The sequence below is a fragment of the Arachis hypogaea genome, chromosome 9 (genome assembly GCF_003086295.3).
Source record: "Arachis hypogaea cultivar Tifrunner chromosome 9, arahy.Tifrunner.gnm2.J5K5, whole genome shotgun sequence".
NCBI classification, from domain to species: domain Eukaryota; kingdom Viridiplantae; phylum Streptophyta; class Magnoliopsida; order Fabales; family Fabaceae; genus Arachis; species Arachis hypogaea.
In genome coordinates, this window is record NC_092044.1 from 5,695,643 (window position 1) to 5,817,538 (window position 121,896).

At 31.7% G+C, this 121,896-nt stretch overlaps 12 protein-coding genes and 3 long non-coding RNA genes across 20 annotated transcripts; 7 read left to right on the forward strand and 8 right to left on the reverse strand.

Annotated features, from left to right (window-relative positions):
• Positions 1-9,583: 9,583 nt before the first annotated feature.
• Positions 9,584-10,724, reverse strand: LOC112708773 (ABC transporter C family member 8-like). Its single transcript, XM_025760707.1, has 4 exons — positions 10,538-10,724; positions 10,363-10,494; positions 10,023-10,237; positions 9,584-9,901 (listed from the first exon to the last, which is right to left on the reverse strand). The coding sequence occupies exons 1-4, from the start codon at positions 10,722-10,724 to the stop codon at positions 9,584-9,586; spliced, it is 852 nt and encodes a 283-aa protein (XP_025616492.1).
• A 25,430-nt stretch (positions 10,725-36,154) lies between these two features.
• Positions 36,155-42,613, forward strand: LOC112710105 (beta-galactosidase 1). The gene is made up of 19 exons (XM_025762203.3): positions 36,155-36,652; positions 36,831-36,926; positions 37,056-37,168; positions 37,321-37,387; positions 37,525-37,617; positions 37,735-37,878; positions 38,366-38,454; positions 38,624-38,729; positions 38,812-38,899; positions 39,047-39,165; positions 39,279-39,443; positions 39,650-39,828; positions 39,933-40,042; positions 40,336-40,445; positions 40,556-40,666; positions 40,753-40,863; positions 41,031-41,236; positions 41,338-41,674; positions 42,014-42,613. The coding sequence occupies exons 1-19, from the start codon at positions 36,470-36,472 to the stop codon at positions 42,122-42,124; spliced, it is 2,538 nt and encodes an 845-aa protein (XP_025617988.1). The 5' UTR covers positions 36,155-36,469; the 3' UTR covers positions 42,125-42,613.
• Positions 42,614-43,111: 498 nt separating this feature from the next.
• Positions 43,112-45,984, reverse strand: LOC112710106 (large ribosomal subunit protein uL18). Its single transcript, XM_025762204.2, has 9 exons — positions 45,533-45,984; positions 45,043-45,112; positions 44,837-44,928; positions 44,520-44,646; positions 44,316-44,395; positions 44,093-44,209; positions 43,874-44,008; positions 43,595-43,764; positions 43,112-43,471 (listed from the first exon to the last, which is right to left on the reverse strand). The coding sequence occupies exons 1-9, from the start codon at positions 45,533-45,535 to the stop codon at positions 43,357-43,359; spliced, it is 909 nt and encodes a 302-aa protein (XP_025617989.1). The 5' UTR covers positions 45,536-45,984; the 3' UTR covers positions 43,112-43,356.
• A 1,389-nt stretch (positions 45,985-47,373) lies between these two features.
• On the reverse strand, positions 47,374-51,635 carry LOC112710107 (transmembrane 9 superfamily member 7). The gene is made up of 7 exons (XM_025762205.3): positions 51,117-51,635; positions 50,082-50,246; positions 49,877-49,986; positions 49,657-49,765; positions 49,441-49,553; positions 48,849-48,999; positions 47,374-48,756 (listed from the first exon to the last, which is right to left on the reverse strand). Exons 1-7 carry the CDS (start codon positions 51,228-51,230, stop codon positions 47,599-47,601), a joined length of 1,920 nt encoding a protein of 639 aa, XP_025617990.3. The 5' UTR covers positions 51,231-51,635; the 3' UTR covers positions 47,374-47,598.
• A 14,416-nt stretch (positions 51,636-66,051) lies between these two features.
• LOC140175029 (secreted RxLR effector protein 161-like) lies at positions 66,052-66,375 on the reverse strand. The gene has a single exon (XM_072201924.1). The coding sequence runs from the start codon at positions 66,373-66,375 to the stop codon at positions 66,052-66,054; it is 324 nt and encodes a 107-aa protein (XP_072058025.1).
• A 4,766-nt stretch (positions 66,376-71,141) lies between these two features.
• On the reverse strand, positions 71,142-71,941 carry LOC140175261 (uncharacterized). The gene is made up of 2 exons (XR_011865287.1): positions 71,789-71,941; positions 71,142-71,638 (listed from the first exon to the last, which is right to left on the reverse strand). It is a non-coding gene; the product is annotated as an uncharacterized lncRNA (long non-coding RNA).
• Positions 71,942-71,952: 11 nt separating this feature from the next.
• On the reverse strand, positions 71,953-82,556 carry LOC140175263 (uncharacterized). 2 transcript variants are annotated; one of them, XR_011865289.1, is made up of 4 exons: positions 82,425-82,556; positions 78,377-78,594; positions 78,020-78,294; positions 71,953-72,656 (listed from the first exon to the last, which is right to left on the reverse strand). It is a non-coding gene; the product is annotated as an uncharacterized lncRNA (long non-coding RNA). The 2 variants fall into 2 exon arrangements; XR_011865288.1 differs by lacking the exons at positions 71,953-72,656; positions 82,425-82,556 and adding an exon at positions 78,664-78,845 and having other exon boundaries at positions 76,292-78,294.
• On the forward strand, positions 73,420-77,349 carry LOC112710108 (G-type lectin S-receptor-like serine/threonine-protein kinase At4g27290). Of its 2 annotated transcripts, none has more exons than XM_072202343.1 (7): positions 73,420-75,024; positions 75,536-75,640; positions 75,745-75,890; positions 75,965-76,175; positions 76,293-76,530; positions 76,607-76,757; positions 76,833-77,349. In XM_072202343.1, the coding sequence occupies exons 1-7, from the start codon at positions 73,731-73,733 to the stop codon at positions 76,857-76,859; spliced, it is 2,172 nt and encodes a 723-aa protein (XP_072058444.1). In that variant the 5' UTR covers positions 73,420-73,730; the 3' UTR covers positions 76,860-77,349. The 2 variants fall into 2 exon arrangements, with proteins under 2 accessions (XP_072058444.1, XP_072058443.1); XM_072202342.1 differs by having other exon boundaries at positions 76,840-77,349.
• On the forward strand, positions 79,116-82,548 carry LOC140175262 (G-type lectin S-receptor-like serine/threonine-protein kinase At4g27290). The gene is made up of 7 exons (XM_072202344.1): positions 79,116-80,484; positions 80,766-80,870; positions 80,968-81,113; positions 81,200-81,410; positions 81,537-81,774; positions 81,851-82,001; positions 82,084-82,548. Exons 1-7 carry the CDS (start codon positions 79,203-79,205, stop codon positions 82,390-82,392), a joined length of 2,442 nt encoding a protein of 813 aa, XP_072058445.1. The 5' UTR covers positions 79,116-79,202; the 3' UTR covers positions 82,393-82,548.
• Positions 82,557-84,900: 2,344 nt separating the features above from the next.
• LOC112708776 (G-type lectin S-receptor-like serine/threonine-protein kinase At4g27290) lies at positions 84,901-85,843 on the forward strand. Its single transcript, XM_072201925.1, has 2 exons — positions 84,901-85,626; positions 85,703-85,843. The coding sequence occupies exons 1-2, from the start codon at positions 84,901-84,903 to the stop codon at positions 85,841-85,843; spliced, it is 867 nt and encodes a 288-aa protein (XP_072058026.1).
• On the forward strand, positions 85,531-88,329 carry LOC114924039 (G-type lectin S-receptor-like serine/threonine-protein kinase At4g27290). Its single transcript, XM_072202345.1, has 6 exons — positions 85,531-86,167; positions 86,652-86,797; positions 86,884-87,094; positions 87,221-87,458; positions 87,535-87,682; positions 87,766-88,329. Exons 1-6 carry the CDS (start codon positions 85,879-85,881, stop codon positions 88,072-88,074), a joined length of 1,341 nt encoding a protein of 446 aa, XP_072058446.1. The 5' UTR covers positions 85,531-85,878; the 3' UTR covers positions 88,075-88,329.
• Positions 88,330-94,116: 5,787 nt separating this feature from the next.
• On the reverse strand, positions 94,117-96,912 carry LOC112710112 (succinate dehydrogenase subunit 6, mitochondrial). 4 transcript variants are annotated; one of them, XM_025762211.3, is made up of 4 exons: positions 96,774-96,912; positions 96,115-96,298; positions 94,807-94,909; positions 94,117-94,448 (listed from the first exon to the last, which is right to left on the reverse strand). In XM_025762211.3, the coding sequence occupies exons 2-4, from the start codon at positions 96,271-96,273 to the stop codon at positions 94,303-94,305; spliced, it is 408 nt and encodes a 135-aa protein (XP_025617996.1). In that variant the 5' UTR covers positions 96,274-96,298; positions 96,774-96,912; the 3' UTR covers positions 94,117-94,302. The 4 variants fall into 4 exon arrangements, with proteins under 4 accessions (XP_025617996.1, XP_025617994.1, XP_025617997.1 ...); XM_025762209.3 differs by having other exon boundaries at positions 96,681-96,811; XM_025762212.3 differs by having other exon boundaries at positions 96,481-96,805.
• Positions 96,913-104,762: 7,850 nt separating this feature from the next.
• Positions 104,763-110,780, forward strand: LOC140175030 (uncharacterized). Its single transcript, XM_072201926.1, has 9 exons — positions 104,763-104,999; positions 105,281-105,682; positions 105,787-106,000; positions 108,254-109,086; positions 109,191-109,271; positions 109,416-109,536; positions 109,646-109,740; positions 109,835-109,972; positions 110,511-110,780. Exons 1-9 carry the CDS (start codon positions 104,763-104,765, stop codon positions 110,778-110,780), a joined length of 2,391 nt encoding a protein of 796 aa, XP_072058027.1.
• A 5,837-nt stretch (positions 110,781-116,617) lies between these two features.
• Positions 116,618-120,509, forward strand: LOC112710113 (uncharacterized). The gene is made up of 4 exons (XR_011865290.1): positions 116,618-117,007; positions 119,012-119,297; positions 119,375-119,455; positions 119,778-120,509. It is a non-coding gene; the product is annotated as an uncharacterized lncRNA (long non-coding RNA).
• LOC112710114 (glutamine synthetase leaf isozyme, chloroplastic-like) lies at positions 118,094-118,997 on the reverse strand. Its single transcript, XM_072202346.1, has 5 exons — positions 118,756-118,997; positions 118,521-118,649; positions 118,360-118,434; positions 118,208-118,261; positions 118,094-118,129 (listed from the first exon to the last, which is right to left on the reverse strand). The coding sequence occupies exons 1-5, from the start codon at positions 118,867-118,869 to the stop codon at positions 118,121-118,123; spliced, it is 381 nt and encodes a 126-aa protein (XP_072058447.1). The 5' UTR covers positions 118,870-118,997; the 3' UTR covers positions 118,094-118,120.
• Positions 120,510-121,896: the final 1,387 nt, after the last annotated feature.

Sequence of the window (121,896 nt, forward strand, 5' to 3'; positions counted from 1 at the left end):
AATTGTTAGAGTTTAAGCTTGTTAAGATCAAATTTCAAACTCAAAAAGCTTCAAATTCTAGAGTTTTAACTTGCTTATTGAAGTTAACCATAAAATAAAAAATGTTTAATAAATTTTGTAGATTTCATAAAATTTGTATATAGTTCATGTAATTGATCATATTTATTCAAATTTTGATACAAAAATAACTCAAGAAGAATAATTTTGATCCCACAATTAATTTGTTTATATTAAATGTTAAGGTAGTGACGAAAAAAATAATCTTTGTGGACAATTTTGTAGACTTGAAGTTTGTAATACATTTATTAAAATATAATTAAGTTTTAGGACTTATAAATTTAACAACTTCCGTTAATACATTTTTAGCTAAACTCTTAAAATATCTTTAAGCCAAAAGAAAAATAAATTCTACAGAAATTGAAAATTAAAAAAAAATCATGCTTTAAGACAATGGCCAAAATTTTGTTTAACGAAAAAAGGAATTACATAATTCTACTTAAAACAATTATCTTGTCATAGTTTGAAATGTGACAATTAAATCAGCAAAATCACCTTGCTTCTTAATCTATAAAACATGTGATGCTAGATACACTTCTGAGAGTACACCACCAGCAGTCATTATTCCCAAAGCAATGACTCCATGCAACACATACTCCGTTCCCTATAAAAAACACATGAACCTGAAAATTCACAAATACATGGTGGCATTTTTTGCGGCAAGTTTGTTCAGCATAAACACAACATAAATAGAAGAGGAATTTATCTTAATATAAGAGAAAACTTCATGAGAAAAAAAAATAACAACCTGTGAAATAAGCATTTTGTTTTCTCTATTTTCAGCCTAAAAATCCAAGTAGTTTCGTGAAGTTCTATAACATAGGCCTAAGAATTGTCTAAACCAATTGTAACTGCAGCTTCAAAAAAATATGACAGAGAGTGAAGCTTAGAAATGATTCTACAATAGAACAAAAAGCCCTAACTAAAGCAAGGTACTTTACTAAGAAATAAACTTCAACCTATAAATAAACCATAGTATCACACTCAACTACATTTGCAGTACTCATACTGTACCAATAACACTCCATCTATTCATAAAAACAATCATGAAAAAGAAAAATAAACTCAAGAGAACAAAAAGATGAGTTAAATTATATTTATAGGTCTATGATTATTAATTTGGCATAGATTGAAATAGACCGACCAACCAACCATAAAGTGATGACATATTGTCTCCATGAGGAATTATATTAGAAGACTAATTTTGATTTTACTAACAAAGGACAAAAGAAATCAAAGTACCAATAAACACACTCACAAAAAATTAATGTAATCTATACTATATGCATTTAGATTTGGAATTCAATCTTGAATCGAGGCAATGCATAAAGCACAAATTAAGAAGGGGAGAGATTATTTTATTTAAGAAAAAAGTGAAAAATAACATCTTGCCAAAACATATATAGCATAGAAAGAACTAAACATAACACATTACCAAACAAATTTTAGGAAGAAAATCTTATAATTAAATTATGCACACTATGGACTAAGTTTCCACATAGTGGTGGCTGCCTATAGAAGCATCGAAGCTGCAAAAAAGGAAATGAAAGAACTTAATTATTTTTTTTTCACTCAGTCCAGTAAAAACATCACTGATGAAGACAGATTTTCATCCCATTTTGCATATACACAAACATGATAACACTGAAACACTAAATCACATCAATTATGATCACACAACAAAAAATTAAAACTAAAAGAAGAAAGAAATTTTAAGCAAATAATAATTTAAAACCAACAGAAAACCATATGCTTTATGCAGAAAGTACATAATAAATACTGACCATCTTCCTCTACTCAATGAGCAACACATAATACAACAAAAAAAAACATTAAAAAAAAAGAGAACTAAGATGGATTGTTAAATGACCCATTGGCATCATCATCCAATTCGAAATGAATAGCATATCAATAAACATAGTAAAGCCAAAAAAGTATCCAATTAAAACAAAAAAAAGCACTGATATGCTAACCAAGAAAATACTTCATAATTCACAGATTCATGTTTTAAAATGTTTAAAAAATTATCTCTCCCTCTTACCTGCTAATTCTTGAAGGCACATTCATTTGTAACAAATGACCAGATAAACAAATAACTTTTACAAAAAGTTCAAATAAAAATTTTGGAAATTAATTAAAATAGTAAAATTCATCCCTCTACATAAAATGTACTGTAACCAAATTTATGACTTTGTCGTAGATGAAATCTCACTTTAAATTAAATCCCCACAGATAACCCAAATCAAACATGGCATGAATCTGCAAAATAAGAACATATGAGACCGATTCATTGACAAAAAGAACAGAAGATATATTCCAGAGCAAAAATGTTAAATTGATGATGCAAAAGTTTCTTCTATACTGAAGGAAATTCTTAGCTTATGTAGTAGTACTATACCAACTCCGCCTATGTTACACTTGCGGTACATAGCCGGTCCCAAGCCCGGATAAAGGAGGAGGGTTGTATTAGGTCTTCGGCAACCAACATAAAATTATAGCCGAACCCCATGACATGAATCAAAGACATTATTACGCTAAAGCTAGGTCGTTGCCCGGAAGCAACGCGCCGTATGGCTCGAGTACGGTGTCAAAGCAAGAGCCACTGCATCGGTGTCCGGATGTAGTGTTAAATGAGCAAGGATTTCCGCATTTTCATGAATGGACGAGGGTAAATAAGCTAGTTCACAAAGTAAAAGGTAAAGGTCAAAGCGACAGAAGGTTGAGATTTGGGACATGGAACATAGGCACTCTAACAGGAAAGTCCATGGAGGTAGTGGATATCATGACAAGGAGGAAGATTAACATTATGTGCCTACAAGAAACGAAATGGGTTGGTGCAAAGGCTAGGGAGTTGGATACTTCTGGTTTCAAACTTTGGTATACAGGAAAGGTGAAGAATAGGAATGGGGTTGGAATAATTGTGGATAAGCAGTGGAAGAAGGACGTAGTGGATGTCAAGAGGGTGGGAGATTGGATCATCTCTATCAAACTTGTGGTGGAGGGAGGTGCTTTCCATATGATTAGTGCCTATGCACCGCAAGTGGGTTCGGACGAACAACACAAGATAAGGTTTTGGGAGGATCTAGAGAGTTTGGTTCAAGGCATACCTTTGGGAGATAAGATCTTCTTAGGAGGAGATTTAAATGGCCATGTTGGGAGAGAAGTGACTGGATATGGGAGTATTCACGGAGGCCATGGTTTCGGGGTGATCAATGCCGAGGGTAAAACTATTTTGGACTTTTCCTCAACCTTTGATCTTCTCATCGCAAATACATGTTTTAAAAAGAGAGACGAACATCTTATAACCTATAAGAGTGGCATGACAAGCTCTCAAATCGACTTCTTCTTGCTGAGGAGAGTCGACCGGAAATTTTGCATTAACTGTAAAATTATCCCGGGAGAGAGTTTGACAACACAACATAAGGTGCTCGTCATGAATTTTTGCGTTGAGCAAAAGTTGAGGAAAAGGCATCATACGAAGAACCCAAGGACGAGGTGGTGGCGGATGAAAGGTGAGGAACAAAGAAGCTTCCTAAGACGGGTAGGAGAAGAGGCAAAGTGGGATGGGAATGGAAGCGCGAAAAAGATGTGGAGGGAGATGGCAGAAGTTATTAGAAGAACAGCAAAAGAAAGTTTTGGTGAATCTAAAGGAATAGGACCAAGAGACAAGGACTCCTGGTGGTGGAATGCGAGTAGACAAGAAAAGATAAAGATAAAAAGGGAATGCTTTAAAGAGTGGTCTTTATGCCGCAATGCAGATAACTGGAAAAAATATAAGGCGGCTAAGAAAGAGACAAAAGTGGCTGTAAGTGAAGCAAAAACAAGAGCATATGAGGGTCTCTACCAGTCTTTGGGCACGAAAGAAGGAGAAAAAGGTATATATAGAATCGCAAAGAGCCGGAAAAGAAGAACGAGAGATTTGGATCAGGTTAAGTGCATAAAGGATAAGGATGGAGAGGTGTTGGCTCAAGAGGAGAAGATTAATGAAAGGTGGAAGAGCTACTTCTACGAGTTATTTAATGAGGGACAGAAGACTCTTCCCAGCCTTGGTCGATTATGTACAAGGGAAGAAGATCAAAACTTTGACTACTATCGAAGGATTCGAGACTTCGAGGTAAAAGAGGCTCTAAAGCAGATGAAAAATGGCAGGGCAGTAGGACCTGATAATATCCCGATTGAGGTTTGGAAGGGTCTTGGAGAAAAAGGCATCAACTGGTTAACCAAGCTTTTTAATGAGATTTTAAGGTCAAAGAATATGCCTGATGAGTGGAGAAAGAGTACCTTGGTGTATCTACAAGAATAAGGGGGATATACAAAGTTGCGGAAACTATAGAGGGATTAAGCTTATGAGTCATACTATGAAGTTATGGAAAAGGGTGATAGAACAGAGGTTGAGAAAAGAGACACAAGTAACAGAGAACCAATTTGGATTTATGCCAGGAAGATCTACCACTGAAGCGATATACCTATTAAAAAGGATGATGGATAGGTATCGTAGTAATAAAAGGGATCTACATATGGTGTTTATTGGAAAAAGCGTATGATAGGGTACTAAGGGAGGTCTTATGAAAGGTTTTAGAAAAGAGGAGAGTAAGGATCGCATATATTCGGGCAATTAAAGACATGTATGATGGGGCCACAACTAGTGTGAAGACTCAAGGGGGTGTGACGGAGGAATTTTCTATTGGTATAGGATTACACCAGGGATCATTCTTAAGTCCATACATTTTCACATTAGTCTTGGAAGTACTCACAGAGCACATCCAAGAGCCTGTGCCATGGTGCATGCTGTTTGCCGATGATATCGTCCTTATGGGAGAGTCAAGGGAAGACCTAAATAAGAAGTTGGAGTTATGGAAAGAAGCTTTAGAAGTGTATGGTCTGCGCATAAGCCGTAGCAAGACGGAATATATGGAATGTAAGTTCAGTCTGAGAAGGGAAAACCCCAATATAGAGGTGAAGATTGGAGAAAACATCCTAAAAAAAGTTAAAAATTTTAAGTATCTTGGATGTATCATATAGGATAATGGAGAGATTGAACAGGATGTAAATCATAGGATCCAAGCAGGTTGGTCAAAATGGCGGAGTGCATCTGGTTTTATATGCGACAAAAAAGTGCCTTTAAAACTTAAAGGTAAATTCTATCGCACCGCCATAAGACCGGCTATGATGTATGGTACGGAGTGTTGGGCGGCTAAAGGGGAGCACGAACATAAGCTGAGTGTGGCAGAGATGAAGATGTTGAGATGGATGAGTGGTCATACGCGATTGGATAAAATAAGGAATGAAGATATAAGGGAGAGAGTTGGAGTAGCACCCATTGTGGAAAAGATGGTTGAATCGCGTCTCAGGTGGTTTGGACATGTGAGAAGAAGACCGATAGAACATCCAGTCAGGAGGGTGGATGAGATGGAAGATGGACAAAGGGCGAAAGGCAGAGGAAGACCTAAGAAGACCATCCATGAGGTGGTCAAACGAGATCTACATGTAAACGGTCTCTCTGTAGACATGATACATGACAGAGCACAATGACGTCGTTTGATTCATGTAGTCGACCCCACTTAGTGGGACAAGGCTTTGTTGTTGTTGTTGTTGTATGTAGTAGTACTATACCGTGTGAAGTTTAGAACCTACTTCAATGAGGCTACTTTTGCTCCCTAAAAGCTGAATAAGCTTCTCAAGAACACTAAATGCTAGTGACACGGCATTTGCATCATGGAATCTGCAAGAGAGAAGAAATTTGGGATATAAACATCTCTGTCAATATCACATACCAAACATATAAACCAAAATAAGTATAGATCAAATAACGTAATGACCAGAGACCAAAATGCAAATATAAAATAGTACGCTTTAAATAAATTTAGTTGGCAGAAATAGTGTATTTTGCCAGAAATAATTTAGGATTATACAATGCAGACTTGAACAAACTAAAATTTATCCATATACCATTATCATTTGATCAGATGACAGATCAGAGATTCTCAATGTTGATAGTACTATTATTGATTCTCAAGAATAAGATCTTTAAAAGATGGATCTCAAAACACGTTTTTGGATGAATAATTAAGAAAATGTATGAGCTCTAGAAGTGAATATTATGATATATGCTTTTGGTCACCATATTTGTTATCACTGTTATAAAACAGAAATTGCACGAAAGAAAAATACCTTAAGTTCATACTTGCACTTATGTCTCATGATTTTTAATGGCAGGGGAAGAGCAGAAAGAAAAAATAGCAAAATAGCAATTTAAAAAATAAATTTATCAAAATAAATCTCATGGCAGAGGCAGAATAGATAAGGGGGGCAAAGATAGACCAGGTCAAGGGCACGGTGGCTATGGTCCTTTTCGACGGTGACGACGGTGAAGCGGCGGTGTATGGTAGCTGAAGGGCTCCTCTTCTCCCACGTTTTCTGCTTCGGGTCTTCCTCTCTACTTTTCTTCTTCCAATTTTTTCTCTCCCCTCTTTGCAATGACTTTCTTCTCCGATGGTGGATTTAGCAGCAGCGGTGGCCTCCAGTATACTACTGCTCCAGTATGCAAGATTGGGAAAAACTGATAACAACAAAATAATTTTAGGCTAGAAGTAAATAGTTGGACAGAATCTAAATTGGTAGCATTAGTAGCTGTGTTTTGCCTTTGAAACTTAAGTTGTGCTACTCAAAAATGGTAACTTACATTATAGATTACAGCCCACATCCAAAATCTTTAACTCGCCATACCTACACACCAGAAACATAAAAAGATTAGTGGAAAACGTTGAGCAGAGAAACTTCAAGTCATTTGCGGGTGGAGTGAGCCGCTGCACGACTTGGCCTTACCTGAGCAAAGCTGTCCGATTCAGAACAGTGGGGGTTGGGTTGTCCCTGCAACATACTTTGTGCGCATCGCCGTCGCGCTTCGCATCACCATCTCTGGCGCCGATTCCTAACCATCGATCAATCATGTGTATGAGATTGAATTGAGAGAGAAACAAATTGAGGAAAGAAAGAGAGGGAGAGAAAGAGAGAGAATTGATAAATTCAAAATTTTATTTGAAGAAGAGTAAAAGTTTAAAACGCATTCGAAAATTTTTTCGGGAAAATTCCCACTAATGAGTTTTGCTTAGTATTTGAAATCAAAGCATTTGGCTGATCAACGAAAGGCAATCCGTGTGATGTGTTAACAGCCAATCAAATGCTACCAATATCTCCTATTACGAGGAGGAAAAAAACAAAACTATCTAGGACAGCTGTCATTCTCTCAGCCATCATTTAACAGTGCTAAATAGTGTGTGAATTCAGTGTGTGGCTAGTTAACCATTATATATTAATAGATATTACCTATTAATATTCAATAGACAATATAGTTGAATTTTAGTAAATAAAATATAATAAATATGAATATTATAGTGATAATTAATATTAAATTTTTAATAAAAAATTAAAGATATTAATAGTAAATTTTATATTATTCATTAACATTATGTACTCTTTATGTACTCCTACTATCATTAATTATTATTAATATTAAACTAACCAAAAATAATCTAAGTAACGAATACTTTAAAAATTTTGATTGCTTTTAATTTAAATAATTTTATGAACTAAATTTTATTTTTTATCTTTTAGAAGCTTTTTATTTCTTATTAATACATGATCAATATAAATTTTATTACTAATATCTTTGATTTTTTAAGTGATATTTATTTTTAAGGTCTTGTGTTTTTTTTAAGAACTAGAAAATCTTGCGTATGAATAATATTTTTCTTTCGGAATTTATGTTATCTTTACTTTCAGTTGGTTTAATTAATGGTTGTTATTGGTCTTGTCCCCGTACTTAAGCATATGCGTAAGTTATTTACTTCCTTAGCTGTTTGAGTGGCTTCCTCATATTTGCTTATTACACTGGTGAGAACGTACTCTTCAACTTTGATGGTTCTGCACCACTCCAGGGTTTATATCATTGTTATCTTGTCTATATGGCTCACCTCTTTTTGGTGCTGCCACTCATGTTTTTCTCGTTACGTTTCTAATATTGAGGAGCTCATTTTCTATTGTATTCTTCTGGAGATGATATGAAGTATTTGAATGGCAACACTTCTTATTGCACTTCATTTTATTGTGTTACTTCTAATACAATTTTCTCGTGTCATGAGTTTATTGCGAGCCACAGTGAGAGTCTTGCTCGAAGGCTCCGTATTAAATTTCTAAAAAAAATAAAATATTAGTAGTAAAATTTATATTATTCATTAATATGATGTATTTTTTATGTACTCCTATTATAATTAATTATTATTAATATTAAATTAATAAAAAATAATTTATGTAACGAATAATTTAAAAATTTTGATTTTTTTAATTTAAATAATTTTATCAACCAAATTTTATTCTTTATTTTTAAAAACTTTTTATTTCTTATTGATATATGATTAATATGAATTTTACTAGCTACTGTTAATACTTTTTATTTTTTATTTTTGTCCTAAATTTTATGCTTTTGGCATGCATTCTTTTTAATATTTAAAATACAGATTCAACAATTAAAATTATAATTTAAACAAAATTTTAAATTATAAAAAAAAGAAACAAATTTAAAAAATTTAAAATTTTTTCATTCTAAATCTTAAATTACAATAAACATATACATAAATTTAATGTTATATACATTTTCTTTGCAATATTTAAAATAATCAAATAAAAAGTTTCAAAAATTAGTTATTTAGAATTCACTCATTTATATTTAGTTTTTATTTATAATGAAAAAAACTAAATAGATGTGAATATTTTAGTAAGTAGTACGGTAGTAATTTTTAACTATTGCAGATCCAGCCTTATTATAGCAGTGATACTAGTAGTATTGTATGTAGTCATCCTTTTATGGATTATGTCTGTGAAGTCCAAATTTACCTGGAGATAACTGACCTGGTGAGTCCAAGAGACTTGGTAGCTTGTCTACTTTTAAGTTGATACTTCTCCGAAACTTATATAAATATTAAATTTTTTATCAAAATATTTATTATTAATGGATAATTTAAATATATATAGAATATAATTAAGAATAAATACAGTACTTTTTGAGTACTCTCGTATATATTTGTTCATTAGAATAGTAAATTATGCCTTTTTAAGATAGAAAATATTTAATATAATTTCATTTTTTTGAGTACTCTCGTATATATTTGTTCATTAGAATAGTAAATTATGCCTTTTTAAGATAGAAAATATTTAATATAATTTCATATCAAATGATGTATATATCTATGTGTTCATGATTTCATGACCAATAAAAAAACAGGTTAAAAATAATTTATTTTTTACATTTACTTAATGAAAAGTAATGTTCCTAAAATCCAAAATTTTGGAAGGTAAATTACAATTTTATTTCCTAAACTTTTGTAATGTGCAATTTGATTCCTTGAAGCAATCAAATTGTAATTTTTCTTTGCCTCATGTTTTATTAAAATAATTAGCCCTTAATAGAAGGGTAGTTTTGAAAGAAATTTTAGAGAAAATGTTTTTCTAATTTTTGGAACTTTTGGAGTTAGTTGTTCACCTTCCATATTTCATCATCTAAGTAAAGGCCTAAAGGGTCGAAGTTTGTTGTAATGCTACCCTTGAAAAGAGTTGCTTCTTGAGGGATAATACTAAGCTTCGTTCTCAAATCCTTCAACCCCAATGAGCATATGTCAATCTCATCAATAATAATGTTACCTCTTGAAGGCTCAACCAATCGAAACAGAGCACTTATAAGTGTTGTTTTTCCACTTCCTGTTCTTCCTACAACTCCCACTCTACTCCCTTCTTTGAATGTGCAAGTGATTCCTTTCAGGACTATTGGTGCATTCGGACGATATCTAATCTGAAATCAATGTCGAAAAACAAGCTATTAGCATTGAATTTTTTATAGTACCAGTGTAAATGAATTAGTGAATAAGTACATTCGATAAACATATGAATATGTTTTGGATTAGTTTTTTTACCTCTAAGGATTGAAGATCAATTCTACCCTTCCATGGCCATGAAGTTGGAGGCTTGTTATCCTCCACAATAGCAGGAGGCTCAGCTGGTATGTGAACGAATTGTTTGATTCTTTCAATAGAGATAACATAGTTTGATAAGTTGCAAAACCATCTTGTCCAAAATATTTGTGCTTGTGTCAATGTGAATGCATAAGAAAGTGAAAGTCCCACAAGCCCTGCACGTACCATCCAACATTATCAATCCAGCATTAGCTTGTTAGTTACTCTCTTTGATCAACGAAAACTATTGAAATGATAAACCATGATAACTGTTTTATTTATTATGTAATATTAGTATTACCTGGGGACACATAATCCATAGGAACTGGAATAAGTAACAAGGCTGCAGTGAAGACTGTCAAGTTTTGAAGTGTTTCAATCCTTAGAGTCAACCATTCCATGGTCACATTAGAATGAAAGAAGAGTGATGCATCTGTGTCCACAAGTTTTAGGTAGTTCTTGACAAATCTACCCACCAGGTAGAACAAAGAGAGCCTCAGGGATCATCCTAACTGGTTCCGACATGATCCTCAATGTTGCAAGAACTGTGAAAATTGTCCCTGCATCCAATGGAGCACTATGGAACAGAACACATCCTAGGAAAACAACAGCAGAAACAATTGTAGGAGCCATCCAATAAAGAATTGACCCATAACCCTTCATGATCTGTGTCTTAGACAACCATATAAATTCTTTTGCGCGAAGCGACCCAACCAAACTCTTGAATTTTTCAGTTAAGATTACAAAGTGAGAAAGTTTTTTTTGAAAATATAAAAATTTAAATTTTTAATATATTTATTTTATATTTATTAAATAAAAAAATTTAAAATTTTTCATTAATAGTAAACTTATTATATATTTTAAGATAAATTTGGATCTTCTAAATTTTAAATTTGTATTTTAGAGGATAAAGTGTGATTTTCATGCACAAGGCGGGATTCGAACCCCCAACACTTGCTTAAGCGAACTAATGAGCTAATTATTAGACCAACCCAACTTGGTTATTTATGATGTTCTTAAATTCTTTTTTTAGGACGTTGTTGGTCTAAATTGATAGATGTGTTTTCAATTACAAAAATGAACAAATCATTGGGCTTAGCCCAATTAATATATTCTCTTCTCTCTTTTTGGGACATGATATACTCTCTTCTTAAACATATGCTACTAAAATAGGTTGCGTTAAGCCCAAAGTAAAAGATATAGAACCCGTTCGTTTGACCTTTTTGGTTCCTGCTGTTTTTGGCGATGTTTCTCCATTGCAGGTTTTGTACTACTTCTGTCAGTTGGACTAGAGTTCTGTTTATTAGATTTGGATAATAAAGGATAACTTGGGAATTGACAAGGTGATAAAAAAAAATCAAGGTGATTTTTAATACTCTTTTTTTTTAGTTCAATAATTTTGGGACTTCAATTAAGCCAAGTCAATTTAGTTAATTTATCTATAGATAATCATATTTCTAACACCCCTTGTATAAGAGTTTCTTTTGAATTTGTATATATTTTATATTTTTTATTTGTCTTAATAAAATTACATGTACTAAAAGTTTAAATTGATAAGTAAAAATAATACCAGTAATTCAATAATAATAAAAAATATATGAAACATAATATCAACATGGGGTTAATTTGAATGACAATTAATCGTTTTTTTTAATCAAGTGACTTAAGTTTAGCTCTTAGAAAATGAAAAAAAAAAAAGAAAGAAAAATCTCGTTAGAAAACCTAAAACAGTAAAACTCTTCATGAGTTTAGGTGCACTCTTAATTTGTTTTTATTTTATTTTTTTTGACGGTGTAAGCAGCTTGCATTATGATGATAGAAGGATTACACTCAATAATGAGCCAGTTTTCTATCCTTGTTGGACATTATTTTAACCAACAAAAATGATAACCTGGTAAAACATTATTATAAATATTGATATATATGTATTTTCAATTTGAATCAGTCTCAATTGATCCCTTGTTACTTCTCCTACGATAAGTATTAGTTCGAGATAGGAATGACAGGATGTGGTGGAATAGTATCTCTCTCCAAGAAAGCATGTTTTTTTTACCGCCGCATATCCGTTTCCCCCCTTTTCTTGCTAGGATTGGAAATACTGTATTTTACATATCCATACGATTGAGTCCTTAGATTTCTGAAATAGTGTAAAGTGCTTCGAATCATTGCTATTTGACTCAGACCTATTCTAAAAAAGTCGAGGCATTTCGAATTTTTTGTTGACAATTGCATTCTTAATTTTGATAACTTGGTAAAACAAGATTTTTCTTTATGCATGTACAAAAATGATAAGCCAATAAGGCAGCTAAACAATCATTAGGAACTTAGGATTGTTTCTGTTTTCAAATTGACCCCTCTCATCCACAAGGCCTAGCAAGCAAAAATTGACAAAGTGCAATGGATAAGTATGAAGTTATTGCATGTTATATTGTTATCTTATTTAAGAACATTAAAGTCACATGCAATCTATCGTCAACAAACAAAAGAAAAAAAAAAGATGTCACTTAGGATCTGTGTTTATTTATAAGTATAAAATACAAGATATTGAAATAAAAATATAAAGACAAAAAATTATATTTACAGATAAAATATAGACAAAAATATTATGTTTAGAGATATTAAATTAGTATATTTTGTGTATATCTTAACATGAAAGATACAGAAACAATAATAAAAAAATACAAATTATTTTTTATTATTTTTGTTAATTTTTTAAAATTATATTTTTCACTATTATATTTTTCTTTTCAACTTTTTTGAATAAAAAAAATGAAAATAAATTGTACATTTATAATTTATTCTAATTTATCACCAAATAAAATATAAAAATACTAATTTTTGTATTTCTATCTTTTATATCTTATTTTTAATGTCTTATTTTGCCCTGTTTTTAGAACTAAACAACGGTAGGAATTTCAATTAATTTCTCTTTTGTATGTTTTCCATCTTTAATTGTAATTGAGACAATGTTGCTTCTACATATATACTAAATCGAGTGTTTTAGTGCCCTCAAACACAATAAACTACCTTTTCTCTAAATTTTATGCGTAATGTATTTGAATTCTGAAATTCTATCCACAAAAGGTATTTTTGAATTGAATGTGTGATAGACTATTGGATTCAATCAACATCATGATGGATAAGGCAATCGGATAATGACTCATAAAGAGAGGCCCTAAATTCCATCGTAACCTAAAGTTGTAAAATACATAAATTGCTCTGTTTGGATTTCTTATGGATGGACGGTTTGTTAACCATCCAAAACATTATGGATATGTTAAAATATAATATAATGCATCCATGCCATACTCCTTTCATAAAATTTGAGGAAATAAAATATAATATAACAATAACATGACATTCCCATGACATGTGTATATTTATGATTTGTCTTTGTCTTTATACTACTTGCATTGTAAGACAATCCCTCTTACACTGGAAATAAAAGTGTGTTACATATATGTCAGATTTTGTGTCACGCATTATGTACTAAGAATCTATCTTTCCCATTCCTTTTATGGTGCTATCCAATATCTATGTCTAAAAAGTAAACACTTGCTTAATTTGTTATGCCTTAATTTAAAAGAGATATATTATTGAGTTTAATTTTGATATTATTAGGATCAATTAGGATCAATTAGTATTATTTAGCATATCTGAATATTTATTATAAGATATTACGTCTTTATTATTTTGATTCTTTTAGGACCTATAAATATCATTCTATATTGTATCATTCTAGACAACTTAAATAGATAACTTGAATAGACAATTTGAATACACTCAATAATATACAAATCATTTCTCCAGTTTAATCTCTTGTTTCTAACAGATACAAAACAGTATAAAATATTTTATACAATTGTCCATATATCCAGATTTTTAGGTAATCATTTATGCAGTCAATATAAAAGATAATTAATTTTGATACAAAACAATATAAAATATTTTATACAATTATTCATATATTCAGATTTTTAGATAATTATTTATGTAGTCAATATAAAAATAATTATTTTTGCTGACATGACAATATGAAATCAAATATACATATAAAATTATTTTACACTGATAGTGTATTAAAATTATATTCGTTGTTTTGTTGATTGTTGTTATTTTGTTTCTTGTTATACTTATTCTTCTTTCTCATGTTTGTGATCTCTGTAAGGTTGTTTTTTTATTTGAAAAAAAAATATGATGATCAGCATTTGGGTCACATTCATGCATGCAATCTTCATGTCAATAATGTAACCTTGTAACCAAGGATATAGACATATAGTCATATAGAGAAGTAAGAATAAGGTGGAATGATTTGGTGTAGATAAACTCAATGGCCTATTATGCATTATTAGCTACTCCCATAAATGCTATCTCCTTATTATGAGTCAGAAATCTTATCAAAATGGTGGCGCATTATTTGACTAATGATGTTCTTCTTAAATTTGACAAATTTTAGCAACAACATTTAATTTTGGATTTGTAACTAGTTTGGAGTTTATTTGTTCATTCAAGGTTCGAAAGATTTGTGGTCCTTTCAAACTTTTAGTCCACTTGTGTATGAACTCATCAAAACTATTACCCATCTCCATATAAAAATGGTATATTAAAAAAAGAGAAATTTGACCAATTGTGAAAAATTCTTTGATAAATAATTTGTAAGTATTTCCATAAGTGGTTGCTGAATCTAAAAATGTGTTTTAATTTTGATAGACTGAAAATTTTTGAATTTACATAAATTTTTCTATACCAAAAAAAAAAAGAAAAGAGTTTTGACAAATTCATTTTAACCCTAAATACTAGACATAACTCTCTATCCAATAACATAGACAAAAAAAAAAAAAGAAACACTAACATTATTGAAGTTGTGATTAGTGATTACTTAACCATATATAAGATAGCTCCTAATTATATAGGATAAAAGCAAGGGTGTTGTCTAGTGTATAAAAGTGATGGGTGTAGGGACTTTCTCAAATATAGATAAGATTGATCTAAAATCTACATGGATCCTCATCCTCTAATCTATTACCCCTTTGGTGGGGTTCTTTGCTTAAATCAACTATTAACTAAGTTAAAGCAATTTATGCACTTTGTGCAAAGAGAATTGAAATCATCAAAAACTATGTTTAGTGCCATTTGGAATTGGAATTGTGGTCCAACAAGAACTGAACTAACATGTTGGGGCCAACCCTCTCTTTGCCACCATAAGAAGCATAAAATTTGTTGTGGTGAAGAGGAAATTAAATTTCATTAATCTAAACTCTAGGTAACCCATAATATATTAATGTCTTTTATGTTCGGTTAGTATGGTTAATTGAACACATGATCCTTATTGGCATTGTCTTATGACACTAATGTGAAGTGACATTTAACAAAATATGAACATTGTTTAGACTTTAGAACATGCAATTGGTCCCATCTCAACTTCCAAATAACAAAGTATGACAAGAATCATAGGATATTGATACAGGTTTCATTGAGTTATCTTTAAGCAAGTAATTTTGTAATGGGGGTTTCTAAACTTAGAGGGAAATTAAAGCTTATATGGAGGCATAGGTTGTTGAACAAAAAGTGCAAGTGCCATGCCAACTAGGTCTAAACTCTAGAATTGAGTGAATTTGAGTTCGATTTGTTAATAGTTCGATAAGTTGAACTCGTGAATTAGTGAGTCGAGTTTGAACTTAAAATTGAGCTCATAAATTAAATGAGTTGACACTCATTAGCTCGTGAATTGATTCGATTATATATATAATGTTAAAAATATTGATTAAATGCATATAAAATATGTGTATTAATAATTATATATATATATATAATATTATATAATTTTATATATATTATTGTTCTTAATTATTTAAAATTTTATAGTTATTTTTTATATATATAAATAAAAAAATTATAATTGATAGATAGACAATATATAAAATTATTTTTTAATATTTTTAATATCAATAAATTTAGACAATATATAAAATTATTTTTTAATATTTTTAATATATATAAATTATAATTTATTGATATAGAATTATAGATTATATTTCTATTATTTGAGCTAGTTCGTGAGTTCAAGTCAGCTCGTCAGCTTTTATTAAGCATATCTTGAACTTCTAAAATAGACTTAATTGTAAATGAATTGAGCCGTGAGTTAAACTTAATTTTCGTAAGTCAAGCATGATTTTAGTCTAATTAAACTCAGTTCAACTCACTTCCAGCACTACTCTAAACCACTCAAACTTTAATTTTTGTTAGATCTCGAACAAGCATAAAACCAAAAGAGGGCATGTGGATTTTAGCAAGTATACATGAGATGTTTCCTAACTACCCAAAAAGAAAAAAAGATATTAGGGAAAAACAAGTATCAATAATGTATGAACTAATAAGAATTATGAAGAGCCGATACTACAGTTTATACTTAATAAGCAACCACTCATCCTTTTGGTTCATAAATGAAAAATGAGTTAGGTATAATACAATTAATATGACATTAGACTAGTAATAAGTATAATGTTACAACTAAGATATGTTAAAGGTCACATTAACATGAGAATTGATCTTACATAAAAACAGAGGAATAACTTACAAATTTTGACAAGTCTCACCATTTAGCACCAATTGTATATTTCTTTTTTTTGTTTTTATGGCAGAAATTTCCGTGAGATTATTTACTTCCTAGAATGAGCCTTCTAATTCATTATGAGATCCATCTCAATAAAATAACTGTACTTTTTTTCTTTAGAAATGATAAATGAGTTAGGTATGATACAATTAATGACATCAAATGAAAAATGAGTTATTAAATTGTCAGAATTTAGTTATTAAATGATAAATGTATATTGACTTTTTAAACAAATTAGTCAACACTACTCTGTATTTCATTTTATTTTATAATTTTTGTGAAAATAATTTTAAATTAAATTTTTGACTGTGCATCATTGCTCTAAGGAAAACACTATTTATAAGAGAAGTAAGTTTAATTATACTTAAAGGAAATTAATAATATTTTAAAAAATAGAGAAAGTTAGAAAACTACAAAGAATTATTCTAATGACGATAATTATATATTATCAAATTCTTACATAAAGGTATGTTTAGTTGTTGAAGTTAAAAATGATTAGAATTGTTGATGAAAATTCTATTTATAGTTTTACAAACACATAAAATTCATCCATAAAAATTTGTTTCATCCATAATATGGACTTTGGTGAACTTTTAAGAACATATTTTTTTTAGTTATATTTTTAAAAAAAAATTTAAAAATATAAAAATAATTTTGTGTTTAAATATCTCGTATAAAAATATCTTTTTATTTATTAATTATGTTTGTATATAATAATATAAAAGTGTTCTTTTATATATTTATTATGTAAAAAATAATTTTTTAAAAAAATTATAGGTTGTAACTTCTCAAAAAATTATATTTTTTAATATTTTTATTTTTACTAAAAAATTGTCAAATACGTTAAAAAACTAAAAAAAATCTTTTTTTATAAAAAAAATATTTTTTTATCAACTTAATGGCATTTAAATAAGCACAATATTATACAAGAGAAAAACTCAAAATAGTCCTTGACAATTACTTCAAAAGACAACGAGGTTTTTGATAAAAAAAATACCAACTCGGCCTCTGAGATTTATTTTTATGGAACTGATTAGCTTCTGTGCCAAAAAAAATTATTGTTGTTTTTTTTGCACAGTGTCAGTCCTAAAAAAAATTAGGAGTCAAGTTTGATTTTTTTTTTTCTTAAAAACTTCATTGTCCTTTCGAAATAATTGTCAGAGATCAGATAGATATTTCCTCTATATACAACGGTAGGATATGATCAATTTTAATAACCACAATTTCATTAATGATGAATATGAAGTTGAAATTCATTCTTGATGACAATGACTTCTACTTCTAAGGTGTTTTTGTCCATCTGCTTGAGAGAAAGAAGGAACAAGTGGGTGATTGGTGAGACATCACATAATAAGATAAAGACCCTTAATGTTCATTATAACTAACTAAAATTTATTATTCTTGTGATCTTTTTTTATGACCACATTTCAATAAATATATGATTATTGAATAATGAATACTCATATGTTCCTTTATCTCGTATTATTATTTTTTCCCCAAGTGACGGTGCAATTATATAAATAAGTACAATAAGACTTCTAATCTTCTATTCTTTATTCAAAAGAAACGTTCAATTTTGCCTCCATAACAATCTTAACAGACAATTATTGCATGATATATACAATCATCTATGCATCCAAACTTGAAATTATTTTGGAACTAATAACAAAAGTTATTATCAAAAGTTCCTTTATCCTATCTTTTGATGATTTTCTTAATAGAATTAGTAGAAAAATTGAAAAGGAAGAATCTATTAATAAGCAGATTTTTAACTGTTACGTGGTATATAAAAACATTTTGTGATCATAAAAAAAATTTTACTCTTAAGAGATTTTTCGGCCAAAAAAAATTTAATCAGTCACTGTTGATATTCTATCTAGACAACCAAAGTTTTATTTTAAATTATATATATTATAAAGGAATAGAATAAAATAAATTATAAGTTTGATTTTCCCATTTCATTCACCACAAATTTGGGAAAAGAAATGAATTTTCCAAAGGAAGAGAAGGAGAATAAATTTCTTGATTTACTTTTATTTCTTAATAAGATTTATTTTAAATTTTACTTTTTTTCTTTTTTTTTTATCAGTCATATAGTAGTAATAAGCGCCAAGACAAAACAAAACGGGAAAAAAAAAATGAAAGTGGGTAAGGGGGTCTGCTTTTATTTGAATTATTTGAAACTAATGAATGATGTCTACTTCAAAGCACCACCATATGTTATAATCTTTTCTTAAACAAAGTGCATGCATTCACATATTTTGAAGATGAGTAAAGTTAGAAACCAAAAATATATCAGCCAAAATTTAGCCAAATATCTTTAGATGAATTCAAAATTTTTACGAGTTAATATATATGGATGTTTCTTCTACTAAGTATTAGAATGTTTCTTTTTCATATTAAATGGATGTTCTTTTATATATTTTTTGAATTTGTGATTGTTAGAAGTGGATAGATTAATGTGAGAAAAAAGAAGAAGGTTTTTATAGATTTTAATTAGGTTTACTTAATTAATTTAAAATTTTTTAAATTTTAAATTTAAAAAATTTAAAATTAATTAATTATTAATATAAAGTAATATAATTTTATTTAACTTTTTGCTGATAAGCTTTTAGTTCCTTATACTTTTTCTTTAAAGATTATTATTATAGTGGAAGGGAAACGCACTATACACACTTTATTTTTAAATAAAAGGAAATCCTTGTTGACCCCTTTAAACTATATTTTAATTTGCGTTAAATTATGTGAATTACTATCATCATATTAGGTACTTATCATATGAGACCATAAGCCTTTAATTTGATGCTTCTGTATAATATAATAATGGATAATGCTAGGGAGACAAAAAAATAGCTAAAATTTATCTTATTTTAATATTTATTAATTGTCGCAATAATTAATAAATACTAAATAAAATAAATTATGATTATTTTTGGCTGATTTTCTTTGGTTACCAAATATTTCCGTATAATAATAACATGCCAAAACATCATGTTTATTGACTACATCTAATTGCCGTGTAGAACTTGATCTTACCATTAATATTAGAACAATACTTAATAACTTAGCTCCAAGGTAGTGTCTATTTTTGTTTTTAAAATTAGTTTGATGACTTTATTAGTCTATAACCAAACTTTCGTATAGATAGTTAAATGTCACCTTACTATTATAATGCCTATTTGATATATATCTATTGACACTTCTAAATTGTAATCAATGTGGTTTTAAAATGATAATAACTAAATTGACTCATTAGACACATTTCAAGAACTAAAATAATAAAATAGACATTACCTTTAATTAATTTTGTAACAAATATCAATGATTAACACTTGGGTCATTTTGATTTAAATAATAAGCCCTTCTAAGTCACACAACCACACTTCACACATTAATGATAATCTCCTGTCTTCAACTAAAATAAAAAAATTATTGCGTTAATAAAAACAAATCCTGAGACAGTACTATTTAGTTGCAAAGATATGAACAGTAAAATATGTATACGTTAGTATATGTTTATTATTTATTTATTGAGATATAATATTTTTATGAATATGTTTGTATATAATTATACCCAAAATATATATTTAGTATTTTTTTTAAATGTTAAAATTAAACATAAAAATATAATTAATTAAACACAATTTTTTACATATTTATCTATTATTAATTTAAAAAAAAAATAATTTTATCTCTAACCCTAATCCCTTTTTCTCCTTCTCTTTCTCTTATGCTCGTCCTCTTTCTTTCACTCTTCTCCGTCTTCTTTCTGCCACTAACCTTTTCCTCAAACAATGCTCTTTCTATCGTCGCCATTACGTCTCCTCCTCTTTCGTCCAGAAGCCTTGTTGTCGCGTCTCCTCCTTTGTCCAGATTCATTGGTGCTGTCATGTCTTCTCTTTCTTCGTCCAGAGCTATGTCAACTTCTTCTCTTCCTCTTTTATGTTCGCCTCTCCCCCTTTTTCGTGGTGCCCACATCAGCCTCTCCCTCTTTCTATTTAAGTATACTATTGTCGCGTCTCTCTCTAAATTGTTTTGGTTCTACCTCAATTCTAGCTCCTCCTTCATCTCTGTCATCTTTTGTCTCAGCCACTTTTCTCTTCCGTTGTCTTCTTCTTCACCTTTCACATATCTGCTCTTTTGTCGCCTTTTCATTTTTTTTTCGTTTTTCTTCTTTTTTTCTTTTTTTTTTGAAAAATAAATGTTCTTGTTGATTCTTGTAAAATTCATGCTGACTGATTTGTAGTAAATTGAGTATGATGATGAATCTGTGGTGGTGGAGATTGTGAATGGTGGTAATAGTAATGATGAATGATTTTTTTGTTTTAAAAGAAAATTTATTATAAAGATAATATGGAATTTTTTCTAATTTTATTGTGTTTTGTTCAATATTTTACTAAACACAATACATATACATTTGTGTTTATATCTTTAATGTCTATATCTCAGTGTCGCTGTCTCAAGATATACATAAACTAAACGTTGCCTGAAGAATCACAAGTATTTATGATTAACTACGATTTTGAATCGTGGCTAATTTTTATTTTAAAATTGAGTAATTAGATTAGCTAAAACAGTCATGCTACACATTCATGTAATTTTGTATTTAAGTCTTTCCAAGTTAGCCCAACATAAAAAAATCCAATATCATTAAATGAAATGTGAAATACACGCGTCCAACACACACGAAACCGTTTTTGCCCAACGCTTCTTCTTCTTCTTCTCACACTCGTTTATGCACGGAGCGTCTTCTTCTTCGCGTTCCTCCTCCTTCTCCTTCTCTTTATCGTCATTCTTTTGTTGTTGTTGTTGCTGTATTTTTTTGTCTTTTCCTCTTTCTCTCCCTGGTGAAGAAGCAGCAAAAGGTGAGAAGAGAGAGTTTTGAATTGTGCAGAACAAAAATGAACTGAATATGTTATTATGGTGAAACAATTGTATAGTACTAAATGAATGGAACATTATCCATTATATAAATTCAAATTCGAACATCTTTCTGCATAATGAACCGAACACATACTCATGGTGAAATAATTATATAGTACTGAATGAACAAAACATAATCCATTATATAAATTTAAATTCAAACAGCTTTCTGCATAATGAACCGAACATGTCACTATGGTGAAACAATTGTCTAGTACTGAATGAACGAAACATAATTCATTATATAAAATCAAATTCAAACAGCTTTCTGCATAATGAACCGAACACGTACTCATGGTGAAACAATTGTACAATACTGAGTGAACTAAACATAATCCATTATATAAAATCAAATTCCAACAGCTTTCTACATAATGAACCGAACGCTTACTCATGGTGAAACAATTGTATAGTATTGAGTGAACGAAACATAATCCATTATATAAAATCAAATTCAAACAGCTCTGCCTACAATTTACAGATTATCAATTCAATTCAGTACACCTCCGTCCATTCAATTCAAATTCAATTCAATTCAATTCAATTTAAATTAGCAATTGCATTCCATTCGATTCGATTCAAAATTGAATAATCTAAACTTCGCCAGTTTGATTCATTCCAGAAGAATAATTAAAATCGTTCTCATTCAACTAATTTGAAGTTGAGTCATTCATTGTTACGATTCAGAAGTGCAGATCGAAGAAGAAAATGAAGAAGAATAGGAAGAAGATAAATGTAACGTAACCAGATCGAAAGAAGAAAACGAGAAGATGAACGCGACTAGAGGAGAACGACGAAGGCAATGCAGATCAATAAGGAAGAATGCGAGCAAAGAAGAAGAAGAAGAAGAAGAAGAAGAAGAAGAAGAAGAAGAAGAAGAAGAAGAAGAAGAAGAAGAAGAAGAAGAACGCGAGCAGAGAAAAAGGTTTACAATTGAGCAAAGCTTTAGGTTGTAGCACGTTATATGTAGCGTGTGTATGACAAACAAGTGAAGGAAAGAAGAGAGTGCGTCTAACCAATATTTTTTGAATAACTTAAATGTATTTTTTACATAAATGTAAAGCATTATTGTAACCAAAATTGTGGCCAACTTAAGATCTCTACAATTGCTAAAATTATTGCTAAAACCTTAAATACTGTTAGAAATCACAGAGAAATAATTAAATGATGAAAACTACTTCATAGATAGATAACAACCTAATCTACACCCACAAGTTGACTCATTACATCAGATTGATTTGATTAATATATAACTAATTCATGATATATATATATACAATCCAAACTTTCACTAACTTATACCAAATTTGATTCCCATTACGTATCAAAAAGGCAATAATTGAGGTGATGATGGATAAGAATTGCTATATATTTGATCCTCTTCAATTGTCCTAGCTAGGCAGTCATTTGTTTTTAAATGAACACAAATTTTAGTGACCACTCTTTGTTGGATAAAATATTATTCTCTACCAAATGTAATGACCACTGATGGTGACTCAGGATCTTCAAGTACTAAAAGCTATATTAAGATCAGATTTACATTATCTCTCAATATAACACTTTTTTGAGATATCTAATTTGTACAATATCCATTTAATTAATGATGGAAAAGAACTTGTATTACATCTAAAGGTATTGAAAATTTGAAATGCATCATCGTTTAAGTAGTAGACTAGTAGTAGTAGGTCATAGTGTGCTACACTTTTATATTTTTCGATCAAAAAAATACATATATACCCAAAATTAGGTCGGCTTAAACTCAAGTAGGACAAATAATTACCAATAAAAAAATATTACATCCTTCAAATTCAACAATGTTCAGTATGAACAAGTTTTGTTTAGTTGATACCTCTAAATACAAAAAAATATTATATCATCAGCATTTATTATTTTTAATTATCAGTTATTTATTAATATTTAAAAATATAAAATAAAATATATTATTAAATTATTAAATTAAAAAATTAAATTTATAATTAAATAATAATAAATTCTAATAGTTTCTGAAATTTCTATTAAAAGAAGCATTTTCTTATAAGTGATGAGTAGACGTATAATAATTTTTTTTTTTTAAAAAGGAAGCATTGATTGGCTAATTTTTTTATATAGAAAAAATATTGGTATTTTTGTTAGAAATGAAATTATTTAGTATAATTATAGATGGGTAAATTTTAAAAGTGAAAAGTCAATATATAAAAAACGTGTTGAACACGTGACAATATTCTAATCAACATGTAAAAAATGTGTTGAAATACATAAAAAAATATGTTAATATTTTCACAATATTATAATACATTTCAAAAATTAATATTAAAACAAAACACTATCACCATTTTCATATTAAAAATAATTTCCGGCATTGGTTCATACTCCTAGTTTATAACAAAATTAAAAGCTTCACCAATTGCACCAATTGAACTGTTATTATGTGATGTAACTCAAAATTATTAAAGACTGTTACAATGGATGGTGTCTATCTATCTACGGTGGCACATGGCCTACCTAATAGTGCTGACGTGTCAATCTCATCTTGGTGTGTTCCTTTGCTGACGTGTCGTCAACCCTCTTCTTTGATTTTCATCTGATAAGTACAGTTTAGTACTTTCATTCTCATTTTTTTTTCTATATGTGAAGCCACATTTATCATTTATGGGCCATATAAACATGATAAATATTATATGGTTGGGAAGAAGAAAACTTCTTTGCTTGCTTTGAAGGCTAAGGCAATAATATGTCTAAGAAACTATTAGGTTGTCGTTTCTTCTATTTGAAAATAAATTAATAAATTTGTTTGTCTATCCACATCAATATATCTAATTATTAAATGTGATGAAAAATTTCACAAGTTTTATTTATTAAAAACAAACATATTCACCAAATATCTAATTATTCATAATAAAATCACTTATTAGCTTGACTACATGTTTATTACTTCTAAATCCAATTATAATTTAAAGGTCATAAGAGTTAGAAAACAACACAAAACAGAAATATTAAATTTTATAATTATATAGTATTAATATTAAATTTTTATCGACCTAATATTGTCCTAATTAATTTAACACCTCCATTCTTAAATCTACCAATATGAAAAAGAAAGAAAAAAAACTTCTAATGACATATTAATTAAAAATAAAAATATTATTTATATACTAAAATTAATTATTATATATTTATATATAAATTTATGTATTATTTAACTTATTTTTAATATATATTTTATATTTAAATAGAGTTAATAGTCAAAATCATCCCTAAAAGATATTTCGATTTCCATTTTGGTTCTTGAAAGATAAAATTAATTGAAATCGTCCCCAAAAGATACACGACTTGGTCACGTTAGTCCTTCTGTCAGTTGGATGATGACGTGTCATGTTAAGTGCCACGTGTCACAAGATGATTTGTTGACGTGTCAGATCAGTGACACGTTGACATGTAAAAAAGTTATTTATAATCAAAATAGTCTTTGAAAGTTCAAACGTAAGTCATTTTCATCCCTAAAATTTTAAAAATTAATCAAATTAATCCTTATATAATTTTTTTTATTTTTCTTGATAATATTAAATTTGAAATATTTTTTGATACTACTAATTTTAATAAAAATGTAATTGACAAACAAAAAATTAGTAATTGTATCTTTTCTTACAAATTTTTTCAATAAAATTATCTCTCTCCTTTAATTCTTCTCAAAATCTCTCTTATTCTTTTCTATTCTAAAACCTTTTTCTTACATTATTACATTTTGCTGGAATATATATATACTCAAAATTGAAATGTATGTATTTGTTAACATAAACAAAGTTATATGCTCAAAATCAAAATTTATGTATTAAAAAAAAATTATATAATCTATCTTGAACATATGAAACACACAAAAATTTATTATGATCTTTGCATGTAGTACGCTTAATAAGCAATTCGTTTAGCATAGATAATAATAATAATAATAATAATAATTAAGCAACAAATTTTTAATATTTTGTAAAGTTTGAAATTGAAGTAAAATTTGTGGATCTTCTTGAATTTTGACTTTTAATATCACTATCATTACATTCTATATGTAAGTAATACCGTAATGGAAAAAAAAGATGTAGTAGAAAAAAAATAGTTATATAACTTTGTTTAGGTTAACATACATAAATTTTTATTTTGAGCATATAAATTTTTTTAGGTTAACAAATACATACATTCTAATTTTGAGTATATATATATATATATATTTCAACAAAATGTGATAATGTAAGAAAAAGATTTTAGAATAGAAAAGAATAAGAGAGATTTTGAGAAGAATTAAAAGAGAGAGATAATTTTATTGAAAAATTTTTAAGAGAAAAAGATACAATTACTAATTTTTTGTTTGTCAATTACATTTCTATTAAAATTAGTAGTATCAAAAAATATTTCAAATTTAATATTATTAAAAAAAATAAAAAAATTATATAAGGACTAATTTTTAAAATTTTAGGGATGAAAATGATTTATGTTTGAACTTTCAAGGACTATTTTTATTATAAATAACTTTTTTACATGTCAAGTGACACGTGGCATTGATCTAACACGTCAACCAATCATTTTGTGACACGTGACATTAACCCACCACGTCATCATGTGCCATGTGGCACTTAACGTGACACACAATCATCCAATTGACGGAAGGACTAATGTGACCAAGTCGTGTATCTTTCGGAGACGATTTCGATTAATTTTATCTTTCAAGGACCAAAATAGAAATCAATGTATCTTTCGGAGACAATTTTGACTATTAACTCTATTTTAATATATATTTTATATTAATAACAGATCTTAATAGTTGATTTTAATATAAATATAATATAAATAAATGAACAAAAAAAAGAGGTGGGATATATACCGAAAGAAAGAAGGGTGATATACTAAGAGAGTAGTGCAGGTAAAGGCTAATAATATATAGGGTCCGGTAAGTGATTCCATTGCCTCTCTTTACTTATTCTTCTTCTTTTTGTATTTTGATTCTTCACATCCTTTTCCTTTCTTTATCAAGAAGCACAAGAAATTTCTTGACTTCATACTTTTCCAATATAATAGTAAATTCATACTCTCTCGTCTCTCTTCATATTATTAAATAATATCATTATTTTTAGCATCCTACAAATTACCAAACAGATTAATTTCATACTCGTCTTTTTTCATTTTAATGATCAATTATAAAGTAAAAATTTGTATGAACTATAACATGAAAAACGAATAGAAGATACTACCAAAAAAAATTAGTGTATTTGAGAGGTTGTCTTCTATATTTAGAGATATATGTATTTTTTATTGTTAAGAAATAATATTATTATAATTTTATTGTGACAGAGAAAAATTGTACTTTTTAAAAAAATTATTTTATATAAATTTTTAATTTTTAATTTTTATATTTTACTGTATCATTTGCCTGATACTTAACAATTAATACAAAAAAATTAAAAAAAATTACAAAAGTAGATGTAATCCCTATATAGAGAATAACCTGCTACTTCCCTTAACCGCTCCATTAATATTTTGTTTGAACATGAGATCTATCTGCTACGACTTTTCAAATTTATAATAGTCATCCTAATTCTATTGATTCATTTTATTTACATTTAATTTATTGTTGGATCCTTATTCTTTGGTGCTTTCCCTCTGTCCATACTCCATATAATACTTTTCAATTTCACAAGCTCATCATCATCAGTTTTCAAACTAACTTTTAAACAATTATTATTGTTGTAATATTATCTATTATACCATATATTAGTTTATACATTCATTATTTTCCAAATTCAACCATCCAAAATATAAAATTTAAACACACCTTATTATTACGAACATCCCATGTAACCAATTCCATGTTTTTGTAGGAACTATAGCTAACCAAATTAATTAGATTGTCATCAATTCAATCATGTTCAACGTGTGCACCATGTGCTGTCAAATAATAATTAGGTTACCGACCATGGACATGGTATATATATGGTAATTTAATTATTTAAATTTTAGTTTTTCTAATTAATTAATTAATTAATTAATTATTAATCTTAATTAGAATGAAGTAAGGTTTTGTGGTGGAGTATATAAGATGTCATTATAATTGGGTTGAATTATAAATGAGCTGGCTTGTATTATGGTAAACATAAATGCTATTGCTGGTGATAAAATGTGGGACCAAATTTTAGGGGGTCCACTTTTGGTTAGAAGCTATCTGGTTCACAGCTAATCACAAACTTAACTTGCAGATATATAGAACATAGAAGGGTATGGTATGAATGGGTTGATTTTGATTTGGATTCAGTTAACTATTTTTTTTCATAAGTTAAAATTATACATTCAATTCAGTTGTGTTAGGTTGTATCTGGTTGAATTATTATTTAAAAGCTAATAATATATAGAGTTTGATTTTAATATAATTAATAATGATATCATAAATAGATTAATTTCTTAAATAATGAATATCAACAAATAATATGAAAAATTATTTTTTAAAAAGATAAAAACAATATAGCTTCATCATATTTTCTAGTTTTTCTACGGCATATTTTTTTGGTATTATTATTAGAACAAGAATAAGAATCTATTGGAAAGTTTTAAAAGTTATTTTTTTTTAATTTTTGACTTATAAAAAAATATTATTAATGTCTGGTATAATTTTCAAAATTAAATTGTAATTTTTAAGAAGTTATTTAAGTACTTATAGAAAAGTTAAAAAAAATTATTCTAATAAAAAATTTTTTATCATATTTTTTTTTAAAATAAAAAATTTAAAACTAAAAAATCAAATACAAAATAACTTATTTATAAGTTACTTTTAAGTTTTAATATAAAAATTTATTATTTAAACTATTTTTTAAAAAAAACTTAATTAATCTGTTTACGTAATTTGGTCTAAATAAATTTATTTAGGTAATTGGATGAGATTTTTGAAAGATCAAATTGAAAAACTATCAATCCAAAATTGAACGTATAATAATAATTAATTGGGTTAAATTTTGACTTAAAATGAATAATTAATTAAATTTATTTGGTGGGATTTATTTCCTTGAGTTCTTTTAGTTAGTTTCTTATTATCCATTAATTAGTGGGTAGTAACTAGCTAGTAAGGCTTCTCACCAAAGAAAAGCTTATTTTTCCTTTGAAATAGATTGAGAGTATATAATAGTAAAAGTAATTAAGATATTGAAGAAGTGAAAGCTTGAAAAAAGAGGTTCAAGTGCACCAACTGAGAAGAATATTAAAGATGATCATCATTAGTGGAGGACAGAGCATCTATCTAATCTCTAATCAAATAAAAACTTTCTCTCATCAACTTGCTTTGACTTTTGATCCATTTGCATGGTCCCATGTGAGACACTATTGGTTCATTTCATATTGTATACATACAAAGTCTTCTTTTTCATCATATAATAAACAAATTTAAGGCAAAAATAATAATTGATATGGAGAACATGGAGTAGTTTTCCTTTCATCAGGTACGTATCATGTAAATTCTGATGTACTTGCATTGCTACTTGCATATTTAAATTAAGGGAGGAGCAAAGATAATTAATACTAAAAATTTAGATTACTTTAATAATTTATCTAAAAAGATCAGAGGTCGATATAATATATATAAAAAAATATTTATTAGAGTAATAAATCCTAGTATAATATATAAAAGATTAATTAATTTACTAATAATATATAATATTTTATACGGTTGTCCAATCACAATTATTTTTTTAAATAATTATTGACCGTCAATATAAAATACAATTATTTTTTATAATATAATATTATATAATTAGATGTACGTAGAACAACTGTTTTAATTGAAGAATTGCAACCTTTTTAAGGGAAAATATATGCATTAAATAATCAATCAGTGAATTTTTTTTAAATAGGATTTGCATTATTAAACACCCCTCTCTCCAAAAAGAAAAAAAAGAAAAAAAGAAAAAAATGTTAATTAAGTACCATTGAATCAATTATATTCTAAATAATTAAGAATTGGTCTGCTCCTATAAATTAAACTTAACTCCCCAGTCCCCCTACACCTAATTATGAAAGGCATTAGTACAGTCATGAAATTAAAGTTTAGAATAATGGAATTAAAAACACTCGTGAAAGGGATAAATGATGTTTGTTACATATAGTAGACCAAACTGTACTAACTAATATTTTAGGCAATTTATTATGAATTGAATTTTCCCTGTGAATGTGATTTGACCTTTTGTGTGGAATTGCCCTTCTTCCGAGGGTTTTATTTGTTTATATGTATTGTTTTAATTTGCACAAGAAAAGGACCAAATTCACCCGTGACAATTCCCTACTTTGAATCACAAAGATTGCATCATTTTCAATTGATTATGGACTTGAAAATGATCATTGCTCTTAAGCTATTGCTTCATTTTCAAGTCGGAAATTCCATATGATCATGACGTGAATTCCCCTTATCTCAAAATTTTAAGTTTACAACATTATTTATTAATTCTAATAAACTTAAAACGACCAAAAGAGTCCAAATCTACATTCAATTTTAGCATTTTAACCTTTAAACAACATAAACTAGCCATAGAAACAAGCTGCATTTCCAAATCGGTTCAAATTGCTCGTAAAAATAGATGAGTCTCGTAGATATATAAAATCATAACTCGTTTAAAAGCAGATTAATTTGGTTCAATTTGTATAACTCGTAAGTTAAATGGATTCAAATTGAGTATGCACAAATTGGTTCATCTAACTCTCTTTCTCTTCTCCTCTTTTTTTTTTTTGGACATAAAAAATCTCTTTCTTGTTAAATAATTTTTTAGATTTTGGTTAATTTTTTTATGAAAATATATAAATATATGATAAGTTTTTTATTCGTATAGATACCAGTAAAAAAAATTGCTAAAATTATATAGTGTTTTAAAAAAATAATAAAAACGAATCAAACGAATCAAACGAATCAATCCATTTAACACATTAACTCGGACTTGAATGAGTTGTAATTTTGTTAATTCATTTAAAATACGGGTCGATTCGTTTAATTTCTTTTAGGAAAAATTTAGGGGTCAACAATTTTTGTGTTTTGTGGTCAGTATTTAACCATAAAAAGAAAAGTGAGTGATCTCCCATCATTTGATGTAATCTCACACCATTAAAAACATTATTGATGGCCAATTAATAATTACAAAACACAAAAATTGCTAGTCCCTAACACTCATCTTTCTTTTATACTTGTCGCTCGTGATGAGCAAATTTGAACTCATTACCCAGCTTGTTTGATCACTCTAAGTCTCTAACTAAAAGAAATATGAATTAATTACAATCTCAGCCTTAAAATTAATACTAAGAAATTAAAGAAATCTTAAACAACACACACAGTCTCTTCTTGCTTGAAACTTATGCATCACATGTTCCCATAACCGTTAACTTTAAACTTATAGCATACAATTGTCTCATACAAATATTCTACATTTTGTATTATGTATATATAAAACGTGCTTTATAAATTACTCAAACTTCCTCACAATTCACCAAACTTATTTTAGCTTTTTCATGTATGTATGGGAGACACACATACACTAATTCTTTGGTTTCACAAACAAAAATCAACATATTTATAAATCTTCACTTCCATTAACTAGTGAAACACATACTTTGCAATTTAAATTTTTAGTCCATTATTGTCCAACTTTAGCTTTCACCTAAAATGTATGGTAGTCCAATCAAATTTGTATATATATAGAAAAATTTTCAACTATTTCGGTACACTAGTATTTCAGTGATTTTTAACCGTTGATCTTAATTATAAAAGTATATATAATATATATAATTAAGATCAACGATTAAAATTTACTGAAACAATATACTTTAAAACTTTCCTATAATATATTCTTTTTTTACCTAGAGGAAGATAGATATAATCCTTCGCTTCTAAATTAGTGTCACTTTATAGAAAAATTTAGGTTTAGCCGGCACTACTAAAGAAATAAAAAATATTATAAAATAAAATTCATAAATAAAATGGGTTGTTTACATCTTAAAAAAAAAACAATACTAAAATTAAAAAGGGCAATTTAATATTAAAAAAAAACAAAGGCATACAATATAATATACCTATAATATACAATTGAGTTTCTCCTTCTTCTTTTTTTTACTATATGTCGTCCCGAATTAGAGAGCACAAATTCACACTTTCTAGCATACCAACTTTTAACTAAGTTTTGGAATCAAATGAAGTATGCATATGACACATAGCAATACATATACCACAAGTAACAATTTCTACTCCATTATTGAAGAAACACGTTCATACGACACACTTAAATTATTTTCATCATCTATTTTAAGCTTGCAAGATATATATTAATTAATATTACCCTATATCTTGATTTTATATGTTACCATTATAAGCTCTTCCAACTAGCTAGCAAAGCTTACATTTGTTTGGTACATTTAAAGGCTAATTCAATTCCTTGAAAGATATGTATCCCTAAATATCATCAGATTAATGAATTGTTTTCATACGTGCTTTAATTTAATTACTCACCATTTTTCCATAATGTATATATATGATGCTAATTCTATTCTGGTAATAATCTTGTATAATATTTTTTTTTCGTTTAAAATATTTGATTGCTTTTTTTTTTAATTAGCTTTCGTGTATAATATTAAAATTAATTTTCAGCAAGTCGCATGATTATTTATTTACTTTTATTGGGGGTGATAAAAAAGTTCTGGGCAGCACATAATTCAATTCGGATGTTATGTTTCACATTGTTGTTGTTCTGCCTCGGAAGTTTCCCACGCAATTTAAATATGCAAAGAATCAAAGTGTTTTTTATTATTATTATTTTGGGTTTAATGAAAGTTGTTTTGAGCGAATCTTATCCATATTTTATTGCAAAATTTTTTATTTTAATCTTAATTTTTTTAATATCATGCAACCTTGAATATACATAAACGTATGTAAATTATATTGCGTTTATTTATACAGACAAGATATTGAGATAGAGACACATAATAACATAAATAAAAATATTATTGAATTAGTATATTTTATATTTATCTTGATAGAAAACGTACAGAAATACTAATAAGAGATACAATTTATTTTTTATTTTTTTATTATTTTTGTTAATTTTTTATAATTATATTTTTCATCTTAAAATTTTTAAATAAAAAAATGATAATAAATTAAATTTTCATAATTTATTCTAATTTATTACAAAATAAAATATAAGTACACAAAAATTTATATCTCTATCTTTTATGTCTTATCATCTCAATGTATTATTTTATCTTGTTCTTCAAACGCAGCCTAAACTTACGCCAGATTGCAATTTTGCATCTAGGCCAATTAGACTAATTAATTAATTACCTCTTACGAATTGTGGTGAAATTCAATGTGATGAACTATTTACAAAACAATAAACATTGATTTTTATTGTTTTAGAATTTAAATAATTATTGTAGAAATTAAATTTACCTTCCTAAATTGCAAATTTTTTATTTTTAATATTGGAGTGGTAGTGGTGTTTTTTTAAAATGTGGATTGTTAGGGTGTTATACTTAAATGTGGGATCGTTTAATTAGAGAAGCAGAAATCGGACCGTCCGATTTATTAGAGGTGCAGAAATCGGACCGTCCGATTTGTGGTAAAAAAAAAAAAATTTAAGGTACAGAAATCGGACCCTCCAATTTCTGTACTTCTACGGTTTTGAAAAACACCAAAAATTATAATGTTAAGGTATATCACCACTTCTACTTCCATAACAAAAAAAAAAATTAGCCCCTAAATTGCTTTTAGTATATAGAAAAATGATAATGTTTTACACGTGATTTTTTTTCGCATTATCAAAATTGAAGCCACAATATCTATTTTCTTTTAATTCATACTCTTTATCATACATTTACTTTAAGATAAAATAATTTTTTTTACGTGTTGCGAACCTCTAATGCTACCATAATTGTTATATATTCATACAAACCATTTCCCTTTAGAAAAATAAAAATAAAAAGAAAAACACCCAAAACAAACACTACTCAATTGATGGAAGGTGAGGAGTCACAGATCAAGACTTGATTTCTAAATCTGAACACAATATCAGAATATACATATAATCAAGACGTGAAGAACCTTCCACAATATAAAGATTTATATTTTTGATACTCTAGAATATATAGTAGTCCAGTTGTTGGGAAAACATGGAAAATGAAAGGGAGTTGAAGTTGCCAGGTTGGTGAATTGCAATGATGCATAGTTTGATGGGTGATTGAGTGAGTTAGTGATGAGTGAGTGGAACAAGTGCATGCAAATAAATTATTATTTTTTAATTATTCTAAATTTCTAATAATGAGATTTATTTTCATTGCTTTGTATGTGGGCTTACTTAGGAAGTTGTAACTAACAGAAATGCAACAATAAGAGATAGATGATGATAATGTTTATATTTTCATTCATAAATCATAAAGCAGATTATATATTCGTTTGTTGTTCCTTTTTTCTCTCTTTTCCCTTTCTCCTCCCGGCAAGTAAACCATCAAAATCCTCTTTTTGATTTCTGAAAGTGAAAGGTTCCTTTCCCAATTCTTGTTCTTCTTTCTTATATAAGCTAGCTGTGGTAGAATAATAATAAATGAAAAATTTATTGAATTAAAGTTAGAAATTAATTTTGATACTACAGTATAAAAACATTTTACACGTATATTCAATCTCGTAATACTACATTAATAAAAATAACTACTTTTTTACATTAATCGCATGAATGATTTTATGGTCATTTAAGAGAACAATTGTGATTACACAACTGTGTAAAACATTTTACACTACTCTTAAAATTATTATATATATATTTTTTATTTTGCATATTAAGTTTATATATAGGATTTTTTAATATTAGATGGGAGATAAAGTTTATAAATTTTATAAAAACTTTACACTCTATTCAGGGGCGAAAGATGCATGTATGAGATAAATTAGTGCATATGAAACAAAAGTGCATACAAATAGCATTACTCAAATTAAATTGATATTTGAAGTTTTTTATTTTAGGGAACAACAATACAAATTAAATATGTAAGAGATAGTATATTAATTAATTCATTTCAACTCTTTCTCATTAAAAGTGTTCTCATTTCTATTTTAAGAATTATGGCACTATTGAATCCATAGCCTAATAATTAAATTAATTTTCACATCATAGTTTTTTTTTCCCTTCAATAGATAAGGTACTTTTATACATCGTGAAAGAAATTTTTGGACTTTATTTTTCAATGCTTTAGTTTCTTTCATTTTTGGGGATTTTGTCACAAATTTTAGCCACTTTTGGTTGTTTATTCAAGTGGAAATGAAATCTGCAGTTTGTAGTGACATTATAATAAAATCTAAGACCTATATATGGATTATGGAGAATATTGGGCAGAGAATATTTCTGTCCTTTTGTCTTAAAATATCATAAATGAAATGATTCTGGAGCTGCGGTTATCAAAACATTTAATACAATTCTTAAAAAATAAAAGATGATAATTTTTTTATTAAAAAATAATAATTATATAATTTAGTCTCTGAATAATTTTCTTAGATATTTTCCTAAGTACTTAATGATGAAATAAAAACTTGATATAATCAATATATTAAAGTCTTCAAGAATGAATTAATTATTCCTCTATCTATTAATTAGGAATTAGAAGGATGTTCAGAGAGTAAATAATTCCTCAAATTCTTTTAAGTTCTTATAGTTTTAAATGCACAAGAATTTTTCTTAAAGAAAATATGGCACAAGAAATTTAAAAAACTTACTTCAAATTCATTTTTTATAAAAAAATTTAATTCCTTAATAAGTTCATAATTAGAAAATTTTTAAATTATCAACTCAATTTATATTTTTCAAATGAAAGTATACTTGTATTATTTTTTTATTTTATACATCTCAAGTATACACTTTTTGTTTTATAATATTAAAAAATAATTTCATTTTATTTTTTTTCTCTCTCATATTTTTAACACTAAAAAATTAAAACAATTGTTAAAAAAACAATAATACAATTGTATGAAAACAATAGATATAAAAAATAAAAAAATAACATTTTTTCGTTCATTTTGTGGGGGTGGGTAGGTACAATAGAAAACTCATATCATGTAAATTCAAAAAAAAAAAAAAACCACTCAAACAGGAAAAACGCGCTTTGTTTGTGAAAAAGGGTCCAAACGCCGAAGCCCCCCGAGCCACGAACTTCTGTATTTGAGGTTTCAAATTAAAAAAAAATCTACAATACCAAATTATAAATAAATATTCAATATAAAAAAACGAAATTTTGAAAAAAAAACAATTATTTAATAACAAAAGAAGAATTAATGTCTCTTTTAAGGAGATCAATGTAAAATTATAAATAGAATAAATAAATAAATATATTTTTATAAAATAAAATGTGTTTAAAATAAAATAAAATAAAAATTAAGATGTAATTAACATTAATATTTGAGTTATTTATTGATAATTAATAATTTTTAACTATTAAGGACAAGGTTGTGGGTCCCACCTTTTCTGAAATAGCATCCAGTTCTGAGTGTTTATAAAAGCAACTGCAAAGCACCCTTCATTTTCTGCAACCCCAACATCACCATCTCTTACAACAACTAATTTACTAATTCTGTTTTTGTTTCTCCCTCCCAAATAAAAAGAAAAGTCTTTCTCACTTTCTCAGTAATTCAACTCTCCCTTTATTCTTTTTCTTCTCTTCATTGGTCATTGATTCTGCCGAAAAGAAACAAAGTCAGTAAAAGGAAGAGAATAATAGTTCACACTTCACAGTTCAAACAAAACAAAACAGAAATATCTCACTTGCATAAGCATTTCTCTCTATGCATCAAAGCATAGAATAAGGTGAGAAAAGAAGAGATTGGAGTATGATGGGGATGAAGAAGCTCAAACAAGTGTGGAATGTGGCATTAATTTTGGTGGTGTTGGCATGTTCATTGGTTGGTGAAGGTGAAGCTTCAGTGTCCTATGACCATAAAGCTATCACCATCAATGGACAAAGAAGGATACTTCTCTCTGGCTCCATTCATTACCCAAGAAGCACTCCTGAGGTACTAATACTATCAAAATGTGCTTTTATGGGGTCTTTGTTTTTTTCAAATGGGTACCTTAAAGTTTCTTCCTTTTTCAATAAGGATTTTTGCAATCCTAAGTATTTATTTTTATTACTATTTCCAATGCTAAATTTTTCTTTTTTTATTTTATTTTATTTTAATTGTTTTTTGGCAGATGTGGCCAGATCTTATACAGAAGGCCAAGGAAGGAGGTTTGGATGTTATTCAAACTTATGTGTTCTGGAATGGACATGAGCCTTCACCTGGCAAAGTAATGAACAATGCATGCTGTTTTTGCTTCTGGTGTTTGAAGAAAATGCTTCTTTTTATTTTATTTTAGTTTGTTATTTGTGAGTTAGTTGTGAGAACTAATGAACCTTTTGTTTGTTGATGAGTGTAGTATTATTTTGAGGGGAATTATGATTTGGTGAAGTTCATAAGGCTGGTTCAGCAAGCAGGCCTTTATGTTCACCTCAGAATTGGTCCTTATGTCTGTGCTGAGTGGAATTTCGGGTAATCAATCAAATGATTCAATTTTTCTCTTTACAAATTAACCAAAAAAAGAAACAATAATAAAACTTTGTTTATATGGGAACTTTGAAATTGGGACATCTTAAATAGCTTCAACTTCAACTTTAACTTAATGGTTTTTCTACTTTTTTCAGCGGTTTCCCTGTTTGGCTTAAGTACATACCAGGCATTAGCTTCAGAACAGACAATGGGCCATTTAAGGTGAGAGAAATAGTCCTTTTTGACCAAAAGTCAATGTAAAAGTCTAATATTTTTCCCTATCTTTGATGTTAATTTTCTTATTATTTATTATATTTAGTAACTTCTTTTCTTCTTTTTTCCATGTTAATGTATTGAAGTATCAAATGCAAAGATTTACCACTAAGATTGTGGATATGATGAAAGCAGAAAGGTTATTTGAGTCTCAGGGTGGTCCAATAATTTTATCACAGGTAAGATTAAAATACCTAACTACCCTTCCTCTTAGTTCAATATCTAACCTCATGCTTTTTTAACATATAAATTTACTGAGAGTATTACCCTTTTCAAACTATTGATTTTGTTAACAGATTGAAAATGAATATGGACCTATGGAGTATGAACTTGGTGCTCAAGGTAAAGCATACACTGATTGGGCAGCACATATGGCTTTAGGACTTAGAACTGGTGTTCCATGGGTCATGTGCAAGCAAGATGATGCTCCTGACCCAGTTGTAAGTACCATCTAATCTAACAAAATTCTTGTTACTTTCTATAAACATGTTCATATTCTTATTCTCCTTGTCCTTGGTGGGGGATACTGAACAGTATCCTTAGGTACATGTATAAAGGAGGGCAAATATGTCCATTTGTTTTTAATAGTAAATTTCAAGATAGCACAAATTTGTCATTTTCAAATTTTGGTCAGACACAAGACTAGAGTTTGTGAATTATGAGAATGAATTATGCTTCATTCTTGCATGGCTGTGATTTACCTTTTATGTCATTTCAATATTATTCTTATTATAATGTTGAGGTGTCATTAGACTTTAGTGAAATTAGAATGATTACCTGTGGTGAAATAATTCAAAACATGACATTCCATTATTGAGAGAAATCATTTTAATATTCTTGGCATGCAGTCAAGAAATATTTGTATTTTCAAGTAAATCAAATTTTTTGCTGATAATATATTAATATTTGTGTTGACTTTTATTGCAGATTAACACTTGCAATGGCTTCTATTGTGATTACTTCTCTCCAAATAAGGCTTACAAACCAAAGATGTGGACAGAAGCTTGGACTGGATGGTATGATAAATTTTTACTTCCCTTGACCTTCATTTCAAAATAAATTCATATTAAAAAATTTATTACTATGTTGTCCAAATTGAATGTTATTTTGAATTGGTGCATTGTTACATAAAAGCTAGAGGTATCTTTCTGACCATACCTTTGATTTCTCTGTTTAAACTTGCAGGTATACTGAGTTTGGAGGTCCAGTTCCTCACAGACCTGCTGAGGATTTGGCATTTTCTGTTGCAAGGTTCATACAGAAAGGAGGATCATTTGTCAATTATTACATGGTAGTTTCAGTATCTGTTAGATTTCAATCTCTGGTTTTCACTGTTTTATTCAACTAAGTCCCTTGTGTTCTGTCCATTCCAGTATCATGGAGGTACAAATTTCGGTCGAACTGCTGGTGGTCCCTTCATTGCTACAAGCTATGATTATGATGCGCCTCTCGATGAATACGGTATGCGCCTCTCATACTTACTGATATTTTCATATTGTTATGCATTTTCTTGAATCATATAGAATAAAGTTCAAGTCCTTGATAGCAGATTAGAACATTTCTTGCATGATCTTACATTCTTCATTTATTTCTTTCTGCTCTATGCAGGATTGCCTCGGCACCCGAAATGGGGTCATCTGAGAGATTTACACAGGGCAATTAAACTCTCTGAACCTGCTTTAGTGTCTGCAGATCCTGTTGTACAAAGGCTTGGAAACTATGAAGAGGTATAAGTCACTTAAAACTATAAAATATGCTTAGTTATGTGAGAATAAACCAGCCATGTCTAGAATGATTCGAAATCAAACTGAATTTCTAACTTTTGTTCACCACACTACAGGCTCATGTCTTCAAATCAAAGTCTGGAGCATGTTCTGCTTTTCTTGCAAACTATAATCCACGATCCTATGCAACGGTGTCATTTGGAAATTTGCATTACAACTTGCCTCCTTGGTCTATAAGCATTCTTCCTGATTGCAAGCACACTGTTTATAACACTGCAAGGGTGAGGGGAAGAAAAATAGAGTGAATTTATAATGACTATTCTTATATGCAGTTATAATTACCAACAAGATTTACTTGTTCATTTTCATGGAAGTAGACACACAAAACGAAAGGAATAACACCTTATTGTTGTCTTATTTAAATTTTCTTGTTCTTGCTAAAGTTACAAGAATAGAAGACTAAAGTTTTTAATAATCTCCTGGTCAGGTTGGTGCGCAAAGCGCGCAAATGAAGATGACTCGAGTTCCTATTCATGGAGGACTCTCTTGGAAAGCATTTAATGATGAGACGACCTCTACCGATGATAGTTCCTTCACAGTGACTGGTCTATTGGAGCAGTTAAATGTAACAAGGGACTTATCTGACTACTTGTGGTACTCTACAGAGTGAGTGACATAAAACACTATAGTCTCATATAATTGTTGGTTACAACATCACTGGAAATTTTGTCACTGTTCTATGTCTAATTACTTGCTATTTTTCTTGTCAGTGTTGTGATAAACTCCAACGAATGGTTTTTAAGGAATGGAAAGGATCCTGTTCTTACAGCAATGTCTGCTGGACATGCTATGCATGTTTTTGTCAATGGTCAGCTATCAGGTTAGCAGCATTACTAAAATTTGATTCATCAATATGTAATTTCAAAGTACCAAGAACAATTGCATTGATTCAGGGGTTTTAATAAAATTTGACTATAATAGTTGCATTTTTTCTTGGTAAGATACTAAGATCCAAGAGGAAGCCATTTGTCAAACACAATGGATATAGTTTTCTTTCTTGAATTTTCTTTCCCAAACATTGCATTGCAAGCATCACATTTTACATTTGAAGCTAATGATTGTTTGGATAATAGCTTGAGCTTCATCATTTTTACTTTGATATGCTTTGATCAGGAACTGCATATGGAAGCTTAGAATTCCCCAAACTAACATTTAGCCAGGGTGTGAAGCTCAGAGCCGGTGTTAACAAAATCTCCATTCTTAGTGTTGCAGTTGGTCTCCCGGTATATTCTCCCTCTATATCTATCGCTGTCCATGCGCACGTGCGTGACACGTCTAAATCAGTGTGTTATGACTTATGACTTAAGACTGAAAATACATTACATATGTGCAGAATGTTGGTCCACATTTTGAAAGATGGAATGCTGGTGTTCTTGGTCCAATTACATTAAGTGGTCTCAATGAAGGGAAAAGGGACTTAACATGGCAGAAGTGGTCTTACAAGGTTATCCTTCAAACACTTACTAAGGCTTATCTTTTTCTTATTGCTTAGTTTAGCTTGGTACTCATTTGAGTTCATGTTCCATTCAGGTTGGTCTTAAAGGTGAAGCATTGAGTCTTCATTCACTTACTGGAAGTTCCTCAGTTGAGTGGATGCAGGGTTTCTTCGTGTCGCGAAGGCAGCCCTTGACTTGGTACAAAGTGAGTTTCACAAAGTTACATGAACTTATCATTTTATTCTCAACTGCTATTCTTGCAAATAAAACCAATAATAAGTATAAGATTTTTCATTTTGTTGTGGTAAGGAGACCTTTTTGGCTTTCACTAGTTGAAACAATGGACATAAACTAACATCATTTTTGCATTAGACCACTTTTGATGCTCCGGCAGGGAGCGCGCCGTTGGCTTTAGACATGGCAAGCATGGGCAAAGGACAAATCTGGATAAACGGACAGAGTCTTGGCCGGTACTGGCCTGCTTACAAAGCATCCGGTTCGTGTGGATCCTGTGAGTATGCTGGTACTTATAATGAGAAGAAATGTTTAAGTAACTGCGGCCAGCCTTCTCAAAGATGGTGAGAATTGAGAGATATCTCTAAATTGCTCTGGAGTTTTGTTTTGTTAATGCACTTTAGAAAATTTTCAAGAACCTTACTTAAATTTGATAATATTTCAGGTATCATGTTCCTCATTCTTGGCTGAAACCAGCTGGGAATTTATTGGTTGTGTTTGAGGAAATGGGTGGAGACCCCAATGGGATATTTTTGGTTAGAAGGGATATAGATAGTGTGTGTGCTGATATTTATGAGTGGCAGCCAAATCTTGTAAGTTATCAGATGGAATCTTCTGGAAAAGTTAGCAAACCTGTGAGGCCAAAAGCACATTTGTCCTGTGGTCCTGGACAGAAGATCTCATCCATCAAATTCGCTAGCTTCGGCACTCCGGTTGGCTCGTGTGGAAACTACCGTGAAGGAAGCTGCCATGCGCATAAGTCCTATGATGCCTTCCAAAAGGTATCATTTCTTGCTACAAATTTGAGAAGAGCAATGCTAAGGAACCAATTTTTTCGGCCAACATCAATCAATTTTTTTAAAATTATTCTGTTTATCTTAAATTCTAGACTTTAAATTGTAAATTCTTAATCCTAACTTATAAATCTAAACCATAAAATTGGCTAATGTTGGCTAATTAAAAGTTGATTCCTTATATTTTCTCAACTGGGAATTAAGAAAACTTTTCTTCAATTTAGTTTTAAAGCCTGAAGTGCAATTATGCATGTCAAATGATCCATTTATGGTAACTTTTACTCAGCTTATTTAATTTACCATTAGTCAACAACTTTATTATTGCAGAGTTGTATTGGCCAAAATTCATGTGCAGTAACAGTGGCACCTGAACTTTTTGGAGGAGATCCATGCCCAAATGTCATGAAGAAACTTTCAGTAGAAGCCATTTGCACCTAATCAATTTCCAACCTCAGAAAACAAATGTAGAATAAAATGGTGGTTCAAGATTGGATTTTTTATCAGCTATATTCAATTCAAGATTTTAGGTGTGCACTAATACAACACCACAAGCATTGATTTTTGGCTTTTTATTACCAAAGGTGAAGTTGCAAAAACACAACACACCATGTGGTTGATAAAAAAGCCTAATAGGGATTGAAAAAATTGTGGAATGTGTACATATATATTGGTGTGTATTCAGATTTGTTACAGAGAAGTGAAGAGTTTGATTGGATAATGCACATTGAGACGGCATAGATTTGAGTCCATGTGCAAGTTCAAGTTGTTTGTATTCTGTGGAAGTCACTTGCTTCCATAGTAATATAATTTTCCATATGAAGCTGCATTGAGAGAGAAATTTAATCTAGATTTTAGTTATTTTCTTCCCTTTAAGTGTAAGATACTTTGCCAACATGATAAGATGAAATTATGTTATGTCTTATTCCATTTTATGTTCACCTTTTTTATTCTTACACCTCTTATTCTTCTCAGTTTATGAATGATACTACCTCTTAATTCTTAAATTAGACTACTAATTGGCTATATTGTTGTTTCCTTTTATTTGGCGAGAGTTATGTCATTTTTATAATGCCTAGCCTACAATTGAAATTAGTAGTTTAAGTTGGTCGTGTTTCATTTATTTTTTTATTGTTCAGGATAAAATATATTTTTTATTCATAAAATATCTAAAAATAAACTTATTCAATACATTTATTAGTGAACCACTTAACTAATGACTACAGTATTACCAGATGGGGGAATATTACTGGAAAAAGAAATCTTGTTAACATTCTTTTTTATGACCGAATTATTTTTTTTTCTTCTGAAAACGTTAACTTTTTAGAAATTGAAGCTTCAATGTTTATTCATTTTCATCAAATCCCAAAAATTTTCAAGAAATCCATGTTACCCGATCCAGGCACAACCACAACTTAGAAATTAGACTTTCGGAAAATAAAATAAAGGATCGTATTATGGTAAAGAACTTATGACTTGTATGAACCAAAACAAGGTAAATCACAATAATGCAGGCTAACACGAAATTGACCAAAAGACTCAACCCAACATGTATCCAAAATTTGTGACCTAAGAGATAAAAAATGCAAGAACATAAATCTTCAAGAAAACGATTCACTAAATGCAAGTTACACATTCTAAATAAGTTGCACCGCTACATCCACAGTAAATCTTCACTCGTCATCATCGTCATCCTCATCTTCGCCACCAGCTGCAGAGTTGAGGGCCTGCAAGCGTGCAATCAACTTAGCCTTCCTCTCCTCATATGTAAGCTTCTTCAAGTTGTACCTGCAGAAATGATGGCAATATATAATTAGTGCTAAAACAAAGTAACCAGAACCACATGTTTCAAAGTCAACAAATGGTGAGATTTTTTAATCCCCATAAATCTAGGCAATTTTTATTTTTTACCTTTTGTGTTCCTTTGGTGGCTGCTTCTCTGACTTCTTGATGGTGGGATCTGCACGAATGGCCGCATGAACCTTTTTATACAATGGCTCAATTCCATCGGCACTGAGTCCACGCTTGATATATTCACTGAAATGTGATTGGTATTTCTCTGGTTCATCTTCCTCCAAAGTCTATGAGATTAAATAAATTGAATGGTCAGACAAATTACTGAAATCTCTTATGTTGATTAATAATTCATAAAAATTTACAACTAAAAGCCAGTAAGATATTCACCCATACCTTCATATAGGCAGCAACATGTCCACCAAAGATATATTTGCGGTGAACCTCAGGATCAAGCTCCTTCTTCTCCTTATCAAAACCAGCAAACCTTTTCTCACTGTGAGGGATATCCAAACCCCCATCCAAGGCTCCCTGAAAACCATCACAATTATTTTACTCCAACATACTAAAAAGAAAAGGAAACATAGACGATCAATGCAACATAAGAATTAGTACCTTAAGGGCACCAAACACACGGTTTCCAGTTGTGGTCCTAATAAGACCAACATCGAGGAGAGCACGGAATGGCCTCCTTGTGTCAGCAGGTTCAACAGAAAAATCCTCACCACTTGCCTGATATGTAACCATATTTTTCAGTCAAACTACAAAGCCATTCAGGTGTCGCACACATTTTTATGAGTAAGATAGCAAGCAAGCACAAGCACTTCAATTTTCATACCTCTACATTCCCTTGATACTCCTCATCCATCTCAAGCATTTTAAGGACTCGGCGGGCAAGAAGAAGTCCAGTGCAATAAGCTGGTAACATTTTAATATGTTCAACCACAGGTGAAAAACACTTGGCATAGTTACAGATACAACAGCAAAAGAAAGGTGACACGGACAGAGGGAAGGAGAGAAAGGATTTCCACAGATGAAGTACCTGCAGCATAGTTAGTAAGACCGACTTCAAGGCCATAGCGAGGCAGCTCATGGGAATAAGCTGCAGCAAGAACAATATCACCGGCAATGCTAGCAGATGTTATTTGTGCAACGATATCCTTGTTTGTCTAGTAATGATGCTAAGGATAATACTCATGAACTCAAGGTAGCATTGACTAACAATCACTTGAGCATAATCAATTTTAACAAAAAAAGCATAGCATCAAACAAAAATTCCTGTAAACATTTCTATAAAATAATTTCAATTAACTACAAGCTACTGAAAAAATGTTAACCTACAAAACTAAAGTAGGATACAAATCGCACAACAAAACGGTATTTAGGTGTGTTGTACTTGTTCTTATCTTGGTTAATCAACCGAATCCTGGCCCGGTAGTCAGTCTTTCCCTCTGCAAAATTTTTATGAAATAAAGTCATCAATGTTTCTAAATTTTTTTAAAACAAAGCACATTAGAGATAAGAAACACAGTGTAAACTGTTTGATAACAATGACAATACACTACCTCTTCTTCTCTTGAACTTCACTTGATACCTTTTGAAGTAGGCCTTACCTTTCTGAGCCTTAACATAAACCTAATTTTCAGGAATTACAGAGATGAAAAAAATGGTTAAATATGCTGTTTCAAAAGCATAAGAATATCTACATACTAGAGTTTAATTACGACCAATTAAATATAAGCCACCACACACACACACAAAAGAGCACAAGAACCGGAATATCAAACACCGAAGATCTAAGAATCTCCCCAAAAAATTGAAACTTTGTTTTCCTTTTACCAAAGTTACCAGAAAGCTCACTCTAACAGACTCAGATACAAACAAAGGGGGAAAAATAGCTTCTTCTCTTTCAAATTGTTACTGAATGACAATGTGTTCTTGGAAAAGAAAATAAAAATGAAGAAAACATAAGAATTAAATAAATGGTGATATGAATATGGGGAATTGATTAAGAAACGGAGAGGGAGAAGAGAAAATGAGAGAAAGAGGGGTCACCATTGGTGAAGCTGGATCTGCTGCACGATGATGATGATGGTGGTGGCAACTGCTGATGCTCGAAACGAGAGAGTGAGGGTTTTACGTTTTAGGCTTTTATTAGGAGCCTCTAACGCAGTAAAGCACTACTGCTACTACCAGTCATAATTGGGCTTGGGCGTAGTCTTGGGCTTGGACCTAACCCGAAAAGATATTGGGCTCTTGAACCCATTATCTTTGACGACCAAAAATATATGTATACAAGTACATTATCAGAATAAAATAAACCAAGGAGGTGTCTGGTGGGCGGACAGGCGGTGGCAGCTTGGACTTTGGTTGAGTGACAATATATGATGTCTCTTCATATGTTGTGTTCGTGGTTCTAAAAACAAAAATGTTTGCTGTGTTCGGATTGATTATAATGTCTAGAATTGGAGATTCTTCAATCTGTCTGACATAAAAAAAAAAAAAAAGAGGTGTGCCACAGAAAGAATTTTAAGAGTATTTCAAAATTTTTAACTTAAATTGTTTTGTTTAACAAAAAGAATTTTATAAATTCTAAGTATTTTTAAGGAGATTTTTTTCTTTAAATTAGAAGTGAGACTTGAAGTCACCACTTTTAAGTCACTATAGAGAGACTATATCATTTGAGTTATAGTTTGTTAACTTAAAGAAAATTTTGTTTAATTTAAAATAAAGAATTAAGAATACTCTCATGAGAGAAGGAACTATCAAAATTCTCATTCCTTACAACGCAATTGATAAAGAAAGAATTCGGAATCAAACTTGTCATATATATAAATGGATAAAATATTATTTTAATTCCTAATATTTAAAATAAGTCCTAATTTTGTCCATAATCTCTAAAATATCTTATTTTTTTTCCTAAATTTTATTTCATCTTATTTTAGTCTTGGTCAAAATTAAATATTTTTCTTCCAAAAATATCTTTCTTTTTCTATTATTATCTTCTTATTTTTCTTTCAATTTCACTTTCAAATTACTATTGTTATCGTTATCTAAAAAAAGATAATAATAGAAGAATAGGAATATTTAAAAATATAATTTTGACCAAAGGAATAAAATAGGACAAAATAAGACGTTTTGAACAAAAATAAAAATTTTAAATATTAAAGACAAAATTATGACTTATTAAAAAATAACCACCCACCCACAGCCAATAAGTTAACCTAGATGCATCAACTTTCTCCGGTAACTTGAGTATGGTAACAACCTTCGACAGGGGCGGAGGCTAGTGTTGAGAAAGGGGGCAATGTCCTCCCAAATTAAAAATTTTAATGTATAAAAATTATTAATTTTTATATTAGCCCTCTTAATTTTAATTTTTTTTAGATTTATATTTTTATATTGGCTCCCTCCTAACAATTGCTCTAGCTCTGCCTGTCTTGGATGAGAATATACCCAATTTCTGCTGAACAGTGTACACTCAGCGCCAATCGGGGAGACATGATAAAACTATGCGAAATTACAATGACAATAACCTGCAACCTACTACAGACACCCTTTTAAACTAACTTGGTTGAGAACCACTACCACCTCTCTACCAAGTACCAACCATATAAATAATTAAAAAAGTTGGATGACTATCTATCAATTTTGCGGTACAGTGACTGAGTGACGTTTGATCTAACTCCCCAAGTTCTTTTGGTTTTTTGTGTTTTTTGTTTTTTTTTAATGGTTTACTCAAGTGTTGTTCATTGATTCTGTATATATGTGACTTTATCAACAAACATGCATAGGTGTCGTTCACCTTGCCAAATTAGCTGTGACAAGAAATGCCATTCATTCCCTGACAACTAACTGCTGATCGAAAATCATATAACTATGTTATGACATGGACATGTAGAAATATGCATACATCTCTCATGGATTAAGCAACTACAGTAATATATGGAAACGGGTTTAACAAATTAACAGTCCAACTGCTACACTAAACAATAAACAAAAAAAGGGGTTTTCAGGGGAGGGGGAAAAGAACTTCCCTGCTGTATTTGCTTCAAAGTCCTACAGCCTCTCAGGTTCGGTGCTCAACCTTGAATCATCCACACTATACGATGCTTGTAATTTTAGTCAATCTTCACAGAAGAGTAGATCTTGCGGACGAACCAGAAGCAAGCATAGAAGCCGATAGTTCCGGTCAACACAAAGAAAGCGTATGAAACGATAATCATGTATCCAAAGTAAAGGATGCCTGAGACCAGTTTAGTAATATCCAATTTGGTGAAGAAATAGAAAATTGAGTAGAGGAAAAGGTACAAAGCTGAGGACCCAGCCGTGAGGTAAGATCTCCACCACCAATTGTAGTCTTCGCTGCAAAGTTGGAAGTAGCAAAGCACAATCGTAATCTCTGCACAGGTGATTAATAGGATAACAAACACTATGAACAGGAATCCAAAGATGTAGTAGAACTGGTTCAGCCATATTGATGTCAAGATAAAGAAGAGCTCAATGAACACAGCACCAAATGGCAGAATGCCTCCAATAAGAATAGAGAAGACGGGCTTCATATACCATGCCTGCTCAGGTACCTGCCTGGGAATTTTATTAGTCTTCACAGGGTCTTCAATTACTGGCTTTTTGAAACCCAAGTAACTACCCACAAAGACCAAGGGTACTGATATACCAAACCACAGGCAAACCAAAGCAAACATGGTTCCAAAAGGGACTGCTCCAGAAGACTGCTCTCCCCAAATCAAGGCATTTAGCACAAAGAAGACACCAAACAGAATGCCTGGAAACATAAATGCTGTTTTCAAGGTATTCTTTTTCCACTCTGTGCCCTTGAACATCTTGTACAAACGTGCCGAGGAGTAACCAGCAAATAAACCCATAAAAACCCACAATAGAACCATTGCAGTCATGAGACCTCCACGGTTCGATGGTGACAAGAAACCTAGCAAAGCAAATATCATTGTCACAAGTGACATTCCAAATAGCTGAACACCAGTACCGACATAAACACAAAGCAAATTTGAATTGACAGGTGGCCTGAAAACATCTCCATGGACAAGTTTCCACCCTGTTTCTTCCTGGGCCTCATCTTGGGTTTCTAGCTGATTATAATTGGCAATATCTCTGTAAAGAGTTCTCATCATGATCATAGCCACCATTCCAGAAAGGAAAAGGACAATCATCAGAGAGTTAATGATGGAGAACCAGTGGATCTGATCATCATTCATTAGAAGATATGTGTCCCACCGTGATGCCCATTTGATCTCACTTTCCTGAAAAGATTGCCATCAAACTTAACTTCTTGCATTTGATAACAGATGAGATGAAAGTTGATGAGAGTAACTGCAGTTTTAATTGGCAATACCTTAAAGGTAACATCATATGTGAATACAACATCCTTGTTTGTGTCAACTTCCTGTGGGACAGTACTACCTTGCATCAAATTCTTGGTGTCTTTATTGCATGTTGTCACCTGTGGGTTCTTGTCATTCCACTCCTTGAATTCATGGTTAATACTGTTTCATAAGTCATAGAATTTGCAATGAGAAAAATATTACACATGAAAGATTCCTTTGAAATCTAACAAGAAAGCAATAGAACACACAAGCTCTATATTCTAGAGATATAAATTCGAACACACATTTAATCGAATAAATGTACTAGGTAATAGGTATTGTATGACAGTACCCATGAAAGAGACAGGAGTATCCCCTTTTCAGTCACCTTTGAAGTTTGACCAAATATTGTCTATCTTCAAACAAAATCAACATGATAAACTTGCAGAAATCTATTAACAAATCATCCAACTAATTTGTTTCTTAATTCCTTTCCAACAGCATCCTATTCCTAATATAAACTATAAAACCAACAAAGTTGGTGATATGTTATGCCATGATAAGAATGCAACAACAATAACCAGAGAAAGATATTTGTGGTAGTTGAGAAATGAAAAAGACCTGTTTGGTGTGACCTCAAATCCAACAATACGAGCAGAATCCGTTTCAGAATCCTTGTGATACATGACTCTAAAACTCAAGTGGTTATTGATGAAATATTTCTCCTCCTTGCTCTGTAGGCATATGTAAGGTTAACATAACAAAAATGGTAATTTAAGTTCTATTAAAAAAATCAAACTTCTAAATTCTATAACAGAACTTCTTGCTAAGTTATACCCCTTGATAGTTTCCTTTGAACCCAACACGAAAACCATGTTCATATGTTGTTGACTGACTTCCATCCCTCCTTTGTCTGAGAACAGCAACTGGAAGGTTATCCAGAATCCTGTATGTCCAATTAAACACATCAAAGGTCAAGAAGAAACCTATAGCAAGAATGGCACCAGCCAATAAATCCAAAATACTAATTAAATCACTAAATATACTAATTAATTACATGTTTACTCGGTATTCATCATCAATTTTTTCTTTAAAATTCTTAGCAGCATCGGCATCCAAAGTTACACGACACACAACAGTACAAGACTGTTCCTTCCTCATATGAAACTGGAAAGAAAATAAAATTAAAGGATTAGTCACTAAATTTCACAGCTATATTGTCCAAGCAAAGCATTGAATGAGGGATGAGGCAGAATGCCCACCGTATATACTGAATTCTCAATGCGATCGCCACGAAGGACCTCACCCAAATTCTCTGCACTGTTCACAACCTCCTTAGGTTTGCAATACTTCAAGTAGTAGTAATCATATGGAAGTTGAGTCTTTGTGGATGATAATTTGTTCACTTTTACATAGAGGGGATCGCCCTAGTCCAACAGAAGAAAAACGATAAATCTAAATGATACTTCACATTGCACACAGCCACACAAATAAAACACAAAAGCAGTAAACAAAAAAAATTAAAATAAAACGCTTTCAATGTCCAACCAAATCACCCAAATCAACAAGTTCCCAAGTCACACACAGACCAACAATTCAATGATCAATCTCAATTTTCCTTCTGCTTTGACATAAGAACTTGAAGGTTACAATTTCAGCCCATAGTGGCAATTGGCAAAGCCACATTACAAGAAGCGAACGATCTCTTACACACTACACAGCTACTACACCGATCAATAATCAATCAAGATTTCATCATCCATCACATATAAGTTGCAATCCCCAACTACAATTGGGGTTTCGATCACGGCATCGTGACAGCAATAGTGGCTGAATCAGCTAAAAAATTTCCACGAATTACAGGAATTCCATATTGCAAAAACAGCTTAAATTCATGGAGCCAAGCCTCAAAAAAGCAAAAGGAAGTGCTCAATTAGCTGAAAGTAAAGATCTACTCTAAGTTCGACGTTCGGAATTGGCAACATCAAATCGTCTACCAGAAAATAAAAGTGCACACTCCAAATTTAAACCAAATCAGAACAGCAAAAGCCATCCACCAAAAAAAAAAAATACATGAGGGAGCTTCACTTCGAATCGAGAAACACGTAACAAACCACAGAGAATCCAACAAAAATAGCAGCGAGGAAATATACAGATCAGAGTTAAAACCCTAGATCCGAGCAGATTCATCCGAGATAGCGTTGATCGAGAAGTTAATGAAGCACGTAGCTCAGATATTCGAATAAGGGAATGGAGAGAGCGAATCTCAGAAAGAGATAGAGAAATGGAAGACGTACGGTTTGGAAATCTCGCGGGGCGACGCCGGGAAGGTAGAAAGAGTGAACGGAGGAGAAGGTGAGGAGGAGGAAGACGGAAGCGACGAAGACGGTGGCGGAGGAGACGCCCATCATCTTCTTCTCCTTCTTTCTGTGTTCCCTTGTTTGCTTGGGTCTCGTGTGTGGTGTCTCACAAGTAGAGTGTGTCTGTGGGTGAGAGAGAGAGAGAGAGAAGAGAGAGTGAAAGAAATTGCAGATGCGAAAGATATAAAAGAAAACTAGAAAAGGAAAGGCAAAGAAGCAAGTGCAAGTGGATTGAGGTGCTGCTACACTGCTACTTCTTACCGCTATTTACCACTTTGCACTTCACACACTACAACAGTACAACACACTGTAAATATGTAATTAAGGAGACTGTTAAAATAAAGTCACAGTTTAATTAGTATTAATTATTAGATTGCTTTCAATATTTGGAAGTAACTAGACTGACGTTTTTGTTTATTTTTCTATTTCAACAATTAGTTATTGCCATTTCTGTTCAAAAGTGCATGTTATTCTGATATCACAGAATTAATACTTCTACACTAGAAAATTAAGAAAATTTATATAATGACTTTGTACACTTCTCTTAACTCATATTCTAAAACATTATTAAAAGAATTTAATTTTGATACATTGTTAGTGTAAAATAATTTTATACATACATTTAATTACAAGATGTCACATCAATAAAATTAATTATCTTTCACATTGATTACTTAAATAGTCATCTAAAAGAACATATGTAATTATACGACAGTATAAAACGTTTTAGAAAAAATTTAGGGCCAGCATTTTTATTAAAATTTGGCTAACACTTAACCATCAAAAGAAAAGTGAATAATCTCACACCATTAGATATAATTTTACACCGTTAAAAAAACTGATAATAACTAATTGATAACTACAAATTACAAAAATCTGTTAGTTCCTAATATTCTTCAAACAATTTATATTCACATTACATCAAAATTAAACTCTTATTAAAAAGACAAAAATCTTATGAACAAACTAGGAAATATACTGATCTGTTTATTTTATCCATTAGAATAAAAATTATCATATTATTCATAAGAATTAATATATTTTCTATACAAGATTAATATATCTTTTTTAATAAATATAATCCAATCTTTTAAAAAATAATACACTCGTTTTGCTCTCTTATTTTTAAAAGAGTTAAGTACGATTTTGGTCCCTAACATAGAGGCTAAAAATTTATTTCATCTCCAGCTTTTTTTTGCTACAAAATAGTTCGAAGGTTTAACTAAATTTTAAAATTGTTCTTTTTACCAAATTTTTTATTTTCATTATCAAATTATTCCTGACTAAAAAAATATAAAATAAAATAAAAAGAAAACGGGAAAAGGGGGAAGGGAAGGTCACGCTTTGGGGGGGCGTTGTTTCCAGGAAAGGAGAAAGGAGGAAGGGAAGGTAGTGAATCTCCACATCGTCGCCGCTGTTTTCTCGCCGCTGCTCCTTTTTTCCTCAGCACACACTCACACTAACGGCAAGAGAGGAGAGAGCAGAGAGAGAGAGAGACAAAGAGAAGAAAGGAACGGAGCCGTTTTCGTTGCCACACTCTTGCCTTCGTCGCGATTCGCAGCGCCGCCGACCACCACAGAGCCCTCCTTGTCGCGATTTGCAACCCGCCACCACCGCATCACCATTCTCGTCGCAATTCGCGACGTCGCCACCACTGCTGCAGCCCTTTTCACGTGATCCGCCACCACCACCGCAGCTCTCCTCTCCTCGCGATTTGCAGTTAACCGCCGCAGCCCCTCCTTCCCCACCACCGCCTCGAAGTCCCTACAGTGCTGTTTCAATTTTTTATTCTTTTTTCTTTAATTTTTTAGATTTAAAGGAAGGTGTTTTACTTCTGTTTATTCCATTGTTGTTGTTGTTATTGATGATTCTGGTTGCTTCTGTTTATTCTTTTTATTATATTGTTGTTGTTGATACTTCTAGTTGCTTCTGTTTATGCATGCTTCTGTTTTTGCTTCTGCTTCTGATTCTGCTTTTGTTGTTGCTCTGATTCCATTATTCATTGTTATTATTGTTGTTGTTTGATTGTTGTTATTCTGCTTCTGCTTTCTATTTCTGTCTGCTTCTATTTCTGCGTTTGCTTGTGTCTATACGCTTCTACTTCTGGTTATTTTGGGGAAGAAGAGGGAATAAGTGTTTTCGTCCGAAGGACGATCTTAAAATTAAGTTAAATCTTTGGAATTATTTATAGCGAAAAAAAGGTCAAAAACGAAATAAATTTTCAACCTCTATGTTAGAGACCAAAATCGCACTTAACCCTTTTTAAAACATACATTTCTTTCCTCGTTTTTTTTTAAGAATGAAATACAAATCTTTTTGGAGATAATATATTATAATAATATCTTCTTTCAATTTCTTCTAATAAATTTTTCTAAAAACAATTTATGAAGTTAGCGTTTATTAGGAGAAAGTAAAATATGTTTGTGATAGTTATGGAATAAATTATTTAAATAAACTAATTGAGTATAAAAATTATTAGATTATCTTAAATGCGAAAGGAAAACATTTTTGTCTTCTTAATTTTTATTTAAATCGTTATTCTTCTATTGATTTTAAATAAAAAATGTAAAACTCTGAGGATCACAATAATTTATCAACATTGCTTTCGTTACCTTCTGCAATACTTTAATAAAAATAGAAGTATCACTTTAATCATTAAAAATATTGAAGCATAAATAACATGATAATTTAACTGTCAATGATTATTCGAGATCTCAGTCGCCAAATTTGTATGGGGTTAGTTGTATGGTCTTATCTCTCAATATTTTTTCTTTTGTCAAAAAATTATTTAAATTCATCTGCTGTATTTATTGTCAAATTTTTTGTACTTGCCATGATACTTTACGTGATCTGATTCTAACACTTTATACTTAATCCATAATAGATATTATAGTTCTTCACAAAAGAACCACCTCTTCCTTATTTTAAAATTGTTGTCTAACTTCAAATTCATTTGATACAGGAACCCAAGAAGCCAAAATGATTCAGATTGTCCAGTCTTATAGTCCAAATCTAAAAATTCATGCTAAGTCATAGCATCAAGATTGAGGGTTGACAAGTGAGGAGGAAATTGTTATGTGGCTGAACCAATTGTAGAAGGCTCAACATCGTCGTTGATGATTTTCAGTGGCTAAGAGAAGGGGGGTTAAATCTTAGCCCTTTTTGCTTAGTTGTACTTGCTGGTATTTGAGGAGACTTTTTTATTTTTGTCTCGTCCTTAACCACGAGACTTTTATTTTTGTCTCGTCACTTGTCACGAGATATTTTTTGTTTTAGCTCCTGTACAGTAGAAATAGAAATGGAGTAGAAGAGAGAGAAAATTACACCCAGATATATCCTGGTTCAGCTGCTAAGTACAGTGCAGCCTACATCCAGTCTCCATCACAACAATGATAGAATTTCACTATAATCTTCCTGATTACAAACTGTAAAGTGCTAACCCAACTTATAAGGGAATTCCCACAGAATCATGAAACACAACATAGACGTACAAAGGAACTCTAAGGACATCTATGACTTTTTCTTTTAATTTTGCACTCTCTGCCTTTTTCCGCTCTATGGCTTTTTCATACAAACCTCATTGTTTGCCTTTTTCCATGAGACTCAAGACATGACAAAATTAAATAGAAAAATACAAAATAGAATACATTGAAGGAGAAGAAAATCTGTAAGCTTAGGTAGCTCTGAGAATTCTGTGCCTTGCACTCTCAATGCTTACTTCTAACTCCTTGAATCAAATCGTGGCTGTTCTCCCTTTTTATAGAAGAGAGAAGCCTCCACAGTTGAACCAAAAACCAAACTTAACTTTTTCTTCTTCAAAACAGAACAGGTTCGGCCAGAGAGAGAGAAGAGATAACTCATGCAAAACCCAACATGCAAATACCTCTGGTCCTTCCTTGGTCATCACTCTTCATCAATCCGAGTGCTCCATCCTTGACTTGCTCTCCAAGATGGATTTCTGGCCCTTGATGCTTCATGATGATAATGTCTTCATCTGCTCCAATCTCTGTCTCTTCTATCACTTTGCCACTCTAGCTACTTCCTGTGGTGGTTGAGCAGAATCAGAGACAAGCCATCCCTCCAAGAATCTCCTCCATATTGGCCGAATCTCCTTCTACCATTTTTTGTATGAAGAAGCCAATATCTCATCACCATATCTTACCATTCATGGTCGAAGATCTTAGCCACTACATTTTTTATGTTTTCTTGTCATCATCATGATGGTCTTGATGTATGTAGCTCTTTCTTCCTTTTGGTAGCTTAACTTAGCTTTCATAGTTTCCGAGGTATTGACCGAAAAAAAGAGAGAGATGAGAGAATAGAATATGTAGAAAGAGAAGCAATCAAGTGTTTTTGAACCATTAAACTATAATGAATTAATTTACTCCTCTTTTGTTGCTATTGGTAGCGTGCAGCACTATGGCAATCAATCAACTCAATTGCAAATTTCTCTCTCATATTTCTCATGCAATAAATGGTAATTGAATAAATTTTGGAATCCATCACATGGTAATAAGCTTAGATCCGTTGGAAGCAATTTTTGCTTTCTTCATCACATGATTTCGGATCAAGCATGAGTGATTACTCATCAAAATAAATTTGGGCTTTCTATTAACAACATTCAAACTGGCCCAATTGATAAAATATTTCAGCCATCATTCATATGACAAATAATAACATTTGCTTTCCTGATGAGTTATTTTTGGATCATGTATAGAGGCAAATAGCAAAGCATGTTTAACTTGGGCTTTAACAATAATGGATCAATTTGGCCCAAGTAACATAACAATCAATTCAGCCATATAATATAGAGACATTCAACAAGGCTGAATGTGTATCTTGTTTTGGGCCTGCAACAATTTTATTTTTCGGCCCAATATTAATCCTGCATCACAAAATTATTAATTAACACATGTTACATGAAAATCATAATTAATAATTTTGTAATCAATAATTTCAATAATGTTTGTTCATCATAAAAATAAATCTGAGTTTTCTAAACTTATCAGTCATTGTCCTCGCCAAGAGCTTCCTCTCTTGCATCTGCCTCACTGGCATCTATGGGTCCCGAACAATTCCAATAGGTGATGATATTGTAAGAGCAAGCTCACCAAACATGTGATTATCTCCCATGTTGCACGCATATTCTATTTCACGATTTAAATTTATGGCAAAAAGTAGAAGATGCCGCTAAAGTGGCAACGGCTAAATCGATAGGAGTAGAACTAGACGCTCCGATTATGCCCACAAAACGAGAATTCGGAACCAATCATCTAGAACTTCCAACCACATCTTCAATTTTTGCATACAATTCTGTAATACAAATCTCCAAAAAAAATTTATGACAATAAAATATTATTTGTAAGTCACCGTCGTTTTATAATTCAAATAAATTGAATATTACAAATCCTTGACCAACTGCAATTGAAATCCTATATAACAACTCATTCACTCTCCTTTTTCTAATTTACCCTTTTTTGTAAAATATTATTCTATAATTCTAAAATGTTGTGGATAGTCTTATAAATATTACAGATGACTTTTTCTTACCGATAAAAGTAACATCCTCTCTAGTCATTTTAATCTCTCTCTTACACTGTATAAATATTAAAAAACTATCATCACTATCACCTATTTCTTAACTCTACAACACTTTCATCTTATCTCGAGCTATTTATACTTTCGAATAGTTTCTCTGTGCAACCATAAATTATTGGCTTTTTTATTATTTTAACTATATATAACATAAATTGTCGGTGTTTAATGTGTTTTGTTCTAGTTATACGTAAATTATGGAAATTCACTTGGATTTGGTCTATAACTTCATAAATCATAAGAATATCTCATATTTTATACTTTTTGCTTTAAAACCCAACTTTAGTCCATGATTTATGATCATCAGGACGATTTCTGACTCCAAAATACATAACTATAAATAGTTGTAATTTTCAATATTTTACTTTTTTTTTATTTAAAACCAATAAAAAGACAACAATTTATATAAAAATTGAGAAAATAAAAATATTATCCTTTTTTATTTAAAATAATCTGAAAGTTTTTACACTTAGTTGATTTATTTAAGTAATTCAACCTAAATTACTTATCTAACTACTAATAATAAATTGTTAAGATAAACAAAAGTAAAAGAAATATTTTGATCTAATAAAAAAAGATTTAATTACTCTGTTAGTCCTTATAGTTTTATCAAATTTTTAATTAGGTCTCTATACTTTTTTTTCTTTTAATGGGATCTCTAAACTATTTTTAATTTTATAATTACGTCATTTTCATGTTAAAAATGTTAAAATTAATATAATATTTTTACCAAAATACATACGATTAAAGATTTAATTAAATTTTTAATTATAAATATTTTCAATTTGTAAAAAAATATTCAGTTAATTCTAATATTTTTTATATTAGAAAGGACTTAATTACAAAATTAAAACAGTGAAGGAATCCAATTAAAAATTAAAAAAAATATATAAAAATCTAATTAAAAATTTGATGAAATTATAGGGATGAATAGAATAATTAAACCTAAAAAATACGGGGGGAATGTAGCTACTTGCGAATGTTCGCCGAAATATATAGAAAGCTAGTATTCATTAGATATACATAGGGAAATGCTAACCTTTAACCTTAAGCATTTCCTACAAGATGTTAATATTCACTTCAGGTTAAACAACTTTCACTTTTTACTCAATGGATGAAGAGTAGCATCTCTCGTGTGTGCGTGTAATCAAATGACTAAAATGAATACTAATCTTGTTATTTAGAGTTTCAATCTATACACATAACTTTTTCTATGCTAAGACATTAGTTTGATTGAGTGAAACTAAAGATAACTGATACTTGATTAATTTAGTAAATGTAAAACAAATACGGGGAAAGATTTCACCCATTGGTAAAACGAGATCATACAATCATTGAGAAAAGCTATTGTAATTGTTTGATTATTTATGTAGAAAAGATTTTTCGGTATTATTGATTTGAAAGGCCCAATTTAAGTGCAACAAAATACCGTCATAAAAAGACCGAGGGAGTAACTAATTTGGTTAGTGGAGTGATTAGTTCATTTGTACATTTAAACAAGTGTTATAAATTTTTTGAATTTTGCTTTGTGCATGCAATAATTTATTGGGCAGCGACAAACTCTTAAGTATAGCTCAGATTCACAACGAATTAGTCATTAGACACGGTTTCCGCTGAGAGTGAGAGCCAATTCCTAATTCGTAGCATGTGCACGGTAGTTGTGAAGGGTCACTGGCACACTCTCTTGAAGTCGAAGAATGGCACTTTTTTTTTTTTGAAGTAAAGAGCTCAATACAATAAGGTGGAGCATATAAAATAATAAAGAACAACCCGACAACTCTAGTCATGACAACCCCTGGTTATCTTCGGCATTGCCATCAACAACTATAGAATTCACTACCACTCCATTCATCGGAGAGCATGAAGGATCTACTAATAATATCCACCACACGTGAGCTTTGATTCCTAAAGATTCTATCATTCCGTTCTAGCCAAACCGTCCAGATAATAGCAAAGAAGCCAATCACCCATCTCCTCCTCTCACCTCTTCTTGCTGTAGCATTCGTCCAGCTTTCAAAGTGTTGTTTGAGTGTACCAGGCATGGTCCATTTCCTCCCAAGAGCGAATAGCCAAGCACACCATACCTGCCAGAAAATCTCACAACCAGCAAATAAATGAAAAGCAGACTTCACAGACTTACCACATAAGACACATGTACGATCATTTGGGTTAATTACATCTAGTCTACACAGTCTGTCCTTAGTATTCACCCTCCCCACCAACACAAACCAAGAGAATAACTCGATCCTTGGTGTAATGAAACCCTTCCAAATTGCACTTGTGAAGCTATAGCTTGTTATTTCTTCTGGGAGAACCGCTTCCTGCAACACCTGCACAAATGAGTTAGTCGAATAAATACCAGATCTATCAAATTTCCAGACCACTCTGTTCTCCCTGGCTCCCTCTCAGATGTTAGCTGAACAGACTGTAAAATTTGATGGAGTTGGTTTACTAGTGCCAACTCCTACTGAAAAAGCTCTCTCCTCCATTGAAAATTTCATATCTACTCTAGCCCATCCCAAAATCCGCAATCCCCAATAACAGAACCTTTGAGGTTTGAGACTGAGAAAAGCCTTGGAAACAACTCTTTAAGAATACCGTGAGGTAACAAGATATTCTCCAAGAACCGTACTGTTCTGCCATTCCCTACATCCATATACAAACCCATGATCATTTTTTTTCACTCACATGTGGCTCACTGATTTGTAACTAGCAAATATCCTTCAAAGGACCCCCTTGTAGGTACAGGTTGACCACACAGCATCTCATTCAGATTCAAGTTATTACAGGAGCAGACGACTTTCTTCCACAGGGGACAATCCTCTTTCGAGAACCTCCACCACCACTTAAAGAGCAAAGCTGTATTCCGAATTACTGCGTCTCCAATTCCCAGACCACCTGCCTTTTTTGGAGCCATTACCACTTTCCATTTTACTAGTGGTATCCCATTTCTCCCATTCTCTTTACTCCACAAGAAGCGCCTTTGGAGTGAGATCAACTTTTTCACTACTGCCTTCGGCATCTTGTATAGGCTAAGATAGTAGATAGGCAAGCTATTCAGAACAGACTTAATAAGGACCAGCTTACCCGCTTTGTTTAGGGTCTTTGCTTTCCACAGACTTAACTTGTCTTCCACCTTATCAATCATTGGTTTTCAAGTCTTCACAAGCCTCGGGTTTGCTCCGAGAGAAATGCCAGGATATCGGACTGGTAGAGACTCCTCCTTGCATCCCAGCAATTGACACATCTTACGCGCCCAATGCCGATCACTGTTAACCGGAATGAAGCTAGACTTCTCAAAATTGATACTCAACCCCGACATCAGTTCAAAGCAATGTAACAATCGCTTGTAGTTCCTGATAGTCTCTTCCTCAGTAGGACAGAAGAGAATGGTATCATCTGCAAATCGTAAGTGCGACAGCTCAATGTTATCCCTTCCAACGAAAAGTGGATAGATGCGGCCATTCCTCACTACCTTCCTGATCATCCTATGTAGCACATCAACAACTAGCACAAACAGAAACAGAGATAAAGGGTCTCCTTGTCGTAGTCCCCTTTCCATCTTGAAAGGCTTAGTGGGGGACCCATTTATCAGAATCGACATAGATGTAGAGTAGACACACTCCTTAAAATGTTAAAATGACATTTTTTTTATTTGTAAAATATACATTTTTTTAATCACTTATAAAAAATTTTCTCTTTAATCTATTTTAAATTTTTTATATTAACTAATATTAACTTTATCCATTTTTAAAAAAATAAATTATTTTTTACAAAAATATCCTTTAACAAAATTTTATTTTTTTGTCATTAAATTGTGTTTACCAATATATCCTTTAATAAATTATTTTTTATTGATTAAATGATATTTTTACCAAAATATTTTCTAAAAGAATTTGATAATTAAATTATTTTTTTCTAAGATATCCTTCAATAATTTTTTAATTATTAAATTATAATTTTATCGAAATTTTTGTTAATAATTATTTTTATATTTTACTATTAAATTTTTTATATCAATATATATTATTTTAACATTAGATAAAAAAATCTTATCACAGTTAATATGTATAACAATTAATATATATTGATATCGAAAAATAATTTTACCAAAATTTTTTTATTTAATATTAAAATAATATATATTGATATAAAAAAAATAATAGTAAAATATAACTATAATTGTCAACGAAAATTTTGGTAAAATTATAATTTAATAATTAAAAAATTATTGAAAATATCTTAAAAATAATTTATTAAAGAGTATTTTAGTAAGTAAATTTAATAAAAAAATAAAATTTTTCGCTAATAAATATTTTTTATTTTTTTAAAATAGATAAAGTTAATATTAGTTTAAAAAAATCAATTAAAAAAAGATTTTTTTAAAATTATAAAAAAATAAAATATATATTTTATAAATAAAGAAAAAAAAGTATCCTTTTAACATATTAAGTAAAATTTTCTCTTTTGAATATCCAATTATCCCAAGTCATTTAACTAAGTGGGTTATATGAAATGGTGGAAGGTGGGCCAAGGAGGGATAGGAAAGAATGTAATTGAAGATGATTGATTTCAATAATTCAATTAATCTCAATTCATTTAACTCACTCGACAATAGTGAAAGTTTCTTTGGAAACATTCCAAATCATTATACCCTCAAATAATAGTTGTTTGAATTAAATCGGGGATGGAACTAGTTAAATTACTAAATTGTTGGGTCACTAATTTAATTAGTGGATTCTTAGTTTATCGAGAAATACAAAATTGTATGGATACAATTTTTGTTGTGCATCGTGATCAATTAGATGATTTCTTTGTATATTTTGGTATGAAAATTTTGCGAACGTACTGGGTAATCTTTTAGCATTTCATTCAAGAAGAATAGTTCCTTGGATTCTATGAATTTTTTTAGAATAGTCTTTTCTTGAATGATATTCAAAAAAATTTCAGGTTGCTTAGTATTCCACTAATTAGTAATTCAAAATTTCAGACTTTTTTAAAATGTGAAAGAGATGCACTAGAATAAATTGTCTCAGTTTTATGTAAATAAAAAATATAAAATAATAAAAATTTAAAATTAAAATTTAAAATATATATTCACTAACATTTTAAGATAAATCAAATCATTTTAAAATAATATAAAATAAAAATAATAAATATTTTATTATTTTTGTTCTATTATAAGTATTTTTATCTTGTTTTTATACTAAAATAACTATTATTTTAAAATTTTAATAATTCATTAATTAATTTATATCTATTATTAATTTATATACTATAAATATTTATTAAAAAATAATATTAATAAATATCATATAATTATAAAAAAATAAATAAATTTATAATTATTGTTAAATAAAATACATGTTTCTAATGGATATTTATGTATGACCTGTCTTTCATAATTTTTGTCTTAATAAACAAACATCATATATGTACTCCTATCTACTTTGATATTTATGTTTTGATGGACATATAAACCAAAAATAAACGCAGCTAGAAAGAATGAAAATAGACTTCTCGTCAGCAATTATGGACTTAATTTTTATAAAATATCATATTAAATCAATATAACTAAGGATTTATTAAAAAATCAGTTATTTTTAGATTTTTTGTTGGTGCAAAAAACATGTATCTAACAAATTCTATTTTTTGAGAAATATGAGACCTGAGAGTAAAAACTGTCCCATAATACTGGACAGTAGGAGTAAGCTGAACGCCGGTTCAAGAAGTTATAGACTCGGTTACAACATTTGGTAGAGCAATTCCGAGAGAGAGGGATTGGAGATAGCTGAGGGAGCAATTGGAGCGGCTGAAGAATTCGATGAGATAGCTGCATAGATATAAGAGTACATAAATATAAAAAGACTTTAATTTTATATTGTTAGAAATTTGTATCTCACTATTTTAGAGAGACACAAAATATATGTTTTTAATAGATGTTTGTGTATAACTTTATCTTTCATAATTTTTTATTTTATATTCATATATGTATTCACATGTATTCCTTAAAACAAACGCCACCAGAAAGAATAGAGATATCTCATCAACAAGTATGGAATTAATTTTTATAGAATATCATATTAATTATTAAATCAATATAACTAAGGATCTATTAAAAATCAATTATTTTAGCAATTTTTTTTGCAAAAAACATATACAATAGATTTGATGTAATATGTATATATTTTTTAACCTTTAAAATAATCAAATAAAAAATTTAAAAATAATTTATTTTAAATTAAATAAAAAAATAAATTATAATCTTAAAAAAATCAAAATCCTGAATGCTAATGATCTAGATCATAAATTGTGGTATTTTGTAATATACAAATTTGTTATATTAAACAAATTTGTCAACTTTATTCCCGATAAATATTTGAAAATTTATCTTATCAAATAGCACATATCTATCATTGTTACAGTTCCAATGAACATCTCATACCTAAGATTTCATCTCCCCCGTCACTCTTCGTGTGCAATTGTTTTGGGACATGGTTGGTTTTGGCATGATGGCTATGTCTTGGGTGTTTAGTATACTAGGTTAGTTCTAAGTTCTAATATTTGTTGTCCTTTATTCTATGGCATTTTTTTCTCTTGTGTCCATGATTATACTTTTCCATTATTGCAGTGTCATTGATATTATCTCTTACGTAGAGCTGGTGAACCATATCTTTGAAAATTGGATAACGAAATTATTTCAATTGTATGTAGTCTGAAATGCAATAATTTAAAAATTATTTGTTTCTGTATGACTACTGTTGGAAAGATAATAATAATAATTTTTTTTCCTAATTATTATGGCATTTTGAGTAGGTATTGTTAGTATATAATTAACATAAAATTTTTGTTGCATCTTTTATTATTTTTGTTTCAGTAAACAACATCATCGATGTACTTCCATGTACTCCCAAAAATAAACACTGCTAGAAGGAATAGATTTTTTTTTTTTTGCAAAAAGCATATATGATAAATTTGATGTTATATATTTTCTTTTTGCAACATTTAAAATAATCAAATAAAAATTTTTTAAAATGACTTATTTTAAATTAAATTAAAAAATTAAATTATAATCTTAAAAAGAAGTCAAAATTCTAAATATTAATGAGCATGAAAAAATTATACCATTTGAACTATTATTCATTAGTAATTTGTTAACCTTATTTCTTGTAAATATTTGTTATTTTTAGATGATTATTGTAGTATAATTATTAAAAATTTATCTTATAAAATAGCACATATCCATTATTGTTACAGGTTTCGAGGGACATATCATTCTTAAGATTTTATCTCCCTTTGTTCTTAATAGTGTGCAGTTATTCTGGGACATGTTAAGTTCTGGTACGATGGCTATGCCTTGGGTGCTTAGTATACTCGAGTTAGTTCTTTTAATGTTGACACATAGGTGATGTTTTATGCAAGGTGGAAACCATTCCTGCAGCTATTCAGGTTTTTGTGTACACAAGGGTTTCTGGGCTTAAGCCACACTTGCATGCCTGCACTGTGCTGTTGAATTCTTTGGTTAAATATGGGGTTGTGAAGGTTCACAAGGGAATGGTTCAAGTAGGGGTTTTGAGTAATGTTCACATCTACAATTGCTTAATTTATGCTTGTTCAAGGTCACGTGATGTAGAGCGTGCAGAGAAGTTGTTGAATGAGATGGAAGGAAAGGGTATATCAGCTGACAGAGTTATTTACACTAGTATTGCCTATGCTTACTGGAAAGCAGGGAATACGAATGTTGCATCAAATGTGTTAGTTGAGATGGCTAGGAAGAGCTTGATGATAACAATCAAACTCAATAGATGTATTAGGGGTGCTCATGATAATAGTGAAAGCAAAGTGTTACAGATATTCTGGGATCATGTGTTGGATATATTAGTATGAGAAGATGACAAAATCTTATATTTGTATAGTGGTTTTAAGGCACGATTAGATCGCTTTTTTTAGAGAGATATTTGTCCTCACACTTACTTGCTATAGGGTTGAGGACAATACTCTCCTAGGATACAATGAAATCTAAGAATTTCTTAATTAGCAATAATAAGAAATTCTCAACTCTCTTGAACAAAGAAAAACTCTTAACAGTTGAGTAAAATGTACACTTAGTACTTGTCTTTATGAAATAGTGGATAAAGACTTATTTATACATATTGCACATAGCAATTGTGATTAGTTACGTATACCAATGGTTGTGTCTTTTCTATTACTAATAGATACAATGTTTTGAACATACACAATTCTTAAAGAGTTGTGCCCCTTTGGTCAATAGACACAATGTTTTGAACATACACAATCCTTAAAATGTTGTGTCCCTTTAACCAAATGGTACTAAACAGTTAGTAACCGTTTATTAATATTAATAATAATATCAATAATATTAATAATATTAATTAATCAAATTTGTAAATACCCTTCAATCTCCCACTATTTACAAAATTTAAATGTCATACAAGTATATGTATAAAGAATGTGTCACTAAGATTAAACATTCTTTTAGTGTAAATTTTAAAGTTCTAATGAAGTAATAGGTGTCTAATCGATTAAACATATACTCCATATGCTAGTACCAAAAATCACACACATTACTTATACTCTCCAAATTCAAGAGTTTAAAATTTTAAGCACTTATATGGCCTTGTGCTCATCCTGGTTTCATGAATATTTACGAGAATAAAACCTCTAAAATTCTCGATTAGAGCGGCACCACTCTTATATTCATATAGGTGGAATCTTTTGATAGATAATATTATCATTCCATTAAGAGTTTAAACTCACCCTCCTAATTTATTGTAAATAGCACTAAATCCTACACCTTAGTGCTCCAATTACTAAATAACTTGTTATTACCTATTAAACCTTGAAACTAATGGTCTACTAGAATAAGGTTGGGTTCCCATCATTTAGCAATAATAGGTTTTAATCCCATTTTAGCAGTAGTCTCTTTGATTTTATCCCTTGATAAACCTTTAGTCAAAGGGTCTACTAAATTTTCTTGAGATCTTATATAAGTGATGGTAATTACACCATCATCTATTAGTTGCCTCACAAACTCATGTCTCAAACTTATATGTCTAGACTTTCCATTATAAACCTTATTATATGCTCGAGACATGGTTGATTCACTATCACAGAAGATTGAAATGGCTGTCGTCTGCTGTGGCCACAGCTTTATATCATATAACAAATTTCTTAACCATTCTGCTTCTTTACCTGCGGCTGATAAAGCTACAAACTCAGCCTCCATAGTAGAATGTGTAATACATGTTTGTTTTTTTTAGGCCCAACTTATTGCTCCACCACCTATGGTGAAAATCCATCCTGAAGTGGATTTGTTGTCACTAAGATTTGTAATCCAACTTGTGTCGGAATAACCTTCTAAAACTGCGGGATAATCACTATAATGTAATCCCAAGTTTATGATTTTCTTGAGATAACCAAGAACTCTTGTTATAGCTTTCCAATGTTTATTGCTAGGCTTTCCTGTAAACCTTGATAATTTGCACACAGCAAATGCTATATCAGGTCTAGTATAATGCATTGCATACATTAAACTTCCTATAGCACTAGCATATTCTAATTGTGCTATAGGTCTTCCCATATTTCCTTATAATTTAAGATTAGGGTCATACGGCGTATTGGATTCTTTAATTGTGAGATGATCAAACTTTTTCAATACCTTTTTGATATAATGAGATTGACTTAAAGTAAAGCCAACTTCATTCTTATGCACATTTATGCCTAATATTGTATCAACTTCATTCAAATCCTTCATCTTGAATTTAGAAGTTAGATACTCCTTTGTTATATGAATTCCTTCTAAACTTGTTCCGATGATTAACATATCATCAACATATAAACACATGATTACTCCATAATTTTTAGTAAATTTTGAGTAACTACATTTGTCCGCACTATTATGTGAGAAGCCATTTGATAACATCACTGAATCAAACTTCTCATGCCATTGTTTAGGCGCTTGTTTTAGCCCATACAAAGACTTAATTAATTTGCAAACTTTCTTTTCATTTTCGGGTAGCACATAGCCTTCCAGTTGCTCCATATAAATTTCTTCATTAAGATCTCCATTTAAAAAAGCTGTTTTAACATCCATTTGATGTATATGAAGCTTGTGAATGGACGCTAATGCTATAAGAGTCCTAATAGAAGTCATTCTTGCTACATGTGCGTAGGTATCGAAATAGTCTAGACCTTCTTGTTGTCTAAACCCCTTGGCCACTAACCTTGCTTTAAAGGTTTGTAATGAACCATCAGTGTTATACTTTCTTCTAAATACCCACTTACATCCTAAAGGCTTTGATCCTGGAGGCAAATCAACCAAGACCCAAATATTGTTAGATAATATTGAGTCAATTTCATCATTTATTGCTTCTTTCCAAAAAGCAGAATCCCTTAAAGTCATAACTTCTTTGAACGTTTGAGGATCACCCTCTATGTTCATCACAATAGGAATCTTGTTTGTTACAGAATTTCTAGTTCCTTCTACTAAAAAGGTGATAGCCTGAGAAGAAATAAAATCTGGACCCAAGTCCTTTTCTTTTCTTACTCTCAAGCTCTTCCTTGGTTCAATAAACTCTTTGCCGCTTAGACGTTTATTGTTTTGATTATTTATTTCTTGTGAAATATTAGTATCATTTTGAGGATATTCTGAATTAGAAGTTGAATCATTGATGAATCTATTTTCAATAAATTATACTTCTCTTGATTCAACAACTACATTAGACACTAAGTCTAATATTCTATATGCTTTAAAATATTGAGCATATCCTATAAAAGTGCCTTTTATGGCTCTTGGCCCCAATTTGGTTCTCTTTTGATCAGGAACTCGATAAAAGGCTAAACACCCTCGCACTTTAAGATAATTTAAATTAGGTTTCCTTCCTTTCCAAATTTCATTAGGAGAAACCTTTCTATGTCTTGATGGTATCCTATAAATTATAAGGCAATTTTGCATTTAGTAACATTGAATTAACCATATCCACTAAGGTACAATTTTTTCTTTTCGCCAAACCATTTTGTTGCGGAGTATATGAAGCGGAAGATTCATGCACAATACCATGTAATTCACAAAAGTGATCAAATTCATTAGAAAAGTATTCTCCACCTCGATCACTACGAAGAACTTTTATTTTCTTATCATGCATATTTTCTACTTCCATTTTATATTTCTTAAACATTTCAAAAGCTTCATCTTTATTTCTAAACAAATACACATAAGTGAATCTAGAACAATCATCAATAAAGGTTATAAAATATCTTTTTCCTCCTCTAGTGATATTGCCATTTAGTTCACAAATATCACTATGAATCAATTCTAATAAATGTGTATTTCTTTCAACCTTAGGAAAATGTTTCTTAGTAATTTTGGATTGTATGCAAATATCACATTTCTTATTAAAATCCTTGTTACTAAGATCAATATAGTTATTCTTTTGCATATATTCAATTGATTTGTAATTTAAGTGTGCTAATCTACTATGCCATAAATCACAAGAATCAACAACATACAAGGAAACATTCACTTTATTAATACTAAGTTTAAACATGCCTTCAGTACAATATCCTTTTCCTATGAATACATCATTCTTAAGCAAGATCACTTTATCGGATTCCATTACAACTTTGAATCATTTCTTACACAAGAGACTAACAGAAACTAAATTTTTTCTCAAATCTGGAATATGAAGTACATTTATTAAACTTAATTTCTTTCCAGATGTAAAATTCAATTCCACAGTTCCTTAACCACAAACTTTGGCTGAGTTGTCATTACCTATCAAGACCTCTCTATTGTTCACTTCTTCGTATGTTTTGAATTGGTTGCAATCATTGCAAACGTGAACAGTAGCCCCAGAATCTAACCACCATTCAAGTGATTTTCCTTGTGTTGCTATGTTAACTTCTGTAACCATGCCAATATGCATGTTTTGTACTTTTTCTGTAACCATAGCAATAGATCCTTCTCTTCCACTAGATTGGTCTTTGGTGCTTCCTTTTTCAGAAGTCTACATTCTTTGATATAGTGTCCTTTCTTGTGACAATGATAACACTCTCTTTGTCTTTTCTTATCTTGCGTTGAATCTTTAGAGAACTTTCTTTTCTTCTTATTGGTGTTGTTTTCACCAATATGATTCACTTTAGAACTTTGAGAAAGATACACAGCATCACGTTTTCGAGTTTCCTCTTTTATACGTATATGCCTTAGTAATTTCTCAATTGTGAAGTCCTCACCAAGATGTAAAAGTTTCTTCCTATAACCATTCCAAGATGAAGGCAATTTTAAAATAATTGCTCCAACTTGTAATGATTCAGGGATCACCACTTGTAGATCACGAAGTCTACTTACAAGGATTTGTAATTCATGAATTTGATCCATGACAGGCATGGTATCATTCATAATAAATTCAAAATATTTCATCATAATAAACTTATTTGTTCCTTGTCATTCGGTATTGTACATTTCTTTCAAAGATTTTTAAATCTCCAATGGTGATTGAATTGATATGTAGAGATCATAGAGTCGGTCAGATAAAGTGTTGAGAATATGACCTCGACATGCGAAAGTATCTTCATCACGTTTCTTCTTTAATTGAACGATCTTTTCTTTCTCTTCCGGTGTGACATTTTCAGCGGCATCGGCAATTGGTGTGGTCTTAGGGTCAATCACATATGCAAGATTGAGAACCAAAAGAAGGAACATCATCTTGTCCTTCCAACGGTTGAAGTTTGTTCCATCAAAACGATCTAACTTGACAAACTATTGATTCATAACCTTGAACGTGGTGTTTTGATCTTGTGCCATCTTCAAGTAATATCTCTCTAAAATTTTTGGGTATATTAGTATGAGAAGATGACAAAATCTTATATTTGTGTAGTGGTTTCAAGGCACGATTAGATCGCTTTCTTTAGAGAGATATTTGTCCCCACACTTACTTACTATAGGGTTGATGACAATACTCTCCTAGAATACAATGAAACCTACGAATTTTTCTTAATTAGTAATAGTAAGAAATTCTCAACTCTCTTGAACAAAGAAAAACTCTTAATAGTTGAGTAAAATGCACACTTAGTACTTGTCTTTATGAAATAGTGGATAAGGACTTATTTATACATATTGCACATAGCAATTGTGATTAGTTACGTATACCAATAGTTGTGTCTTGTCTATTGCCAATAGATACAATGTTTTGAATATACACAATTTTTAAAGAGTTGTGTCTCTTTGATCAATAGACATAATGTTTTGAATATACACAATCCTTAAGGCTGCGTTTGTTTTCAGAGACAGGACATAACATGACACTAAGACAGAGACAATAAGATGGAGACACTAAAAATTATTATTTGTGTATTGTGTTTGGATACGATGTACAAGACACTAATGTAATGTTCAGTATTATGTTTGGATACACATGGACAAGACTAAAATATTATATGAAATGACTAAAATAACCATATAATTTCAAATTTTCTACATCAATTACAAACTAATTTAATAGAGAATGAGAGTACGTAAGAGTACAGACAAAACTTGAAAAAATATTTGAAGAGGCCAAAAATTTTAATAAAAAATATATAATAATATTTATATTAAAATTAAAATTATAAATATATTTATTTTATTTTTAAATTTATTATTAATATGTAGGCATACATATGGTTAAAATTAATAAAAAATAGATCTGAGTTTGATTAATAAAAAATTTTGTTTAGATTAATAATCAGTTTAAAAAAAAATCGGTTTTTACATGAAAAAAATTAGTTTTTGTACATAAAAATCTATTTTTATTTAGAAAATCAATTTTTTATATCTAAAAACTGATTTTTTTTAATTATATAAAATCAATTACAACTTATAAATTATTTTTTAACATTTTAAAAGATCAATTTTACCTTTAATAATATTTATTTTTCAAAAATTTTAAGACTAATTATAGAAAAAATAAGAAGGGATAATAGTGGAATAATAAAAAATATCTATGGATAAAAAGGAAAACAAAATTTATAAAGGAGTCTGTGTCTACTCTTCCAAATCCTGTGTCCATCATTGTCCTTCGTAAAAGAATGGACACAAAAATATAAAAAACTGTCTCGGAGACAATGTGTTCCATGTCCATGTCTCTACTTCCAAATATATTTTAAACATGTACTGTCCATATCTTCGTGTCCTGTCTCTAAAAACAAATGCTACCTAAAAAATTGTGTCCTTTCAATCAAATGGTACTAAACGGTTAGTAACCGTTTATTAATATTAATAATAATATCAATAATATTAATAATATTAATTAATCAAATTTATAAATACCCTTCATGTAGTATATTTAGGTCTCATGTTAAGAAATACCATGAATAAGAAACAACAGATGGCAATATGATAATAAATTCGTCTTATTTTCAGATGATTACAACTGCTGTGTGATGTCTACACAAACCATCTTCATATTTTGACAAAGATGAATTATATGGTAAAGATGTAAGTTTACAGATTTTTTCTTTAATAGAATGAAAGAGAGATTAGTAAAAGTAGGACCCACATTTTGAATAATAATAAAATAATAAAAAATAACTATAAAAATAATTAAATTCTCTCTCTATACCACTCTAATCTGTATAGTAGAGTGCCCCTTTGACAAATTGATTTCTGGAAGTGATTTGTGGGAGTCACTAGAAGATGGTTTAGCTTTGCAAGTTGGATTTCTCTCTTCCCTCTGATTCTGAGCTGATAATGGCGGCGGTGAAGATCAAATTAAATTTCGGAGTTAAGGAACATGTTTTTCACACTGGTGAACTTTGGGAGGCAAAGAAAGAGAGGATATACAGGGCTTCCATTCACGGAAATGTACCTAGTTGGGATTTGATATTTGTAATCAATAAAAAATAATAAAAAGATATGCTGTTATTTTCTGAAGTCATGATTTCAACAAATAAAATATCTGATGATAAAAAAAAAGCAAGGGAAGTTGAAATAGGATCAAAAGACATTTGTTGTATACCATTGAGATTATCATTTTGTAATTGGATTACGAGTTAATTTGACCTCCGTAATAGAGTTGGAAAGAAGCTTCTTCATAATAATAACGTCTTCTATGGTACTTTAAAACTTCCTTTTAGTCCATTAATGTGGATTCCAATGTTTTCCTATATTTCGACCCTAGAATTAAAAAACAAAGTCAGCTATTTCAATTTCATCCACTGAGGCACTGACAATGATTAACATACCAATAAAATGTGCACAGACCAAATCCAAAAGAAACAAAATGTTTAGGGTTCCAAATCATCATCATAATAATTTAAATGCCAACTAACAATCATAATAATTTTAAAGATGAAGTATATCTTTGTTGGTAAAATTTGTTAATAATTTTAAAAATACTCTTAATTTTATTTCTAAAATTTTTAATTTGTATCAAATATACTCCAACAAATAAATTTTAAAAAAGTTTATGATTAATCCAACAATAATATATGACAACTATGTTCGAAAAATAGTCGCCAAGAGTATATTTGATGTAAATAAAAAACTTTTAAACAAAATTAAAACAAAATAAAATCTAAGAATATTTTTAAATTTTTTAACAAATTTTACCGACAAAAAACATATTTACTCTAATTTTAAATGGAAAACACTAATGTTACCCTACCATTTATGAACCCTTAATCTGACCGTAGACGACATTTTCACAAGTCTAGATATATTTTGTCCAAGTCCCTTTTCAATCAAATTTGACAATTTCCAATGGCATTCCCTCTTTGACCCGTTTCCTTCTTCTCACTTTTGCCCTCCCAGTTTGCAGGGACCGAAATCTTAGATAGACCAGCATTTGAGTAATGAGTACTTAATCAAGTGAGATGAATGATTACCTGTAAAAGTGAGAAATAAATTTCTACTTATAAATTTTTATTTATTAGTCAAGCTAAACCATAAAATTATATGACATTTTTATTTATCCATACAAAGTTATATAACTCAATTTTACTTTTTTTTCTGTCACACATGTAACGCTGGTTTGTTTATATGTTTGACAGATGAAATATAAACAGAGCCATTGTATCTAGAGATATTAAATTAATGTATTTTGTATTCATCATAAAAAAGAATATACACACTAACAAGAAACATATTTTTTTTTTCATTATTTTTATTAATTTTTTATAATTATATTTTTTATTATTTTTTTAAAATTTTTTTGAATAAAAAAATAATAATAAATTAAATTTTCATAATTTGTTCTAGTTTATTACAAACAGAATATAAAAATACAAAATTTTGTGGCCCTATCCTTTGTGTATTTTTCCAGGAATAAACGCAGCAGAGATGCATGTAAACTGTTATGACAGGAACGACTTTAGTTTACATAGAAGCGAAAAGAACAAATCTGACCATATATATAACCGTACATGCATGGAGGGCCATGATTAGAATTTGAAAGGTTTTATAATCACCCAAGTTTATCTTAATTTTGATTATTGATGTAAAATCTATATATATTTGCCTTCCTCACTTTCATATGAAACAAGTCTTCTCATTTGATACTGTCCCTACAATGCCATTGTATTCAATGAGATTAATCCTGTGAGAATATGATCATAATAAGCTAAACAAACATGGTAAAAACCAAAAATCACATATCCGTGTAAAATAACATTAAAAATTAATTAAACTGTATTTATATACACAATACATGGTAGTTGATTTGGTGACTGGTCTTTTGTTCAGAACATGAATTGACTTGCAACAACTCCCACGGTGAAAATTCAACCTAAAATCATATATTCCACAAACCTAATCCCACGGCCACGTGCATTATTTTGTTCCCCCTAATAGTCCAATCCATAAGCTAGCACTAAAACTTGTCATATTTTTAAGGTCCTGTTAGAAGTTAGAACATCTTGTTTATGTGATTCTCTTTAAGTCCAACCTCATACAAAACACAAATGGTGAGCAGCATAACAACATTACTTCTTTGTTTCTGTCTTACATCCCACATGATAACTGTCACATCAACAGACAGTTTAGCAATGAGTCAATCTATTCGAGATGGCGAAACGTTAATCTCGGCCGGCCGAAATTTTGAACTGGGTTTCTTTAGCCCCGGAACTTCAACAAGTCGATATTTGGGTGTGTGGTACAGAGCTTCATCAGGGAATGCAACAATTGTGTGGGTGGCAAACAGAGAAAACCCCTTTCACAACAAGTTAGGAGCTTTAAGGTTAAACAACAAGGGAATTCTTGAGCTTCTTAGTAACACAAATAAAACCATTTGGTCATCCAACATCATAGCAAGCAAAACCAAAGCCATGAGTAGCTCAATTGTACAGCTCTTGGATACAGGAAATCTTGTAGTGAAAAATGGACAAGATACTAATAATGAGGACAATCCTTTGTGGCAAAGTTTCGATTATCCCGGCGACACATTGATGCCAGGAATGAAGGTTGGATTGAACTTTGTTACTGGGAAGAATGCATCTCAATCATGCTGGAAAAGCGACGAGGATCCTGCTGTGGGAGAATATTCTCTAAAATTTGATCCTAGAGGATATCCACAATTGATGCAGATGAAAAGATCTGCAATAAGTATCAGACGAGGGTCATGGAATGGCCGTTATTTTACTGGATCTCCAGCTGAGGACATGCATGAATTTAAAACTGATTTTGTGTTCAACAAAGAAGAGGTCTATTATGAGTTTGAAATTCTTGATAGATCAATCTTCTCTGTATTCAAAATGGACCCTTCTGGGAATACACAAATTATGGTTTGGGAAATTCAAACAAGAACTCCAGTGGAAGTTTCCATGATCAATGGACCAAATGCATGTAAAAGTTATGCATTTTGTGGTCAAAATTCTTGGTGCTTTATGGATGGCAATTTTGCTGTATGCCAATGCATGAAAGGTTATACTCCCAAGTTTCCTGAACAATGGAATACATCACAGTGGTCTGGTGGTTGTGTTAGAAAGACTCCATTGAAGTGTAATGATACAAATGGATTCTTCAGGTATGAGTACATGAAAATGCCGGACACATCTTCTTCATGGTTTAGCGAGACCATGAACCTCGAGGAATGTGGAAACTCATGCCTGAAAAATTGTTCATGTGTTGCATATGCAAGTTTGGATATCCGAAATGGAGGAACTGGTTGTCTACTTTGGTTTGATTATCTTGTTGATGTGATGCAATTTTTTAAGGCCGGTCAAGATCTTTATATTAAAGTCCCTGCATCAGAATTAGGTACCTATTGTATTTCCCCTTCATTTCTCTTTTTTCTCCTCTGATTTATTGTACACTACGTATTTTTCTAAGGCAACTAATTAATGGAGTAAGATAAGGTGTAATGAACACACATGAAGTTGACTATGTATTGGACCAAATATTTGAGCAAGCATGGAAGCTATGCTCTTAAATCCTGCTACATACTTCTCATATGCATGACCTAGCATGGCCAAACTAAATTAAATCTAATCTAATGTCTATGATGCACTCAAATTATTTCTAAACCCTTGAAAAAATCATTCAAGGGGCTTCAAAGCTTTCTGGGTTGCTCGAGTCTTTTCAGGTGCTATCTCTGTGCTAAATAATAGTTTTATCATACTATTATTGGAAATTAAAATTTTATAACTACTTTATCGATTATCACTCCATCTAACCAAATTAGACAAGCTTATATGAGCCTCACTTGATAAAACTATTGTACTAAAAATTGTGAATAGTGATATTCTTTAGCTTTCTGGTCATATTGCAGATATTGACCATGGACACAAGAAGAAAATTAAAGTGGGAATTGCAGCTGGTGTCATTGTCTTCGGATTAATCACAGTTGTCAGCATAATGATAATTACAAAACCAGGTAATTTTACTATTTGTCATGCATGCCCAAAAAATAGATAGCAAAAGATGTCTTAGTGTCATATACTTGCAGTTCTTATCCAGTTTTACCTTCCAACTATGCAGGGGCAACAAGGATTTTACGCAGAAGGTGGCAACGACGAGAAAACATTGATCTACCAACATTTGATTTCTCAATCCTAGCTAAAGCTACAGAAAACTTTTCAAGTTGCAACAAACTTGGAGAGGGTGGTTTTGGACCAGTATACAAGGTGAAATAAAAAGCTAAAGGACAATATTTCCTTTGCATAGTTCCTAACAATAAGTATATGATTACATTTTTCAGGGCACGTTGTCAGATGGTCAACATTTAGCTGTGAAAAGGCTTTCAAAAAAGTCTACACAAGGATTGGAGGAGTTTAAAAATGAAGTGGTATTGATAGCCAAACTTCAACATCGCAATCTTGTGAAACTTCTTGGTTGTTGCATTCAAGGAGCAGAAAAAATATTAATCTATGAATACATGCCTAACAAAAGCTTGGACTACTTTGTTTTTGGTTGGAACCTTTTTCACTATATTCTAAATACTTGTGGCAATTTTTCTTTTTCTTATATTCAGTTTGTATAGTTTTAGATTGTACTATGAGTATATAAGCAAGTTTTCCATTGACTAGATGAAATAAGGAGGAAGCTACTCAATTGGAATAAGCGTTTCGATATTATTAGTGGCATTGCTCGTGGACTTCTTTATCTTCATCAAGATTCTAGACTAAGGATTATTCACAGAGATCTAAAAACCAGCAATATTTTATTAGATGCAAATATGAATCCAAAAATATCAGACTTTGGTCTAGCAAGAACATTCTTAGGAGACCAAGCAGAGGATAAGACAGACAGAGTAGTTGGAACATAGTAAGTAAATTCCTATCCAATCATGGTATTTTCAAATTGCACTTGTATTTATTTTAGTTTCAAATTGCTTTATCAGTGGCTATATGCCTCCGGAGTATGTAGTGCACGGACAATACTCAATGAAATCAGATGTTTTTAGCTATGGTGCAATTGTATTAGAGTTGATAAGTGGGAAGAAAAATAGACAGTTCTCGGATCCAGAACACAACCTTAATCTTCTTGGGCATGTAAGTAAAAATGACTCTACTAATGGTTAAATAGTTAGATTGAAATATCTTCTAATTTATTGATTTGATTCCAAGATTTTAGGCTTGGAGATTATGGTCTAATGAGAGGCCATTGGAACTATTAGATGAAGTATTAAAGGAAGGATGCACCCGTTCTGAAGTCATACGATGCATACAAGTGGGTCTGTTATGTGTGCAGCAAAGACCAGCAGATAGACCAGACATGTCATCAGTGGTTCTAATGCTAAATGGTGAGAAGTTGTTGCCGAAGCCAAAAGTTCCCGGGTTTTATAATGACAGAAGTGTCACACTTGAAACAGATTCTTTGTTGAAGAATTACACATCATTTTCAACCAATGAAATTTCCAACACAATATCAGATGCAAGATAGAGATGAGGCAAGACAGTGACTTGATTTCACCTTAATACATAGGAAAATAAGTTAGTCTAGAATCCTGGATAGCTTTCTTTAATAGTCTGCCTTTCTACAACTTAGTTCAATGTACTTGTTAAGAGATCCTATTTTATCTATTTTTCACCTATGCAAACACACATGTGAAATAAACAAAGAGTTCTATGAATATTAACTAAAGTAGAAAGCATACTTCTTACTTTTGTAGCACAAGTTGATTCATAGCACTTTTTTTCTTCCATTGGTTGAGGCAATTACATTAGGGAATGCATTTGGGTGAAATTAGAGCTTGAATTAAGGAAAAAATTAAGAAAAAAGAAACAAGTTGAACTATATTAACACTGAACATTATGCACATGTAGCGGTGGCGCATTTGAAAGTGTGTATAGCCGATTATTATCACTGTTTTCTTCTTCTTTTTTTTCGGTCCACTAGTATTAAAGTTAAATAGGAATTAATTGATTTGTTCCACAAAGGTTGTTCTCCCTCCCTCCCTCCTTCTTATATACAAGACTTAAACTTGAGATCTTATATTATTTTCTAAAGGAATAAATTTTGATTCACTTAAACTACTGAAATATTGATAACATTATTTTACTATGAGAAACCTAGATATTATATAAGGGTTGTTTGTGAGTAGGGATTTTAGAGCAGAAGCAAGGGAAAGAAATGGCTTGTAGTATTAAATTTCAAAACTTTGGAACATTTCTCATATTAACCTGCTTGAAGACTTAACCAGATAGGCTTCCAGTTCAGCTTCTTGGCTGGAATTGGAAATTTATAACCTGGTAATTGGTATGATTAATTGCTTATCAATTAATTGTAGCATATAAGCAACTTGTTGACTTACCTCCTTTGGTGATTGACTGACCACAATGAACTAAGCCATCCTTAGCTGATAATCTACTTGCCTTGGAATTCACTGACTTGCCACTGAATGAGTTGCATCTTCCCTGTAAGGATATAATCTACTTGCCTTGGAATTCACTGACTTGCCACTGAATGAGTTGCATCTTCCCTGTAAGGACATCCAAGTACATGTCCTATCTAGAGTAGCTTGGTTACTCTAGTCTTGAAGGCCCTCAAGAGATAATCATCAAGTGCTAGATCAATGATGAAGTGGCTCTGCATAAGTGGTCAATAAACAAAAGAGTGAAACAAAAGTAGATCATAAAGGGACACATAATTGAATTATTTTGTTGTTTACCTTCCAGTCATTATACCACATCTTTGAAGGATGGGGAACCTAGAATCCAGCAATAGTTTGATACAAACTGAGGAGGAATCCACCTTGGAGAGGGAATCATGGTGTACTGCAGCTGGATGAAGGTGGCACCTGCAGCTAGTGTGGAGGCCTGAGGGGTTAATGTGGTGGCAAGAGTGGTAGAGAGCCTCTGCCTCTGCCTCTGCCTCCGCCTCCGAAACCTGGATAACACATAAGTACGTCATTGAAATCACAAGACAGACTCAAAAGTGGGAATTTTATCCACTTACACTGTAAAATAGCTTTTAATTTAATCAAATACTTGTGTTTGTATCACTTTTGAATGTAATTAAGTTAACTATTTTTGCTAATATAACAATATCTTAAAAGGGAGGGATGACCAAAGCAACTATCAATCTGTTAGAAACTAAATAAATAAAGAAACTATCAATCCTAGAGCTATTTTTTTATTGTTTTGGTTGTGAATCCTAGAGTTACTTACATCTTACATCTTACATGACTGAGTCAAACTAATATCTGTAGAAAATTAGCTATGAACAACATAAGATAATGATGAAAATATACTAATAAAACTCATCCTTTTTGAGTTTTGAAAGTCCAAGCCTTGCTGGGAGGGCTGATTGAGACAACCAAATGTACACATAAGCCTAATGACACGATAAGGACTTGACATAAATTTATTTATTTCACAGTGGAAGACTTTCAACCTCCTATGTATGTGCTCATGCTGCTGAAGGACAATCATACAATGCATATGTAGTGTTTGCTAAAACTCATCTTCCGTGGTCACCGTTTAGAAGTTCTACAAATGATTGAAAACTTAAGGATGTTGTTTATTTCATTACTTCTCATGTCCTGCATGAGAACAATCACTTCAAGAGACAGTTTAGAAGTAGGTCAATCTATCCAAGATGGTGAGACTTTGGTTTCTGCTGGTGGAAGCTTTGAGTTGGGTTTCTTTAGTCCTGGCATTCCAACAAATAGATACTTAGGTGTGTGGTACAGAGATGCATCAGGGAATTCAACAGTTGTGTGGGTGGCAAACAGAGAGATACCAATTCAAAGTAACTCATCAGGTGTTTTGAGACTAAGCAAGAAGGGGATTCTACAGCTTCTGAATGGCACTAACAGCACCATTTGGTCTTCCAACACCTCAGGCAACACTTTGGGGAGCTTAATTGCACAACTCTTGGATTCGGGAAATCTTGTAGTGAAAAATGGACAAAGTACAGAGGAGAAAAACTTTTTATGGCAAAGTTTTGATTATCCATGTGATACACTGATGCCAGGAATGAAGCTTGGATTGAACTTAGTTACTGGTTTTGACATATCTATGTCATCTTGGAAAAGTGCAGAGGATCCTGCTGTAGGAGAATATTCTATAAAGTTTGATCCTAGAGGATATCCACAAGTAATGCAATGGAAAGGATCTGTTAAATATTTCCGAATAGGGACATTTAATGGCCTTTATTTCACTGGATATCCAACCCAGGAAGATGAATATAGACAGGATTTTGTATTGGACAAGACCGAGGTGTATTATAAATTTGAAATACTTGATAGATCAATTTTCTACCTGTATAAACTACAACCTTCAGGTACTTCAATAGGTACTATTTGGAGAAGTCAAACAAGAACTGAGTTGGAACTTGCCACAATTGATGGATACAACGGGTGTGGAAGTTATGCCTTTTGCGGTTCAAATGCTATATGCAAGGTTGATGCTAACCTTGCATCATGTGAATGCCTAAAAGGATATGTTCCCAAGTTTCCCCAACAATGGAATATGTCAAATTGGTCTGATGGTTGTGTTAGGAAGACTTCACTGGATTGTAATGACACTAATAGCTTCTTGTGGTACACAGACATAAAAGTGCCAGACACTTCATCCTCATGGTATAACAAGACCATGGATCTGAAGGAATGTGAAAAAATTTGCCTGAAAAACTGTTCTTGTGTTGCTTATGCAAATTTGGATATCCGTAATGGAGGAAGTGGTTGTCTACTTTGGTTTGATAATCTTATTGACATGATACAATTCTCAAGAGCTGGTCAAGACATCTATATCAAAGTCCCTACTTCGGAATTAGGTACCTATCCCCCCCCCCCCCCCCCCCAATTCTTATTTCATTTCCTTTTCAATTCTAATTATTGTGGATTATGGCACTTTTCTAATAAGATAACTAAGATCCTCCAACTGAATAGTCACAAGATTCTTCTACAGTATTTATTTCCAAAATTAAGTGCATTCCCTTTTTCACTCACTCAATCTTGAGAAACAAGATAAGATCACTTCAGCCTCATTCAACAACATTGTTGTACCACAAGTTGGTGAATAATCATGGTCTACATATCTTTGGTCATGTTGCAGGTAATGACCATGGAAATATGAAGAAAAAGAAGGTAGGAATAGCAATTGGTGCGACTATTTTCGGATTAATCACATCTGTTACCATAGTGATAATGAAAAAATCAGGTAAATATTGTCACAAATATAATTTACCTTATGTCACAGTCCACAAAAGGAAAAAAGTGCAAATGTTCTTATTCACTGTTGTTTTACAACCAATTAGGAGTTGCGAAAATGATTCAAAGAAATAGGCAAAGACAGAAGGTCACTGAGCTACCAACATTTGATTTCTCAGTCTTAGTTAAAGCAACAGAGAACTTTTCAAGTAGTAACAAACTTGGAGAAGGTGGTTTTGGTTCAGTATACAAGGTAAAATAAAAGCCATTCATTCAAGTACTTTTGTTTTTATTAAAATATCTCTAAGTGACTAACAATACCAAATGATTGTTTTTCAGGGAACACTAACAAATGGCCAAGAGTTAGCTGTGAAAAGGCTTTCAAAAAAGTCTAAACAAGGTTTAGAAGAGTTTAAAAATGAAGTGGCGTTGATAGCCAAACTTCAACATCGTAATCTTGTAAAGCTTCTTGGCTGTTGCATTCAAGGAGTAGAAAAAATATTGATTTATGAATACATGCCAAACAAAAGCTTAGACTACTTTGTTTTTGGTAAGACTCACTCACTATATATTCTAAAGCATATGTTGCAACTATAATATTTCTTATGTATGGCTTGTGTTGTTTTTATTCTACAAGTTCAAGTTATATACTAAGCACATTTGCCTAATTGATAAGATGAAATCAGAAAAAAGATGCTAGATTGGCTTAAGCGTTTCAACATTATCTGTGGCATTGCTCGGGGACTTCTTTATCTTCATCAGGATTCTAGACTGAGAATTATTCATAGAGACCTAAAAACTAGCAATATTCTGTTAGATGCAAATTTGAATCCTAAAATATCAGACTTTGGCCTAGCTCGGACATTCTTAGGCGATCAGCTCGAGGCTAACACAAACAGGGTAGCTGGAACATAGTAAGTAATTTTCAATCTAATCACAACACTTTTAGATTTCATTTGTATTTATCTTAGTTTCATATTGGACTTTCAGTGGTTATATGCCTCCCGAATATGCAGTACATGGACAATATTCAATGAAGTCCGATGTTTTTAGCTATGGTGTCATACTACTAGAGTTGATAAGTGGGAAGAAGAATAGGGAATTTTCAGATCCAGAAAACTACCTTAACCTTCTTGGACATGTAAGCAAAATAACTAGGGAAGTAATTAAATAGTTCAATTCAGATTTCTTCTAGTTCACTAATTCAAGTTCCAAAATTTCAGGCATGGAGATTATGGACTGATGAGAAGCCATTGGAACTGCTAGATGAAGTGTTAAAGGAAGGATGCACACCACTTGAAGTAAAAAGATGCATTCAAGTGGGCCTGTTATGTGTGCAACAAAGACCAGAAGATAGGCCAGACATGTCTTCAGTGGTTCTAATGTTGAATGGTGAGAAATTACTGCCCAAGCCAAAGGTTCCTGGTTTTTATACTGAAAGAGGTGTTACAATTGAAGCAGATTCTTTGATGCAAAATCACACATTGTTTTCAGCCAATGAAATCTCCATCACAACATTATATGCAAGATAGAATATGAAAGCAAAGCAGGGACATGAATTTACCTCAATATACAGGATAATTAGGTTACTCTAGCATGCATAATAGCTTTACAACCTTTCAACTCTGTATTTGCTGTGAATTTCAACTTCATCTCTTCTTTTCACATATCAGTTTATTTTTCTCCTAGACAAGTTACAGCAACATGCTAAAAGCACATCTCTTTTTAAAGGAGAAGAGAAATATAAGAACAAACAATTGTAAATGCGTGTGTTTGCTTAGGAATAGCTTTTCAAACTTTGAACCAAACATGGAAATATGATATTCCCATCTTAAAATTTCTAGGAATTATTTATAATTACCCCGATCACACACAGGAAGTGATATAAAGTCTAACTAGAATGAGACCCGCGCAATGCGCAGATGGTAAATTAATAATAGTATATAATAAATATTAAAAATGACTATATTTTGTAGAATTAAATTAAATGTGTAAACTAAAGTTAAATTTGAAAGGTGCTTTGTTTAAAATAATTTATAGTACAAAAGATTTGAATATTGGAGTTGTACAAAGTGACATTTTTATTTGGTGATTTAATTTTTACATTTGTTTTAGTTGATGGACTTAGGCCCAGTTTGGGTAACCAACTTAATTAAGCTCCTTTTGATAAAATAACTTAAACAATAAATGACTATATTAAAAGTAACTTATAAATAAGTTATTTTGTGTTTGGATTTTTAATTCTAAAAGTGCTTATTTTATAGAAATGTAATGAAAAGTAGAAGTATTATGAGAGAAGTCATTTTTTTAACTTCTCTATAAGCTCCAAAATAGCTTCTTAGAAAGTTGCAATTTGGTTTTGAAAAAAAGCTACTTCTAGAGTTTCCCAAACGGGCCCTTAGTCTTCTTAAGTGGCACTCGTCCTCCTTTTTCTTTATTGGTTATTGTTAAAATTGTTGCTTTCTTCTTTCGGTCGTAGATTCTTGTGAAGGCATGTTATTTATAAATTGTTGAGTTGTATGTACTTTCTATTATGTTGTTTGTTCCATCTTTGCATGTCTTCCAAATATGTGTTTTGAATTTGTATGGTTTTCTTTCTTCTTAATTTCTTATGTAGTTTTCCAATGACATCTACAATAAAAAGAACAAAAATGTGTAGATTTTTTTTGAATAAATTATTTTTAATAAGAATAATTAAAATAGTATAAAATGAAATTACCTGTTAGTATTTTTCTAACCCACTCTTTTAGACAATGTCTCAAGCAAATTCAAAATAGTCTTAGAAAATATTTAAAATTGGATCTTTAATTTCTTTCACAGTTGTGGGTAAAAAGTTTGCTTTCATTGTATCTTTAATTGGCCTATACAAATCATTTGCATCTTCTATTTTTAAATTTTTTATAGTATAGACTTTTTCTTCTTGTAACAAATGTTTGAATTTGTTCATCATATTTCTCTTCACAATTATATGAAGATGTGTTTCCTGCAGTGTTAGTAAATCATAGTTAATAATTAGTTAAAAAGGAACAATGAATAGCATATTAAAAGAAGTATAATTTTAACGATATTAAAATACAATTATATATAAAGTATTATAAAATAATATAAAAAGTATAAAAAGCAAAAACAATTAAAGTATTTTTTTCGTAAATTCAATTTAAAAATATAATAAATATGTTTGTTTTGTACCTTTTCATCTAATATAATCATTTCTAAGTAAAGAGACTCTTCTTCATTTGTGGGTGTTAATGTTTCCCATAGATGAACCATGCGAACTTTGATAAACCAATTGTCTTTTTGTTTGGTGATATTGTCCAAAGAATGATGCTCCATTGAGTAAGTTTGAGATATTGTGTAGTTAGGAAATGATTTTTTTGTACTAAATTTGATGTCATTTGAAGGAATAGTGATAAGAAACTTATATAAGTAGTTCAAACAGTATGGAATTTGATATTTGTAACGTAAAATTTATTATGTTTATTAATATTATTATTACATTTGTAATATGAATGTTTATTATATTTAATGAGTAATTTATAGAAATTAACAAATTAATTATTAGAGTTATAAATTTATTGTATTGTTTATAACGGTGAGATATACTAAATATATGGATATGGATTGAATGTTACAAATTTGATTACAATTTTTTGTATATTCTTTTTTCTGCTAATTTAGAAATAATAGTTGATTTGACAAAAATTGAGTGGTTTATTTTAATATTTTGCTAAGTGAGCGATGTTGCTAACATGACATTAGTAGAAAGAAAAAGATGTTTTGAACAACATAAGATAATCATGAAAATATATTAATAAAACTCATCCTTTTTGAGTTTTGAAAGTCCAAGCCTTGCTGGGAGGGCTGATTGAGACAACCAAATGTACACATAAGCCTAATGACACAATAAGGACTTGACATAAATTTATTTATTTCACAGTGGAAGACTTTCAACCTCCTATGTATGTGCTCATGCTGCTGAAGGACAATCATACAATGCATATGTAGTTTTTGCTAAAACTCACCGTTTAGAAGTTCTACAAATGATTGAAAGCTTAAGGATGCTGCTTATTTCATTACTTCTCATGTCCTGCATGAGAACAATCACTTCAAGAGACAGTTTAGAAGTAGGTCAATCTATCCAAGATGGTGAGACTTTGGTTTCTGCTGGTGGAAGCTTTGAGTTGGGTTTCTTTAGTCCTGGCATTCCAACAAATAGATACTTAGGTGTGTGGTACAGAGATGCATCAGGGAATTCAACAGTTGTGTGGGTGGCAAACAGAGAGATACCAATTCAAAGTAACTCATCAGGTGTTTTGAGACTAAGCAAGAAGGGGATTCTACAGCTTCTGAATGGCACTAACAGCACCATTTGGTCTTCCAACACCTCAGACAACACTTTGGGGAGCTCAATTGCACAACTCTTGGATTCGGGAAATCTTGTAGTGAAAAATGGACAAAGTACAGAGGAGAAAAACTTTTTATGGCAAAGTTTTGATTATCCATGTGATACACTGATGCCAGGAATGAAGCTTGGATTGAACTTAGTTACTGGTTTTGACATATCTATGTCATCCTGGAAAAGTGCAGAGGATCCTGCTGTAGGAGAATATTCTGTAAAGTTTGATCCTAGAGGATATCCACAATTAATACAATGGAAAGGATCTGTTAAATATTTCCGAACAGGGACATTTAATGGCCTTTATTTCACTGGATATCCAACCCAGGAAGATGAATATAGACAGGATTTTGTATTGGACAAAACCGAGGTGTGTTGGAAGTTTGAAATACTTGATAGATCAATTTTCTACCTGTATAAACTACAACCTTCAGGTACTTCAATAGGTACTGTTTGGAAAAATCAAACAAGAACTAAGTTGGAACTTGCCACAATTGATGGATACAATGGGTGTGGAAGTTATGCCTTTTGCGGTTCAAATGCTATATGCAAGGTTGATGCTAACCTTGCATCATGTGAATGCCTAAAAGGATATGTTCCCAAGTTCCCCCAACAATGGAATATGTCAAATTGGTCTGATGGTTCATTGGATTGTAATAACACTAATAGCTTCTTAAGGTACACAGATATAAAAGTGCCAGACACTTCATCCTCATGGTATAACAAGACCATGAATCTCAAGGAATGTGAAAATATTTGCCTAAAAAACTGTTCTTGTGTTGCTTATGCAAATTTGGATATCCGTAATGGAGGAAGTGGTTGTCTACTTTGGTTTAATCATCTTATTGACATGGTACAATTCTCAAGAGCTGGTCAAGATATTTATATCAAAGTCCCTACTTCGGAATTAGGTACCTATCCCTCCCCTCTCTCCCTTTTTCTTTTGTTTCCTTTTCAATTCTAATTATTGTGGATTATGGCATTTTTCAAAGATAACTAAGATCCTCCAACTGAATAGTTACAAGATTCTTCTACAGTATTTATTTCCTAAATTAAGTGCATTCCCTTTTCCACTCAATCTTAAGAAACAAGATAAGATCACTTCAGCCTCATTCGACAAAATTCTTGTACCACAAGTTGGCGAGTAATCATGGTCTGCATATCTTTGGTCATGTTGCAGGTAATGACCATGGATATTTGAAGAAAAAGAAGGTAGGAATTGCAATTGGTGCGACTCTTTTCGGATTAATCACATCTGTTAGCATAGTGATAATAAAAAAATCAGTTAAATATTGTCACAAATATAATTTACCTTATGTCACAGTCCCCAAAAGGAAAAAAGTTCAAAGTTGTTTTTTTCATGATCTTACTCACTGTTGTTTTCTAATCAATTAGGAGTTGCAAGAATAATTCAAAGAAACAGACAAGGACAGAAGGTCACTGAGCTACCAATATTTGATTTCTCAGTCTTAGTTAAGGCAACAGAGAACTTTTCAAGTAGTAACAAACTTGGAGAAGGTGGTTTTGGATCAGTATACAAGGTAAAATAAAAGCCATTCATTCAAGTACTTTTGTTTTTATTAAAATATCTCTAAGTGACTAACAATACCAAATGATTGTTTTTCAGGGCACACTAACAAATGGCCAAGAGTTAGCTGTGAAAAGGCTTTCAAAAAAGTCTAAACAAGGTTTAGAAGAGTTTAAAAATGAAGTGGCATTGATAGCCAAACTTCAACATCGTAATCTTGTAAAGCTTCTTGGCTGTTGCATTCAAGGAGTAGAAAAAATATTGATTTATGAATACATGCTAAACAAAAGCTTAGACTACTTTGTTTTTGGTAAGACTTGCTCACTATATATTCTAAAGCATATGTTGCAACTATAATATTTCTTATGTATGGCTTGTGTTATTTTTATTCTACAAGTTCAAGTTATATACTAAGCACATTTGCCTAATTGATAAGATGAAATCAGAAAGAAGATGCTAGATTGGCTTAAGCGTTTCAACATTATCAGTGGCATTGCTTGGGGACTTCTTTATCTTCATCAAGATTCTAGACTGAGGATTATTCATAGAGACCTAAAAACTAGCAATATTCTGTTAGATGCAAATTTGAATCCTAAAATATCAGACTTTGGCCTAGCTCGAACATTCTTAGGCGATCAGCTTGAGGCTAACACGAACAGGGTAGCTGGAACATAGTAAGTAATTTTCAATCTAATCACAACTCTTTTAGATTTCATTTGTATTTATCATAGTTTCATATTGGACTTTCAGTGGTTATATGCCTCCCGAGTATGCAGTACATGGACAATATTCAATGAAGTCTGATGTTTTTAGCTATGGTGTCATACTACTAGAGTTGATAAGTGGGAAGAATAGAGAATTTTCAGATCCAGAAAACTACCTTAACCTTCTTGGACATGTAAGCAAAATAACTAGGGAAGTAATTAAATAGTTCAATTCAGACTTCTTCTAGTTCACTAATTCAAAGTTCCAAAATTTCAGGCATGGAGATTATGGACTGATGAGAAGCCATTGGAACTGCTAGATGAAGTGTTAAAGGAAGGATGCACACCACTTGAAGTAAAAAGATGCATTCAAGTGGGCCTGTTATGTGTGCAACAAAGACCAGAAGATAGACCAGACATGTTATCAGTGGTTCTAATGTTGAATGGTGAGAAATTACTGCCCAAGCCAAAGGTTCCTGGTTTTTATACTGAAAGAGGTGTTACAATTGAAGCAGATTCTTTGATGGAAAATCACACATTGTTTTCAGCCAATGAAATCTCCATCACAACATTATATGCAAGATAGAATATGAAAGCAAGGCAGGGACATGAATTTACCTCAATATACAGGATAATTAGATTACTCTAGCATGTAGAATAGCTTTACAACCTTTCAACAATCAACTCTGTATTTGCTGTGAATTTCAACTTCATCTCTTATTTTCACATATCTGTTTATTTTTCTCCTACACAAGTTACAGCAACATGCTAAAAGCACATCTCTTTTTAAAAAAGAAGAGAAATTAAAAATTATTTTTCTTTAAAAGAACAAATAAATGTAAATGCGTATTTTGATTAGAAAATAAAAGTACAGTGGCAGTAGAGATTTATAGATCATTTTTACGTGTGTGTATGTGTATATTTTTATTCTATTTTATTTCTTTTAATGAGATTTTAGGGTTTAAGAAGATGTCATATGAGTGGAGAAAGAGCACATTGGTACCTATCTACAAGAATAAAGGAAATATACAAAGTTGCGGAAACTATAGAAGGATCAAGCTCATGAGCCATACTATGAAGTTATAGAAAAGTGTGATAGAATAGAAGCTGAGACAAGAGACACAAGTACTGAGAACCAACTTGGTTTTATGGCAGGTAGATCCACCACTGAAGCGATATCTCTGATGGAGAGATATCGCGGTAATAAAAAGGATCTACATATGGTGTTTATTGATTTGGAAAAAGCGTATGATAAGGTACCAAGAGAGGTCTTATGGAAGGTTTTAGAAAAGAAAAGAGTAAGGATCGCATATATTTGTGTAATTAAAAACATGTATAATGGGCTACAACTAGTGTAAAGAGTCAAGGTGGTGTGATAGAGAAATTTTCTATTGGTATAGGATTACACCAGGGATCATCATTAAGTCCTTACCTTTTCACATTAGTCTTGAAAGTACTCACATAGCGTATCTAAGAGCCTGTACCATGGTGTATGCTTTTTGCCGATGATATCGTCCTTATGGGAGAGTCAATGGAAGACCTAAATAAGAAATTTGAGTTATGGAGAAAAATCCTGAAAGTGTATGGTCTACGTATAAGCCATAGCAAGACGGAATATATGGATGCAAATTCAGCCTGCGAAAAGAAAACCCTAATATAGAGGTGAAGACTAGACATAACATCCTACGAAAAGTTAAGAGTTTTAAGTATGTTGGATGCATCATATAGGATAATGGTAAGATTGAACAAGATGTAAATCATAGGATCTAAGCAGGTTGGTCAAAATGGTAGAGTGGGTCTGATTTTATATGTGACAAAAAAGTACCTTTAAAACTTAAAGATAAAATTATATCGCACTGCTATCAGACTGGCTATGTTTTTATGGTACAAAATGTTGGGCGGCCAAAGGGAGAACGAACATAAGCTAAGTGTGATAGAGATGAAGATGTTGAGATGGATGAATGGTCATACGCGATTGGATAGAATAAGGAATGAAGATATAAGAGAGAGAGTTGGAGTAGCATCTTTTGTGGAAAATATGGTAGAATTGCGTCTCAAGTGGTTCAGACATATGAGAAGAAAACCGACAGAACATCCAGTCAGGAGGGTGGATGAGATAAAAGATAGACAATGGGTGAAAGGGGAAGACCTAAGAAGACCATCCATAAGATGATCAAACGAGATCTACATATAAATGGTCTCTCTATAGACATAATACAGATATAGCTAAATGACGTCGTTTGATTCATGTAGCCGATCCACCTAATGAGACAAGGCTTTGTTGTTGTTGTTGTAGAGTGGGCCAAAATCAAGAGTATTAAGAAAGGAAAGAGAGGGGGGTTATGAAGTTAGCATTTATTAGGAGAAAGTTTGCATATTTAATTGATCATATGTTCCAAACAATTTAACCCCTATGGAATCACCCTGAAGTTTTGGAAAGCAAGTTTGAAACCTGCTTGTAGAACAATAGGTTGATGGATCCCTATATATATAAAGGTTTAGCTAAACCCTATATATAATTCATTTAATCCAAACTTATTTTATTTGTAATTGGATTATGAGTTAATTTGACCTCCCTAATAGAGTTGGAAGGGGAAGCTTCTCCATAATAACTTATTCTATGGTGTTTTAGATGTTCCTTTTAATCCATTAATTTTGGATTCCAATGCTAAATCCTAAAATTTTTCTTTAATTTTGACCATAAAATTTTCAAAATGAGCGATTTAAGTCCTGGAATCCAGCAACAGCTTAATACAAAAAGGGAGGAATCCACCTTGAAGTGGGAATCATGGTGTGCTGCAACTTGATGGAGGCGGTGGCTGCAGCTGTTGTTGAAGCCTGAGGGGTTAATGTAGTGGCTGGAGTGGCGGAGGGCCTCTCCCTCTGCTTCCCAAACCTGGATGACACGTATTCCCATGTGTGGTCGGAAGATTATAAATAATTCTTAGGAATTTTAAGATGGAAAATTCATATTTCCATATTTAGTTCAAAGTTTAAAAAGTTAATCAAGTTTGATTTTAGAAAATCAAAATACCCTCATTTCAATTTTCATCTTTTCCTGGGTATATTTGATTGCTGTGAGAATAGAATCTGAATAATAAAGTAATACTTGAACCACAAACACCTGTATCATTGAAATCACAAAATAAACTCAGAAGTGGGAATTTTATCCATTTAAATAGTAAATCAATATTTCTTAGTAAAAACAATCATAAATCTAATTTGTTAAATTAGCTATTAAATTGCATTACTTTAAGGAAGTGATATAAAGTCTAATGTGGAACCTAAAAAATAGCAACAGGGTTCTTCCAATTGAAGCCATAAGTAGCTACAGAATACCGGCCCCGGGATGGTTAGCATCCTCTCTGCAGCGTCACTGGTGGAGCTTCCTTCCTCCCGAGCAGACAAAGCCTCATCGCAGAAGTAGTGTGTCAATCAGTATTTGTTGCGAGTCTCTAAGCTTGTTTTGGCTTTTCCAAGAGTAGGGAGAGGAAAGGGGTACTGTTTGAACTGTGGGTTTGGGTTGTTTCCGGGTCGAATCGGTTTAATCCGGCCTTACCCAAGACCCAAAAAGAAAAAACTAAACTGATATAAACTAAACCGTTTATTCAATTTAATCTAAATTCTAAACCGAAAACGTGTTGTGAAATAAATAAGAGATATACTAAATATAAAATAAAGATGTATAAATAGAAGACTATAGTATTAATATTTACTACAATATAATTATCTTACTATAATAATAAAAGTAATTTATATATTCACTACTATTATATATTAGCAATGTATAGAAAGAAAAAAAAGACAATATAGAGAGAGGAGAGATTATTGTTATTGATGTGTTATCATTCGAGACTTAAGCCTCTATTTATACACATACAAAATCTTGATTTTTCACACTTCATTAATTGAAAATCAAATATTCTTTCCTTGAGAAACTGAGTCGCCCAAGAATTAAATGGGCATCCAACTCATTTCTCATTCTTATCACAATACTCTTTTTGGATGACCATTTAGGAATATGTCTCATTAAAACCTTACTAAAGAAAATCCAATGAAAAAAAAACTTTAGTGAAGGAAAAAGAGTACAATATCCTTTGTGATGGGGCTACCGATTAAAATCATACTAATTTAAATTTGTTTGGATTTTATTTTTTGCAAACCGCATGAATCGAATCGAATCAGATTTTGAATTTACTACTCAAAACCAATTCAATTCATTCAAAACCGCACAATGTGTATAATTACTTATTATTATATTTACAATTTTAGGGCAATTTACCTAAATAAATAGAATGGCAGAATCCTTTACCTAAATGTGCAAAACTGATTGTTATTACGTGCATGTGCAAAAACGTACTCTATGTAATCCTTGGCAACCCACCACGGTTTACGAAACCTGCATAAACCGTGGCAGGTCACAACGGTTTAGGGGCAAAAAATATTGAGTGTAAACCGTGGTAAGTCACCACGGTTTACGAATGATGGATGGCATGCATAAACCGTGGTAAGTCACCACGGTTTATGAGGAAAGTGGCTTACACATAAAACCCGGTAACCTACCGCGGTTTATGTGTGTAGTAGCTATATAAGTAATCTTGTCTAAATTTTTGTTAACAAGGTAATTATTTAATATAGAAAATCCAAACAGAACATTTATTTTTTTCCAAAGATAGTACTACTATATACATTTTTTCACAAAAATCCTGTAATTAAATATTTTGTTAGCACACTTTGTATCATGTTACATTAAAAATAATAAAAAAATTAACAATAAGGTATTAAACATATATATAGGATAGCATGTTACCAAAAATAGTATAAAGGATATAACAATATAATATAAGCTATAGCATGATCACCAAAAAATAATATGGGCATGAGTAATGGCAGAAAAATACAGAATCAAGAGTACAGAACTAAAAAAAATCTTAAAATGTAAATCTCCATCTGTAAAGTAAAAATAAAAAAATAAAATAATAATCTCAATCCGAGACCATATAAAAAAAATAGTATATAGTAATACATAGCAATATATATGGCATATATTGTACTATTAGTAATTATAATGAACAATAGTTATAATAAGCACCAAAGAATTATGATCTATAACTTGAGCCTGAACTTGCAGCTACTGCTCTTGATTCTAATGGAGTTACTAGCATTAAGATTATCCACAACAATCCAGCACCTAATTAAGTTTGGGAAGTTGAAGCTATTTAAGTTTGGATTGTTGTGGATAATCTTAATGCTAATAACTCCATTAGAATCAAGAGCAGTAGCTGCAAGTTCAGGCTCAAGTTATAGATCATAATTCTTTGGTGCTTATTATAACTATTGTTCATTATAATTACTAATAGTACAATATATGTTTGGATTTTCTATATTAAATAATTACCTTGTTAACAAAAATTTAGACAAGATTACTTATATAGCTACACACATAAACCGCGGTGGGTTACCAGGTTTTATGTGTAAGCCACTTTCCTCATAAACCGTGGTGACTTACCACGGTTTATGCATGCCATCCATCATTCGTAAACCGTGGTGACTTACCACGGTTTACACTCAATATTTTTTGCCCCTAAACCGTTGTGACCTGCCACGGTTTATGCAGGTTTCGTAAACCGTGGTGGGTTGCCACGGATTACATAGAGTACGTTTTTGCACATGCACGTAACGACAATCACACATTTAGGTAAAGGATTCTGCCATTCTATTTATTTAAGTAAATTGCCCACAATTTTACTTATAATATATTTAATTTATTATACATTTTTATATTATTCATATATTATTATTATTTAATAAATATTTTATATTCAAAATGAGATTTATTTATTTATTTTAACTAACCTATAATTTTATTTTATTTCTATAATGTTATTGTTAATTTTTTTAAGATATTTTTAAAACTTGTTATGTCATTGTTCTTTAAATTTTGATATTGAGACTTGTTATACATATTTAATTTTTTTAATTTATAAAACCGCAAATCCAATCAAATCCAAGCTATTTGAAATTAGATTGTATTCCTTTAAAAAAAATATTCAATTCAAAACCACACCGCAAGTAAAATTAGTGTTTGGATCAGATGAATTTTTATCTCAAAACCAATCCAAACCGCACCGCGAACACCCTTATTCACACAGCACCCCCGCCAACCCACCCCTTGCTCCTCAGCACCTTCAAAGTAGACCACTTGCTTGGCTGGATCATCTCTTACTGCCATGATGGTGACCTCAACGTCCTCTGCCACTGCCAAATCGACCATCTCTTCTCCCTAGTCGTCATCCGCTTCTAGGTTGCCAAGATCCTTTGCGCTCTCGAGCATTTTCACTCCATCAGCATCACCTACCACTACCTCAAGCCTGAAAACGTCCTCACCCACCAAACCAGCCATGTCATCCTAACTGATTTCAACCGGTCCTGCCACCCGTTGTATTCTGCCCTTCGCCAACACATTTCTACATGTGTAGAAATTTGTATCAATCTACACCAGACTGCTCGCCAAAATTTAATATGCCAACTGCTATGGTCTATTGGTCTCTAGACAAACTACTAAAAAGACCAGACAGATCTGATGATAATGCAAATAACTAAGAAGTAAGAACAGAATAGGGTGGACTTGGCACTTAAAATCACAATTTGCTTTATGGTGATGCATCAAACTAGTTGAAAAGCTTGACCTATGTCATAAAGAAGCATTTATTCAATTAACATAAATTTGTACAGCAAACACTGAGATTAAACTTCCTGAAAGGAGAACAAAAGTTGCATTCTGACACACCAGCAGCTAATAGATCTAATAGCCTCATTCGCTCTTATTTTTCCACCATTCCAAAAACTTAGCCTCTGCAGCCAGTGTATCTAACCTGTAGAGTTGAAGTGCATGATTTGCAATTTCATGCCCAAAGGTCCACCCAAATACACCTCCAGCTAGAAAAGAAAGTGCAGCACCTATGCAACACAATCAGGAAAATAAAAGTAAAATATTAACATTTAACATGAAGTGCTGTCATAACTGCCATACTTCTAAAAAAAAAAAATATTATAAAACTAATTTAGACTCAACCAAGACAAGTATCTAAACAAGCGAGGATGATGACAGCTTTGCTTAGAATATCAATCACGGCCTCAGGCCCAAGCAATTCAACCAACACCCAATTCACCACAATCCAGCCAATCAGTTACAAACACAAGTAATGAGGTTCAAACACAATCAAAAGCAATTATAAGATGATCAAATTAAGATCAATCCAAAAGCATAGTATGTTATAGAAAAAATGTTTCAATGCTATGAAAAGTAGGGGTTTACCATGCAAACTTCTTGAATATTTCCATGCGTAGCCTGCAGTGAATGCTGCTCCCAAAGCACTTCCAGTGATGCCAAATTGTACTGCATCTCTAGCACTTTTCAACTGAGATGGAAAAAAGAAAATCACTCTGGTGCTTCAGATGACAGCTAACGTGAGGTAAAAACATAAGACCGACTATATGTTCCAGTTCATGAATTAACGAACACAGAAAGACAATTTAGTAAACTATATCGTAGAATTCGACAACCATAAAGAATTATTGTGAAAAAAGGGGTTGGAGATCAGCAACTATGATTTGATGTTATTGGCTATCTACTAAGAAACTAAGATTTGACATGAGCTATAACATATAATTTAGCACTACACAATGTTCTTTTTCCTCTTCTTGGAAGAGCAAAAAGGCATTTCAAGAGGATCAACGATCATCTTTGGCATTGGAAACAGGTTCAGTTCTTTGGTCCACTTGGATCATAGAAAGAATGATCACCCTTAGATTAAGGTCTCTTCTATACTATGTGATGACAACAATGCTGTTTAGAGTTAACGATTAATGATGGAAAAGGATGACCAACATAAACATATGTGCAAGAGAGAAAACATTTGGAAAAAATAATTCAGGTACAGTTGAATATCAAATAAACTATAGATAGAGCTTAAGAAGTATCATACAACATACTAATACAAAGAAGAGACGACATGTATATTCTAATTTTAATCCAACAAACATAGAAACGGATTCTTATTGAATACTAAGAGTTGCCTGAAGGAAAAGAAAGAACCAGTTTTTCACAAGACACTCACCTCACCATAGCATCTAATAATTGACACAGAAGGAAACATGACATATCTGAATTTCCAATAATTTACAATACATTAATTAAAGTAATATGAAATGAAAAACTAAATAAGCTTGTTTGGTAACTGTTTCAGGTTAAACAATAGGAGACACAAACTTGTTTGGACAACGAAATAAAGACAGAAACAAGCAACATTTCTCTATTCACAGACAATTTGTGTGATTTTCCAACCATCCAAAAACTAAGGACAAGGAATAGGGACCTAACTTTTCTATCATGTCACCATATTTCCTGTCATGATACACTTGCCAAACACAACTTAATGTTCTCTGAGTTCAAAATTAACCAAGAAAATAGGGAGTTTTTTCTTCCAATTGAAAAGTATATCGACTTGGGTCCTCTAAAGATATGCACAACATCACATTGCACCATCAATCAAAGCAGAAAACATCAAAACCAAAACAAAATCAAATTACATATATACGGATAAATAAAGTGTAGAATCATTACAGCAGGTCCATGAACAGGATCCAAAGCAATGAACTGATCAACATCAGAATCAGTGCAAGGATGGAGTGGCCTATCGCGTTGGATAGCGTTGGAATAGTTGCTAAGAAAGGAGAACCTCTCCGACCAAAATTCCTTGTAGCTATCCCAGAAAGATGCCATCACCCCCAATTTCTCTTGTTATCCTCTGCAATTACAAGTAACCAATCAAATCCAATGGTTCAGTCAATTCTATAACAAAAATATTTGCACTTAATCAAGTATTGAAAATAATCATAAGCAGCCAAGAAAGAAAGAGAAAAATGGGTATCCACAGTTTAACCAAAAGTTGATTCAAACTACTAATTGTGATATTTCGTTGTTACATACATGCCTCCTTATTTTCAGGTGTAGAGGATAGAAATGAAGCAGGAATCCAAGTAATAGCGTGGACACATAAATTGATAATGATTTCAACAAAATCGATGACTGTGAATCCGAATACTTATAATAATAATAATAATAATAATAATAATAATAATAATAATAATAAAGAAATGAAATGTGGGGAAGGCATTTAATCCAATTACGGAATCAATTCATAATCATGAGTTGATAAATCAGAGCTTGAATCAAAGAAAAGCGAATCCAGGTGGATACGGAGAAGAACGGAAGAGTGTTACCGAAGTGTAGCAGAAGCAAAAGTAACGCTGACAAAGGTGAATGGTGGTTGGGAGGGTCGTTTTCTTCAGCTTGGGTCGTGTGCTACTCTTTTTTTTAATTTTTTTTTTTTATAAAAATCTGAGTTACGAAAAAGCACTTTACGTCTTGTTTCGTTATTTTTATAAAAATCTAAGCGACAAACTTGTTTTTTAAATCTCATTTCTTTATAAATATTTTGATTGCTTTAGTTAGTGATCCAGGTCAAAAATTAAAGAAGCAACAGCCCAATCCAATAGAATCAAGAAACATAAATTGTTGGTAAGTTTCTTTTTGATCAACAAACAAAGTCCAAAAAAATAAAACAAAAGAAATTAGTTGGATTGAATAAAAAATCAAGCCAATCTAAGCCCAAGATGGTTCTTGTAAGATGAAATCATCCAAAGTCAACGTTCACAAGTTTACTTCCGTCAGAGAGAGAGAGAAAACTTTTTCTTTTTTCATTTATTAGAGAAGGAAAAAAGAAAAAAGTAGATTAAGAAAGTAAAAGTTTAATCACCCAAATTAAATTAGGTTAAACTAAGTCAGAGAATAATAATGATTTATTTTTATTTACATACAATTTATTTTGTTCACTCTTTCATCAAATTTCTGCAACACCAATTTGGGTTATATAGAAAAAGTTATTTCTGATAATCATTTATGTGAATCAAATGCTCAATTTATTACTTAGGGTCAAAGCACATTTTTTAGGGATTTGAATTTAAGTTTATCACTGAACAAGATCTTCTCCACTACTATGAGATCTTCGGTCAAGTAAAAATGACTAGTTTTGAAATCCCTAATTTAGGGGTTGATTGAAGAAAAAGAAGGGATAGTTTATCAAAGTTCAAAATACAAGAAGTTGACTTGAGAGAAACCCTAATTATGATCCCGAATAAGGTACAAAAGAAAAAATGTTTTTGGTCAGGAAAGAGAATGAGAGAGAACCAGAATTTGAGATTTTTTGGGAGAGCTTCACTGTGAAGTGTAAAGAATTCAACGTTTTGGACCGTGTTTCTAAGTTAAAGAAACATTCTGTCAAGATGAAGAGCTTCATCAGAGATAATTAAATTCGGTTCAACTTATAGCAACAAAGGCTGTTATGCATCAATCTTCTTCAAGTTTTACTGTTTTATATTTCAGTTTCAATGTATATTTTTCTTTGGTTTTTTTCTGAGGTAAAAGGCAAGAAAGTGAGACATTGATAAAAGCCAAAAAGTGAAAAAAGTTGAGTAAAACACTTGAGAGAAAAGTCAAGAGTGATTTCAGATTTCTGTTGGTTGTATTTTCTGTCTTGTGTCTTGTACTTGTAGGGTGTCCCTTGCTAAGTTGGGTAAGCACGTAGTGTAAAGGGTTTAGGTATTAGTATAACCAAGTCAAGTTTAGGTAGAAACTTGACAGTTTAGAAAGGATCGTATAAATCCTAAGGAATTGGTGTATGTAATACATTTATTATAGTGAAAATTTCACCACTGTTGTGGTGGAGAATTGATGTAAGTTGCATAACACAAGACAACTAAATCAAGATATATGACTATGTCAACTTCTTCCTTCCTTTCTATGTTATGTTTTCTGAAATTTATGAGATAAAACCAAATTGTCTCTTAAATTTTTCTCTGCACAATTCAAACAGTATTGAAGTTTGAAGTTTGGTTTCAAAGATTTAAGGTGTGTTTGAGGTTTACGTTGGGGAAGAGCGAAGTTCGTTTGAGCGTGTTGAACTTTCATTTTTATGTTTGACAACCTTTTGGAACTCTCAACTCAAAAGTGCTTTCACCTCTAAACGTACGTTTACCTGAAGCAAAAAATTCTAGCTTCTGCGTTTACGTTGAGGAAGTTTGGTTACCATTGAGAAATTAGAAGAGATTTTTTTTTCTTTTCTACCAACTTTACCTTTCATTTTCTTCTGTAAAAAAGATGGAAGTAACCATATAATTTTTACAGTAGTTTTTTGTGTATGTTCTTCATTCCATTTTTTTCATATAAATTTATTTCGATCATGGCCCAGGTAAATATTTTAATTTTTTTAATTATTTTTAGTACTTTTTTTATATTTTGATTTTTATGTTTTTATTATATTTTTTATTTATATGATAAATATTTTTTATATTATTTTTTTAGTATTTTGATGTTATTTTTTAGTGCTCTGATGTTATATTTTTATTGTATTTTTTATTCATATGACAATTATTATTCATATAAATTCTTATTTTTATTAATTTTTATGATATTTTTATTATTTTTTGTTTATATAAATTCTTTTTCCTATCCTTTATTATACTATATTTATGTTGTGTATAATTTTTTTATTTTTTTATTTGGTTTTATTCATATGAATTTTATTTACTTCTTATTATAATTTTTTTATATAATATATGTTGTTGATCATAATTATTATATATTATGTTTGCATGATTTTTTTCGTTTTTATTGTACTTCTGACTGTACTTTATTTTCGTCTTTATTATATACTAATTATAAGTAACAAAAAAGTCATAGATAATAAAAATTTATAATCCAAAATGATACTAAATTAAAGAGTACCTACTAACCGTATTAAAAAAATTATAAAATATTTTTTTCTTTAACATTATAAAATGTATAATACTATCTTTTATATTTTTATTTTTTATTATATTTATTTTATTTATATGATAAATATGTTTTATATTATTTTTTTAGTATTCTTTTTTTATGTATATTATTATCTTTTATTGTTTTCTAGTTTATATGAATTTTTTTATGATATTTCTTATTATTTTTTATGTATTTTATTTGTATTTTATCATGTCCTTTAATAAGATCTATTCACATATCTAAAGTAAAATAATAGAATAATATAAAAAATTATTTAAATTGATGTCTCTTTTAGTAATTTTTTATCTAAAAGTGATTTTGAGTAGTATAATCCAAACAACATTTATTTTACTATAATCTATTTTAATATAAAGATTGCCAAACATAAATTACGTTAACACAAACTTATTTTTTATTAAAATCAAATTTGCAAAATCAATTTTATACAAACTATAGTTTGCTGTAATCTAAACACACACTTAATCATTAGAATAAAAGAAGGTCATAGATTCAACTCTCATTTCTCTAAGTCTTTTGTAATCTTCAGAGTATTAATATAATTTTGTGCCCTTAGGATAATTTTCTTTGTTTTCACTTTTCTTTTCATCTAAATAAAAAAAAATTGTTTTCTTTTTTTTTTCATCTTCTCTTTATTCAAATAACACATAAATATGGATGCTCTGAAAAAACATATTCAATAATTTGTACCCGAAAACCATAGCACAAATAATTCAAACACTTGGGGGTGCATTTGGCTTGTATTTTCTTTTTTTATTTTTATTTTTAATATTTTTTATCTTTTAAATTTTGTAAAAAAAATAAAAAATAAAAACAGAAAATAAAATTTTATTATTATTTTCATTTTTTATCACAAAATTTAAAAAATAAAAAATTAACCAAACGCACCTTTAACGTTTTAAATTTTAAAATACATGCAACAGTTTCTAACGAATATAAAATGCCAAAAATTTATAAAGATAAAAAGTTGGTATCTTAGTTTTCATGAACAGAAAAATCAAATACCAAATTGATTGAAACATTGCTTGTCTAATGACATGATAGGTGATAGTTGTGTCAGCTTTTCAGCAAAGTGTTAACTGTTTGGCATGAGTAACTTGATTTATAGTTTGAAAGTAGAGGAATAATTTGAGCAATATAGAAAATAGGAAATTAATTTGATCATCTTATAAAAATTGAAAATATAAGAAAGACAACACATATACAATAATAATAAAATATTTTGGACTAAATAGGTTGATTTTGGTTATTTTTACATATTTATGGTCTTTGTTTATCCTCACAAAATGTGAGTTTTGTGAGACAAAAGTATTTGAAAAAAATATACAAAAAAATTATCATTTTTTTCTTTTTATTATCTTTGTTTTTATATTGTCTTAGAATATATATTAAATACACCATTTAAAGGGCTCGTTATTTTAGATATGCCAACCATATGTGTGTTATGCGTTGGTATAAAATATGTGAGTGCTATATATGGATGTGGGACAGTTTTTGTCGAAACCTGGTGGCAGAAATCGGACCATCCAAATTTTATGCAAAATAAATTTGGATAATCAAATCGGATGGTCCGAGTTGTGAGGGAGGAAAAATTTGAATTTTTAGAGTGACTAATCGGACCATCAGATTAGTAATTTTTTTTCTAAAATCAAATCGGACCGTCCGAATTCGATTAATAAATATTTTTTTGAATACGTTAACGGTAATCGCTGGGTCCGAGTTGATTATAATATATTTTTTTAACATTATATAAGTGTGGGTAGCTCGTATTGGACTGATTAGAGGAGTTCTTCAATTCATCGTCTTCTTTCCTCAGCACCTCCATCTATCTTTCTCTGTACTTTCGAAGGAAGGAAAATAATTTGAGAGTGAAGTTTATTCATGTGAGTGAGAAAAATGGATGATAGAGTCTTACTGAAAGTATATTATTTTGGTCGGATTTTGTTAGAAACAGTTAAAGGAGTGAAATTTATTTGTGAAAATCCGTTAGATATTGTTATTCCATTCACAATCTCATTCGAGGAACTAAAATGTGTGATTTGTGAGAGATAGAATATGGGTTATCTAAGAGAATATCATGTATTTTATACAGGTATCCCATACCGGTATCTGGTAGATTCGTTCAATTTCAGATGAAATATGTAACTAATGAAGCGAGCATGCAAGAGATGTTCTCAATATACATTGAAAGTCGCGGTCAGATATCGTTCATTAAGGTGTATGTTGAATTCGAACAGTCTGAAGCCGACCAAAATATTGAATGGGAAGATTACAACAGCGACAGTGAGGAAGAGTTTGAAAGTAATTGCAAAGTTGTTAGTCCAGATGGAGACGAAGACCAAGGTGACGGCATTATGGCACCAAATGTGACTGACGTGGCAAATGCACTCGCAAACGAACATCCATTTGCGGAGCCGTCTTTCATGTGAGTTTTGGATTTGGAAGCCATTCATGCTCCAGAGTTTCCAAAGTATACGAATGCAGGTACATAATTGTCTATATGTATGCACGAAGGATTATAATTTTATAATAATTTATATTGATTGATGTGAGCAAATAGTTACGTGACATGTGATAATATACGTAATTAGCATTTGTTTGTGTGTTTGTTTAGTTAATAATATCATTTGTAGTTAGTTATTGATTAAGTTAAATATTAATTAGTGTTTATTAATTAGTATTTATTTATGTACTTATGCTTTTAATTAGTGAGTATTGATTTACTTTTAATTGAACTTATTAAATATTTGTGTATTAAATATTTATGCTATGGCTGTCGTCGTGGCAGAAATTTCTGTTGTCGCAGATGGTGAATTTGCGGTGGGAATGGAATTCAGTTCCAGGGAAGCTATTATTAGGGCGATGAAAGATTATACTATGCGAAGAGATGTAGACTACCGGGTGTATGAGTCGGAGCCGCTGACATTTTATGTCAAGTGTACGCAGTATGGGTTAGGTTGTGATTGACTTATCAGGGTTAGCATGATCAGCAAAAAGTATTATTGGGTTATAAGGAGGTATAATGGTAGTCACACTTGCACCAGAGCAACCATTTCTCAGGATCATTCGAAATTGGATTCGAATACAATTGCAGAAGCAATAAAGCCGTTGGTTGAGGCTGACCCTCGATAAAGGTGAAATTAGTTATTGCGGAAGTACAGTCGAAGTTCAATTACACCATCAGCTATCGGAAAGCATTGTTGGCTAAGCAAAATTCGGTGAAAAAAATATTTGGAGATTGGGAAGCTTCGTACGAAACTTTGCCTATATGGTTTGAGGCCATGTGCCATAAGGAGCCATCAGCAGTTGTCCATTTTGAGACTATGCTTGCATATCAATGCGATGACTTGGTTACTGATATTCGGGTGTTGCATCGAGTCTTCTGGAGTTATTACTCCTGTATTAGAGCATTCAAACATTGTAAATCAGTTGTCCAAGTAGATGAGACTCACTTGTACGAAAAGTATAAGGGTTGTCTGTTGGTTGCAGTTTCACAGGATGGTAACAACAATATCGTCCCAATTGCATTTGCTATTGTGGAAGGAGAGACATCTGATGCGTGACACTTTTTTCTGAGTAAGCTCCGACAACATGTAGTGACTCGGGATGGTGTGGGACTGATCTCTGATCGACACAAATCCATCAATGCAGCTGTGGCCCGCAGTAACGGAGCTTGGTCACCTCCCAGAGCTTTCCACATGTTTTGCATCAGATATATAGAGTCAAATTTTTTAAGAAAGTTCAAGGCACCGTACCTACAAAAACTTGTCGTCAATATAGGTAACCTTGTTGTAGTTTGAAGTTCATTATTAACAGGGTAATGTTAGTAGTTTTTTTTTAATTTGTTCTTTCTTATTGTGCAGGATATTCGAGGACGGTTTGCGAGTACGAATTGCAGTACCAATGTTTACGAGAACGGGGCGAGACTTACACTAACTGGCTAAACTGAATCTCCCGCAAATAGTATGCATTGGCATTTGACGGTGGTTACCGATGGGGTCACATGACGACAAACCTCGTTGAATACATTAATTCAGTCTTGAAGGGTGCACGCAATCTCCCCATCACTGCACTTGTCAAAGTAACTTTCTACGGACTCAACGAGTTGTTCACTCAAAAAAGAGTCGAGGCGGAGGCTCAGATTAATGCCGGTCATGTTTTTTCTAAGCTTGTGACCTCCAAATTGCATGCAAATCAACTTGCATCAGGAAACATCCAGGTGAATTGCTTCGACAGGCAGAATGAGGTCTTTGAAGTGCGTAAAATGCCAAGTGAAATGGAGTATGCCGTCGACCTCCGTCGACAACGACGTGACTGCGGTGAGTTCTAGGTGGACCGAATTTCTTGTTGATATGTGTTTGTATATTGTGCAAATCAACGACTAGATTGGCAAGTGTATGTTCATGATGTGTGTTGAATATCAGATTAGAGATATAGGTTGTATATAAGTTATTTTGAGAGATATAGGCTTTATATAAGTTATTCTGTTTTGATATAGTTTCTGTTTTTAGATATCTGATTCTGTTGTATCTCCTAGTATTAAGGGATTTTATTTCTGTACCTGTGTGTGTGTGTGTATATATATATATATATATATATATATATATATATATATATATATTGACGCTGAGAGATGATTCTCTCAAGGAATTTATCCAAAACACAATCCTTGTCTCACTTTATTCGTGTATTTCAAGTTGGTATCAGAGCGGGTTCCGACTCGGCTCTGGTTTCTATTTGTTTTTCTTCTTTTCCGGCTGCAATCTCTCAGCTGTGTTCCCTTTTTCCACCAGCTGACACTATCAGCTGTGTCTCTTCGTCAGAAACCGTTTTTCCGGCCAAAACCTTGTTAAACATCAGACCCACTCCGAAGCAACCCCATAATCAGAACCGGAAAGCCAAGTTTGGCCTGTCCCCAAAATTTTACCGCCGTCAACCGCCGAGACGCGCCGCCCCTTTTCCTGCGCGTGGTCCTCACGCGCCTCCGCTCCAGACACGCGTGAACGTCACGCTCCACTGCCCAGGCTTTTTCCGGCCCTTGTTTCCCTTCTGCAGGTATTTTTCGGCCGTTTCTAAGTGTCTGCCATCATGTCTTCTAAGGTAACCCCCGACACCAACTCCAATGGTGGCAACCGGCTGTTCTAACATTTGTTGTTTCTGGAACTACTACAATGACCTCTGAAAAATTGATGGGTGTCAAAAATTACCTTTCTTGGGCTGATTCTGTGGAACTTTGGTTCATGGGCCAAGGCTATGAAGACCACCTTACCAAATCTGTTGATGATGTTTGCGCCGCTGACAAAACCACTTGGAAGAAGATTGATGCCCAGCTATGTAACCTTATGTGACAAACCATTGATCCACCAAAGCTGACTATGTTTCGAGCTTACAAAACTTGTAAAAAGGTGTCGGACCGTGCTAAAGCTTTATACACTAATGACATTGCAAGACTTTACCATGTTGCTAAGAAGTTGTGTAGTTTACAGCTTCAAGGAACTGATATGGAATCTTATGTTGGGGCTGTGGAAGCTGTCAAGGAAGAGTTTTCGACTCTCCTTCCCTATGTGTTTAATGCTAATGACCATCATGCTCAACAGGAAAAGCTGTTTTTGGTACTTACGTTACTTGGGTTGCCAGCTGAACTTGAATCTCTTCAGCAATAAATATTGGGCACCTCACCCGTTCCTTCCCTTGAGGACGTATTTGCACGACTCTTGCAATCCGGCCCCTCTCTTGAGACCCATACTTTCGACCAAACTGCATTGGCATCCCAATCTTCTTCTCAAGTGTCCTTTCAAGTGCCCACTCGCGGTGGCCGTGGGGGTGGTGATAATGGTCGTGGTAATCGTACTCGCCTTAGTTGTACCTATTGCATAGGATTGGTCATACTCAGGATAAATGTTATGCTCTCCATGGTCATCCTACCAAGGTAGCTAATGTTGTCCAAACTAATGAGCCATCTGACGTTCACTCCGCCGCACAACCACAAGGGATATTTGTCTTTGGCAATGATTATGATGAGTTTCTCAAGTACCAAGCTTCAAAGCAGGCATCTACTCCCGTTGCTTCGGTGGCCCATTTTAGTAATTCTGTTGCTTGTTTCTCTCATTCCTCTTCTCTTGGACCATGGGTCCTTAACTCAGGTGCTTCTGATCACATCTCTGGTACTTCTTCTATCCTCTCTAAACTTGAACACCCTGCATTTCTTCCTTCTATCACTTTGGCTGATGGTTCTAAAATTGGTGCTAAGGGAATAGGTCAAGCTACTCCTCTTCCTACATTACCTTTGAAATATGTTCTTTACATGCTCAATTGTCCTTTCAATTTGATTTCTATTAGCCAACTTACTCGTTCTCTTAATTGTTATGTTACCTTTTTTCCGACTCCGTCATTGTGTAGGATCGAGGGACGGGAGAGACGATTGGTACAGGATGTGAGTCTCAAGGACTGTATCGGCTTGCCTTACCCACTACTACTGTGTCTTCTGTTGCTGCTGTTGAGTCTCCGGACGTGGTCCATTATCGTCTGGGACATTCCAGCCTCTCGAAGTTACAAGCTATGATCCCGAGTTTATCTCGTCTTACTACCTTAGAGTGTCAAACTTGTCATTTAGGTAAACATGTTCGTAGTTCTTTTTCAAGTCGTGTCAATACACGAGCTGCATCTCCCTTTTCTGTTATTCATTCTTATGTATGGGGACCTAGTCATGTTACTTCTCATTCTGGTTTTCGTTATTTTGTCACCTTTATAGATGACTTTCCTCGTTGCACTTGGTTATATATAATGAAGGACAGATCTGAATTATTTGCACATTTCAAGTCTTTCTGTTCTGAAATTCAAAACCGATTCAAAACTTCAATTAAAATTTTACAAAGTGATAATGCTCGTGAGTATTTTTTAGCACCCTTTTCATCTTACTTGTCCTCCCAAGGTATTCTACATCAGTCGTCTTGTCCCCATACCCCTCAACAGAATGGTGTGGCTGAGCGTAAACACTGTCACTTGATTGAAATTGCTCGCACTCTTTTTCTCCATACTCATGTTCCCCTTAAGTTTTGGGGTGAGGTTATTCTGACTGCATGTTATTTAATTAATCATATGCCTTCTTCTGTTTTGCAAAATCAAGTTCCTCATTCCATTTTATTTCCTCATGAGCACATTTTTTCTCTTCCACTACGAGTCTTTAGTTGTACTTGTTTCATCCATGATCTTACTGACAAACCCCATTTGTAGGGTTTATCTTGTATTGATTTTAGGAGATTTTATCACCTTTCACCCACATTTATTCAATAAAATAGCATGGTGTTGTATATTCTCCCTTAATTGTGCTTAAGAGTGAAAACATGTTTTTTAGGACTTAAAATAGCTAAATCTAATTCTCCTTGATTCCATTAGATGCCTTGATATGTTTGTTAAGTGATTTAAGGTTTAGGAGGCAAAGATTGGATCAAGGGAATGAAGAAAGAAGCATGAAAAGTTGGAGAACTCATGAAGAAATGAAAGAACCGGAAAGCTGTCAAGCCGACCTCTTCGCACTTAAATGACCATAACTTGAGCTACAAAGGTCCAAATGATGCAGTTCCAGTTGGGTTAGAAAGCTAACATCCGGGGCTTCAAAACGATATAAGATTTGCCATAGTTGCTACAAGTATGGTGGCGCGCACGCGCATAGTACGCACACGCGCCGTTGCTGCCACCTAGTCCACTTGAAGCAAAACGTGGCCAACGATTTTAGAAGTCTTGTGGGCCCAATCCAACTCATTTCTGATGCTATTTAACCCAAGGAGTGAAGAGGGAAACACAAGTTAGTTACCATTAGTTTATTTTAGTAGTTAGAATTAGTTTCTAGAGAGAGAATCTCTCACTTCTCTCTAGAATTAGGATTAGTTTCTAGAGAGAGAAGCTCTCACTTCTCTCTAGAATTAGGATTAGGATTATGATTAGTTCTTAGATCTAGGTTTTAATCTTTGCTTTCTTCTACTTCTACATCTCAATTCCTTGTTGTTAGATTCATTCTTCTTCCATTCTTTGGTTGTAATTTCCTTTATGTTGTTCTTGTATTTTGTTGTAGATCTACTATTGTTCCTTCCATTTTCTTTCAATTCAATAAGAGGTAATTCATAATAATTGTTCTTCTTTGCTTTTCTATTGTTGATCTCTTGCCTTTGTAGTTAGATCTCTCTTTAATTCTTGCAATTTATATTTTTTACTTTTATTGCCTTTTATGTGTTTGTTGAAATGCCTCTTCTAGATATAGTATAGATTTTGTTCCTCTTGGTCTAGGTAGAGTAATTAGTGACACTTGAGTTATCTAATTCCTTTGTTGATTGGTAATTGGAGAGATTGCTAATTGGTTTGGAGTGCACTAAAGCTAGTCTTTCCTTGGGAGTTGGCTAGGACTTGTGGCTCAAGTCAATTCATCCACTTGACTTTCCTTTATTTAGTAAGGGTTAACTAAGTGGTAGCAATGAACAATTCTCATCACAATTGAGAAGGATAACTAAGATAGGACTTCTAATTTTCATACCTTGCCAAGAGCCTTTTATAGTTGTTAGTTTATTTTCATTGCCATTTACTTTTCATGCTTCTTATCCAAAACCCCAAAATAACTCATAACCAATAACAAGACACTTTATTACAATTCCTAGGGAGAACGACCCGAGGTTTGAATACTTCGGTTTATAAATTTTAGGGGTTTGTACTAGTGACAAACAACTTTTTGTATGAAAGGATTATTGTTTGGTTTAGAAACTATACTTTACAATGAGATTTCATTAGTGAAATTCTAAACCGTCAAAAATCCATTCGTCACTTACCCCAGGCAAAGACAAGTTAACTGCTCGCTCTATCAAATGTGTTTTCTTAGGGTACACTCGATTTCAAAAGGGTTATCGTTGTTATTCTCTAGCTCTTAATCGTTTCTTCGTGTCTGCCGATGTCACTTTTCTTGAGAATACCCCTTTTTTCTCTGCACCCGACATCACTTCACCTTCCATTACGGAGGTGCTTCCTGTTCCTTACTTAGATGGGCCTCCTATTCCCACAAAACCTCTCCAGGTTTATCATCACCGTCCACGGCCTGCAGTACAAGATAACTCATCTCCTGAACCCGTGGTTGAACCGTCCTTGGATCCTTCTTCGGGAGTTAGCAGTAGTCCTCCTATTGCTCTCAGACAAGGTACTCGTTCCACCCGTAATCCTAATCCTATTTATAATTTTCTTAGTTACCATCGTTTATCATCTTCGCACTATACTTTTACCTCCTCTTTGTCTTCTATTTCTATACCCAAAACAACAGCAAAAGCTCTTTCACATTCAGGGTGGCGCCAGGCTATGATTGAGGAGATGTCTGTCTTACATTCTACTGGTACTTGGGATCTTGTTCCATTGCCACCGAGCAAATCTACTGTGGGTTGTCATTGGATCTATACTATTAAGGTCGGCTCAGACGGAACTATTGATCGATTAAAAGCCCGCCTTGTGGCTAAGGGCTACACTCAAATCTTTGGTTTGGACTATGGTGATACCTTCTCTCCTATTGCGAAGATGGCCTCTGTTCGTCTTTTTCTTTCTATGGCTGCCATTCGCCGTTGGCCTCTTCATCAGCTTGATATTAAAAATGCTTTCTTACATGGTGATCTCGAGGAGGAGTATACATGGAGCAACCTCCCGGGTTTGTTGCTCAGGGGGAGTCTTCCGGCTTAGTATGTCATTTACGCCGATCTTTATATGGCTTGAAACAATCCCCTCGAGCTTGGTTTAGCCGCTTTAGTGCTGTTATTTCTAAATTTGGCATGATTCAGAGTGAAGCAAATCATTCAGTTTTCTCCCGTCATTCTTCCTCCACGACCTCCATATATCTGGTTGTTTATGTGGATGATATTGTCATTACTGGAGATGATCATGAGGGAATCACTCAGTTAAAATAGCACTTGTTTGATCACTTTCAGACGAAGGATATGGGGAAGTTAAAATATTTCCTAGGAATTGAAGTGGCATAATCTAATGCTGGGATCTGTATCTCACAGAGAAAATATGCTCTGGATATTCTTGAAGAAACTGGAATGTTGGATTCTAGACCTGTAGATACACCAATGGATTCCAACACAAAACTTAGTCCAGATCAAGGAGAACTTCTTGCAGATCCTGGTAGATATCACAGATTAATTGGCCGATTGAATTATTTGACAGTCACTCGGCCATATATTTCATTTGCCACAAGTATCCTAAGTCAGTTTCTTAACTCCCCATGTGATAGTCATTGAGACGCAGTTGTTAGAGTCCTTAGATATATCAAAGGTGCTCCAGAAAAAGGTTTGTAGTATGAAGATAAAGGACATAACCGATTGTTGGGTATACTGATGCAGATTGGGCAGGATCTCCATTTGATAGACATTCTACATTTGGTTATTGTATTTTTATTGGTGAAAACTTGATATCTTGGAAGAGTAAGAAGCAAAATATTGTAGCAAGATCTAGTGTGGAAGCTGAATATAGAGCTATGGCACTTGCCACATGTGAACTTATATGGTTGAAGCAATTAGTTAAGGAACTTCAGTTTTGTGAGCCGAGTAAGATGGAACTGGTGTGCGATAATTAAGCTACCTTACATATTGCTTCCAATTCTGTGTTTCATGAACGGACCAAGCACATAGAGATTGATTGCCATTTCATAAGGGAGAAGTTGCAAAGTGGGGAAATAATAACAGTCTTTGTCAACTCCAACGATCAACTTGCAGATATTTTCACTAAAGCTCTCCGGGGTCCTCGGATACAATACATATGTAACAAGCTTGGTGCATATGATTTATATGCTCCAGCTTGAGCGGGAGTGTTGAATATCATATTAGAGATATATGCTGTATATAAGTTATTCTGAGAGATATAGGCTTTCTTTATATAAGTTATTCTGTTTTGATATAGTTTTTATTTTTAGATATCGATTCTGTTGTATCTCCTAGTATTAAGGGGTTTTATTTCTGTATATATATATATATATATATATATATATATATATATATATATATATATATATTGATGCTGAGAGATGATTCTCTCAAAAAATTCATCCAAAACACAATCCTTGTCTCACTTCATTCGTGTATTTCAAGTATGTGTATAAGATGGACCAAGTTCGACGGGTTTACCGAGCCAGGTTTAGGCCACTAGGGAATCCCACTACATGGCCTGCTTACAATGGGCCTCGATTCGTACCGAATCTGTACCTGAGACGAGTTACCAAAGGTCGTCCAAGGATGACGCGCTTCTTAAACGAGATGGACATGCGAATGTTACGTCGTCCTAGGCGATGTAGGCAATGTGGGGCTGAGGGAAATAACCGTAGTAGATGCTGTCAGGTAGGTGGTGCAAGTGCCGGCAATAATGCTCTGTAGATTTATGTATTATGCGTTAAATCCAAGTAGTCTATGATATTTGCGACTCTATATAACTTATCCAATGTATAAATTATGTTACTTGAAACATTGTAACTGATATGAAACTACTATATGCCATATGCGGTAGAAAAGTACTCCATGATATGCATTGTAATAATACATAGAACATTTAAACGATACATAGAAAAGTGTTCGATGACATACACAGTAATAATACTAACTACACAAAAGCTACTTTCTCCTTGCCCACTTTACGTCATCTACAAGATCCTTGCATTTTTTGGAGATCTTTTTGAACACGGACGGAGTGTATCGATTAGCGCTACGACATGGCGGATCAACCCTGAGATTGTAGCATCTCCCTGTTTCAGCTGGAGTTTGTGCCTCACCTGTCTACAACTTAATTAGTTGACTGAACAAGTTTATAATATAATCAAATCAACACAAATACCATACATGAATATAATATGATCAATTGACCCAGCAAGTATATAATATAACCAAATCAACCATATATGAATATAATATAATCAATTGGCTAAAGAATAAAGCAATAATAGGACCTGCACCATCATCGTCACCAGAATCATCATTACGAGATTCTTCATCTTCGTCCATGTCTTCATCTTCATCCTACTCGTCATCCTCGTCATCTAGGGTATCAACTAGATACTCATCCGTCTCTAGCTCAGTTGTCCTAGTATTTTCTTCAATTAGACCCATTGAAACATGACGAGGATTTTGACTATTGAGAATTTCTCTACCACCGTCACTCCTACTAGAGTCACCAGATACCAACCCTCCAAAAGTAACCGAGGAAGTGCGGTATGGATGCATTGCGTCCAAGGAATACCTACCATCCATGAAATCAGGCTGATGGCCATACTCTGATTGGCCTGCTTTTGCAGCCATGAACCCAAGTAACTAGCTAAAAGATGCTCCATCTCATGAGTCAAGCTATGGAGTACCCCAATACTACTGATGTATTGGATATGATGTGATAAACTATGTTTGAGGTACATATGGGTTTGAGGATTGCGGTTGTTCTTGTGTAGGTGGAGGTGGAGGTGGCGGTGACTGTGGCTCCTGTTCTTCATTGTCATCATCCATAACTTGATTACCCTCATCATTCTCTTGATCCACACGATCCGACAAGTTCAAGTGGTTGTCATATCTTGCACGGTACCAGTACATGTAAATATCCAAGGGATGCTGTGGAGGCACGAGAAGCTCAGTAAGAACATGATTATTCCTATTTGTCCACTACATCACCCAAAATGAATGAGTCGTGGCCGTGGCCCAGTCAAGATTCTTAGGACCAGTCAGGACCATTCCATGTGCCTTGTCTAGATTCTGTTATTAATGAGGAACTCCCTGAAGGAAACCAAACTGTCGCCTAAACCTATCGGTTGCATGCCACTTAATGATTTTAAAAGACACTAACAGCACCGTAGCGCTCCACACAACTGAGTGCATGTAAATGTCTGCAGGAATTATGTCCGGATCAATGCGATCAACAGTATAAGCAAGCCACACAAACTGCGAAAAATAAAGAAAACAGATGATTACAACCCAAATAATATTAACACTAAACCCGAATCAAATACTTCTTTAATAACTACACACCTAGCCTTCCTATAGACCATTCAAGGCTTTCCTAAAGTACTCAAGCGTAAGATACCTAGCGTCGATCTCCACGCTCCCAGTTACGCCACCTAATATGACTTGATTCATTAACACAATTGGATTCTAAATACGAAGATAGGATGTAAGTGTAAGATAATGTTATCTGTTTGCAAGCAAAAAACTGCAGGGTTCCCGAAGAACTGGCGCTAGATATGGGAGACGGATCCAAGCCCAGGTTAGCAGAAGTGTTAGCGAACTATCGATTTCCTTGCAGTCAAAACGAGATGTCCTGCATAATAACCTGTACAGGTGTGCCAGGTATGCAGATATCCAATTGTACTGTCCGATACTACCAAAATCACGAAGCAAAGGCAAGAACTTCCAGTACACAGATGCCCCAGACTTGTCACCAAACAAGAGTGTACCAAATAATAACATAATGTGGCACTTTACGTACTTCTGCATGCTGGTTTCGTCAACCAACTGTAATCGCTCTTTTAGATCTCGAAGCCACGTCAGTTTTATGCAGCTTGCTCTACAGTCCGAGTTCCTCGGTGCAACCCTAAATTGCTGCAAACACTTCGCCTCTAAGGCTTCAAAACTACTCATAGTCATCTCTGTGACTGAAAGACCATCTGTTGAAAGACCAAGAATAACAGCAACATCTTCCGGTGTCACAGCACATTCACCAACAAGAAGGTGAAATGTATGTGTGTCTGGATGCAACCTTTCGACTAGAGCATTTACCAGTGCTTTCTGACATTGAACTACTCTAATTTGAAAAACATGCAAGAAACTGGTAAACCATAAATGCTCCTCAACCCTATCATTGTATCAATCCGGAGGGAGTGGGTGATCACATGTCAGATACCGTAAACTCTACAAAAACATATCAGATTATTAGTCAAATCATTAACAATTACTAATTTACTACTAAAAGATAATAATTATCTAACTAGGACAACTAATTTATTAAACTCATGCTAAACTTTTTGTTAATTAGTTAATTTAGTAATTACATGTATGATTAACCTAACCTATCAATTAATTAACTATTATTATTAAATAATTTTCACAATTAACTAAACAAGACATAATAATTGAAATCACAAAACTATGATATATGATTTTACTATATCCAATTCAAACAAATGATTTTACTTCATCAAATTTACTAAAGCCTCGAGTAATTAACTTAACTGCTAAATTTAATTAACAACCCTATAAATTATTTTGAATGATTTATAAAATATAAAAAATTACGATATTATTATTATACATATTTTACTCATTCTATTCTCAACTGAGCATTGAATTATATAATTATTTATTTATTTAGTCACTAACAACAAACTACCTTACTACTAATAATAACTAATAAATAAATCCAATTCTTGTTTAACTAATAAAATTTCACTTTATTAAACCCTCAGTTACACTAACATATTTATTTCAATTAAAAATCTAATAACAAACAAAAATTATTACAAAAAATTCTACCTAATTTACTCAAAATTCTCCAAACCATTTTCAAAAATTATACAACTTAAATGTAATAATTAATTATAATTTCTAAAATTATTACAAAAAATTATAAACATATATTCTTACTAATCTATCACATTACATCAATTTAAATATTATCATTAATTAAAAAGTTCACTAATCAACTACAATTGTATATATATACATATATACTTTCAATAATAACTTCCTAAGTTCTAACAATAATCACAATTTCTTAACCTATATGTTCTTAAATTCACTTTCTAACAATAATAATAATAATTCTATAACATATAATATTTACTTCATTTAAATATATATTCTTAAATTTTTAACAATAATAATAATAAATTTAAAATATAAAAAAATTTAAAAATTAAACTTACATAATTAGAGTGATTGAGATAATGTATAATATGAAATTCAAGACGATCAACATCTTTATATTTTTGTTTTTTTGGTATTGTGAATTTTTCCTTCAAGTTTGCATGAAAAACAATGGGGTTTTGGAGGCTGAAGAAGAAGAGGAGAGAAAAAGGGTTGCTGGTGGGGTTCACTATAAAAGTAACTCGGAGGGAGTGACTTGAGGTTCCAAGAAGCATGTTGGTATAAGGGGGCAGTTCTGGAAGGCAACGAACATGCGACACGTGGCTGGGACTGCACAAATCGGACGGTTCGAGTTGTGTCCTCTAATCAGACCATCCAAGTTCTTACCTCCAACTCCGTCCGTCCGATTTCAGTCCTCCTAATACCACATGCAGATAAAGCACCCATGTTCTTCATAACGTTGTATCACACCAAACTCTTCTCCGTATTAAAATCAAAAAATGCCATTTAAAGTGGATTGTGGGTCTTAAGTTTTTTTAAAGAAATGCAGGACTATTAGAATTTATTGTTTTTGATAATCACTTAGCTATAAATTTAATTCTTTTAGTCTATTTCTTTCCGTTTAATAATCTAATAATATATTTTATTCCATACTTTTAAAATATTGATGGCTAACTCATGAATAAAAATAAAAATTTGGATGGCCATGTAGCATTTCTCTTTTCTCAATTCACACTTACATTTTACTAGATGTAAGAGTGATTATGGATCGAATCCAATCCACATATACGCGGTATTTATCTGAATTTGATATGAAAATTGCAGATATTGATCGATCCGCAAGACTATCAGATCGGATTACAGATTTTAGATAAATAACCACATATCAACGAATCCACAAAAAATAAATAAATAAATAAATAGATATTCTTTTTATGTTTTATTTCAACTAATAATTATCACACATGTTGTATTAGTTTAGGGTTATAATTTAAAAACATTATTTAATAAGATTTTAAGAGTAAATATGTTTAAAAAAATAAAAAAAAGAAATTTATTAATATTTTTAATAAAAATAAATATTTTAAATATTTTGCGGATATATTTAATTGAATCCAATCTAATTCGCAAATATACGAATCGGATCCAAACTTAAAAAATACGAATATTAAATCCGATCCCATTATTTTAGTACAAATCGAATTAAAATCGACTGATGAGCTAAGTACATCTACATGATGCGGCTCATGGATTAATGACTTAACGCTCACTTTACTCCAATTTTAGGTTTAAAATGTGATTCAGTTAATTTTTTTATTCGAACAAATTAGTCTTTTAAACTAAATTTGAGTATTATTACTAACACTAAAAGATTGAGATGATTTTTTTATGAGCCCACTTTTAACAAGTAAAGAAATAACAAATTGTTTGAAAAATTTTGTATATCAAATGGTTCCCTTAATCAAGAATTAGTGATGTTATCCTCAAATCAAATTTTTTCCGTATGAACTTGATTTTATAGTTAATTTTTTATTTTTCCAAAAATAAATTTCAATAAAATTAGAAATGAGTTATTTATTATCTAAAACTTTCTTAATTCTTTCCTTTCGTTATTATGTACCAAGTGTATCAAAAAGAGAAAAGAGAGGGTTCAATTTGCCATTTGGTTCAATTTTTTGAAAAAAAAAATCATTTGAATTAATTATATATAAAATGTTCGATTTAATTTGGTTCGTTTTTATTGTAAATCTAACGAAACCAATCTAATTCTACTGGTGATGTCGGGTTTTTCTATTTTCGTTGCTAATAACATGTCCTAAATTCTTAATCATATCTATTATATTAAAAACTATTTTCAAACTAATAATATGTAACAAAATATCAAGCATGAACGTATGATTAACAAAATAACAAGACCAATTTCATTAACATGCGAATTCGATTGGTGGCTTTACCATTCACAAATAAATTTGGTAATTCAAACTTCATTATTATTATCAAGGTCTTCTCATTTCTTCAGCTAAGTAGCCAGGTGATGGAAATCGAATTTTGATTGTTGGTGATATGGACGGAAAGAATTCTTATAGCAGTAGCTTTGATAGCAGAGAAAAAAAAATAAAAAATAACAATATTAAATTGAGTTAAAAAAATAAGGAATCATAAAAAAAATTTAAATAGAATTTTACTTCTCTACTTATAAAAGGGCAGACTCACATAAAAATGGCTAAAACAACTTTTTTTTAAGTTGCTGACGTATCACTTTATAATTAGTATTTTATAAAACTGATTAATAAAATTTATTTTTAAACCAGATGCTTTAAATCCGATTCGACCCGGCCAATTTAAATAAACCGGTCCGAATCTTTTTTATTTTTGTCCTTTTCTTAAATCCACCAAACTATGTCGTTTCACAATTCCTTCTCCTCCCTCAACCTCACTTTCACAGAAGCTCTCTCATCTCTCATATCTCATTGACGCAAACCCAAATTTTCTCCTTCTGTCAGCAGGTCTCTCTTACTGTCTCCGACAAGCTCGTCGTCGGTCTCCGATCACGCGTGCCTTTCTTGCCCTCGTCGTCACTGGCGACAGTAGCAACAGCTCCTGGACCTAGACGCCGTCGCCACTCCGTGTCTTGTCACTGCCTCGCAGTCAGTCTCACGCTGTCATTGCGCCTGTCGACGCCGAGACAGAAGCAGCAGGTCTCCGACTTCTTCCTCGCCTTCAGCAACTCCTCAGCTTTCTTCGCACAACCTGGTCCTAATTTGGTGAGTTTTCAATAAATTTTTCTATTTGTCTCTTTTGTGTTTGGTTGCTGTGTTTAATTTTTTTGTCAAAAATAATCACATTGAGTGAAGATCACTAATATGGGCACATGGGTATTCATAAAAAGATGAACTGTATGAATGATCGAAGCTAAAATTGGAGTTTTTTACTATTTTATTAATAATTGTATAAATTGGGATCAAACAAAATTAAATGGGTTATGCAAAAAACTGGTAACTAAAATTAAAATGGATTTTGAAATAAGAAGTAGTGATGAAAGGAAAACAGTAATATAAAAAAATATAATTGCAGAGGTAAAATTAGAACGGAAAAGGAAATGAAGTAAAATTCAATTGAGAAAAGTAATACCAGAAAAACAATATTACATAGCTAGGGTTCCTGTCCGAATTTAAAGTGCTAGAAAGATGCAACAAAAATTTAGGATTTTATATTTTTATAGACTACCTACTTAATGGGGTGATTTTGGGCAAATAAAAAAGGGATGCATAGCATTTTTTCATAGCAGTATATGTGACATTAGCATTAGTAAATTGAAGTTGATACATTAGCATTTAGCAAAGCAAAGCAAATATTCTAAAGAAGGAATAGGTAGTCTAACGTTACAATTCCTTTAACTCAACCTACTGCAATTTTACTGGAAACTTATCTTTGCCATTCTTTTCTGTGTCTCTTCCCACACGGATTAAGCAACCACGGTTAGCGACTCCCTGCAAGTTCAATGCTATTAGGACGTTTCCATAGAAGATAAAATTCTTTCTTTATTACTGTCTTAAGCTTTAACAATAATAAGGTAGAGGTAATTTCAAGCAATACCCAAGAGAATGTGTCTATGCTAGCTGTTTCATGCTTTCCTGTCAACCTTCTCTCATTTCCTTCTCCATATGCGCTAATGTAATCTACATGGCGAAGCGATAGATTCAAAATCACCTTCTTTATCATCTCAAAGCCTCCATCTTCCCTCATTCTCTTTGTACTAGAAAAAAGCAAATTATATATCATGAACTTAGAATTTTAAGAAGATGGCAAAATAAATGCAATCTATATTCATAACAAAAGTTAGTCCTTACCTGTTTGGTGTGGCAACCAGCACCATTCTAGTCACCCTGTCAGGCGAAAAAACCAAAACAATTAGTGTTATAATCATCAGATAAGGCATACTGTAAACTAAAGTACTATAGTACCTCAATTGGTTTTGGATCAAGAGAGATAACAACGCCAGCTTGTTCAGTAATCCTCTGTCACAACATATAAAATGCATATGAAATGTTATATTGAGTTGTGGCGCTAGTGAAATATGTTGAAAATGCTAATGAAAGTAGGTAAAATGAATTACCTCAAGGATGTACCTTGAACACCAGATATGATCACCAGCTTCAATACCAACACTGGGACCAACTTGGTACTCCCACTTCATTATTCATGGAAGAAATAATAAGAAAAATGCATTCACATACACATAAGCTTTGCAAGAAACGGAATTTTCCAGAGATGAACCTGTCCAGGCATGACTTTCCCATTGGTACCACTGATGTTAATTCCGGCATATAAGCAAGCCTTGTAATGAGCATCGGATATATCGCGTTCGAATGACTTGTCAGCCCCGGCACCACAGTAATATGGACTCTAATGTAACAAAATAAACAAGCAGCATAATTAAATCTGCATCATGAAACTCACAAGTTTTGGTGAAATGTGAACAAAACAGGAAAGAGTAAGCACAACATATTACCTGAGGGCCAATGTAGCCACCAGTAGGCCAACCTAGAGGCCATTTCACATTTGTTTGAAGTAAGGTGTACTCTTGCTCTATTCCATACCTTTGAAAAATTAAACATAAAACCATTAATCATAGTTGAAAATGTCAATTATCAAATATCTTTCTTTTTGGTCATTGATCATCATATGTCAAAGAATGTCAACTCCATCCTATTATAAGAATGCATCTTCAGTTTTTCTTATTTTTGTCATGTCCTTTTTTCTTTCAGAGGTGCAAGTCCTGGAAGAGGTCCTGCTGGGAAGTCTGGGGAGCTAAACCAGGGACACAATGTATTGGCTAGTCCTGGTAAAAAAGCATCTGAAGTTCTGAACCAGCATCCAAAACCCAGGGCTTTTCGAAGAGTCCTTCACCACATGGTATGCCTAAGCGTATAAAAAAAGGACGTGGCTTTACAGAGCGCTATGCCTTTGCATGCAGATATCGTACTCCATCTCGTGAACGTTCTCCCCGTGCATATCTTATGGCGATAGAAATATTAGAAGGAACTTTGACAGGTATGCCTATATCATTTTGCTAAGCTAGATTCTTTGGAACATGTTGGATATTGTTCTCAGTTTTATATTATTTTTAGAAACTCAAACTACAGAAGATATTCTGAGCGCTCCCTTCCAAGACGTTTCCGGAGCCCACCAAGGGGTGGGAACCATCCAAGGTGCTTCCTCCCTCTCATTTGTCGTCACGTAGTTATCCCTTGTTACCTTTTATTGTTACATAACGAGATCTTAACCATATATAACTGGAATTGTCTATGCACATGCTGTGGCATGATGGATGCTTCACTAAACTAATTTTTCTTCGAACTATAACTGCATTTCATGGTTATTGTGCTCTTATACTATACATTTGTCCTCCTTTCTTATGTTTTCCTGTAATTGCATTTTAATATAAACAAGTAGTGTTTCTCTCATGGAATCTAGTACACAAAAATGAAAAACAATAGTGCTTAAGCTTAATTCATATACTTGTTATTTTAGATACCAAAATAGAAGAAGTCGAAGTAGGAGCATCTCTCGCAGTCCAGTGCGTGGCCGTTTTAGAGACCATGGTCGCAGCCAGAGTCCAGTACGTATTCCTAGTCCTAAAGACAGGAGGCCTCCAATAAGTGACAAATTGAAATCCCGACTTGGTCCTCGTAATGATCTACCCTCTTCGAACAAAGGCAAGGTCCAATTCCAGGAGTAACAGATCTTGTAGTTCCAGATCACCTGATGTGACAGTCACCAAAACGACGACATGATATAAGGACATCATCTCGAAGCAGGTCTAGATCAAGCTCACTGTCTGGACAAAAGGGGTTAGTTTCTTATGGAGATGCAAGTACTGATTCTGGGGCAACGTAGGTATGGTGCTAATAGTAAATCCCAAGCCTTGACAGGAGCTAAAAGTGCTATACATCCTATAAAAATATGCAATTGTTGGGATTGTGGCCACAATTTTTATCTGCTTATTCATCCGCTTGTCCTTAGTTGACTTAGGATGTTAAACCTGTAGAGCCTATTTTAAGTGTTGCCATTTAACTTTAAACCATGTCACCAAGTCTCCTGAAGCCGTTTAGTTCAAGTAGGTTGTTGGGACCAAAACTTTTAAGAGTCGCCTCTTAAACTGGTTGCAATTGTATATTATTTTAAACTGGCATTGTTGTGCTCATTATTTTCTTGAGAATAATTTGTGAACATAATAACATCTCTCCCTTTGTTTCTGACGTATCTCATTTTGGTTGTGAAATATTTTTGTCATTGGTATTCTACCTCACTCTTTCATTTTCAATGCTTTTGCTTAAAAAATAGAGTAAACAAATAATCATCAACAATACAATTCGGTTTCTCATTTATAGTTCAGATGGAATAATGAGCACACATTAGCTCAGGTGAAGACTATATACCCATTTTTCATAAAAAAAAATTTGCAAAATAAATAAAGATGATGCCAAAAATAAGAAGTTGAAAGGAGGAAGAATAAAAAAGGGATTCAGAAGTTGAAAGAGACGGTGTTGTTAGTTTCAACGTGACCCTTTACTATATTTAATTTTATCCAATTCTATTTAACTTCACAAAAATATCTTTTTATTTCCTGCTTCATGAATTACTAATTTGAAGTTATAGTTAATTCTAAATTCTGAAGATATATCCGTGAACTATTTTTAACAAATGTTAAAATTTTTTTGTAATATTTTTCAGTTTTATGTATAGTCGTATATGTAGCAATCTCTTGCCTCTGACCTATACAATTATGTAACAAAAATAGCACTGCCAAGATATATCAAAGCATGCTTTCCAGTAATAAAAATTCTTCATCCTCTTCCTAGTGCATAGTGCATACCTCATTTTTGCATTCAATTTGTCATGGAAGATTAAAGGAATTCTCATCCCTTCAATAATATATATCTAAATTATAGAGTAAACTACTGAATTTAAAATTTAGGTTAGGTTTAATAATAATAATAATAATAATAATAATAATAATAATAATAATAATAAAGTAGGCTATGGTTTACATATACATTTGAAATTTTAAAAAATTAATTTTTATAAATATTATAAATATTATTCTCACTTAATTTTTATATTAAAGGTCTTTTTTGATAATTAAATATCTCTAATAGTTTTTTACCGTATTTTTTTAAATTTAATCTTACAAAACTTTTGAATCCAGTGATAGAAATAGGCAAAAACTCTAACTTCAGTCATACAATAGAGAAATAAAAATCTTGAATAGTTATACTTTGAATATGTATTAACGTCATTAGCAAGTAAAAATTATAATTATAGAAACCAAACCCAAACCTATTATCTTTTTTTAAAAGAATATAATATTATAACTATTAATAAAATCTCACATTTTTAATTTTAATTTTAATTTTTTATATATATTAATCTTTTTTGTAAAAAAATATATTTTTAGGTTATTATTTATTTATTTATTTATTTCTTTTAAACCTATTTTTTCTCTATTTCTCTATCATATTCAAGAGACAAATATATTTTTAGAGTATTGATAAAATGGTTTCTCTAGATTGGTATCCATCCTAAACCAACAAAAAATTTGTCGTATCCTACAACCACACCGATCCTTTTAGAGTGTGGATCTTATCCG

What these genes read in the sequence shown, in the direction of transcription:
- LOC112710112 (XM_025762211.3), bottom strand. Translation starts at nt 96,273, where the DNA reads ATGGCATCTTTCTGGGATAGCTACAAGGAATTTTGGTCGGAGAGGTTC. An exon ending in ATCCTGTTCATGGACCTGCT is followed by an intron (nt 94,910 to 96,114) that starts GTAATGATTCTA and finishes TTTCCATCTCAG; the next exon opens with TTGAAAAGTGCTAGAGATGC. An exon ending in ATATTCAAGAAGTTTGCATG is followed by an intron (nt 94,449 to 94,806) that starts GTAAACCCCTAC and finishes TGTGTTGCATAG; the next exon opens with GTGCTGCACTTTCTTTTCTA.
- LOC140175029 (XM_072201924.1), bottom strand. Translation starts at nt 66,375, where the DNA reads ATGGGAAGACCTATAGCACAATTAGAATATGCTAGTGCTATAGGAAGT.
- LOC140175262 (XM_072202344.1), top strand. Translation starts at nt 79,203, where the DNA reads ATGATTGAAAACTTAAGGATGTTGTTTATTTCATTACTTCTCATGTCC. An exon ending in AGTCCCTACTTCGGAATTAG is followed by an intron (nt 80,485 to 80,765) that starts GTACCTATCCCC and finishes GTCATGTTGCAG; the next exon opens with GTAATGACCATGGAAATATG. An exon ending in AACAGGGTAGCTGGAACATA is followed by an intron (nt 81,775 to 81,850) that starts GTAAGTAATTTT and finishes TTGGACTTTCAG; the next exon opens with TGGTTATATGCCTCCCGAAT.
- LOC114924039 (XM_072202345.1), top strand. Translation starts at nt 85,879, where the DNA reads ATGTCAAATTGGTCTGATGGTTCATTGGATTGTAATAACACTAATAGC. An exon ending in AGTCCCTACTTCGGAATTAG is followed by an intron (nt 86,168 to 86,651) that starts GTACCTATCCCT and finishes CTAATCAATTAG; the next exon opens with GAGTTGCAAGAATAATTCAA. An exon ending in AACAGGGTAGCTGGAACATA is followed by an intron (nt 87,459 to 87,534) that starts GTAAGTAATTTT and finishes TTGGACTTTCAG; the next exon opens with TGGTTATATGCCTCCCGAGT.
- LOC112710105 (XM_025762203.3), top strand. Translation starts at nt 36,470, where the DNA reads ATGATGGGGATGAAGAAGCTCAAACAAGTGTGGAATGTGGCATTAATT. An exon ending in CAGACAATGGGCCATTTAAG is followed by an intron (nt 37,388 to 37,524) that starts GTGAGAGAAATA and finishes AATGTATTGAAG; the next exon opens with TATCAAATGCAAAGATTTAC. An exon ending in AGCCCTTGACTTGGTACAAA is followed by an intron (nt 40,864 to 41,030) that starts GTGAGTTTCACA and finishes TTTTTGCATTAG; the next exon opens with ACCACTTTTGATGCTCCGGC.
- LOC140175030 (XM_072201926.1), top strand. Translation starts at nt 104,763, where the DNA reads ATGTTTCGAGCTTACAAAACTTGTAAAAAGGTGTCGGACCGTGCTAAA. An exon ending in TGCTCAGGGGGAGTCTTCCG is followed by an intron (nt 109,087 to 109,190) that starts GCTTAGTATGTC and finishes GGCATGATTCAG; the next exon opens with AGTGAAGCAAATCATTCAGT. An exon ending in AGAACTTCTTGCAGATCCTG is followed by an intron (nt 109,537 to 109,645) that starts GTAGATATCACA and finishes CCCATGTGATAG; the next exon opens with TCATTGAGACGCAGTTGTTA.
- LOC112710107 (XM_025762205.3), bottom strand. Translation starts at nt 51,230, where the DNA reads ATGATGGGCGTCTCCTCCGCCACCGTCTTCGTCGCTTCCGTCTTCCTC. An exon ending in TTGAGAATTCAGTATATACG is followed by an intron (nt 49,987 to 50,081) that starts GTGGGCATTCTG and finishes TTTTCTTTCCAG; the next exon opens with TTTCATATGAGGAAGGAACA. An exon ending in GATGAATACCGAGTAAACAT is followed by an intron (nt 49,766 to 49,876) that starts GTAATTAATTAG and finishes TTGGACATACAG; the next exon opens with GATTCTGGATAACCTTCCAG.
- LOC112710108 (XM_072202342.1), top strand. Translation starts at nt 73,731, where the DNA reads ATGGTGAGCAGCATAACAACATTACTTCTTTGTTTCTGTCTTACATCC. An exon ending in AATGATAATTACAAAACCAG is followed by an intron (nt 75,641 to 75,744) that starts GTAATTTTACTA and finishes CCAACTATGCAG; the next exon opens with GGGCAACAAGGATTTTACGC. An exon ending in ACCTTAATCTTCTTGGGCAT is followed by an intron (nt 76,758 to 76,839) that starts GTAAGTAAAAAT and finishes CCAAGATTTTAG; the next exon opens with GCTTGGAGATTATGGTCTAA.
- LOC112708776 (XM_072201925.1), top strand. Translation starts at nt 84,901, where the DNA reads ATGATTGAAAGCTTAAGGATGCTGCTTATTTCATTACTTCTCATGTCC. An exon ending in TTGTATTGGACAAAACCGAG is followed by an intron (nt 85,627 to 85,702) that starts GTGTGTTGGAAG and finishes GTACTTCAATAG; the next exon opens with GTACTGTTTGGAAAAATCAA.
- LOC112708773 (XM_025760707.1), bottom strand. Translation starts at nt 10,724, where the DNA reads ATGAAGGGTTATGGGTCAATTCTTTATTGGATGGCTCCTACAATTGTT. An exon ending in GGCTCTCTTTGTTCTACCTG is followed by an intron (nt 10,495 to 10,537) that starts GTGGGTAGATTT and finishes TTGTGGACACAG; the next exon opens with ATGCATCACTCTTCTTTCAT. An exon ending in TATGGATTATGTGTCCCCAG is followed by an intron (nt 10,238 to 10,362) that starts GTAATACTAATA and finishes TGGTACGTGCAG; the next exon opens with GGCTTGTGGGACTTTCACTT.
- LOC112710106 (XM_025762204.2), bottom strand. An exon ending in GAAGTTCAAGAGAAGAAGAG is followed by an intron (nt 44,929 to 45,042) that starts GTAGTGTATTGT and finishes AAAATTTTGCAG; the next exon opens with AGGGAAAGACTGACTACCGG. An exon ending in ATGTTGCTGCCTATATGAAG is followed by an intron (nt 43,765 to 43,873) that starts GTATGGGTGAAT and finishes TTAATCTCATAG; the next exon opens with ACTTTGGAGGAAGATGAACC.
- LOC112710114 (XM_072202346.1), bottom strand. Translation starts at nt 118,869, where the DNA reads ATGGTTTTATGTTTAATTTTTCAAAGGTATGGAATAGAGCAAGAGTAC. An exon ending in GTGGCTACATTGGCCCTCAG is followed by an intron (nt 118,650 to 118,755) that starts GTAATATGTTGT and finishes TTGTTACATTAG; the next exon opens with AGTCCATATTACTGTGGTGC. An exon ending in GTTCAAGGTACATCCTTGAG is followed by an intron (nt 118,262 to 118,359) that starts GTAATTCATTTT and finishes ATGTTGTGACAG; the next exon opens with AGGATTACTGAACAAGCTGG.